The 144,179-nt window shown below is 37.2% G+C and overlaps 6 protein-coding genes across 16 annotated transcripts in view; 3 read left to right on the top strand and 3 right to left on the bottom strand.

The window, feature by feature from the left end:
- LOC126374882 (protein rolling stone-like) overlaps window positions 1–14,228 on the bottom strand; it is a 15,852-nt gene extending 1,624 nt beyond the window's left edge. Inside the window, exons 1-4 of one of the 2 annotated variants that reach the window (XM_050021664.1) lie at window positions 14,037–14,228; window positions 7,767–8,160; window positions 5,354–5,464; window positions 3,565–3,760 (exon numbers count right to left, since the gene is read on the bottom strand). In XM_050021664.1, the coding sequence (XP_049877621.1) occupies window positions 3,565–3,760; window positions 5,354–5,464; window positions 7,767–8,079 (620 nt within the window). In that variant the 5' untranslated portion in view covers window positions 8,080–8,160; window positions 14,037–14,228. Of the gene's footprint in view, window positions 1–3,564; window positions 3,761–5,353; window positions 5,465–6,252; window positions 6,847–7,766; window positions 8,161–14,036 lie in introns of those variants that run through there. The other variant, XM_050021655.1, reaches the window with a different exon arrangement.
- Window positions 14,229–14,932: 704 nt separating this feature from the next.
- LOC126374826 (protein rolling stone-like) lies at window positions 14,933–34,076 on the bottom strand. Of its 3 annotated transcripts, none has more exons than XM_050021564.1 (6): window positions 33,894–34,076; window positions 21,421–21,574; window positions 20,832–21,043; window positions 18,580–18,720; window positions 18,074–18,301; window positions 14,933–17,621 (listed from the first exon to the last, which is right to left on the bottom strand). In XM_050021564.1, the coding sequence occupies exons 1-6, from the start codon at window positions 33,937–33,939 to the stop codon at window positions 17,470–17,472; spliced, it is 933 nt and encodes a 310-aa protein (XP_049877521.1). In that variant the 5' UTR covers window positions 33,940–34,076; the 3' UTR covers window positions 14,933–17,469. The 3 variants fall into 3 exon arrangements, with proteins under 3 accessions (XP_049877521.1, XP_049877512.1, XP_049877530.1); XM_050021555.1 differs by lacking the exon at window positions 33,894–34,076 and adding an exon at window positions 33,582–33,679; XM_050021573.1 differs by lacking the exon at window positions 33,894–34,076 and adding an exon at window positions 33,023–33,202.
- Window positions 34,077–55,504: 21,428 nt separating this feature from the next.
- LOC126376527 (voltage-dependent calcium channel subunit alpha-2/delta-4) lies at window positions 55,505–82,342 on the top strand. 2 transcript variants are annotated; one of them, XM_050023981.1, is made up of 20 exons: window positions 55,505–56,165; window positions 59,895–59,976; window positions 61,819–61,929; window positions 62,189–62,471; window positions 62,569–63,092; window positions 63,752–63,971; window positions 65,589–65,725; window positions 66,859–66,897; window positions 66,985–67,131; window positions 67,756–67,830; window positions 69,724–69,905; window positions 77,700–77,903; window positions 78,311–78,465; window positions 78,826–79,102; window positions 79,289–79,604; window positions 79,789–80,040; window positions 80,262–80,364; window positions 81,035–81,356; window positions 81,642–81,780; window positions 82,171–82,342. In XM_050023981.1, the coding sequence occupies exons 1-20, from the start codon at window positions 56,092–56,094 to the stop codon at window positions 82,276–82,278; spliced, it is 3,750 nt and encodes a 1,249-aa protein (XP_049879938.1). In that variant the 5' UTR covers window positions 55,505–56,091; the 3' UTR covers window positions 82,279–82,342. The 2 variants fall into 2 exon arrangements, with proteins under 2 accessions (XP_049879938.1, XP_049879947.1); XM_050023990.1 differs by having other exon boundaries at window positions 55,506–56,165; window positions 81,065–81,356.
- A 196-nt stretch (window positions 82,343–82,538) lies between these two features.
- On the top strand, window positions 82,539–96,026 carry LOC126376482 (voltage-dependent calcium channel subunit alpha-2/delta-3). 7 transcript variants are annotated; one of them, XM_050023891.1, is made up of 27 exons: window positions 82,539–82,838; window positions 83,168–83,249; window positions 83,418–83,793; window positions 83,998–84,129; window positions 84,226–84,485; window positions 84,572–84,718; window positions 84,925–85,038; window positions 85,745–85,927; window positions 86,007–86,141; window positions 86,220–86,312; window positions 87,488–87,514; window positions 88,302–88,382; window positions 88,609–88,683; window positions 88,772–88,876; window positions 88,962–89,033; window positions 89,192–89,397; window positions 89,599–89,753; window positions 90,050–90,109; window positions 90,426–90,519; window positions 91,775–91,879; window positions 92,194–92,461; window positions 92,805–92,927; window positions 93,123–93,248; window positions 93,343–93,451; window positions 94,126–94,143; window positions 94,745–95,148; window positions 95,438–96,026. In XM_050023891.1, exons 1-27 carry the CDS (start codon window positions 82,729–82,731, stop codon window positions 95,531–95,533), a joined length of 3,756 nt encoding a protein of 1,251 aa, XP_049879848.1. In that variant the 5' UTR covers window positions 82,539–82,728; the 3' UTR covers window positions 95,534–96,026. The 7 variants fall into 7 exon arrangements, with proteins under 7 accessions (XP_049879848.1, XP_049879858.1, XP_049879840.1 ...); XM_050023901.1 differs by having other exon boundaries at window positions 84,925–85,044; window positions 86,229–86,312; XM_050023883.1 differs by having other exon boundaries at window positions 84,925–85,044.
- A 145-nt stretch (window positions 96,027–96,171) lies between these two features.
- Window positions 96,172–98,102, bottom strand: LOC126376507 (peptide chain release factor 1). Its single transcript, XM_050023949.1, has 2 exons — window positions 97,030–98,102; window positions 96,172–96,880 (listed from the first exon to the last, which is right to left on the bottom strand). The coding sequence occupies exons 1-2, from the start codon at window positions 97,993–97,995 to the stop codon at window positions 96,644–96,646; spliced, it is 1,203 nt and encodes a 400-aa protein (XP_049879906.1). The 5' UTR covers window positions 97,996–98,102; the 3' UTR covers window positions 96,172–96,643.
- Window positions 98,103–99,095: 993 nt separating this feature from the next.
- Window positions 99,096–101,083, top strand: LOC126375625 (peptide chain release factor 1-like). The gene is made up of 2 exons (XM_050022618.1): window positions 99,096–100,010; window positions 100,817–101,083. The coding sequence occupies exons 1-2, from the start codon at window positions 99,096–99,098 to the stop codon at window positions 101,081–101,083; spliced, it is 1,182 nt and encodes a 393-aa protein (XP_049878575.1).
- Window positions 101,084–144,179: the final 43,096 nt, after the last annotated feature.

The following is a 144,179-nucleotide window of genomic DNA, read 5'->3' as shown; positions in this document are numbered from 1 at the left end:
GTGTGTGTTAACCGTGTGGTAGTTTAAGAGGAATACTACCCGTTATGTTTTTCATCTAGTTCCTAGTTCTGTGAGCACGATTCGACTATCGGAAGGTACGTATTTACATAGGTGATGGAAACTTATAACTATACAACTTACATAACATAACGTAAACAGCCTATGTACGTCCCACTGCTGGGCACAGACCTCTCCTCAATTAACTGGAGGGGGTGTGGACCATACTCTACCACGCAGGTCTATTGCGGGTTGGTGGACGCGTTTTTAATCACTAGACCACAGAGTCGGTATATTTTAGTTAACAAGTTCACTTACCAAAAATAATGTGTACAAAAATCTAACAACCTATTCACTCAAGAGAGATTACAAACGCGGATAAGTATTGTTATATTAAACAAAATATTAAAAACAAAAATCTAGCTTACAGAAACTTAACACTTGTATGCTTATTCTATAAAGCAAACTATAACATGTCAACTACTAAAATGTATTTACGTTTTAGAGGCACTGTGTGAAGCCTTCATGTTGCGAAACGTCTTCAATCTTTATTGTTTGGTTTGTCACACAAACAAAACCAAGGTTCTGCATTCGACTGAGACTTATAACTAAATACCGGTTCAACACTAGTGACTGCGACCAGAATTGAATGCATTTTTTTAATTACGCATTGCATTTTTTTTTTGATGTCTTTGACTACGATTTACGATTTTAGCACCGTTTCGTCTAATGGTGCCTACCCCTACTGCCTAAGCGGAAGGGTGGGACTAAGAAGAAATGCAGTTTAGATAATTTCGGATAAAAAAGATAATAAAAAGCGTTAGGTTTAGTTTTCCAATAAAATACTTTTGAGTGGTTTTCATATCACGCTCGTGAGAATAAAAGGCCTATTAATAAGTAAGTATGGAGTTCATCATCTTCCTAGCATTATCCTATTTTCATAGGATCCGCTTACCTAACCTGAAGATTTGACAGGTCCGTATTCTGACCTTCCAATCCGCGAAGGGATAACCAGCCCAATACAGGTATGTCACATACCTCCAAAAATGCATTTCTCGGGAATATGGGTTTCATCGCGACGTTTTCCGTCACAGCTGAGCAAGTGATAATCATTTATGATCCAAACATGAATTCGTAAACAAATTCGACAATAATTGGTTTAGGCTTGTGCTGAATTCGAACCTGCGACCTTAAAGTGAGAGGCAAGCGTTCTACCAACGGCTCCAGTAAGTAAGTACGTAGTTGTCATACAATATTTGTCCATTGGTATTTATTTACTAATGCACAATTATTTAAGTACCTCTGTGAATAAGTATGGAAGGCTCAATTGGATGCAGGCAAAGCGTGCAGAGACCATTAAAGGAAATATTGCGAGACAAAACGACAGCCTCAACCTTTAGGGTACAATTATATCTCTAAGCAAGTCGTGCGTACGATTGCATTAGTATTTAAAAATATGTAGTTATCTTTACTACTTACTAGGTAAGTCTAGTTGAATGTTTGGATGTAAAGGGTACTATAGAAGTACTTCTGACACACAAAAACTGTTATTATCATCATAGATAAAAGGAACATGAAAAATCACCGTTATACTGTTATATTTATTATCATATCAACCTACTTAATTTCTTCGCCCCATTTAACATTTCAATCCTTTTTCGTGTCAAGGGTTGATATTTCCCATAATACTTTACTTATTTTACTTGCCTAAGTACAAACATTAAACTAAAAATCACAGGTCTCACAAATGACCTCAATTAACGAAAATGATCGATTGTGCCGCGTTCAATTGCGTTGGTTACAGCTGTTGTAACACAATGTCACACGAAATACTAAACATAATGAGCGGGTCGGCCGACCACACTACATTTTGCGCACCTTCAGGCCTAATGATTGATAATTTGTTACAATGACTTCTTCATTTGTTGCCGCACTCCTGCGCAACGCTACGGTCACCAATACATTTACATTGCCGCTCAATAGTTTATGTTGTAAGCTTGTGTTACAGCAATTTGATTTAATAACCACTTAGTACACTTCCGAAAATGAGCGCTCAAAATCATCAGAACTACTTAAACCCTTTTGGATTAGTTCACATTTACAAAATGAAGTACTGTTTTGTGTTGGGAAATTGTGAACTCACTTGTGTGTGAATTAAGAGAGATCCAGTCCTTAAATAAGTCCGCACAGTGGTATGGCGGCGCTATAATGGGGCAAAAAGGGATGGTTCTCCGCGGCAATTGATCAATCTAATCTAAGCCGATCCTACTGAAAGTCCTCTCAATTTACTTTGTTTTTCCCTTTGTATTTTCCTTGCTACCTCGAATGGTCAGACGACCTCTATATGATTAACTAAATATCGATGAGTGATAAGAGGATAAAGTATAATTCATGGTATCTGACTATTGGTACGTTATGTCCCCGCTAATTGCTACGCTGCTAGATAAAGTCTAAATTTATTAGTTAATACTGGTGTGGAGGGAGGTATTATTGACGTAAGATAGGTATGAATTCGAAGATTTGTTAATTGATTGTATGACTACTTATCAAAAATCAAGACACGTGTATTACGTACAATATTATTATGTGTAGGAAGTCCAGTACGATTTGTGGGTCACATCAATATGTATGAAGTGCAGAACGTAATATATTACCAAAGGAAAATGTTTGTTGGATATGGTCGAGGTTGCGATGATCGCAGCTTTGAACTTGGCGAGGCCAAGACCTTGTCGGTGACGTTGCACGTTGTGTTTGACAGCCAATGTGATTATAGCTTTAGAATTATTAAAAACTATTTTCCGTTAAAGTAAGAATTGTTTCTTTTCTATGTGACATTTGTTGAATTGAAATGTTTTGGACGACATTGCTACCAGCTTTACCGTGCAAATGGGAAGCGCTAAGGGCCTAACCCGGTAGTAGGAATAGTAAAGTATTTCATAATACTTAATAATAGCTTTCCGGCTGAGTTTCTTGCACGTTTTTCGCAGTAGTGTAATCCATTGGTAGGAACTTTTTAAACAGTAAGTAATTAAGTACTTTTGCAGTTTGCAATAACCAGCAGTTTGGTTGTATCCTATTATAATGTATATTATAGGGGGCCTGGGGCCTACACCCCTGATTCGCGTTTACTACATTGTTGAATATTTCATTTTTGATTAATAATAATTTATATAGGTGCTTTCGGGTTATCTACAGTGTGGATGGGGGCCTGAACTCTAGCAATAAGTAGAGTAATTGATTGACGCACTACAGGTTACTGGGTTGGGCTGCACATTATAGCTTTATTATCATTATCTGGTAGATTCTATTGAATAATTTGATCTTCTATGTTATGTTAATGACAATTTATTATCTACAAAAAATAGGCAATCTGCGAGGGTAAGTAAGTCAATGTGTCTTCTGGTGACTTGTGGTTATAATGCTTAAGAATAGGATTGCGGGCACAAGTTCTGTATGGAGGTATATGATTGAACATGTCGTTATCGATAATGTGCGTTATAGGATCGATTTCTGTTCTGCGGGAGCTCATCAGTGACATAATTGTTGACATGACATGTTGATACGTACGGGTCAAGTCCCCCAGCGAAGAAGTAGATTATGGTAAAGAGAACGTAGACGCCGGCGAAATAAAGCGGCTGCATGATGTGCAGCAGTCTGCTGGGGTGCGCTGAGCACAGCAGCTCCACCAGCATGACGGCTGAGTTGACGCCGTGCAGCATGATATCCAGCACCGGGTTGGGCGCGTAGTTCAGCTTTTTTACCGCTGGAATGCGAAAGGAATCCGAATTAGTCCGCGGTAGACCGCTATCGCAACCGAAGCGACATAGATAGTGCTAAATATTTATATTTGAAATGTTTTTTATTAAAGGTATTCGTTTATTTTGTAGGCCTAGCTGCCTGATGATTATTATTATTACTAGGTACCTACCATTGATTACGATTAGTAAGCGAAACACGTGCACACGATCAGTATGCCACATAACGAAGTTTAATATGCGTGTTCTAGACGGAACAAACTTTGGATTCTAGAAATATAGTACTAATCTCAAACTATATTTATAAAAATAAGATAACTCGTCGATTATTTTCTGGCGCATCTTTATTTTCGCTGTTATAAAATGTTTTCCTCGGCAGTAGTAGATTTATAAAAATACATATCTTTGTCCGAAATATCTTATAAATATCTTTGTCCCTCCGGTTGATTGAGGGGAGGCCTGTGCCCAGCAGTGGGACGTATATAGGCTGTTTATGTATGTGTGTTATGTATATCTTTGTCAACTTTACTTTGATTTATAGGTTTTTGATTACTAAAAGAATGGACAGGCTTAAGGGAAGCTAAGAAGATGTAAGCTTTCTGTTAGTGCGAGTGCCTAACCTAATCCTTCATTGCAAGTTTATGCAATCGCTGCTGACAGTACTAGCTGCATCACGAATTACTTAATACCTGCTACGTGGCAAGAGTTGCATTCTGCAGAGCTAAAATAAATCCATGACCTATTGTTTGGATATAATTATTCTACGGCGGACATGATGTACCTACGCTACTAATGGGCACTCGCATTTATTACCCACGTGATGAGATGAAACTAAATTTAACGTTCTTTGTGATTTGCCAAATAGTATTTATAGTGCTAATGTTGACGTAGACTAAGTAGATATTAATACGCAGCAGGAACCTGCTCTAAAGAACTTTGGATAATGTTCCGTGAAGTAATTTGTCACACTATCACACTTTTAAATTCATTGATTTATACTTATCTTCTGTAAAAAATATATGGAATACCTACTCTATTAAATATATTCGTACGTGTGAAAGTATCCGATGTACCTAGATATCACTTTTACGAAAATAAATGAACTGGATTGGAATTGGAGCGGACAGACTGCACAGAGCATTGATATTTACAAAATGCTATGGGAATAGTTATTCCGTGATTACGCTGTTCAGAGAACGCGTGCCTTACATGGTCCCTTCGAATCCCAGCTTGGGCTCTAAACCATTGAATTCGACTTTAAGAGTTTCAATTTATGATTTAATCATAGACAATTGATATCACATGGTTTCTGGGATTTGTAGCTGATTTGTGGCTCATCCCCTTTAGTAATATATTATACATTAATACTTGCCCCTTACTACATGTGACATATATGTATACTGTACACTTCTGCCTACCCTTTCGGGGATGCAGGCGTGATCCTATATTATATTATGTTAAAATTAATGAAGGAGGATTAAGGTCAAATAAAAGCCCAAGTCAAATCCAGTTTTGTGAATCAAGATCAAGCTTTAGATCAGACCCATGTCATGCTCATGTGTTTACATTGATGTAAACTGATAAGATGGCAAATAACTCACAAGATCTCAAGACGCCCCAGTAGAAGATGGTGACGAGGAAGGCGACGGGAATGGTGATGTTGTACAACACCCAATATGTCTTCACGTACCATGGTAATCCAAACGTCGCGTCTGTAAACATAAACATATCCATTCATCATGTGGACCTCCGCGATGTGAAACAATATTCTTCAAAAGACAGCCATTGGCCGAGATGCCAAAACATTGCTGTTGGTCAATTTGACATCGCTTCTAAATGAAATCCAAATATGCGCCAAATTCTAACATTAGCATAACAAACATTTTGTGTCTCCTTTTGAATGGACAAAATGGACCCTATTTGTTTTCTAAAGTTTATTTTTTAAGATTGGGTAAAACACAACCACTAAAGTTTATGTATGTTATATTCTCATAAAACTAACAGCTTTACATAGAGTCTTGCATTACAAATCTAATGCTGTATCTGGTATCAAGCACGTCTGCAGTAATCCTCATAGACAATACAGGTTGTATTGTAATATTAAATGTCTGACTAATGTTCGTCCAACGGGCACAAGGACGTTTAGAGACGTGATCCTATCGCAGCCTCCATCTTCAATCAACTTTACATACTCGTCCCTTAGTGTCTCTTAGACATTTTCATGTATGTTTTCCTGTCCACTGCCCTTAGAGACTTCATTACATTGACCCATCTGCGCCATTGTAATTCTATTAGGCTGTCTGGCATTCATTGGAAAAATGTTCCAAAAGCGCATTTGTGAGACTATTGTTACTTTAATACTCATCTACAAACTGGTAAAGCTTCAAATATCTATTAACCTACAACTGGTAATCTTAATACCTACTTTCCTGATAGAGACTGTCAAGATAATGACAACTGTAATTAAAACAAAAAGTGAATGTATCCAAACACAGCATACCGATAGGTCGATTAAAGTAAACACACGCTGACACAGCCGCCCCGAAGCCTGTGGAGAGGGCGACGAGAATGTATCCCCAATGTGTGACGTAGATGAACCAATAGCCGCAATTGATATCCAATGTCAAGGGCATCCAGACGATAGAGGTTATAAGCACACATATTGAGTACAGGAAGAGGAAGATCCGTAGCGACATCAGCGGGACACACGACCGGCTACTTTGCCAACAGCTCACGTAGAAGTTCGACGGCGAAGGGTGCTCGAGCAAACACTGCCGCCACTGACATTGACTGCCACACTTCACACAAAGCATGTTCATTCAACTCATAGTCAACAGTCGTAACAACGAAACACACTTATTATTTTGTTCTGGTATCATGATTATCACTAGCGTATCACAAACCGCGACGCATCGGTTGTAAATTATTGACTTTTACATTTTATCAATCGCCGTTATCAGAAACGTGACTGTCGGGATTTCGTGTTGGTGTCTGACTGAATGGCGAAAAATGGTTAGAATCGGTGAAGCGTGAGATCGAGTGCAATGAGAGTCGCGGTGAACTTGCCTCGATAGCCAAGGTCTTGCGACACCGAGGCGCTCAGCTAGCGGTCTATCACTATCTGAGGACTATAACTAGTTTAATGGTCTCTGTTATTACCTTATTCTATCTTTACCACTCAATGAAGACCAAGTAAATATTGTTATTATACTTAGAATGTGTAAAACTTCTTTAATATTAATTATATGTTATTTTCTTAAGTATATTATGTTAGTGAATTTATATGTTTATGCATTTGGAATAGCATTTTTTTACAACACTACATTATTCCTTTGTATTCAATGTCAATCGCTATGTTAATCGTATACAACAACATCTTCATGGCTAGGTTATGTTCCAACAATCGTGCTAGTTTTATGAACTCGCAAAAATGACGCAACTAAGAAAAAATGTTAAAATTGCTGTAAACAAGTGTTGCATTTGACGGGCTGAGATGGTATCACGGGGTTCGCCGGTACCCACGGCCCGTGGCATATTCGCGTTCACAATCGGATCGTGAGACAAGATTTGCGAAATCCACACACGTGCGTGACCAACATTGGTGCATATCTGTGTTATTTATTGCTCACCTAGCGCCCGTGACTTCACGCTCGAAATACGTTAACGAGTTATTACATTTATCGCGTTTGTTGACTCTTCAGCGTGTCATTATGACAAAAATAAATAGTCTGCAGTGTACGCTGGCGTACTAATGTTTTATTGATTGTTAATCTTAGTACATGTGTTTAAATCACTTACTAGATAGTAAGGTGTTACAGATTTGCTGCCTAGATTTGAGTCAACGGCCTGTGCGGTCAGTTGCACTGTATCTCATATTACTTGCTCGCCATTCATACAAAGAGTGCAATGTGATAGAAATCTATGCTAATGTTAGTTCGATTGACGCAACCTGTGATTAGTTCTGCATCAGTAGCCGTAATAAACATGTGGGTGTAAAAACAAATTCATTCTTACCAGACGATCCGCTGGGCTTCTTAATGACTACGAGGATGCCGAAGATACTCTCCACGATTATGAACATGAGGCCCCAATGTGTCATGTAGAGTAGGAACTTTTCTGTGGGGCCCCAGAAAGAGGCTACTGACACAGCAGTGACGACTGTTGCCCAAATTAGGATAGGGATTCTCCAGAAGAGTGGTGATACGTTTCCGAACCATGATCTCGTGAATTGATCTGACGTTTCCTCTATTTTTCCCAATGCCGCTGTGATGCAGTACACTGCATTTTGTGCTACGGCCTTTTTCTTCATGTTTGCTATCAAAACCATTTGTCAGTGAAGAGTTCAAGAGCGCGTCTTGTGTAGCCAGCAGGTTTCAATGTTCAATCTCTTGCGGCAATCTTGGAGAGGCTGCAACAAAGCAAATAATTTATTTATCTTGTGCACATTTTGCTCCAAGGCGCGATATAATGAATTTGATATTTTCTACGAGGGGAGGTCAAAAAGTTCGCGGAACGGAGGGGTTGGAGGGGGTTGGTTTGCTCGTACAGGTAGCTGCTAGTTGCACACCTCATTAACAGTATATGTACCAAGTTTGAAGCAAATCGGGTCATTAACGTTTGAACTATCGACCAGCAAACAAGTGAATCGGGAAGAACTCAGCGAATATGGAGAAAATTGAACACCGCGCCGTCATTAAGTTCCTCACCAAGCAAGGAAAATCCGCTCAGACGATTTTTCAAGAGCTGTTAGCAGTTTACGCGGACTCTGCCCCTGGTAAAACCATGGTTTACAAGTGGCATAGTCTTTTCAAGCAAGGAAGAGAGTCGATTGAAGATGACCCCCGCTCCGGACGGCCCATTGAGGCCACCACACCGGAAATCATCGAAAAAGTAGAGAAACTTGTATTAGAAGATACCCGCTTGAAGAAGAAGCAGCTTGCAGCAATGGTCGGTGTATCCGAAACAAGTATTTTAAATATCCTACATCAACATCTTGGGATGACTAAGGTCAGCGCAAGATGGGTTCCAAGAATGCTCACGCCACTTCAAAAAAGCGAGCGTGTCGAGTGTTCTCGCCAGTTTTTAGAGCTCTGTGGAGAGAATAAGGAAGAAGTTATGGCCCGGATTGTTACTGGAGATTGAACCTGGGTTCACCACTATGAACCTGAGTCGAAGCAAGAGTCGATGCAGTGGCATAAAAAAGGCACACCTCCTCCAAAGAAGTTTAAGGTGTCACAATCGGCCGGAAAGATCATGGCCACTATTTTTTGGGATACAGAAGGTATTTTGCTGATTGATTATAAAGATCGTGGTGTGACTATAACGGGACATTACTACGCTTCTTTACTGGATAGATTGAAAGAGGCTATCAAGGAAAAAAGAAGAGGAAAGCTGTCAAGAGGTGTGCTCCTTTTGCACGACAACGCACCCGTCCACACGTGCCATGTTGCGACGGCTGCCATTCACCGATGCGGGTTCGAAAAATTAAACCACCCGCCTTACAGTCCAGACTTGGCCCCCAGCGATTATTATTTGTTCCCAAAAATGAAAAAGGAACTGCGTGGACGAAAATTTGGCGATGATGAAGAAGTCAAGTCTGCAATTTCGGCCTATTTTGACAGCAAAGAGAAATCTTTTTTTTATGATGGAATAAACAAATTATTTGATAGATCCGGAAAATGTGTTAAGGTTAAGGGAGAATATATTGAAAAGGAAAAATAGTTTCGTGTTTAATTTCGACCCCCTTCCCCCTCATTCCGCGAACTTTTTGACCTCCCCTCGTACTTTAGGCCGTGATGAGCACATTAGCATATGAAAGAGTTCGCATACGACTCTCGGCCCGAGTTCAATGCAAAATTCCGCTTAACGGCAGGTGTTAAAATTTTCATGTACCTATTGCAAAACACAGAGTAAAACATTGGAGAACAATTAAATTTTATGCACTATTTGAAAACCTTCTTAATATACGCTAGTCCTTCAAAGATGCTATAGCTCGGTAAGTGATTGAGTGGATTTGATGATCTACGTATTTCATAATCCGCTAATAGACGTATTAGCGAATATTTACTAACAAGATGCAATAGGCTAGTTTCCAACTAGTCAAATCAGTTACTTTTTACTAAACGTCAAAACACGAAATTACTATGGAATTTGTATGAAAACGCACACTGTGACGTCATAGAAAAACGTAATAAAATGTCGAACTTATTATTACGTTTTTCTTGATTAAAATTCATAACTAAGTTAAATAAAATAAAGAAAATGCTTTTCGTTAGTTTCACATTTGTGTTTATTTAGTAATCAGAATTTCATAATTTATCTTGAACCTGGTACACGACCCAATTGTATTTCAATGCAATGGTATCTACAGAAAAAGTGTCTGCGAGTTTATTTATAGGTATTTGTATACTCGTTCGGAATTTCAGAGCGTATGGAAGCTGTGGACCGGAACACACATCATTTTGCCTGCTTGTTTGCACTACGTCATCACATCGTGTAGCCGTGTTACTAGAGTGCTTATGTAAACGTAAAAGTCAAGGTGAAGATTTGTTGTGCCTTGCGGTGCGTAAATAATAGAATTCTTATTTAAATGGTGCAAAAATTTCGGCTAGATACTCTGTATTACGGGTCTTGTGCAAGCTTATACAATGGGAATTACTACGGCTGATTCTGCTTATGTATCGCGGTCGTTCTCATACAGAATCTTTAGATCCAAAATGTCGTCATAGATACCATTCGTTTCGGCGCCCGATTGTTGTAAAAGAGTAATTGAAGTTGTTAGTTTTTTATGACGACATGCTCAATGGATCTAATTCAAGTTCACGATGTTATCAATAAAACAAACGTTGGTAATGACCCACAAAACTTATGATACTTAACATTTGGCATTTCTATAAAAGTGCGCTTGAGGGTTTATTATGGCAGTTTCAAGACCACTCGTCGAATCTACATAACTTTGACACCGCATGGCTATTTGCAAAACCTTGAATAAAAAATATTCCGATGACGGCATTGACGTAACCTTTTCTAAAAAGCCACAAAATATACCTACTAGCTCAAGTATTTATAATTTAGTATTAATTATTAAAAAGTGAATTATGCTTGAGAAGATGATGCATTACAATTAAGTCTGAATAACGTGCATAAACTTGTGACCGATACCAAGTCGTAATGTTAATAATTTTATTATCAACCAATATTTATATTTTGCTTTTACATAATTATTTTATGATAATAAGAAAAATAAACAGTACAGATACCTCGTCCGACCTGCAGCTCCATGGGAAACTGTCTGAGCGAATGTAACAAGCAACTTCCACAAGTTCAACTTTAACCGCATACTTATCCATTCGATTAGCTTCGAGTAAATCAGATCGCGTGCCAGAGTATAACATTAACAGTTAACTAACAAGATGAATGATAATATGCTTAGATTGCATGGTTAATTGCAACGAAATGGTTGAAACTTCAGGGTTGTAGAAAACGAGGAAAATGCGTCCTAGTTGTCCTAGCCTCGAGGATGCGGCAACATTAAGGGCAATACACACCAACGCATACACACACACACCCACACAGACACACACACACACACACACACACACACACACACACACACACATACACACACACACACACACACACACACAAATCACTGCCCACCGACACAACCCGGCGGCCTATAAGAAAAGAATCATGTCGCCAGCATGAGCCCGTCGACATGTCGCTAACATATCGGCGACATGACTACACTGCGCACTCTGTTGCCTGGTGACACTCAACTTCTCGCGAATTCGCGAACTAGCCTGCTGTCAAACAGTCTTTGCCAACAACAGTCGTCGGGTCGGCGGGTTTGATGTACATATATTGCGCTTTAAGGATATGCGGCGCACGCGCGTTTCTAAACATCCGCACATACCGCAGATAGCTATTTATTTTTATATAGAGCACATTGGATTAAATTTTCGTCACAGGATGTTACCCACAGACCGGAGTTGCGGTCCAACTCTTACTTGCGAATACTTGCGATTCAATACCAACAAAAACGCCTTCAATATTAATACATCTGATAAAGCACGCATGTGCGAGCTGGGCTAAGTACCTACTAATAGATAGATAGATAAAATAATGGTAGGCATGTAATTAAATTCATTATAATAATGAACGAATAAAAATGTCGTAAGTATCGGTAATAGGCTAGTTTCCAACTAGTCAAATCAGTAACTTTTTAGTAAGTAAACGTCAAAAATCGAAATTACTATGAAATTTTGAAAATTGCTTTCTTAGATTAATTGCTTCAATGTGGCCTTTTTAACCCCCCTGTACACACAAGCTAACGACTATATTTCCAATTGGAATAACATACATCGCATGGTGAACTAATTACCCGTGTTTCACAAGGCTTTATGTCCCTGTTTTGCGCTTTAGTTGTGTTTCTGTTGTCGTTGAGTGATTGTGTTTAATTAAGTATATAAAATGCAATTCACGCACGGCTAGAACTTTACGAGGATAAATAGAGTTTATTGTTATTTAAACCTGTTCGCGTTCTTTATATCAGAAACTACATTCACATCTGGGAAAAAAAGGAATAACGCATTTAAAGCCAGCACAATATTTAAAGGTGAATGCGAGTGTAGGTTAGTTAAGTAAAGTGCAATATTTGTTCACTTTTATTATACAAATATTTCGTATGCTAAATTGTAGTAAATATAAAAACTAACCACAACACTGACTAGAGATCGCTCTTAGGCCGCCTTTGCCTACCTTAAAATAAGTTTATCCTGTAAATGTCTCGTAAATTTGTGTGCAATAAAGTGTTTTTATTATTATGAACTATAATATAAAATAAATAAAGATAAAGATTTTTAGTGTGTATAAAAGATACAGTTATAAATAAATGTTGCAGTTATAGTTGCAAATTACGTCTCAGGATTTTTTTCTCTTGGTAATGAAATAATATAAGAAGGAGACAGATATACAAAAAGCTATTAAAGAGTACTTACATACTCTTGGATAAGTTGGTTTATAAAATAATTATTAGTTTTCATTCAAAAATTCTTTGATGCCATGAAAACATTTTTGTGCAAGCCATGTCTTAAATAATATAGCATTGTAACAAGTTTGAGTTATAAAGAGACTCCTTCCAGATAACATGTACGATGTATACTCAAATCACTAGTTTCATATAAAAGACATCAACGCGTAGTATATTGAAGGTAGAAGAAATAGGTAGGTACTTACTAAAATAATTACGCACTGGAGTTGTTTGAATTGAATAATTTAAACCTGTTAGTGCAAATAACCACCATTTATGTCGACAGAAAACTGTCTAAAGGTCATTTGAAAACCCAGATATTTAGTTAAAGTGCCATAGCCGTCATCAAAGAAGCCTTATGAGATCGCTTAGGTGGTCTGTTTTGTCTTCTAATCTATAATTTGAAACCGATACATTTTTTTTGATCTTTTACGTTTTATTTGGGTATTATCGTTGGAAACATCCACTGTTTGGGATACTGACTTCATATTCTTATCGGGAGATAATGATGGGAACTTTAATTAAAGATTATTTTGAGTGTAATGTAACGTAATTTTTTTGTCCTTATATATCAGTGATTATATAGAAATATACTAGTCACAACATAAAAAAAACACTTACTCTATGTAGATGTAGATTACAAATGACTATAAAACCCTACACTATGCAAGATCTATCACGAAGGTTTGACATGCTCTTGACTTAACCAATTATTATTACAATTATTATTATTATACACTATATAATTTTAATTGGTTCCGCATAAATATTTTCCGCGTATTCTGCATCTTTATGTTGCAACCTGCATTGTTGTATACATTTCCTTTGTTTTATTTTTTATATAGGTTTACGTATCAGCGATTAGTTGTCCTTAGTTAGACTCATTTTAAATTAATTATAGGTAGGTTAAGTATGTCTACTTATAAAATTATTCGTTTAAGTATTCGCAACAAAATCTAGAACCATTGTTAGTAGGTCGTCCACAATAAATGTTATTTAAATAGACATAATAATGTTAGTATGTATATATACGTACACACAACGTACATCGAATGATATTACGGTACGGAGAAAACTTCACCGTTTCGGATAATCATATAAACTATCAAATAGGTACAATCTGCGTAGAAAAATAAACATAAGATTTGTTTAAATAGATCATCGTCAATAAATGATATTGTAATTAGGTAATTTAATGTTTGCGAATTTACTATTATTAATAATAAAAAAGTTCCCGTATATTATTTACATACCATTTTTTACAGGCATACTCGGTATCAGAACAACACTTTGGCGTATTTAAATTACAAAACTTTTCACTTAAACTTTAACTTAGAATAATATCTATCGCGGATTCCTCTCGACGTGTGGTGTACATGCGAGTATAGGAGTGCGTGAGTGATGCGCGCGCCACACGCGTGTTTCAGCGCGCGACTGAGGGCGCACGCGCACCGCACGGTCGCGGATGCTGTGCGTTACATCCGCTGCGACTCCCGCAATAACATCGCCAGCTGTAAATGTCATGCGCCTAGTGAACAAGTTTTGCAAAGTGTGGTTCGGTTAGAAATAGTTTAAATTGTTTACTTTTGTTATTGGATCATGGAAATTGTCTCTTCATCAAATTGTTTATCTTTTTTGTCAGCCCATCCAGGCAATCCAGGGCAAATCTACATATATAAAGTGTAGAAAAGACACACAGATAACAAAATATTAATATGGAATCATATATTATTGGATGGACGTCGAATGCACCAAGAAACTTGCTGCTATAGGATATTAACCCAATAGCGAATTTACTGCTGTTCATTTCAAAACGTGGTGCCCAGGTTTACCAAATTCTTACATTACAAAAACATCGATGCACCAATACTGGAATTGAAGGGTAAGTATCAAAAATTGCTTCACATTCTAGAAGGACACCGGAAACGCCGTCGATTTTATACTGAGCAATGCTTGAAAATTTATTCGTAGTGTTTTTCATATATTCACATCCGATCAGGCGTCTTGAAATGCAATTGCGAGTTTCATACTTAAAGAATTCATGTCCGCCTTAGAACGATTAGGTAATTTTCTTGATTTTGGGTATGTAGGTATATGTAATAAATAATTTTCGACAAGGATTTAATTCGATATATAATTTTATTGCTTAAATATTTCACAGGTTTTACGGTGTGACATAACAATCACTGCATCACAGTAAATCACCCTAACATAATTAATAATACCTAAGCTAGGAACAATTATTTCATTATTACTACAGATCACAATTGACAGTCGACAATAGATTCACGAGTCACCTACAATACAATTATAGATAGGAATTAATTATACATATACCTACATATTATAAATTATTCGTACAATATTATTATAATTCAAAAAGGTTGCCTTTGGAGAAAATAATTAATAATACTCTGTCGACTGACTGTGAACTAATAAATGCAAAAAATACTGTCTTAGAGAACACTTTGTGCCTCTACCTATCACACAAAGGGGTTTATGTTGAATATAAGCTACGAGAGTCATTGAACAAACATAAAAACCAGGACCTAAAGTCCTAAAGTCACGAATAATTTTAACATAATAAACACAGGCTTTTTGTTTCATCACTATGATGATAAGGATATGTTGTGGAAGAAGTTCAAATAAAAATCTGTGGTTCAATACACAATATTGTTCAGTAGGTAAAGAAAGTAAAGTTATTTTTTGATCTACCTTCATTCTTTGAGCAACACGGGGAGCGGCGTCGTCACCACTGTCCATTTGCACATTATTGTATATTAGCATCTTTTTGTATCCTATCGATTATCATCATCCTATCGACTGATCTTGTCAGTGAGCGATAGTGCTTACCGGATTGTACATAGTTATCGATAAATATATCAAAGAGAAAAGAGTCTACATACACTGAAACAGCCTCACGTTCATGTAGTCATATAAAAAATAGTAATTTTGTTAAATTATAATTATTACAATATATACAGGTGTCAGTGATATCGTAACGAAAACTTTGAGGCATGATTCAGATCATGATTCTGAGTAGAATTTTGCGGCTGAAAATTCCATTTTATATTAACCCAGAATCACGGTCTGAATCATCCCCCTCAGTATTCGGTACAATGTCACTAACACCCTGTATTGATTGCTATAATAATCATCTTTGTTACCATAGTTTAACCTTATTTCCCTAAACGATTCCAATCCAATATATCGATAAATGTTTCTATTGACAACTTGTACAATCACAAGACGTCTTGCAGATTCCGGAGGCCCGTATTGCTATGACTTCATCAGTCAACAAAACGACAATTGTTCAACTAACAAGCAATTATTTTAAGTATTATATTAAATGATTTTGCGCATCACTTGTACAGAAAAGCACATTTATCTACATAGTATTATTGCTTACAAACATTGATAATTTTAACGATTCTATAAACTTTCTAATTTATTAGTGATCTCATACAGCATGAAATTCGATGAAAATATAATTATTATTGAGCCTGTTGAGCTTTCAATTGACAGAATAAGACACACAGTAATATCTTTTGTGTTAACTCGGCAGCGAAAAACCTTAGAAAGTTATTATAAAATATATGATGTCAAGTATCCAACCTTCATCGCTAGAGTCGCCTTTCAAAACATACCTGTACGAAACAGCTTACATATATTTAAATGCTAAGGTAATAAATGATACGTCTTAAAACCACACTAGTCGAGTAAATTGTAAAATCACTGGTAACCAAATATAGTTGTTAATAACAGCCTAAATCCGTATCACTAACGAGATACATACTCTACAATATAAGATCCACGTCTATTATTTTCAATTTAATTGTAAATCTATCTATAGCTACATAAAATACATTCAACGTTGCAATATTTATCCACACATCCCTTAAATTGGGTTCGGGAAACAATACACCACATGGCGTGTAATGTGTGCCGAATGAAACCTAATTCTAGGGACTCCTACAGCCATAATTTATACACGCACAATATCATAGTTATCATTTACACTCAGTGTTTTGAATATTATATTGATTATTCATTTTATTATTCTAATACATGCTATAAGTAAAATGCAACTAAATAATTATTATAGAGTCTCAACTGAAATGACAAGCACCTTTAATAATACCGCGTTCAATCGTTATTCTTTCATAAATATCACAATGATAACATTTTGTATTCGTGTCGTACCTAAGTTATGTTACGTAGAGTTCTCTTGTAAGTCTTGGTGTTACTCACTCTTGCAAGGTATTGTCAGCTCAAATTATGAATAAAGACAAAATTAACATGTTCTTAGGTTACAACCTGTCGTTTGCATCTCATACATAGCTTATACAACCGTAAAATGCATGGCATTTATAACTTTAATTGCTTACAATATTGCATATTATCAAATCTTTGGCTATCGAGGAATGAACTTATAAGGAATAACCTCATTTTAATCCACAATAGACCCGTCCTTAAAACAGAAAGCTGCAGTTATCTTATTGTAAAACAACTAATGTCATGTCGTGGCAGTGTTGACGAGAGATCGGTGAGTAAAGCGAAACGATTACATTTTGTGTGAGGCTTCGAGGACGATGCCCGCCCGTCGCCCGACGCCCGTCTTTGGGTTTAGAGAGAGAGTGTGATTAATTTATCTAATAACATAACCTAGAGACGTTTCCTGTGCCCTCAGTGTGTGGGCAGCGTGAGGCGGTCGGAGTGCGCGCGCGCCGGGTTGAGCCGAGCGGCGAGGCGGCCGCGCGCCGCCGCTAGCAGCGTGGCCACCGCGTGCGCCGACACCAGCACCACCGCGCACAGCGCCACGAACCCGAACGCCGACCCTGCAACCAGGTACAACACCATATCACATGATGCTACAATAGGTAAGGCTTTATAATGATTTATGCTAGCTAACATAGCGGTATATGTGAATGGCTTTAAAATTATTATCATATAGTTCAATATGCAATTTTCTTGCCTTGCCTCTAATTTGATGTTTAATATTTCTGTGTGAACAAACATATGACCAGTCAATACAAAATTACCCTTTTTGTTAGCTTGTTAGTGAAGTCAGCGGCATCCGGCTTGCTCAACTAGTCTATTTTATTCCGGAATTGTCAATTTGTTAGCGACGATGAGAACTACAATGCATAATACGGGAGCCGGTACGTACCGACAGTCAGGCAGCCTGCTTGACAACAAGAAAATAAAGTGAGGAGATCTTGAACGTGCTTATATGGCACTAAGTTTGCCTTTTTTGTAAGTTTCCGAACACGACCTAGGGAGCACTCACCAGGTTTATTCCAGTCTAGCGCAGGATATATAGCAGGCAGGCCGATCCTGTCGGTGCCGCCGACGGCCCAGTAGAAGGCACTGAAGACGCCATACGCCATACCCGCGCTGGCGCCGTACAGCGCATGCGCGGCGCGGAGCGGGTGCGCAGTGACCGCCAACTCTAGTAACATCACTAACGAGTTGCCGCCGTGGACTAGCAGGTTCAGGGCGTTTACTTCGTGGATTTCTGAAAGTGATAATAGCAGTGATTTAGTTGTTATTGTATATTTGACATGTCAGGGGCCTCTAGCGGCTCAATAATAACCCTGACACCTTGACCTCACGATTCACACGAGATATAGATATACTTACACAATAACAAAATCATACAAACTCATGAAACCAATAAGATTTCTTTTAGTTCTAAGAAATCCACGTAATATATAACGCAAATAGTCTAAAATAATTAAAGTTCGTTTTTTAGACACTATTGCTCTAATAACGATATAAAATGCGATGCCATACTTGGGTCGTGTACCAGCGTCCAGTAGACGAGCGTGATAACGAACGCGAGGTCCGTGGCGATGATGTGCGCGAGCCAGTACGCGCGGCATAGGAGCGAGGTGCGCGCGCGCCGCGGCACCGGACACTCCTCGTCTTCTCCCGCTGAAGGGGGAAAATACAGTTGTTAACACACATATTTAACATGACATACATAAACATATTATAGTCACCCCCTACGGGGCACAGGCCTCCTCTCAATCAGGAGCATACCACCACCACACTTCCACGCAGTTCCAGTGACAGTTGGTAGTGGGTGCTTTACGGCCACTAGCTGATACACCATACATACTACTAATGATCTCTATCAAGAAATATACAGCCAAAACTCGACAGAATATAGTGAATACTGATCATTCTGTTACCTACCTATTTGAAATCTTCCTACAACACACCTGCTCCGCTGGGGCTGCTTTGATAAACATAATGTTACTTTTCAAAATTCTTCTAGTCTTTTATATACGTATAGTCTTTTATACCCAGGTCCCAGAGTATGTAACTACCCATAAAATATGATGCCTTTTAAACTCGTTAACTCGCAGTTCGAAGTCTACGTATTGATGCGAACTGTCAATGAAGATTTAACAATTGGTTATAAATGTTAATTTGTACTTGATTAGGTGGTTCATTCCCGTTTATATCATTGCAATATTATATCAGACAGAAAGAAACAACAGTAGAAGAAACTTTATCAAAGCATTCACTCATTGCAATATAGAGTTAACCTATCTGGAAGTAGCAATACGTTAAGAAGCTATTTGAATTGATGGCCAAAACTTAATAGGAACAGATTGGTAGCAACGAATGGAATATTTTATGTCAGAATAGCGGTTAGCTGCGTACTAATGATGATATATTGCACTGTAAAAACTTTCGTACATAAACATGTGTTAGGTCAATTGAGTTATTTGTGATAATTGATCATATGGGTCGGTTGGAAACGTCAAAGGCGGAATGAGGAACCAATAAGGATAATTGAAGTCGCAATGGACAGCGATCTGTCGGGCGGTCTTAATTGATGCGAAATTGTATCAATCAACAGGGCGCGACCTGCGACGTCTCAACATACTCGTATACTTGAATGTCGAATGTGTGGGTGGGGCTTCGTATCATTGTATCAAAATTCGCATGCAAAAGTCCTTACAAATTGGCTGTCGATTGTCAATTTATTTGTACTTATATAATCGTTACTTACTTATCTATAAATTTTCGTGAATTGATTTGACTGAACGACTTGCGACAATGTCGTGTGATCTTCAATTGCTAGACGCTATTGGTATCAACGAAAATTGGCGCACGTTTTTTTCTGTCTTCAAATGGACGAAAATAAAAATTGATAGAACAAAGCACGTGCTCGCATGTCACAGAGGACGTTCTCCGAAGCAAAATTGTCATTTACGACGACACGCGCCCGACTGTCTAGATTAATTGATTCGCGTGAGGCGCATTGGCGGAAACTGTTTGGGGCCCATTAAACTCACACTGAGTTCTTGAAACTGTAGTATCTAAGTAGTTAAAGTTTGTTTCATTCGGAGGAAAAAATCTTTCACACAATATATTCATACATATATTCATGCACTTTAGATCACTTCGTGTGTAACGTGATGAACGGATACAGTTTATCACAAATCTATTTATATGTTTGTGTATAGGAACAAATTTAATACAAAATTTGGCTACAGAAAATGGGGTTTGTCTAATGGCTTTGTGGTTCTATCCAACCACACGGGTTTCCATTTAATATCGTACGTGAATAGCTTAAATTAATGTACATTTACCATTTATTTGACAGTGCCCATTTAATTACAACTAACAAAAAAATTGTCATGTTGTTCAGTTGATTGATTTGTTTATCAACTTTGTCAAAACATTCCTGTGTGGCTTGAACTATGTTTGACAATAACAAGATTCTTGTTAAAAAATGTTAGCAATGTTACAACACTGATTGCACAATGTAGGTATATCTAGAAGAGACGTAGAATTAGGTAAAAGACCGTAGACTCCGAAGTAACGAGATAAAGAGATATTCCACGTTGCTTATACCTCGAGTATGACGTACAAATCGAGTAACGTAACACATACTCACATAACTTTTAAGATAATGGCCTTACTATACTTAGCAATGAATAGGGCAATATTAACCTTAGGAATAATACCTATTTATTTTTGGTCAGGCTAGAAGTAAAAATTCGAACACTTATTGAAAATATTCTTACAGATGTTAAAAGTCTTCTCCGATCGGTAGGTGTGAACAACGGCTAATGCGAGTCCGGACTGCAGGGCGATGAAGATGAACCCCCAGTTGGTGAAGTAGATGAACCATTTGAAGTAGTTGAGCTCAACCGCGGGCCCCTTGTACGCTCGCGGCAGGTGCTGGCACGCGAAACTTGCGATGCCGACTGTAACTACCGAGATAAACAACAGCCATCTGTAAACAGACGAGTAGTTTCACTTTACTGTATAATTTGTCACTAGATGAATTACTTAAAAATATATAAAACGATACAATAATATAATTAGAATTTCATGATACCTAAAGACCTAGCATGTATACTGCATCACTAGAGGTACTATTTCGAAGACAAATATAAAACTCTCTTCTGAATGTCTTCATTATGCAATCAAATGTTTAAAATCTCATACTCATACCGATGTGTAAGAAGTAGTATCCTTGATAAGAATAAAGCCAGTTTGGCCGATACGTTGATAAATGCTATTTGCATATCATAATGACACTGCAGACCATTAATGTATAATATGTTATGAGTATTATTGCTGCAGACAAATGTGATATAGTAAATGTACCTATAGACGAGGTATGCCGTGGCGGGCCTATGTCCGGTCTGCCATTGGCAGCAGGCGAACTGATGCGGTGGCGAGTGCTCGAGGTTAAGGGCCCGCCTGCTGGCCGACCACAGCCGCACCAGCAGCGCGGATTTGCACGTCTTCTTTTGAAGAGCTGTGAACAAACATACGTCGTCAATATCAACTTAATGGGAGAAAGAGGGAGTTGTGTCATGAAATAAAGTAACCATTTGCTCTAAGAATGCCGTAATATGAGTAAGTCTGTTACTTATGTTAGTGTATTGACTTTACCATAGAAATTTACCGCACTCTGTGCAATTTGGGGAAATGTCCTGGCTGGCTGATCCTTTCACCACGAAAATAAGTCAAATTCCAAATATACGTATAAACAATGCGAAGAGCATAGCAAGCGTTTAGCTTTTTATTAATTGCAACTATTGCCGAACAGTTGCGTCATGCATCTATAAAACCTAATTCGATTAAAATGTTCTCTCCACTTTTGTTAGACCGATCTAAATTTAGTTTGTAGGTTGAGTGTTCTAAAAATTACATAGAGATGTTGTGTTATCAGATGTCACAACACACTTACTTTTTATAATCTTGCATGCGGATCGTACATTACGTACTTTAAATATATATGAATTACGGACCAAAGGTTTGTGGTAGTGGTGGTATGGCACTATCACTGGCGACATTGGCATTGATCAGTTTCAGTCACGGCCTACAAGTCTACAACATAACTACATTTACAATGCTCTTTGATGACTACAATGACTTAAATCACTACAATATACTATAACGTTTGCAACCATTATTATTCGACATTTACGAGCGTAGCACTGATGTACGCTATGTATTTTACATAAATGAAATAGCAAAGTAGCTCAATGACAAGCTGTACGACTGGCACAGGATTTGAAGTGACATTTGTCAGTTTGATTGTGAAAAGGACAATAAGACAGTAAGATCTTTTTGCTACTTTTAAACTGGTTTTAAATAAATGTCTTGAGATTGTTTTTGTTGTGAACATAGAGCAATACGGATGAAACATTCAACAATTATTTCCTCCCAGACAGCGAGAGAAATGAAATATTTGTAGATAAACTAACAAAACAGTTGTCAATTCCAATACTTCCAATCTGCCGGAAGGTCTCCGACGACTTCTGACGTGTGTCAGGCAGATACTTACAGAGACTGACAGCTTTATGTGTCTCTCGACAAAAGCTGGCCGGCGGTTCGGTATTATAAAATTAATCAGAACTTTCATTGGCAAATAAAAAGGAAGTCCCTTCATTAACTCTACTATATGGTCCTTTCTAAATACAGTCCTGTTATAATTCGTATGCAACATGTGGCCACGAGATGCTGTCGCTGGCACACGCAAACAATGTGCGCATTCAGCGCAATTAATTGAGAACATCATTACATATCATGATAACATGACAACAACTCTCAGTCAGTCACTACATTAGCTCAACGATATTTTATTTAACATTGGACATGGTTTTGTTTACCAAAAATTGGAGATGGGTAATTTAAATTATTTGTAATCTTTTCTAAAGTTTGCTGTCATCATACGAGTCTTGAGGTGATGAGAGATGTTGGCAGTATTTCACTTCGTCGAGGGTCCGTGTTGTTCTATGATTGCACTTGACTGAAAACCGTTGAACTTATAATTATAAGTCATCATCATCATGTCGTCCAAACCGTATTCGGCGAAAACGACTCCTAAATATCTGTCGCGGATCGTTGTTGTGGTGGGCATTGATGTGGTGAGCGAATTATAATGACTTCCTATAGTAACTAACCTTATATTACACCGTAGAAAACAAAATTCCTAAGTGTTGCAGACAGAACATTTCTCGGCGCATTAAACTCTACTTTTTAATCACGTTCCTAATAAATGTCTCGATTTTTCAGTGTTATAAGTGTACGTCTCTATAATTAAGCTTATTGATTTCTTTTAGTACTTACTTATTTAACGGATCGATGAAATCAAGGTTGAGCATCCGACTGTCCTGTCTGAATGTCAATGACTATTTAGTAGTAAACCTGATAAGACTCTATAGCAATGATTGATTCGTTAGGTAAGGTCCCCGGATTGATTAGACTAGCCCATCAATGAGTCAATGACTTGATTTCAAAAACCAGTAAACTTCATCGAAGTCACATAGGCAAAATGTATAGTATTGCCTAGAATTTATAGCGGAAACACTTTAGTTCTTGCAACTAGCATAGAGTAATCGTGTCAGTGCTATGTAGACACTATTTTTGTTCATAAAATAAATAAACTGTGACGTATCTGACCCAGTTTCCGTTTGGGATATTTAGACTGTTTATATTAGGTGTCTGGGGTTTTGGCTGCGCTTAGAATACTAAAACAACTAACTACTGTACACCTGCGATTTTGCTAGTTTTATATTCTGCCTGTCTTGTATATCTTTACTGTAGGTATTTCTTCGTATATGTTACGAAAGTCAATTTTGTTTATTTTTAGCCTGTTTGCTGATAACCAATGGATAAGTACTAAATGTAATATTATGTAGACGTGTGAAGACTTATGATGATGAATTTATGACATTAGGAAACTTGATATATGTCTAGAAGTTTTGTTATGCATTTAAGTATGTAGCTATTTAAATTTCGGTATTTAGGTGTAGTATAAGTTGTAAGAATGGTCACTTTGAAACAATTCCTCTTAAAAGTAATTTTCAAAATTCATTTCATGGATACGTATCCGAATAAAGAATCCGGTCGTTAACCCGTAATAGGTCTATCTCCACCGATCATTCATTACTTAGTTCGGCGTTTAAAGGTCGTGACCCCTCTACTCTTATGATTGTGTTCCAACGTGCGATATATTACGTAAATGTTTGTTTGTGCAGATTAAATGCAACTACATAATTATCATGACGGCATCGGATAAGCCTAGTTTAAAGGTCGAGGTTTAGATCTGATGTTTTCTAGTTTTTATGTTAATCGAACTGTAAATGTGGTAAAGTTATTTACAGAGAGTACATGTTTTTACTTTGAAATGCGGCATAAAAGTGACGTTACTTTTCTTAAAACCAAAACAAAACATACTACGTTTGAGCTCGATAAGCCTTTCTAGTCTCGTAAGGGTACGTGCGATTGCACTTATCTACCGCATAGCGAAAATAAATTTCAAAGTTTGATAAAAAAGCGTCGATCCAGATTAGCTATACTATACTGTTTGGTATTCCTACGTATGTACGCACATAGCTCAGATACTCGTGTTTACGTAAAGTTACTGTACTCCCCGATATTTATGACGTTGCTGTAATAGTCATTGTTGTTTATAGAACTAGAACTTGCTGAATCTGAAACCCAAGTTGACATTACATTTATTATAGGTAAGGGATTCCCCTCTGCCACCTTAGGAAGTATTTAAATTAAATCAATAAAAGAATCATATTGGTATCTCAAATGAAATTGTGACAATGTTTCTCTTCGGTCGATGTCGAACTTTCGGTCGTATAAAAGTAGTTTGTAAGATTCAACTCAAGTTCGGTATACAAAGAGCTAAGTGCGATGTAGGTACGTACCACATCAAACCGCAGCGCAGTGGAGTTTCCTGGTACACAAGAACATCCCATCTCATTGAGGCGGACAGACCGGTGTGGGCTAGTACCTACTAGTGGTACTCGTAGCAGTGTACCCAGTAGCAGGACGTACAAGGCCTGTTTATGTATAATGATCCGTTCATGATACTCTAACACCGATTACGAAGCAACACTACCTCACACGTGGTGGCATGTGATATGTCTAGTCGGCGGAATTCGGTCAGTCCACGGCCAGCCTTAAAAACGCCGACGTGAGTCACAGCCATTATAAACAAGCAAGTGTAAACCTAATATGGTGCCACACTTGATTGAGCATAGAATTTCACTTATGACGAAATTAACACTTTCGTTACAAGTTCGTACGAGTAACTAGGTAACTTAAAAGGTTTAGGTATAAAACCGTTTAATGAATCAGAATAACGTCCTCTCTAACAGGATAGATTTACTCAACAAGAACGTTTACCTTTCCGAACAGGAATTGCAGACGTGATTTTATTCAAGTACATTAAATAAAAACATGTTATATATTCTACGATTGTCATAGTTTGTACAGTAGAAAGATTTTGTCGCTGGGCTTTGTATATAATTATAATGAAATCTATGAATGAGTGTAGGATGTAGCTATTATGAGCGGTTCCGCGATATAAATCGCAATAACCCTGGCAGGTGTCATTGTTGACTTGGTGATGATAACAAACACGTCATCATTTTACTTCATTTACGTAAAATAATGTAGGTAAAACACAATTATTATAGTAGTTATATTAAAGTTCATGCGGAGAGGCCTCTGTTTGGTTTTTATGAAACTGTTTGACAAATTGTTATTAAAATCAAAATAATTATTCTTTGAGATAAATTGACCAGAATGGACCAAAACTAAAATGGACGTACAAAAATAAAATTTTGTGCGTACCATCGTGTTCAATTGAAACCTTTTAAATGCTGAAGAACAAGATAATTATTTTTATTATTTAGCCACCTACTCAAAATCCTTCCAATGAATTTATTTGTTGTACAAAATCCTTCCCATGAATTTGAGTAGAAAGAAGCAAAGTTTTGAAACAAAATTATACCAGAACTCTTGCATTATTCTTCGTTCTGTATTAAACCAAACTTAATGTAAATTACTTTATGAATGTGTTACTGCAAAAGCCCGAAATCTGGTAAATCTTAGATTTGACTTGCTAATCTTAAGAGTTTCCGGCATAAGTTGGTAAAAGTAGAGATTGATCTAAAACGAGTGTTTGTCATTTAATTGTTGTGCATTTGACACACAACACATTCACAATTTGGTCAACGCAACATGACGTACCTACCTATTTAATTTAATCTACACTTCTATAAAACGTCACTTTTTTGAAGAGCATTATAACAAACATTATGAGGAGCGAAAGATTTAAAATAAATAAATAAATTATGTATATCTTATTTTTTTATTGTATATTTCATTTTTAATATATCGCGTAATTATGGAATAATAATGGAATTTTATTTGACAAACCCTCTGCAGACTTGTTATATATTTTGAATAGTGACAAAGTAAATTATTATTTGAAATATTTTATTAGATTTTTCTTTAAATGAATATTTTTTTAGTTTTAGAGTTTTATAGTTGACGAAATGAATTAAAAAATAACGGTATTTTAGTAGAAAAACGTGTGAGTAGGCAACTCTAAATCGATCATGCATGTCCCTAACCTATCGAGCAGTGAATTGCTGCCCATCTTAGGGTCAATATGAGACGACCGTTCAAATGGAGTTCAATGTCCATCGACTTTTAATTGAACACTGTTGATGCTGCAATAGTTCCTAACAATAGTACACCTGCGTTTATAACCTAGATTACCTACTTCATTTTAAACAGTGTTGGTACCTATGAGGATGTTTATGAAATGTCATGTAAGATGTAATATTAAAACATTATATCACAAGTGATGAAACTGAAGTAATTTCACTGCACCTTATGTGAAATCATCAGATCAGCAGTATTTTATAATTATTAATGTATTTTATGGTATTTTACTTGACTATAAATTTTGCAAAATTCAGATTTAGGTATACGATAGAAATTAAGAAATAGGAATTATACACAGTAAAAGTCATTCAACTCTATTGTCATTGCTAATGTGATTAAATATGAATTTGTGTGGGTAAACGTATTAACATAAAAATATAATTTGTGTTGTATTTGAAATAGGTTATTTAATAAAAAAAAAAAATAATTAAAAGCACATACATTTTGACAGATTTTTCCGAAAAAAATACCGGATTAAAGTAACTGTTATGACATCGAACATAAATTTAAAGCAAAATTTTACACGTAATACTTACACCAAAAGTAGTTAGGTACCTATGGAATACTGACAAGATTGTTCGACCCTCGTAGCCATAGTGCAACACGGACCTCCGACGGACCACAGCTTGTAGCCGATAAGTAGATTTGACCTTATAGTTGCTATTTGTTTTGAAAGCTACAAAAATGTCATGACCCATCAATCATATAAGGGTAAGTTAGGCGCAATAGATTTACAGATAATAGACAGTTTTTTGTCTTTTTTTACTTAAAAATACGCTGCCGAAAATAAGTAAATCGAAGGTTCTTTTTTGACGTGACTTATTGTATATTTGCCGCAGGTGGTTTTAACTACTTGGCCGGGCAAATGGGGAGCGTTGAAGGCTCTCACCCGTAAATAAGTAAATCGAAGGAGAGGTACATTATATAATGGAAAAAGCGGTTTGTTATTTGTTCAGAATCCTCCCTAATTTGGAATGCGCTAGTGTAAAAAATGATTCACAATTTCCAATATACATGAGAATGTGCTTAGCAGTGATATTTAATTATAAGGAAAATTCTATACCATTAGCATCAATAACAAATTTCAATTTCAAGGATGTATCGAGGAAGTAATTTACATTGTGCACAAAATTGGTGCCTTGGAACTATTTTTGGGAGAGTCAATTACATTTGCAATGATCGCATTAAGGTCGCCATTCTAGCCATTTAGGTCATTAGCCTAACATTTGTGCACATTTTAAAATAGTAAACATGTTAATGATATAAGCTGTGTCATGATGTAGAGTATTCTAGAGAGCCAGTTGGAAATGAGCTTATCGTACTCGTTCGCTGCAAGTGGCTTAGAATTATGAGGTTTGCCATCCAAATGCCTTATGCAATATAGGAGGGCACTTTAAAAACTAATTATAACCTTAAAGGGATATGCCAACGCCGTGATAAGTCTGTAGTACATACTAAAATGTATGTTTTGTATTATGGCAACACCGCGTTTTTCTTTTTTTTAACCCTTTTAATATCATGGCGACAGGGTGTTTCTGCTCCTTTTGTTAATTTAAATAATTTTACAATATTACAGTCCATTTCTAAATTCAAGCATGTGTTTTCATTCATAAAACACCGGCGACGTGCAATATTATAAGCAAACTCTTAGGACAGATAGGCATACTTACATAGTGGTCAAGCATATAACCTTCCTTTTTGTTTCACCGCAGTCGGGTAAAATCAAAATTAGCTACACTAACTCGTCTTGGATTAGACCCTAGCTAAAGGATTAGCCGGTATTTGAATATGTATTAGTAAATAAGAACTTTTTTTGGTTTGAAGGGATTTACCAATGGCTAATAACATGAATCAGACGGAAGCAAGGGTCATATACATTTTGTTTAGGTCGATGATTGCAACGACTCGAGCGTTTTGTATGCAACATAGTAGCGGAACTGTCTGGGAGTCGTCTAACTGTCTTCGTAATGTATTCAAGATGTGTAACGTACATATCATTGGAGACGCTTCGTCTAGTCGGTCTAGTGGATCAAGATTATTAATTAGCACTAATAGGCTGTGGGTTGACCTACTATTCATCATGACGATGATTGCTTTTGTAGAAATTACAAGGTTCTTTGTAGGTACGCCGTAGTTTTAAGTCTCGATCTTTTTAGACACAATATATATGTTTTATATATATATGTTTTATATATATATGTTTTATATATATATGTTTTATATATATATATGTTTTAGTTTTGAATGAGGGACTTCCCAGGCTACGTTCCCCAAAAAAACTCTAGATGGCACTGTACAGTTTTGTCTTCGTTTAACCTTCTAATTACATGGATAACAGACATATGCCTCTTTTATCTTTGTTTTTGGATATAAATGATGACCCTTGTTATTACACTCTGATCAAAATAAAGAGAAGAAAGATAGCAACATAATACGTACTTAACCCATATATTAAGCAACAATTATTTTTATATATGCTTCTGCCATTCTATTTTTGAATAATTATGTACCCTGAGCAATGAGAAAATAGGCAATTATCACGTTAAATCTGAACAGCGCCATCTGTGTTGTTTTTGGGGAACGTCGCCTGGAAAGTGCCTGATTACCGCCGATCACACTATGACGCATTGATGTATAATATGTTACTATAGTAACGATGACAAGTTTTCATTTGCCTTTCTCGTCATGAGGGTGAAAATTAAGTAAGGTGAGGGAAAGGTGACACCTACGTTGCGTTTATCTGGCTGTTCGAATCTCTCTCTCTATTTAAGAGCTGCGCTCTTGTCGGTGGAGTAACCGCCATTCCTCTCTTCTTCCCGCCAAAACCTTCACCTCCTTCACCTGGCTGTTCGAATAACCTAATGAAAAAGATAATTGACATAATGTAACGTAGAAAACTTTTTTAAAGGATATTTACTCGTATCAAAAACTTGACATTGAGATAATAGTAGTGCAAATATAATTGGGTAGTTTCCTAGGGCAAAGATAAATCATAAAATTCTGATTACTAAATAAAGACAGATCTAAAAGTGACAAATAACTTTTTTTCTCATTAAACCTATTTATGATTTTCATTGAAGACAAATGTAATAATAAGTGCGACATTTTGCCACGTTTTCCCATGACGTCACATGTTGCTTTTTCATACAAATTCCATAGTAATTTCATGTTTTGACGTTTAGAAAAAAGTAATTGATTTGACTAGTTAAAAACTACCCTATTACCGGGAATTCTGGGCCATAAGAATTACGGTTAGTATAAGTAATGAAATAACATGCAATCACCCTCGTATCGTAACATGCAATCATCGTCGTGAGCATCGGCTCCATATCATAATGATAATAGTGCCATTAACCGGGTACAAATCCTGGAAACCACGTGATATCAAATATCTATATCCAAACATGAATTTTAAAAGTCGAATATAAGTAATCATTGTCATAATTCCTCTTAAAATCAATTCTCTCGACAATACCGTATCTCTTTATTGAGTGATGTTGAGCTGTCAGGTCGCTCGAATTCCGAAACAAGTGCGTGCGTTTACAAACCTCTAATGACCGACCGACAGGGTCGCCACTCACCATTTCACAAGTCAACCTACCCAAGTCAAGTCCTTTAGTGCTCTATTTTGTAGGGTTCGAAGACCTTAGGTCATTAGTCTACTTTTCGACAATACTAGGTGCAATCTAATTGTGATACTACTAAAATCAATAGGCTCTTGACACGAGCCTAAACTTTCGATACGAATTTTGATTATAGAGGTATTACACAGACACGTAAAGTCTACTAATAGCTATTAGGTATAGGAAAGTACTAATACTTATCTATTTCATGAAATTTACTAACTCGGTGTGTTTAACAGCGTCTGTAATTATTAACAACGTCTGAAGTGATAAGAGCATGGGATAGTCCCAATAATAATTGTTCTTCTCTGACCAATATAATTATGACCCAATAAAATTATGACCTATGAAACATTTTAATACGGATGTATGGTAGACCGTGCTGTACACAGGGGAATATTAAATAACTGCTAAGTATTTTTAAACACAAATAATAATCATATTTGTTAGTTTATTATTATTTTATGTCTATAAAAGTATGCAAGGACTGGATATGGCAAGACGAAGACATATAGACAGACAGACGAAGTCATGGTTTAGAACTCTTGACTATTCTAAACCGGCGAGCGTGCATGAAGGCTTTGATGAAAATGGAAGAACCGAAAGTGGTGTGTCAGGATCGAAGTAAGTGGAATTCCGTTGTCTCTGTCTACTCCTGCGGGAAATACCCCGTTTCTTTGTTACAATAAGATCTTGCCTATTTCTCATTCGTGTAGGCAGAAATCATGGGATTCCACGTACTACGATCGAACCTGACACACCACATTCGCTATTAGAGTTCTCATCAAAATCTTAGGTCGCAAAGGTAACATGCTCGCCTTTTTAGAGTATTCTTGACCTTGGTAATGTTTGTCTTAATTTTTGTTGTTTTTTTGATTAATGAAAATGTATTCGAGATTCAAAATTTGATTATAATTGTTGATATAAATTTAGTTGCAATTTTAAAAGAGGTTTCAATGTAAAATATGTGAGATAAGCTATTATAAAATGAATTCATAATGTGTGAAACCCTGAGACGATCGGAAACCTGCTGTTTGACTTATTCTCTTTTGTTCACAATCGAGGTTTGTCTGCACGCTCAATTATTTCATAACGATATTTGATAAGTTGGCTTTGCTTTGGGCTACTACATATTTATAAATTTAATATATCAACCTGTACATTTATACTAAATACGTAACAGCTAGTACGCATATTAGTGTTATCATGGCAAGATGTTTTTGAATTGCTCCACTGCTATTAATCTGCGTATTTATTAAATGCAATAACAGTTGATTCAATTTATGTGGAATATGTTTTCCAAATCATACATATACTTTATTAACTTTGAGTGAGTTAGTGTAAATACTTACTTGAATTTTTTTTGTTAAATATAAAGCAGTTAAAGTATTGTAGGATACGAAGATATGCAATGGTTTATTATAAACTAATAAAGACATGTAGAGTTTTTATATACAAATTTTCTTATCAGCACATACGGCGTGTTCATGACATTCATTACATGGTGCCATAAAATGGTTCTCACGTACCTACATGTTAACTACTGGAAGAAAATCTGCAATTATCAGTTACATTATGCACATATTCACGCCCCTAGTCAGAGCAGAGGTTGGTAGACGGATAGAGCGACAAAATGCATTTTTTAATTTTTATTTTTAAAATTTTGCCTTCACTTGTTGAAATTTGCCTGGGATGGCTTTCACTACTCTGCTAGACAAACAGGGAGAAAAAAGACAAATTGTCAGAAAACTCCTTATTTGATATCACTTTTAGTGTTCGATTATAATTGTGAGAGCCTTCAGCGCTCCCCAATTGTCCGGCTAAGTAGTCAATGTCATCTGCGGCAAGTCTACAATAAGTCACGTAAAAAAAATATATAATTGTGTGTATAATATGATGACTTACCAGCCTATAAATAAGACAATCGAGTTGGCCAGGACTCGATAATAGTAAAAATCGATGTACAGGTGATCAAGGAGTGAAGGTGGGTACTGGTAATTGATTAAGCGAAACGGTGGCGCCGCTAGGGGTAATTAGAACTTAATGTGTGTGATTGCAAATCATTTACTTAGGGGCATTGTGATGAAGTCTGAATCGGTGATAGAAATTGCCACGTGCAAAATATGTATAGTTGTAAGTATATTTAAGTATGTATTCTCTTCTTTTTGATGAAAGAAGAAGAATATAACTTAGCCATGTATGTACCATAAGACGTTTGTATTTTAAAATAAGTACTTATAGGTAATTATTTTCTTTTTTTTCTGTAGACAAACATTAACATGTGTGATGTCGAATGTCGAATATAACATAAAATTACAACATGTAAAGTTCCTATTTCACTCACAACAATCTACCGTCATCTTAATTACCCTAGCTTACACATAACATTCTTATCACATCTTTCCCGGCTTATGCAACTGAATTCACTGAGATTTCAAGCGATAAATTTCGCGGAACATATTACTACCATATCGAATGTACCTACCAAGAAACAGAATGTTTTACAGCGAAGTACAATTTACCATAATATTTGTTATGTAGGGATAACTTACTGAAATAGGTTATAGTTGCTACGGGTACTGAAATGTATGAAAACTCACTCAGTTCTAGTTTGGGTAACTTCATGTCGGCGGTGTGTATCAGGCTCGATGATGATTGGTTGCTATCGTACACGTGGGATATTGATATTGCACTTTACAGCGTCCACTACATACGAGGTTACTAGGCAATGTTTTTATGGGGAAGAGAGTAGCGGCGCGGCGGTGAGTGCGCATGCGCGCGGCTTGGCGACTCGGCACTGCGGCGGGCGGCACTGGCTGGCGGCGGCACGGCCTTACCGCGGCGATTGGAATTAATTCGTTCGCTAAGTGCCAGTTCCGCATCTCCTCTCCCATACAATCACAACTCCATCACCGATCGCTCACACCCTCCACTTTCAACTATTTGACTATCGACGATACGTGTCGATTAATATAGACACATATGACTCTTAACACGGACAAATGTGTTCTTAATTTAAGACAATTGGCCGGACCGCGAATAGGAAAACAAACGATCAACCGACAACAGCTACTTATGATTTAAATTCAAATGATTATTTATAGCCTAATGTGAAGGACGAATTTGTAGAGCTAATTTAGAATTAACCCCGTAACTTACCGCTGAAGGTCAAGTAGGAGGTGAGGACAGCTGCCGAGTAATACAAGAACCCCACGAGCGTCATGACCACCGTCTGCCACCACTGTACACACTGCTTCCGCTGCACGGTGCGCGGCCAGTGCGTATTGCACCAAACACTCAACTAACAATACGCATGACGGAAAAATAACACTTAAACCGTTTTATTGTCCACCGAAATTACAGGAGAATTTTGTTGTCACTTGCCTAATAAAAGTACTTTTCAAATAATTGTGTTGGCTAGTCAATTAAAACACCGCTAGTAAATATATATTTATATATAAAAATACTCACCCGAATCGACGGTCTTCACAGGAATTAAAACCACGTGTTTGCACATTTTAAAGCTGTTAGTTTATTATGCTAGTACGTTTGTTTATTTAGATTGTTTGATATATTAGTGAAGTTATAAAGTTTGTTGTAAAAGGTTTTACTTAAATAAAAATATGTTTATTTAGTGGACGTGCACATGGGTCGGCGGACATAGCGCCGACTGCAGACCGCGGCTCTACCACGCGGGTACGGGTACACCCCACCTGACAACAGCTGACAATCGCACGCGCTATTCAACCAAGCTTTATTACTTTCCCGTGACTACATTCTAGCCGCCCATTCAGTACATCGCTCCTATTGTCCACGATGCCCGCTCATTCACTCCCCGCAGGGGCGATGTATTGTGCACATCAAACAAAACTCGCACTCCGTGACGGTTTTCCGACTCCACATTGATATAATCGCCGACCGGCGTACTATGGGGCACCATTAAAATTACATTTTTTATAATAATTTGGCTAATTATGTTGCACTTTCAATGTTTTTATTTTATCTTTACGCCAAATCATATAACTTTTGATGACGTTGCTAATTTTAGTTCAAAATATACCAAAAAAGAGAATGAATAATTATTAAATCATAAAAACAATAATAAGTTTTATAATGATATCTAATAATTGTGAATAACGGAAATAATTGTAAATAATAAACTTAAAAACAATGCACGAGTTAAATTGATTAGTCTTAGTTCATTATATTATTATGTACAATATGTGTGTATGACATATCCTAACAATACTATAAACCCGAAATTGTATATTATATGTACCTATCTGAGAAACATTTTTTGCTAAACATAATCAGGATTAGATCTAAATATATTTGTTTCTGAGTAAACTACCTAAGTACATTACAAAACTAATTTAATTTTTTACTGGTGAGTCCTGCGTAAATTAAAACTATTATAGGTATATTAACAATTATAGAAAATATTGCAGGTATTTTTGCCAGACTGACACTTGACACTGCTACTTATTGATACGTCCCAGTAAATATAAGCTGCGACGTAAGCTCATGTACATGCATCATACTTGCGAAAAATAGAGTTACGTCACCTTCATCAGTCCTATATGATGACACTTTCATCAGTTTGAGATTCGTTGGTCACATTATCATTTTATAAAGCTGATATATACCTGGTAATTCGAAGCTCAGCCCATTACCGTGAAGTCACGTTGACATTATAATGACGTAACAATAACAATAACAACAGCGTCAGGATCCAGTCTTTAGACACTTCAACACTAAGCACCTATTGCCATAACCTAAAAAAAAGTTGACTGACACTCATGACCTGGAAGTCCTTAGTTCGATTCCTAACGGAAATATGTCTGCAGATCACTAAAGATGAGTCTTTTTGATAATTAGATTTATTTTAAAATATGTAAATAAGTACTTATAATAATTAATTTCCTGATTATGGAAGATTGAAATTTATCTTTTTTGGGGTTATGTTATACGTTTTTACAATAAAATACCAGACAGTATTTTGAATTTGTCAGAAAATAAATTCAAAGCTCACGTGAAGCTAACTATGTAAAAGAGGTTATTATAAGATTAATTATTCAATCAGCCCTGGCTGAGGAGAAGAAATGACAAGAAACTGCAACATCAACACATATTTTCAATCAAAATTATTATTAAAACAATATGTACATTACAAGTTATCTAATGTCTAGAGAAACACATTTAATACCAGGCATTTTTATAATTTAGGTAATAATTAATCTTATAATAACCTCTTTTACACCTTGCGAAATGACATACTTATATAGAAAAATATTAAATGGACCTTGAACAAATTTATCTATGATAATTACGTTGAATAAATGATTCTGATTCTGAATGGATTTTTAACCCTTGCCATCATCGAAAAATTAAATTCTAAAAACTAAAATCCAATTTATCTCAAAATCGCTTTTGGCATGTTCATCCTTATTTGAACCATTGGGAATTGAACTCGCGACCTCTGGTTTGGTGGTAACAATATGTCTAGCAATTACATCATAAGCGCATCAACCAACACAATGAGCAAAGTACTCTTTCAAATCTCGAATTATGAGTTTTGGTATGGCGTGTCATCACCGTGAAGTGCAGGTGTCGATAACTGAAATAGTCACCCATCACGCCACCACGCCATGACGCATTGTAGATAAGCTAGGTTTTCAGTTTAGGTATTCTATATTTCCTGGTTTTCACGTTAAAGTAGGCTAACTGTCGTCTAACCACAGATAAGGTAGATTTCGTTTACGAATTAAAGCACCTACATCGTAGATCTGATACGCATTTTTAAATGTTTTTTTTAAGAATCGGTCTCCGTCTACTTAAAATATTTGTTATTATTTTATTATGTATTGTACTAAATACATCCATGTATGTGTTTTCCGTTTACCCTTAGAGCAGCGATAGTAGCGTAGACGTACACCTACTGATATGTTCCACGAATGGATGCATCATCCATCATGCTATACACCAGCAGAACTACAGAATAAAATCCACATAGTGATATAGGCATACCAACCTATTTATATAATAGGTTACAAATATACATGTTTAGAGGACGGACGTAAACGTCTATCTTAAAAGATAGGATATTAATAAAATGGATGGTGGTAGGCCTTCTTTAGGCCAGTTATTACTACTTATAGGCACAGGTGTTAGCGAGATCTGAGGACCTCTGTAAAACGGGATAACAATAGCGAGATGATTACTACACAGCTGTTCTAAGTACATATAACTACCCCAATAAAAGGAATTTTAGAGGTACCTAATTAGGAGGTACGGAGCCGTTTGTGTTTTGAGTAGAATGATAAAAGATCCCTTTTCCTGTTAACGCTTGATGAGGCCAGAAAAGGAGGGATCTACGGGCCTCTATGTGATTGATTTCACAATAACAAGATTACCAACCTTTTTGGCACGCCTGGCGCCTTGTCGAAATCAGATTCAATTGAAAATTGAAATTTATTATTGACCCAGTCGTCTACTCGATCTTCTTTCCCTTCGCTCGTACGGATTGTGAGGTCATTGATTGACCTAATTAACCCTGGCGTCAGGGTTACTATTGAGCCGCCAAAGGCCCCTGGCTCACCCGCCCCATGACTTACCCGATTGGAAGTGGGTAAACAACATTGTACATCACTTAATAAATAATAATTATAACTTCATGTTATATTTCAATCCATAATATTTCATTTTAATCGCTTAAGGAAACTGGGTGCTGTATGAGGGGATTCCTTATTTCATGCGTACTAGAACTGGAATAGGAAAATGTTTTACATCGTTGCACTATATTCCATCTAGCTATATGCAAAAAAAAACTTTTTCATAATTAGTTAAGTACTTCTAATATCTTCCTCAGACGAAGAAAGAAAATATTAGAATGTTTCAGTATCTACCTGTCCTGTCAGTAGCAACAGTGCGATTAAATAGACTGATTATTTATTAACCGCATCTATTTTTTGTAGGACATATTTCCACTTTGAGTTGTGCTTATCGATCCCTCTGACTGGAATTTAATTTACAAACAAGAACTAGTAAGCTACCTGAATTGAACTATACGGCTATATAAAACGCTACAGAAGATAAGTGTTTTTTAAAACCCATGTTTATCTATATCCTATGAAGATGCCCTGGAAGATGATTGTGGGTTGGGCTGTACAGTCATGAGCAACATCGTGTACCCACTTTAGAACCCTGTCGCACTATCATATTTTACATTTAATGAGACGTACGGTTTAATGTGTGAAAAAAATCAATGTGACATGGTTTCAAAGTGTATACGTATTAGTACTCGTGACCGTACTACTCTTTACAAACCTCGAGGCGGCTGGGTCACAAATTTCTCTTTAAGTAACGAAAAAAAAAAAACATCCACAAGCAATAGTTGTTCAGATGTTAGTTACCGCAAATCAACTATTCTATTAACTGAATCCATACCGACTAACCTGAAATCGATTGAGAGGAAGTGAGGGTAATCGATTCTATCATTCAAGAATTAAGTGAGGTGGAAAGATAGAAGCGTCTAGCGGAGCCGTTGAATGATGTCTGCACGCATTATCTACAACATATTTTTCTTATACATTATGCAATTCTCTTACCGAATTCCATGGTGCTGCAGTTATGTGCTTCGCCAAAAGTGGGCTTGATGTTTACTTATTTTTATTTTTAAACAAGTTCACTAGGTTGTAAGTGAATAAGAATACGTTTCCACTTTTTAATGGAAAAATTTGAACAGTGGGATAAATTACTATTAAATAAAAATCGAATCTAAATGAATGAGGCTTACAACGGGCGGCCCGAGAGTTTGAATTCAAGTAATCCATTAAGTACCAGTCGTGCTTAGTTTTCCATCAATCAGATTTATTAATGGAGTTAGCATAATTAACGTGTAATTTAAGAGTGGAACAATGGGTATACTTTCGGCTTATGGCTAAAGTTAAGGTTAAGTTGAAAAGAGACATATAATACTTCCACACGCTGGCTTCACGCCCCACACCGTTTGCTTACTTTCGGTTTTTAAATTTAATTTCCCAAAAATAATTATTACTAGACTGAATTTTTTGATGATTTCATTCACAGTTCGACGGTAAAGTTTTTTAATTTTTATACTTTCGCTTTTACGCTAAGGCTTTGCTTGCATGGTGATAAATTGATCTCTATCTTCTACACGCGATCGATCAGCGAAAATCAATCAGGAAAGCAAAAAATGACAATCGTTTATCACAATTCTCCTAGGAATCGAATGCGATCAACGAAAACAAAAAAAAAACATCTAAACTCTGCCATATATCTCCCAATTGACATAAACTCTTATAATACAAAAGTAGAACGTATTCACGTTAAATATTCATTCAAGTAGAGCTACCAATAAGCCTTGAGCTTGAAATAATTATCGACTTTCTATTAGTTGATAGAGATACGATACGTATATTACCTATAGGGTAGCGATGGGGTAAGGGTTACTGTAGGGTTCACTTTCTATTCGACTTCACGTATAAATGCTATAAAAGAACACGTCCGCAACGACAACGAACCGTTTGCAAAAAGAATTCGCGTAGAAATCTCCCTATGTAGTTGGAAATAAACAAATGGCTAAAAAACTTGCTTGAAAATTTTAAGAAGTAGTAGTATGTTGAAATGTGTAAGTTTTTGTAGTTTGTTGAAAGTTTTTTTTTGACGTGACTTCTTGTAGATTTGTCGCAGATGGTGTTAACTACTTAGCCGGACAAACGGGGAGCGCTCTCATCCGGTACAAAAATTAAGACAACAAGCCTGAAGGTGCCCAGTTAGGCGCGAACCTCGGCTCAGGGCGTCGTCTGAGAGGAAGAATATTTGAAAGAGGGACATTGAAATCATCAAAAAATTCAGTCTATTAATATTTTTTTTTGGTAATTAAAAGCTTTTTAGAATTTAAAAACTGAAAGCAAGCAAACGGTGCGGGGCGTGAAGCCAGCGTGTGGAAGTATTTTATGCCCCTTTTCAACTTAACCTTAACTACGGCCATAAGCCGAAAGTATACCCAGTGGGTCGATAGCGATAAGCGCTGAATGAGGGAAATCGTCGACCGCGCCGGCGGGGTCGGTATCGGGTTCCTGAAGTGTTTGGTGTCGAAGCTGATTGGCCGCCTCTATGGCTAGAGTACTTTGGGCGTCGATACTTTTCAGTACCGTCCCAGAGCGGGATATATTCGGAGTTTGTTGAAAGTGACTGTTGATATAGTAGTAGAATACACACATTACAGAGAGATTCTATCTCATAGGAACTCGTAGAATCTTGACTCTATTATCTACATATTCTTTTACTGCTAAACAGCACGTGTAGGACTCCTCGCTTTATAGGGTGGTGTCTTCAAATACGTACATAGATACACATAGACTATAATGGTATTTGTCTTAATACGAAATGCTGAAATTGGCTGTTTAGTAAAAGTTTCTCTTCTGAGGATTTTCGACTCTATCCAAATACAGAGTCTCTATTGCGCATAGTCGTTCATGTCTGAGGAATTAAGGGATACCTTCTGAGTGTTGGGGTTGCATCAAGTAGAACTACGTATAATCCTAAAGGCAACGGCCAAATTGTGGAGCGGTGTTCAGCTAAGCCTTCGATTTCGCAATTCAGAAATCGACGACTGGGAGAAAGTCCTCAGGGTGCACTCAATCCGCTCTACTTTGCACATCCACAAATGAAACGGCTATTTAAACATTCACGCCACACGCTGCGTAATTTATATAAGTAAGTACGGCTCACTAACTATCACACTGGCCTACAATGCTCGGTGAAACGTAGGTATTTATTTAGTTCATCATGCGATTGTTATACTTGTGACTACCCCAATTTAGAATATAACCGTGAGCTAAGCTTATTCTTACGCGCCCGGTCTGCGATTGTTGAAGTTAAGCAACTTTCGCAAAGGCCGGTCATAGGATGGGTGACCACAAAAAAAAGTTTTCATCCCGAGCTCCTCCGTGCTTCGGTAGGCACGTTAAGCCGTTGGTCCCGGCTGCCTTAGCAGTCGTTAATAACCATCAATCCGCACTGGGCCCGCGTGATGGTTTAAGGCCCGATCTTCCTATCCATCCATAGGGAAGGCCCGTGCCCCAGCAGTGGGGACGTTAATGGGCTGATGATGATGAAGCTTATTCTTATGTTTATATTACCTACGAATTAATCGAATTCATTCTTGTACAAAAAGAATGATGTTGAAATCACACCCGTTATTTTCACACCAGCACTGAAAGGAATATAATAGAAAATCGATTGTAGGTAGTATAAGGTAGCGTATATAGTAAACGTGATAACAATTTTAGTCCGATCGATAATGCTGCCATATGTGGTGTGTACCACTGTCAGCGAGAAGCGATCATTACTCAGTAAACAGGTGGTAACGTATATTGCTTTTCTGAATTCCGAACCTCGTTGGTATGCAGCACCTCTAGCGGTAACGTACCGAATTAAAATGTATATGCAGTCCCTGTTGTGTACAGGGGGGTTAAAAAGGCCTAATCGAAGCAATTCATCTAAAAAAAGCAATATTGCAATTTGACATTCGCGCATGTAAAAGTAAGTGCGCAATGCAAACAAATGTCAAATAGCAATATTGCTTTCTTAGATGAATTGCTTCGATGTGGTAAAATGGCCACAACCCCCCAGTTTGCGATGGTTTTCATACAAATTCGTATAAAATTTTCTCGGTCTTTTGAAAAAGAGACATTTATATAGATACCGCATATTATACCTTACCTATAGGTAAGTGCACAAACAAAAACAGCCACTATCGATTTTACTATAGCATGCCGTTACGTTGGCGCGTATGATTTTAATGTTACCACTATAGTTTACGTACTGTGTAAACTCACGATCGCAATTTTATTCTTATTCTATTTTTATTCAATATTGGAATATCGAGGAAAGACAAGGGATGAGTCCTGTCTGTGGCTTTGTCATTGGATGGTAAGCTATTAAATTTCAAAAGCAATAAAAGTCTCCGGCGGCATCTCATTGTAATAAAACCTGGTATTTAACCCAACTACTCCAAAAAAAAGATATTGTTCCGTTTGAGCGTAATCGTATGTCAATCGCTTCACAATAACGTTCACTTTATGTACCCGCATAAATCAATTTGTGGGATGTACATAGGCTATTTATGTGATTACAAACAGGTTCTTTTATCCATGTTTCAGTCAGTAATAATAATATTAGGTCAGTGATATTTCATTTTCTGTTATACTGTATTTTTCTTATTGAATAGAGCTCATTAGCTAAGTGCTATCTTAGATATATATTTTCTCTAAAACGCTAGAGCGATTTAGTAATGTAATTGGTATGCTTCATAGATCACGTGGTTTCCACGATTTGTGCTCGTTAATGGGCCTAGCGGGTAATAGACCAGGTATATGAGACTTAAACATAGCTGGCGAGAAGTGGGTGTATATACTATCTCTACACACCTCTGCCTACCCCTTTGGGGGCACAGGCATAATGCTATGTTATGTTATGTAGGTAAACGTGTTCTAGGACTTCTTGCTTAGATCGCAAGTATTCGTAAGTTGCCTTCAGATTTAATGTGGCTTTTTCTACCCCATTAGGGACTCCCCCCACTAGCGGCGGCCTTGAGGTTATGTAGGTATGTATACTTGTTTGTAAGTTAAAAAAATATATATAAACGCCAGATGCTATATCGCTCTAAGTGGCGCAGTGACCGGAGCTGGATTTAGTTACAAGCTCTATTACTCGTTAACTTGGCGCTTAGCGTTCAGTTACAGGCTTAATGGACGTAAAGGAATTGAAATATTATGTTAGATATTATGTTAGGAGATTATCAAACAATGCCTTTACGAAAAAAAATACGCGAAAGTAACGTGTTTTGGAGTTTTATAAGTACTTATCAAGAACATTTATTACAAAATACACATTCTGTAGGATGTTCCATAGCACAAATAAGTGAATAATCATAAATTAGGGAGAAAACTTACCTATCCTATTAAATAAGGCTACGTTGTAAAGTTTTATCTAAATGGGCGATAATAATACCAAATCGGCTTTGTGTACGGCTATTCTATTTAACCCTCGGCTTAAAAATATTCATACTAGAACGTTGTGTATGCAATGTGATGAATAAGATTATACTCTGTAAGTATACATATATATCGCTCATATTCAGTATACCTCACATACCTACGTATATGTCGCGCTCCTTGTGGTAAGCTGACATGGTTTTGTTGTAAATTAGTTAAATTCTAAGTTTGATCACGAAGCGGTGCACAGCTGTAAAACCCAGTCATTAAACAAAATAAAATAACTGTCACAAAAAGAGTTTAGAAATTATGCGATGAAATAAATCCGGCTAGATTTCCAGAAAAAAAGTTGCGGTTGCCTTATAAAAATATTAAGAAAAAAAACTTAATATCTTTGTTATTGCAGTAAATGGCGATTTACTATTCTTTTGACGATATCAGGCCAGTTTTATTTTCAAAAATATTACAATCTTTTCTAAATAAATAGTTTAACTTAAAAAGAGATTGTAATATTTTTTTAAAATAATAAAAATGTCGGGAGAAATATTTTTAAATAAATATTCATACTCTTTGGTGGAGAATTGATACCTATTAGCAAAGAGATTTTGCTCCCTGTTTATTACGCTATAGTGTCATAGTTGTTTTTTTCTGCTGCTTATGAACTTCTCTTTGGTATGTTATAAGTAGATACAATTTGATAATATAACATAGGTACGCTAGGTAGATGATGATTCCACTACTGAGTAAAACTCACGATTTGGTATTTAGTTTACGTTAGATTATACGTTCATCGAGGTGTATCTAGTTATTTTCAGTTTTTGACTTTTTATTCCGATTACAATTCCGATTTTGTTTCCGATTACAGTTTTGTAAGCACAGTGGGTACTAAAAATAAACTGTTATTTTAAACATTTTATTAAGGCACCGGGTATACATTAGCTCTGTTGTACTGCCCACAGCGTACTTACTTCAACCGCTTTAAGTACCTAATGGACTTTTCTAGTTCGATATGCGATAGAAAAACATCCTTAAATCCTAACTTTTTGTTCTCAACTTATATATAAAGTGGGTATAAACAAAATACCTAATTTACACTTTGAGTCTTTAAAGTTAAAAAAAGACTATTAGTAGATCTGTGGGCTCATAAACTCGCAACATTTGTTTCAGGTACGGTACCATTAATTCAGTTATGGGGTATTTTTCAAGATCATTTCCTCTCAATAGAGGACTTAGGGAAGGAGGATATCCCCGGGATTCGGTTACAAGCGCCAAGGACGCTTTTATTAAGCAATTTTCCTTTCCACGATGCGGTTATGCTCGGAGGAATGATATTTCAAAAACTCGGCGTTTGCTAACGTTGCCGTCGTTTGGACAGGTAAATGGAAAATTCAACGGGAATTAACGTCAATCTAGACAGGTACTTTGGGAATCAAAAATCAAAAGTATTTTTTTTTTCTTACATGTTTTTCTTAAACTAATTACTGGAGCCTCCTTTTAAGCAAAATATGCCTGTACCAGGAGACCCCGCTCTTCTATAACAGTAGTAAATAGGTAAGAAAGTTTTGTTACCTTTACGTCGAATTAAAATGTAAATCAATATTTTTTTGTATTTGTTAGATGATTTCAACGTTCATTTGAAATAGGTTCTTTGAGACATCATCGTTGTGAGTATATATAAAATAAAATTTTTAACAAAAAAAAACCGACTTCAAACGCAAAACTAAAAAGCAATAAATAAATTTACTTCGCACAAAGTAATTAGTACGTATTTTCAATTAGTTAATTAATTTATAATTCTGAAGCCGGTGCCAAGGAAATGCTACAACGAAGTACCGATTCATATATTTTTCAATACTGATTGTTTTGTAATTTTTTGTTTGACATTGTTTTGTAATTGCTTTGATATAGGTATTAAACAATATTGTGTGTACATAGTAATTTGATATTGTAGTAGGGTTGTTGTAGCATTTACTTGGCACCGACTTCAGAATTATAAATTAATTAACTAATTGAAAATACGTACTAATTACTTTGTGCGAAGTAAATTTATTTATTGCTTTTTAGTTTTGCGTTTGAAGTCGGTTTTTTTTTGTTAAAAATTTTATTTTATTTTACGATTTTAAGTGATGGTTAGACCGAGCAAGGATGCAGACAGACAGATTTTCTGATTTATATTCATATATAATAATATAATATATTATTAGTAGTGATCACAATTATTATTGATGAACATGTTTACACACACACACTCACACACGCGCTAACGCACACGAGCACACGCGCACGTACACACGCACACACACAGACACACGCACACACACACACACACACACACACGCGCGCGCGCGCACACACACGCACACACACACACACACATGTGTATGTGTACATACACACATGTGGTTGTCAGTGGAAGCTGCTATCATACACACTCACGCATACATATAGATACAGTAGATTTCGCGTGGTTCGCTCGCTGCTAAAGCAGCTCGCGTGTCCTGTTTATTCGAAACTGTCCCTCTTCGTATGGCGGCCATCTTGTTTTTCCGCCATTTTGTTTTATTTCACCGGCGACAGAATTTGACCAAGATTTAAATGGGTGTCGTGGAAACAAACAAAATCCAGGTGCAATAGGTTTGCCAGACCGTAGGATGTCTCCCTGATTGGGAGCAGTTTTCAAAGATGACGTTCCGATCACACCCCTATACATCATTTTTACCCCCAAGACATTTTCTGGAAAAACAAAATTTTGTATGGCGGCCATCTTGTTTTTTCGCCATTTTGTATTTTTTTCACCGGCCATTAAATTCGACGAAGATTTAAATAGGTTTCGTGAAAGAAAAATTGGTTCAGGTGTGATAGTTTCGCCAGGCCGTAGGGTGTCACCCTGATGCGGAGCAGTTTTCGAAAATCGGGAAGTATTTCCATACTTAACATGACGATCCGATCACAACCCCGATATATATTTTATATCCCGAGACCTTTTCTGAAAAAACAAAATTGTGTATGGCGGCCATCTTGTTTTTCCGCCATTTTGTTTTTTTTTTACGCGCTATGGAATTTGACCAAGATTTAAATAAGTGCTCTGAAAGAAATATTGGTTCACGTGCGATAGTTTTGCCAGGCCGTAGAGTATCTCTCTGATGCGGAGCAGTTTTTGGTGACCAGAAAGTATTTCCGTACTCTACATGACGTTTTGAGTAAGCGCCCCATACATTATTTTTACCCAAACGGGCTTCTTCCAAAATCGACAAAATTTTGTATGGCGGCCATCTTTTTTTTCCGCCATTTTGTTTTTTTGCACCGGCGATTGAATTTGATCAAGATTTAAATACGTTTCGTGAAAGAAAAATTGCTCCAGGTTGTATAGTTTTGCCAGGCCATAGGGTATCTCCCTGATGCTGACCAGTTTTCGAAGGTCGGGAAGTTTTCCCGAAGCCTAAAGATCGATCCGATCAATATGACTTTACAAACGCACTAGTCGCTCCTACGATTTTTGAAAATTCCCCTCGATTTCTCTGGTCTTCCATCATCAGATCCTGACTTCCTTGACATGGGACCCCCTTGGGTATATCTCCTTTCAAACAAAAAAAGAATTATCAAAATCGGTTCATATACGACGAAGATATGCCCGAACAAACATAAAAAAAAAAAAAAAAAAAAAAAAAAAAAAAAAAAAAAAAAAAAAAAAAATATACGGTCGAATTGAGAACCTCCTCCTTTTTTGAAGTCGGTAAAAATAAATATCCGTTATTTAATCATGAGACAGGTAAAACTGTAAGAAGTAAATATTTATTTTAGAAATAGGTATGCAGTGACTATTAAACTTTATTACAGTACTTATGGCACAAAAATGGTAAATTATAAAAGTTATTTTTCGTCTAAAGATTATTTTAATAACACTATAGAAACTGAAACAGCTGTATTTAAGTAGGCACTGAACGGAATAATTCTAGACAACTCAGCATTTGTCTTTTTTAATCTTTGTAAAAGATATTCAAGATTATCTACAAGATTCTGATTTTATTCAATAGACGGAGTCTGAGACGTCTAAATAATATAAAATGGAAAATAGAAAGTTTTAAAAGCTTAAAATTCTAGCTCTTTAAACAGGTCTTTTGTGTAAATTTGTGTAAAAAAGAAGGCAAGTTAAACGGATAGCTCGTTTACTTGTACGCTGTCAAAATTTGAACTACATAATTCTAAGCTAAAAACCTCTCCTGCTAAACGATATCAATATTCTTTCAGGTGAAACAACAACATATCTATTTTAACTAGCAACATAATCCCTTATCGGCCCCTAATCCAGTTACCTCTCCAGTTACCTTGAGCTGTAAGTATAAAATATAATTATGGCCCCAATTCCTGCAGACACATCCTAATTTTCTGTTAAGTCCTATCATTTTCTTATCCGCCGAAAAGGAAAGGGACGGATGACTGACAACTGTTAATTTTAAAATAAATATTTGACCCGTTTAACGTGTGTTGCCAATTTAATTCTGTCGGGTTATTGGCGAATAATAATATATCTTAGAAGGGCTTTTTAAATTTCTGTCTAAAATTGACGTGTGTTCCATAAATTTTATGCCTATCAATTGGGTAGTCGATAGTAGAGTCCCTTTTTCAGCGAATAAGAAAATGACAGGTATAACTCAAAATAAATTTAGATGGTGTGTACTGGAATCAGTACCAATGTTGTTTAAAAATAAAATAAAATAAATTATAATAATACAATGTCACTAAAGCTTAAAAACTAGATATTAATTATAAGTACTTAAAATTAGTCAAATAGCCCGCCTCGGAGCATACCCCGCTCAAATGTACCCATCACGCTGGCCGCGTTGCCGCGTTGGATGGCCAGCGAGATGTGCTGAACCGGGTATGATCCGGAGCGGGGGTCGCGACCACGATCTCGCAGACGTCGCCGTAGTTCTTTAACGGACTTTTTCGCTTCCTCGCACCATGGTCCACCCGTCTCCACCGCAAAAAAATAAATAATATAAGCTCACGACTATACAGAGGTACATCCATCATAATATGGACTAAGTACTCAAACCTTGCCGAGCATTCTGTTAATAAAATAACCTAAAAATTATAAATGAACTGTAATGGGTTTGGAATATTTCACAGTTTATAGGTATAGGACATTAAAATCGTTTATGTTGTACTTGATCGTAAAATTTTATTATCCCATAAACTGGATGGGGAAACGCAAATTAAATTATATAACTAAGCGGGAGTGATTACTTGCGAACGGCCCCCGAGCCTGACAGACAGTTATTATTGAACGTAATTACTTAAAAGGAGTCAGATAAAACAAAAATAACCTATCCGTGATCAGTAAGGAAGAGGAAAACTTTGTTACGTACCTTTCACTTGGGTACAGAAATAAAGAAATGTATTTATAACATTTCGTTACAAGTCAAGTACAAAAAAATAAAAATAAACCATACCAACAGGCAAAATACCATTCATCATCACAAATTTAAGAGCCAAGCTCTTGTCGGTGTAGCATTCTCCATGCTACTTTTTAGGGAAAAATAGGGCAGTGGTATCCCTCTTGCCTTCCGCCCCAAAAACAAAATACAAGAGAAATATTTTGTATAACTCACACCATTAATCTATTAATATTTATTTTCGATAAACTTTATAATTCTATTTACTTATTTTAAGTTGTCAATTACGATTTGTCTTGTCATAACTTCATAAGTAAGTAAGTCTTTTACTTGGGTGCTATTCCATATGCTAAGTAACTACTCTAAGCAAGGCGCTGTAAAAATTGGTACTAAATATGAATGAATGTAAAGTAAATAAGTTATTTAAGGCTTTCAACAATATTTTAAGGCTGTTTATCATAATTTTAAAACAAAAACTGTGTATTTTTTGCGTAGGTCCTCCAATAGGCATATTGGTGAACGTTTAAGTATGAGTACATTTAAGTATAAGCTAATAAAGTAAGACTTAATAGTATATAACTTTAAAAAAACTTGAATTCATATTTGCATCATCAGCCGTACGACGCCCACTGCTGGGCATAGGCCTCCCCCAAGATCTCCACGACGATCGGTCCTGCGTTGCCCGCATCCAGCGGCTTCCCGCGACCTTCACCAGATCGTCGGATCATAGATAATAATTGGTATTATTACATGGTTTCCAGGATTTGTGCTCGGTTAACTTACACACAGCCGGCCAGAAGTGGCTGTATACCTACTATACACCTCTGCCTACCCTTTCGGGGATACAGACGTGAACTATGTCGTTTAAAAAGTAAATGATGTTTATTGCGCCAGTGACCTTTGAAATTCAATAAGATGCTAATAGCGAATGGAGTTGGGTACCTATATTATGAATATTTTTTCAGTGAAGCCTGCCCTAGTGTGTCGGAGGAGGGCGGCGCGCCGCCGCGGCGCCGGCCGCCCGCCCTGGCGACGCCGGCTTCTTGGCCTTTGCAGCTCCGGGGATTTAAGTCGCCTTCATAACATGCGACACGTCTAAAACAAAAACGTCTATAAGTTATTAACATAACACAAAAATGTCTATTAGTAACTAACATAACATGCGACACGTCTACGATAAAAACGTCTATAAGATACTAACATAACATGCGACACGTCTAAGATAAAAACGGCTATAGGTTACTAACATAACATGCGACACGTTTAAGAAAAAATGTCTATTAGTTACTAACATAACATGCAACACGTCTTAAACAAAAAAAAAAACTCTCAGTTACTAACATAACTTAGTTACCAACGTAGTATTACGCCTGTGTGTCTCCTCACTCCTCGCCAGCTATGTTTAAGTTCCATGTAATAGGGGTGAGCCTATTACCATTAACCGAACACCTATCCTGGAAACCACGTGATATCGATTATCTATGATAAAAACATGAATTCGAACTCATAAACTCGAATTCAGTCACTGTTGATTGTGATATTTTTTTTATCACTGTCACTGTTGATGGTCATAATCATTTGCAACTTGGCTAACTCTTCAGTCCTTCGTCCATACAATGGTGCATCAAAATCCTTTTTTCGGTTTTTGTAACATTACCGGGAAGATAAGTGACGGGATCTATGTTTTTATACCCTTCGAATTCAGCAAAGAAAACAATTACAATGTAAATAAACTCGGTAAGAGCTCGGAAATACGTGTTTTAATTATGATAATAACCGCAAAAACCTTAAGAACAATGTAAGTAAATTGTTCTTGACTTATATTGGAATCGCACTGCGTGAAAGCCCATAAATGCCTTTCATTACAGTAGGTAACTATTATATTATGATAGTAGATACTTAGAGCCGCACGATATTACTTTTCGAGGCTGAGCATTAACTTTACGGCTGTTGAAATTGACGGAGAGCTTTATATTCTCATTAAGTCGATCTAATTACGTAATTAAGCAGCCGAACAGCTTTATTGTGATATTTTAGTAAGACAAGTTCAATATTTATTAAGTAGTATGTGTACACATAGTAAAATAATATAGAATTGGCTAGAAAGTACTTAAATTATTTTTTCTTAGTTAGATTATGAAGACACAGAAGAATATTTTTTCTTTACTTTTCCTCTATTACCTCATAGGGGATGTATTATAATATTATGTAGGTATGACAATCAGATCACCACCACCCAGGCATGCACCAACCACCTATCACGTTGTTCCAATAGAAAGCTCGGTGAGGTGTGGGTACTTATTTCATCTTGCAACGGATGTACCTCTGACTACCCCAATTGGGAAGACGACGGCTTACGCTTATGTATGACAATCAGATGTGGTATTCAGCACCATTATTTTTATCAGTGTGACCACAATAATGTTGTCACGCTGTGAACGATGTGCTTAGCTCACAGAACCGATCGATCTCTCCAGCGGAGCCTTCATTCTGCGAGCCAAGGAAAAAGCCTCCAAATTGATTTCGTGCCGAGGCGACACGTGATAGCGTACAGATGTGTAAGGTTATCCGTTTATTATCATTATACGTGAAGTACACGGATACACTGACTAAGTTACGTTACTAGTGAGAAATTATTCGGGATTCGGTTGCCAGCAACTTGTTGCGCAAATGCTATATTGTGCAGCAATAGCCAACAAAACAAACAATATGAACAGCCCATATACGTCCCACTGCTGGGCACAGGTCTCCCCTCAATCAACTGGAGGGGGTATAGAGCATACTCCACCACGCTGCTCCACTGCGGGTTGGTGGAGGTGAATAATCAATAAGTCACGTTAAAAAAATACCTCCATTAACTATTTGGCTGAATAAATGGGGACCGCTGAGGGTTCTCACCCACTTACACTTTGACAACTGCATACATATTGTAGTAGCGCAACAGTGATGGCGCCACCATGGTGAAAAGTGGCCCTTATTTTTACTCGCCCACGGTGAATCTAAACCAATATGACTTCTTATATTTGTTGTTTGCAGGACGAATAAGGATAGTGCTTGGTTTTAGGTTTATCTAAACAGATAATATAGGGTTGGCAACATAGTGAGCTACTTTTTTTTGACGTGACTTATTGTACATTTGCCGCAGATGGTATTAACTACTTGGCCGGACAAATGGGGAGCGCTGAAGGCTCTCACCCGGTACAACGTTTAAAACATCAGGCCTGAGGGTGCCCAGTTGGGCGCGAACCTCGGCTCAGGGCGTCGTCTGAGTGGAGAAATATTTGAAATAATTAATCGACCCTAGTGGGTCGATAGCAATAAGCGCTGATTGAGGGAACTGAGCTGCCGTATATCTACCTACTAAGGCAAATAAATAAATCGTGGTCTTTCTTAGCTCTGTATCTTAGTTTCTGAAACTTAAACTATCACTATCTAAACTCTAATCCAACAGGGATCTAAAGGAAAATTATAAGAGGTAGGTATATACTAATTGAGATATATTCTGGGTCTCCACTAATATAATTTCATAGTTAGATAGGCTTCGGGACATGACGAAGGACGCAGAGGTCTCTCCTCTTTCACCGTTCATTAACTGGGTGGGCTTTATGTACGTAACTCATAAGCGTACATTATTTGCGGTATTTGAAATCTTCCTCACTTCCTATAGAAATACCTCTGGAATGTACATATTGTTTTTCATTTGCTGAAATGTAGGTAAGTGGTAATATTAGTACTTGAATTATACAAATAAAATAACCCGACCGCGTTACGAATCACCACGACGCGAAGACGACGTCCGCGACCGTACCTACGTAATTCTTGATTTTTTTATCGAATCTATACATCAAACACGTACATTGACCAAATTAGAGATGTCCTTAGTAAAGTTTACGATCTAATCTGAATCGGCGTGCGTGTATGAAACGATTGATAAATGTGGAGGAAGCGAGAGAAGTGAGTCAGGATAGTCTCTGCTTACCCCGGTGGGAAATAGGCGTGAGTTTATATTATGTATATTGAGGGGCACGGCAGTGCCCCCGCCAAGTCGATGTATGTTTATTGAATCTATATACTGCTGCGTATTCGAATGTATAGCTAAGTTTAGTGTAAATGTTCGTCGTATTTTTGTATGACGCGTTTTATAGCAATACGCGTTCAGTAGCACAAAATTTATATTCCGGGCATTAGTATTAATGAAACAAAGTGACACAGAGGTGACGCTAAGATTTACGATAAATGTCTGGCGAATAAATTGCTCCGCTTAAAATGCTCCACAGAAAAGCCTACAACGTGTACTGAACTCAACCACTTAAGAAATACTCGTTAGTATAAACAGTGCAGAACTTTTAACTCCTTCAAGAATACTTAATTAGTTAATTTAGAACAAAACAAAATAACTCATTAAAAATTCTTACACGAATAGCAGTCCACGAAATCATTTTAGATGAACACAATGTTATAATTATAAATTTTACTAAAATAAAGGCAAAATTAAATAGCTGAACAGTAAACTTGTTAAAGTTGCAAAGTAGGATTAATTCTTCAAGAGACAGCTTAAAGTTTATGCTTAATCTTTGTGTGTAACAGGCGCTGCGAATTACTAATTTGTTTTACTACTAAGATATTAATTAATTAATTTAAGGATATTGTTACTTACAAACAAAAACTTCGTAATATTGAAGTAAAATTAATAATTTATTATTGAACATGTTATGCTCTCATCATCTCGGCTTACTCCTACGCTGATGATGATGATGGTTGATGAGGTTGGTATTCCACCTCACAACCCACACGAAAAGAACACTCCTACGCTGCCATTGTGGACAGGTGAATGGTTTTCAGAGCAGTCATACGGATAATTCTGACTTTTGGAGTCAATTTAAACACTAAACTTTAGAATACTACACTTGTTCTATTTCTCTTTTGTTTTGTATTTTGTTTTTTCCTGTTTGTGCAATAAAGTATTTGTTATGTTATGTTATGTTAATACTTAATTTACTTATAATTATATATAAACTTAATTTATATAGCTGGCGAGAAGTGAGTGTATGTATTATACACCTCTGCCTACTCCTTTGGGGATGCAAGCGTGATGCTGTGCTATGATATGTTATAATTATAAGTAACAGTGTATAACGGTAACCGCGAGCTTTGCGCTTGAACCGGAGGTTCCTCAAGGTCAAAGCTTTCAGCAAGAGCTCAAAAGGCAGCCCTAGCTCGCGGGATAACGATAACTACTTACGAACAAATATAGATAGCCTAGAGATAGGCTGAGACAGAATTTGTCAGAGCCACTTATACAAACCTAATCACCAACAGATTTATATGAAGTAGGCAAAGACAGTTCTAATACAAAAAGTCCGCTCCGCTCTTAGCAATTGCAATGAGTTATTGATTAGCTGACATCAGACCTATTAATAGGGTCACAAAATCATGAATCTTTAACAGCAAGCCGTGTAAGATTAGCTGTCGTTAAGATACGCAACGTTCAGCAATATCGAACGTCATATGCCAAAGTAGTCGGAAGCAAGATTCATTTTCATGATTAATTTTGTTACATAACAGACTGCTCGTACAAAACACGCTGCCTTGCGAGTAATAGGTGTTGAAGGTGTCTTTTATTGCCGAGATGTTAAGGGTTTCTTTTGTCCAAAAATTTTTTTCGAGGACAGTGCGTAACTTTAATTTATTGTGGTACTTACTCAACGGAAACCGAGGATTTATTGTACTCATTTTCTGCGCAAGCATATTTCGCGGTTAACTCGCCGGGTACAAGGGCGTAGTAGGTAATTAATTTCATTTAGGTTCGCGTCCCCAGATTCAAGCTTCATTCAGCAGAAATCCAATAACAGGCATTTTAGCCCGACTGTCAAAGGAGGAGAGTAATGGATTTCGAGAATATGTGTGTTTGTTTCTTTGTGGCTTCCTGTAGTCTAAACGGCTTGATGGATTCGTCTTGGTCATGGGAGTGTCATAAGATACATTTAATCCCGAAAGTCCAACGGGATATTCGTTGTATGTGTAATTATCGATAAATAATTCGGTAACGCCATCTGTTGACATAAAGCGAAAGATAGCTGTCAGTTGTTGATTCCGCTACACGACACCAGAGGGCAGGAGCAGTTAAAAATAGTTATTAGAAAAGGCTGGTACTTACATAATAAACTACATGTTTTTGTTCAATAAAAACAACTAAAAAGTTATCTATTTATATCTTCTTAACAAAAGCCCGACTGTACACTAAAAAGAGGAAATCAAGCGCCACAAGTATTGTTTAATCAAATGCTAAAACCAATCTATGCAATAACGTTTAAACAATATAAAATGCACTACGAAATGCGTTCGTAATCCATAGTTAAATAAATAAAAACTTCCTGAATACTAACTAAACATTATTTATAAATGTTGATGGAAAGTATAGCAGGCAAAAGCTAGTAATATGTGCATATTTGAAATGTGCAAATTAAGCCCTTTCATTTGATACCCGACACACTAGGTGCCATTCGAAAAAAATTTTTTTTCGTCCTCCAGATGTGGTGGCCCACATTCAATTTAGCGTGACCTAACATAGCCTGTAACCACCGGACAATCATTACGCTTCTAACGACACCTTATTTGTTAAAATCTGACATGTGGTTTAGAAGGAACAGACGTGCATAGACACATACTTATATACATATATGTATATGTATATACATACGTACAGACATAGCGGTCTAACATATAACCCTCATTTTTATCGAAGCCGAATAAAAAGTAAATACGAACAGAAAGCTTACCAAAGCAGCGCGAAATTTGTAACAATATGTCAACCGAAAGTTGGAAGTTTTGGATGAAGGGTCGTTTCAGAGGCTTTAATGTGAAACATTATACTTTCTTGCTTTAGAACTCTCCACGAGTTTCAGGAACTTCAAGATTGGAGCTGAATAATAGATGAAGTCATCATTGTTGCTATTTACCTCATTATAAGGAACCTCCGGTACGGTCACGAGCATTAATATGTATACACTTTGGTACCATGTCACATTAACGTTTTTTAACAAATTAAACTGTAAGTCTCACTAAATGTCAAATATGTTAGTGCGACAGAGTCCTAAAGTGAGTATATTATATTGCTCATGACTGTACCTATAAAGCTTATAATGTACAAAAAGGATTGAAAGGATCTACAGCTCACCTTTGGAGCGCATGAATTTGAAATTTTAATTAGCATTATCGTTTCAAACAAAACTTCTTCATGAATAAAACGATCGGCGAGCTACGTTCGTGTCTATGACTTTAATTATCGTTCAGAGAGTATATTTTACAAAACTAAGAACTATGATTGTGAGCTGGATCATTGCAGACAAAAGTAAAACTTTCTACGGAAAAGTTGCACAATGGATACCTACAGAGTTAACCTATTTAAAGAACTTTTTTCATTTCTGTCAATAAATTTTATACGTAAAACGTTTTTACCGTTAAAAACTACAAAGAAAATTCATTGTTAAAGTTTATACAACAACGTGTTTACGGTCATAATGGCATACGGGTGAAATATTCAAGGTCGGTGTGACTGGTGTGCATATTTTACGGCGAAAAGTATGGCCGAATGAGAAGTCTGGCGGCCGACCTAGTTCGTGTCCGCTCGATGCCGCCCGAGCGTCGAGCGCGGCTCTCCGCCCGCCCAGAATAGACGCAGCACGTGCGTCGGTGGCGGCACTCGTCGCCCGCGCCGCCACCCCGACACACGCCGCCACACGCCACCACACGCGACGTACTACTACCGGCGCGGGCACAACACCTAACCGCACCAAAACTTAACCGCGCGTTGTGAAACATTGTGAAATGACGTGAATAATTGATTACCTCAGTGTCGCATAACATGTAAATGTGTAACCAACGAATTGTAGCCCAAACTAGTAAACTATTAATAACTTGTAACTGAAAAGTATTGCTGCTGTTTGTCAAAAGCATTGAGTGTTTATCTGCTGCAGTATAAAGCTTCGTTACATTGGTCTTTGTTTGAACAGCACAGCACACCGATAAAAAGCTTGTTACATTTTCGAGAGTTTACTTTCTATTTCTGTCGCGAAGTTTTGGAGTTTATTTTTATATGTTTAGGTTAGGGAGATAGACGTGTGATATGTTAGTGATGTGATTAGCCTTGGAGGACTTTTAAAATACGTTAATTATGTGCCTTATCGTGTTATAATAGTGTGTTAACGAGTATAGCCGGTGTTGTATGTATGCGTCAGAGTCGCCGGAGCGATGCAATGCCTGAAATTCGCGATCCTTTTGGCGCTGCTGTTGCCAGAGCCGGTTCCAGCGTGGAAAAGTGACATGTAACTATTATTATGTACCTAATAAGTATTCCGAAATTATAATTATCTATTCTAGTTAATTTTATGTCATTTCTTAATAATAATTCTTCTTCTAATTCTCGTTTTAATGTGATCCAATGGTTATTAAGTATTATTGTTTCTCCCATGGTCCACCACTGGTTTTGGTTATTACAGGAAGAGGTATAGACCGAGTTTACATAATAATTGTAGATGTTTGATTTCTTCTTAGTTTCTAAGGCAGCACAATTATCCATAGTGTTTATGATGTTATACAGTGCGTTATTGAGTTCCGTTTCAGTATGCTCTGTGGGCATATACCTATTGGAATGTAGAGTATCCAGTAATTGGCGCTCCATTGTTTCTACAAGCAATATGACGTTGGGCGAATTACTGATGAGCATCTGACGAAACACATACATAAACTATATCCTAATTGTAGTAGTCAGAGGTACATCCATCACATGACGAAGTAAGTACCACATCTCACCGAGCTTTCTGTTAGACTAACGTGATAGGTGGTGAGCCGTATCGTGTTAATGAAAACTGCACTTAAGATAAATGAATATTGATCCAAGTCCGGTATCGGGGTTCGAACCGACGCTCCTCTTTTGAGAAGCAAGCCGGTGTACACCACAGACACATTAAAACACACACACGCAGATGAATAAAAGCGTGGAAAAAGTTGCTAAAAGCTATTAGAAGAGATAGAACGTAGATACTTATTTTAGGCATAGATTTTAATAGACAGAGATTACAGATTTCAAGGTCGAAGCTACGTCGTGTTCTCGGAGGCGCTGCGGGGCGTTAAGTTAAAAAAGTGATTGCTACTTTTCATTTTTTACATCTCAAGAGAGCTTTTGTCAATTTGTGATAAAATTGAAAGAGAGTTACGCGTTTTTCCAAACTGGGCTACCATAGTTCTCGATTAGTGGCTGTTAATGAGTGGATATTTCACAATCGGGGGTCAACAAAGGCTGTTGATTATCACTCCGGTCTTATGCGGGTGATACGCTGCATGGCTCTATGGGTGCGCTGATATATGAACACTGATAGTATTGATCGAATTATCTTATCTGAATGTACAATAAAATAGTTGATTCACTTTTTGGTTGCTGGTTATTTGTCTGATTGCAGCCAAAAGGTGATATAGGTAGGTGATCGCTTTGGGTTATATACCTAAAGTCTTCTTTGACATCTTAAACAAGAGATCATCACTTAAGATGATCCGTGCTTCGGAAGGCACGTTAAGCCGTTGGTCCCGGTTACTACTTACTGATGTAAGTAAGTATTCGTTACATAAGTCATGTCAGGGGACTTTGGCGGCTCAATAGTAACCCTGACACCAGGGTTGGTGAGGTTGGTAATCCACCACACAACCCACTAGAGAGAAGAAGACATCTTAAACCTTAAACACAAAGAAAAGTCTGGATTACAATCTCAAATTGAAAAAATATCTATAAATCTTGTCTATTTAAGGTTCAATAAATTTAATCTTTATTGTAATATCTACAACAACACCTAATACACTATATCCCTAAGTAATAAAATCGTATTTCGTAGACTCTGTCGAAGGTGAAATTTGATATTTTCGCTCGGTTTAGTAACTAAGTAACATTTTAATGGTGACCCATAGTTCATTTTTGAAATTAAATTACCTAACATCAATTACTGCTGTGAACCTATTACAATGCCAAATTAGTTTTTCGTTTTGTACTCCGACTAAGTGGGTTCTGCCACTTAACCCGCTATAGGTACACAAGCTATATATAACATGCAGATAGCAGTAAGTAGGAAAAACAGATAGCAGTACGCAAATATTAAAAAAAATGTCGAGTCGCCACTATCGTCCTATGAGTACATAGTCTCATGCCTCTAATTCTTACGGAGTCAGAAGAAAACATGCACTAACCTTTGGTGTTGATGTGTGAGGTTTTTTTTTTTAATAAAATTATCTACATCTTCTTACATTCTAAATGTCGGCAAACTGTTGTTTTAGAGAAATGGCGCCGTAAAATATGAAGATAAATATCTGCACGCGTATGTTAAATATAATATTAAATTCTATCATGTATTAAATTAAAGTTCAGTGACCCGTTTTAATTGAAGTATAAATAAACGGGCTAAATTAAGCCTCTGTTCTGCAAGTTGTCTTTGATTACTTGTGGCTCTGCCCACCCCATTTGGGATTACGGGCGTGAGTTTATGTATGTATGTATGTAATTAAGCCTCTGTTCGGTGAGTGGTTATGAAAGGTTTTACCGTATATTGCTTGGTGTGAGTACGTAATCGTTTAACACACCACAACTTTTACCTTTGATGTTTTTGTAAGGGTCTTTGCTCAATACCGTATCTGCATTTAACAAGCGATTATTGAAATAAAAATGTTCTTAAAAAGAATTTATTTTCATAATATAATTAACATATTCACTGTGTTAGTAAAATAAAAAATATATATCAATCCCTCACGTGGAATGTTATTTCTCGATAAACACATTGAAATTGATGCACATAGGGCAAGAAAATATGTGCCCCACATATGGGACATGCAGGTATGAGTTTCTCTCATATTATGTTGTTCATATACAGTGAACGTGTTAAAATATCTACTAAAAATCTATGTAAGTATTTAGATTAACACGCTGCTTATCACTTTAAACAAGTGGTAGGTCCATAAACTAGGTGTATGAATATCGTATAACGTAAGTACGTACACTAAATTACGTTAAGTACCTAAGTAAGTACTTCAAAATCCAAGTATTTTATACTCAATGTAATACTTTCATGTGCCTCTTGTGCGGCTCTGTCTACCTCGACATTGATTATAAGCGTGGATTTATACAATGATCCTGTAAATGTAGTATGTTTTTGATCATTATCTCACTTTATGGTGAGGGTATTGCCTTAAGTGGGTAGAACACGCATACCATCAAATAAAAAGGCAGGGGATGATTTTACAAAGATAAATTATTTTGTTTCTTATTCAAATATTATATTATATTAAAAGTATGTTTTTTTACTCCACCTGGGTTGCTTTGTCTCCTTTCTACCGCCCAGAGACAATCAGGGAAAGGTAGATCGGAATCCCTCTCTATCTTCTTCTATCGTGTGGGTTGTGAGGTGGATATCAATCTCATCAACCCCCAAACAAAATACCCCCCCTGTCCCTTCTCTATTATTATTATTTATAATATTGTTTTGTTATGTTTATTTCTCAAATTCATTTCTCTGGCAGATATTTTATTTGAATATAAACACTTTACAATACAATATTAAACATGAAACAAATTTAACAAACAGCAAAATACACAAACCTCGTAGGGAAATCAACAAACACTTTAACCTTGAAACATCACCTAGGGGAAACGGCAGTGACCGTAGTGGGCGAGGCAATACATTAAATTAACCATACTCGAACCTCTTTACCATAATGGATTTACGTATCGTATGATTTAATGTTTTTATGGAAAAAAAATATTATGTGGAAATATGAAGGGGGGTTTTCTGAATCTCCTACCATAACATAAACGGCCTATGTACGTCCCACTGCTGGGCACAGGGCTCTACCGGAGGGGGTATGCTGCACCATAGAGAAAAATAGACATACCTACTACAAACGGGTCATATAGAATTTTCATTTCAGGAAGCATTCCTTTTTCAAATTACTCTTTTGATGGAATAATTATTTTATTTTTAAATACATTTTTATTAAGTATTTTATTTTGGTTTCAGAGTCAAAACATGGGCGAGAAACCTCGGAGACGAACTATGGCGGCTCAGCGAAGCTCTCACCAAATCGGACCAGATACGAATAGTAAGTAGGGCATTTTGAGGTCATGGCCTCTGTGGTCTAGCGGGACAGCTTTCAGCTTACGATCCGGAAATCCTGGGTTCGAGTCTTGTTCCCTACTTTGGTTCCTAAATGTTTCGTAAATTGTCCACTTATTACAGTTATTTTTTAATCGCAGAGGTCGTTTCGTTAAAGGGTAACGTAACTGGTCTTTATACCTGTTTCAAAAGGCGGGATAGATTATACAGGTTGTTAGTTACATCGTAATGAAAAGTTTGAGCCATGATTCAGACCATAATACGGAGTTAATGTCAAGTGGAATTTTCCGTCGCAAAAGTATGGAACTGTAAATAATTAAAACTAAAGCTTTCATGAATTTTCCGACAGGAAATTCCACTTGATATTAACTCAAGAGTCATGGGCTGAATCATCCCCCTCAGTATTTGATACGATGTCGCTAACACCCTGTATAATCTATCCCGCAATCTGAAACAGGTATAAAGACCAGCGAGGCAGTAAAAACCTCATAAAATTACGTAAAGGACCCTTAAAGAATATTTAGTAGGCAATCTTTTTACCGTTTCAATCTCATTCTTCTTCTGTGGATTATCCGTAGTAAGTAAGTAATTAAGTATATAAAATGTAAACGGACAAAAGTTTAGTATAAAAACCACTTTTGGTACGTCCTAAGATGGATATTATAATGAATTGTATGGTGCCAGGTGATCAGTCCATCGGTCATATAGCTCCATCATGTTGGATGAAAAGACACGATCTCTCTGTCGGTTTTTACGACATGCCCGGGCAGCAGCTGAGCATGTTCTATGTTTTTATTAGCTCCCAGTTCAGCATGCGAGTTGATGTTGTTATTTATCTAAAGTCTATGCAAAAATACATGCTAGTTTAAAATACATGTTAGTCTGACTCCTCGTGACTCGTTTACAGATGTCGATAAACGTATCAAGTAAAACTTGTTTTAGTTTAACATGTTGACGTGGAATATCATCATCTACCTAGCATTATCCCTTTTTCATAGGGTCAACTTACCTAAACTGAAGATTTGACAGGTCCGGTTTTTTACAGAAGCGACCTTCCTACCCGCGAAGGGAAAACCAGCCCAATACAGGTTAGGTTACATACTTGCGAAAATGCATTTCTCGGGAATGTGGGTTTCCTCACGATGTTTTCCTTCACCGCTGAGCACGTGATTATCATTTACGATTCAAACGTGAATTCGAAAACAAATTCGTCGATTGTTGGTTTAGGACTGTGGTGGATTCGAACCTGCGACCTCAAAGTGAGAGGCAAGCGTTCTACCAACTGTGCTACCACGGTTCTCGGTTTGTCGTGGAATATAAAGATTTTAATCACACAGTTCGTGAACTAAGTCGCTAGTCGTTGCGTTTGTCGATAGGAATCTTTTAATAAAGTTAAGAACTGTACAGTGCATAGTTTATAATGTCTGACAGTATTATTTCCAGCTAAGAAGTACGTGATAAATTAAAGGGGATTAGGGACTGAGATTGGAGCACAACTTGATTTACTTTCGCTTTAAATTTATTGTTTTTTTTTTTTTTTTTATAAATTAACAAATATTTTCAAAACAATGCCATTTAATTTTAAAATACGAGTATGTAAGTAAGTATATGCTTCTAAAATATAAAAATGTAATTGTACACCAACATTTTCACCGTTTTTATTTATTTTTTGTCATCTAGCTAATAGGACTCACTCAGCATTAGGCTTTGTTCAAATTATAGGTACATCCAAATGTTGATGTCGTTGTTTTATCATTTGGGCCAAATAGCAACATTATTACATCAATGGTTTGGACGGTACCGCCTCATATATATTGTTTTTTTCCAGAAATACAAACAAATGAATGCGAGTGTAAAGCAGAAGAATGGAAAGGTTATATTGGATTCGTCGCTGACATCCGTGAGCGCCATGCTCACAAGAAAAATCAATGCTGTCAAGGTAAACATTTATTTGGCTGCAAACAAAAGCCTCTGTTAAATCAGAAACATCGTAAAATTTAATTATTTTAATTTCTCAAAAAGTATAATAAGGATTAATAACTGAGTTCTACGAGTATCACGAAGAGAGTTTTACCCTTCAACCCTTTTAAGCTGCTGGAAAATATGATAACAACTTTTAATTAAACGGTGGCTTAAAAGGGCTCCAAAGGGCTGTCTGTTCAAGACGCTCGTTGTTTAAATTACGGTACAAATTGCAGTGCATCCATGCGACTGCTGAGAAGCTGGCGCAAGAGTTCAACTACTCTATGATAGAAGATCCTGAATACAAAGCCAACTTCCAGTACTGCTCTGCCAAGTATTCCAACTTTGAATATGAGCAGGAACAGATGAAACCGCCGGAGATCTTCTCGCCGCCCAGATTCGCAATAGACAATCCTCACTTTTCAAATGTGACCCTCGAAAAGGATTCTCATTTTTATGACATCAACGTCAACACGAATATTAGTTGTGTGCATGTACCGACCAATATCTACTATGAAGGTAATTCGCTGGAGTTTTTGACGTTCGATAAATAGTAATTTGTTTTTATTATTTATAATTTCATTTACCTAATAACATTTTTTTCCTGTGTTCGCAGAAAAGGATGCGCTAAATGCAATTCTGTGGTCAAGAGAACTAAACGACATTTTTACTAAGAACTATAAATCCGATCCATCTTTGTCGTGGCAATACTTCGGAAGCTCGCATGGTATATTGCGGTTCTTCCCTGGAATGCCATGGAACAAAATAGTTGTTGACACCTACGATTGTCGAGTGAGGTCTTGGTACATCGAAGCGGCAACATGCTCTAAAGACGTGATTATCCTATTCGACGTATCTGGCTCAATGACTGGATTCAAAAATTACGTTGCAAGGAGGACATTACGATCCCTTTTGTCAACACTGTCGAACAACGATTATGTAAACGTATATACTTTTAAGAACGTCACTGAGCAAGTAGTGACTTGTTTTGTGGATCTGGTTCAAGCCACACCAGAGAATATAAAAACTATAGTGGATGCGTTAGAACCGACAGACGGGGGGAAGAATCACAAAGTGCCGCTTGATGGAAACGCCAACTTGACAGAAGCTTATATAAAAGCTTTTACTACGCTCAAAGAGGTAAGTTGATTGAAAAGATTTATTTGATTTGCCGTCTCTAGAGGAAAATAAATTGCTTATAAATGGACTCAAAGTTATTACATTTATAAATCCATTTCTGAATGAAGTAAATTGTTGGTTATTAAAATATAGCTCTTTATGTAATTAAATGGTTTATAAAGGTACAAAATTTGACCTCGTGGTAATAATTGCTTAGTGTAAATTAATTGATAATTAATTAGTAATTGTTTGTTGTCTTGGCTTATATATAATATAATGTACCTATACCACTATCGGCGGTAAACTAGCACAGTGTTGCTTTGAGTTATTCATTTACGTCAAGTGGCTGCAGATTCGAGCGAGATGTTCAACTTAGAACGCTGTTAGTGATCAAGAACTTGCGTTCAGTCAACATTAATTAAAAGGACATTTATTATGCTTCGTTTATAAAAGTTCGCTGCTTACTACGCGTTAGAAGTTTTGGAGTGTTAATAAAAATTGTATTTCCACATCTGTGCCTCCGGCATGTTACGAAATTGGCAAAGATTATATAATTAAACTATTAAGGTTCGTTCACATTTACCAGTAGTCTATTAAGTCTCTTTAAATAACTCTTTATAGTATGTTAGAAGAGGTATTTACTTATTAAGGGGGACTTACTTAAGTAAAATTCTGAACAGAGAAGGCAGATTTGCAACGTGACGTCGACTCAAGGCTGCAACCAATTGGTGATGGTGATCACGGACTACGTGCCTGGGAACCTGACGGAGGTGTTCGAGGAGTACAATAGAGAGGTGGTCGACAACAACACGTACATTCCTGTCAGGGTATTCACCTTCCTTATCGGGAAGGAAGTCACCAACGTCGCGGAGATACGGTGGATGGCCTGCTTGAACAGAGGTGAGATGTTTACTTTTAATATAAGAAAATCTCACTTGGTGGTCACTACTTGAGTTTTTCTATTAATATTTTTTAAGATGAACTCATAATATAAAGACCTTGGTCTCTTCAGAGTGGCGAGCTTTTTGTTACAGCAATAACTAAGAAATTTGTAACGTAACATTCTAACTTCCGCTCCGTAACAAAGGTTCTGCTGCCAATTCTCGGGCCATAACAAGAATTCGTATTATATCCGAGAATCGGCAGCAGCTTTCGAGTGCCAGACCCGAATTTTACCAATTTTAATCATGATTTGTATTTTCGTATTTAATTTTAAGGTTATTAATTTTATGCTTTTTAATCTTTGGGTATGCGTATTATTTATTTATTCAAGATGAGGGTATTTTTTTAAACATTTTGACATTATAGATTTTAATGATTAAGTAGATACCTAATAACTAGATTGGTAATTTTGGTTTTTTCAATTAAGTACTAATTCTAATTTACAGACCCGCAAAAGAGGCATTCAAATTATTCTAAGCAATATTATATATATTGAAGATTTTGCAGAAAAAATACCGAGGCGCGTATCAATGACAGGGATTTGTCGTATGATACGTAAAATATTGTAAATAGAATAGTAACGAACGAAAGTTGTTCTAATTGCAATAATCGTTCGAACGTGGTTAATGTTGATAGTTTAATTGTGCTAATTTAGACGAGTATGACCTTTATTTGCTGTGTAAAACGTTGCATGACTGTTTTGTATGTTTAAGCTTTAACTCTGGATACAATCGTATACCCTGGGGATACTGTTTCTACCAAACATTCCGCCCTGTTTTGAACGTATGTCAATCATAATGGTTTCGGTTTTAAAGTAACGTTGCCCTAGTACGATCATAATTTTGAAAGTTAGTTACAACATCGGCCGTCAGCCGTTACCAAACTTGCCAGTTGATAAATCACGGGAGTTTTCAACTTTACCTGAAAGCGGGAGCGTGAACTTATTTTTGTCAGCAATTTCCTTTTGGGAGTTTCACCTGCTTTGCATATTTGATGAAGCTATTGAATATAGTAATCTTAGAATGTGTAACAATTGTTCTCAAATTGTTAGAGGTGATACTTGGAAAAGCGATTGGAGAAACAGAAAGAGGCCTTTCCCTCGTTAGTAACAATGGGACAGAACAAGATTCATATAACATAACTTGGATACCGAAGATAGCATTTGTTTCCACGAGGCCTAAGTGCTATTTTATTTGAGTTTGGATTTACTACGTAGACATTCTTCAAGTTTACCTAAGTAATGTAAATTTCACGTATTTTCAGCTAAACAAAGAGCAAGCTTCAGCATCCTTCTTAAAGTTCTATGCAAATGATCTCTTTGTTATTGCTTCTTCTTAGGTTACTCACTAAATGTTTATCTAGTTACGGAAATTAATTCAACGAATTTCTTATTTATAGCAACGATTCAGTCGAAGATCTATTCATCGGTTTTACACAGTTAATATTATATTTTACTGCCACAATAGAAAGTAATTCGAAATCTATTTTTGTATCTTCTAAGAAAAAGCACTCAGATTAATAGAATGACTCAGTGGAATAGATACAATATTAATTTTACTAACATTATTTGTACAGGTTACTTCGTGCACATCCATTCAGTAGAGGAGGTGCAGCAGCAGGTGTTGAAGTACATCAATGTGATAGCTCGTCCCATGATCCTCTCCAAAGAGAATCCCCCGCCGACCTGGACTCACGCGAACATAGATGACACCGTAAGTCAACAAAAACGCCATAAGTATTGAAGCAATAGGGTATTGTTTGGATCGAAGATAAATTATAAAATATTTTCTATATTATATAATCTTTCTAATCTAGAAATAGAAGTCAGTCTTAGATGACCAAAAATAATATATCAAATATCGGTCAATTTAGACCTAGTCAATTTTAGACGGACAATTTTTTTCATAATTGACATTAGTTGGGAAACAGTAAAAAGTATTATGAAAACTTTATTGTTCGAATTGATAATTTTGGTTAGGTATATTTGATCAAATACACAATGAATATCAAGTACAAGGAAAAAAGCTTAATTTTCATAATTCTGGGTATTTTTAAGTTTCCGTGAAGCAAGGTATTAAATAAAAAATGTCTCTACTCTTATTTGTATCGCTATTAATTATCACAAATTAAGCACTAATTGTCCGTTCATTCCAATCCAATTAATTCCAGCGTAATAACGGCATCGGGAAGCGCTGTTATTATATTAAACAAATTGTGCTGATTGGGTAAAAGGTAACAAAGAGCGGTATCTATCAATTCAAAGGTATTTTATTATTATTCTGGGAAAAAATATCTGTATCCCTGCTCTTTGGGTTTTATGAAAATCAATATTAAGCTGAATTGTTTGCCCGGTTTGATTCCGAAATTGATTTTTATCGGTCTTTAGATTTGTCAGCTTTTATAATTTGTTTTTTAAAATTCGTCCCATCCACGTATGGGACCACCACGTATGTACTTAGTGGAAAAAGAGGAACGACATGGTTATCTACAACAACACTCAATCAATTTTACTTCAATTGCAATATTGCGAATTTATTATTATCTAAATATCATAATTCAATGGTTACACAAACAGATATGTTTTTAAGGAATAATTCAGAAAAATAGCGGAAATTGTTACATTGTAAGCACTTACTGGTCTAAGGGCGGGAAACCCCTGGGAATCGGCAGAGAATTATTGAATGAATCGGAACCATTCCCGGAATGGAAGCATTTCTATAAGCCTCGACAGCTCGGAATTCCATTACGAGAAAACTTTCATCCAATTCGCGTCATCGTTTATTTCCAACTGGGATATTATATATCTCTATGTTATTATTTGCTACAAATTCATATTATTTTACAGAGAACACAGAACTGGAATTTGAGCAGTGATATGGGCAAGGTACGTTCTCGTCTTAAATTAGGTTAATAACTTGTTGATTATTATTTTGAAAAGTTGGATTTAAAATCACTTCGCTTCCGTGTGTAGCCTGATGAAGACAAATTGGTGACGTCCGTCGCTATTCCGGCGTTTGATTACAAGTACAATAGCGAGCATAACGACGCCATTCTGCTGGGTGTGGCGGGCACTGATGTGCCTATTGACAGCATCGCCAAGCTGGCTCAACCTCATCAGGTCGGTATTTTTGTCCAAGACGCAATAAGTACCATCATTATCCGCTTTTATCCGCCCACTGTACCTCCTCCCTTTTATGACTCTATTCTCGGTTAGTTACCTCTGCTGGAATTTGTGTAAAGATAAGTTAGATTTTGTTCACGGTACAGTGAAGCATATGCAAAGATTTTTTTTTAAAGAAATAAATAAATTTGCTCTACTGTGTAAGCATTAATACTACTACTAATATACTATTAATACTACTTGACAATTGACGATGTTACTTAAAGTTTCTATTTAGCAATTTCCTTCTTAACTCGTAGCGGAATGACTGAATATTTCAAAGACACAAGAATAATTTATTTCCTGCACACTGTTACATACAACTGAGAAACGAAGCAATTATTTTGTGTCTGTTCCTTGCAGCGACGACGAGGAACAGTAAAACATTTTGTTTTATTGTTTTTGTTTCGGTAATTGTCTTTGCTTTTTCTATAGAGCCGAATAAAAGTTCCGTGCTCTATATTCTCCGTGTTCTTTGAGAGATTCGTGTGTCAACAGATGGTGTATTTGAACTGGAATTTTCTGCGTTCCTACTCCATCTAATGAGTTGTGAAGCGCACTGACCTGGACAGATTGTTTCAGCTGGGTGTCAATGGGTATCCGCTGATTGTGAGCAATAACGGCTACCTGCTACTTCATCCACTGCTTATAGCTACTGTGAGTATATTTACTATCTACAGGTATAACAGCTATATTAGTATGATGCTTATATTTTCAATTACAAAGGCAGCTCTAAACCCTAAGACGGTATTGAGGCCAGACGCGACCCTATTGAGAATTAATCAAAGACGAGGTGTCATTTTAATCCCGCACCTTTTTGGAACTTCGAACGAATTTATGAAATGGCACTACATACTGTACCTATATAAAATTATAAAGAATCGGCCGCTTGAAAAAACGGTACGCAAATCCGTATCAGGGGTTCGGATGAATACCGTGAAAACGTTGAAAAATGCTTTGATCTCGAGGATGGCGGTTGTAGATGGCAGCGTCAGTGCTGATGCAGAACTGTGTACGTACTACGTACGTTGGATTTGATCATTATCGGATTTGCCTTTTTTGTTTTTTAGATCAGGCGAAGAGATCAAAGTTACTAAAAAGAGAATAAAGTAAAAAAAATATATAGAAACATGATATAAGATAACATGGATTTCAATAATCTAACAATATACGTCAATTTCTAGAGATGTTTGGAGTATAGTAAGATACTACATCCATACCTCCACACTGTCCAATGGCGGGTCGGTACGTCGGTAGGGTAAAGGAAGCATATTTATGAAATCTCCGATTCCTGAGTACGTAGTCTTACTTATTTCTCGTGGTAAAATTGACAACTAATTTCAAATTTCTTTAGAAAGAATGTAATTTATAATAAGAAATATTTGTCTTAAAATTCGACAGCAAATTACTTTGAACTCGAGAATTCAATTATGAAATCTGAGGACCGCGTTAAATACCTCATTTACTTGCAAACAAAAACGTTGAGTTGGGGCTTGGGGCAAATTAGGTTGCAAAGTTTGTTCTCTTGCGTGAAATGGACAGCAAAAGTTTAAATTAGTGCTGCGTCTATGCGACTTGCTACTTTTTTTGTAGTTTTGCTTCATTTGAGCCGAGTGAGAAGTTTTCGTTTGTGAATTTTTGCTAAGAGTTGGTGCATTGCGCTCGTCAATACTATAGAACAGTTTCATTTATAAAAGATTTGAATTGAACTCGAATGTTTCAACGTACATTATATTCCGTTCGCATTGGTAGTCACTTGAAAAGGAATATTCCTGATGAATGACATAATTCACGAAGTCCTTATACAGAAATGGGGAAAATGTCAAAATCAAATCATTCGGAGACGTTTATTTAATAAATGCTTATTTACTAGGTATGGACATAAACTCCGATCCACATCTCCCTAGCATTAGCTCGTTTTTCACATGGTCCGCGTTAATGAGTTGAAATAAGCTAAAACTTCGTACATTCTTGGTAGTATTAGGTGCTCGTTCATGCTCTGAGCACTAAAGCTACACAAGTTTCTTTGCAATCGCATTTGCTATGCATGCGCTCCTTCTGAGTCGGGTACGAGCTAAATCCACATACAATCCATCTGGAAATATACACATCAATCTTGCCAATTCTTTAGAGATTTGTACATTTTCTATACAATATTCGTTCAAATTTTATCTTAAACTTGATGAACATAGAGGCAATAAGTTTGCAGCGCGGGATTTTGTTAATCGCAATTTCGCAACGGGATTTTGCAAGCTTTAATTTTACTTGTAAATAAATGAATCAGAGCTTAATTATAAAATAAGCTGTTATTATTTAAGCGATATACATAAAAATAGTTCTTTTACCGGACTTTATGCACTCCAGTCAAAGAATTAAGAATAAATAAGTGGGAGTCAATTTGTAACTATTCTAAAAGCAATCCCATATTAATTCATTGTTTTACAATGCAAACGTATAAACGCTTAGCGTAAAAGTTGTTGCAACTTCGCAAGGCCCTCTGGCCGACTGCAATGCGCAATTTTAAGTAACGCATGTTATTCCTGTCAACAGATCAACGGCGTGTTGCAAGAGAACTACAACAGCGTGGATTTCGTGGAGGTGGAACAGGTGGACGACGGGAAGGGTCCTCGCGAGTTGGGTGACAAGATCAAGCAGCTGCGGCAAGCGTTGGTTGACGGCGTCGACGGCAACATGACTGAAGTGGAAGTTCTCTTCCATTATGACAACATGAGGTCAGTCATTTTCTTGTTTGCTCATTCCCACATTAGGTGAGATCGACTCACCCATATTGACAGCGCCATGTTAGTCCTGAGTAGTCGGGTAGATGTTTGTTAACTATTAGCTAGTTCACCACTGCCTGGTGGCAGGAGGGCGTCCTCTAACTCATTTGCGTTCGGACAGTCACCAGGCCGTCCTAACAATATGATCCTCGACCGCGATAATATGAGGTCAGTGTACAAAAGATAATCTGATTGGACAGTAGTGAAATTCAGTAGTCAAAATAATAAATTGAAGCGTCCGTCAGGTATTCTTCTGACCTGTGATTTTATTTTTTAAGTCATCTACTTACTTAAAACTTATTGTTCATGGTAATAAAGCGTGTAGGAGTAAGTATATAATTACTGGTACGCACTGACAACAAAAAGTACTTCATTTTTTATGGAAACTTTTATTATACTAGGCTTTATATTGCGTTCGTGATATTTTCATGCACGTTTTTTGTTCTTGTTTGGCAAAATACTTAGACACGTTTATTCGCATAAACGTCTTATGATATTTGAATCGTGCAACATGTGTCTCGAACTGTAATCAGTTCTCGAATTTAAATAATCAAATTCATAATAATATTAAAATACATCATATCGATTTTATTTTTACTCGAGTGAGTAATCGATTTGTAGGTTATTTATGTCATAACAATACTGGCCAGAAAAAAGTTGATGCTTTTGGCGGGCTGTCATTACGAAAAAACTAAATAATTTTCAGAGAACAAATGAAAGTGCATTAGAACAGAGAACAGAAATCAGTGAACATTCAGATTATTCAGAAACAGATCAGAGCAGAAGTAACAGTGTGTTTTCGGATATAACAGTCAACAACGGTTTTACCAGGCTTCCTGTCGATGCGCAGGAAGAGTGTTCGGTTTGGTCTTATGATACTTATATATTTTCCTACTTACTTAGATATCGGTTATGTTACAGGTATTTGTATTGTTTGGTATAGGTCGACAAAGGAACAAATGAAATTGCATTAAGAGGAGAGAACAGAGGTCAGTGAATATTCAGATTATTCAGAAACAGATTAGAGAAGAAACAGTGTGTTTTCAGGTATAACAGGAAGAATATTCAGTTAAGTCTTATAATACTTATATATTTGTCCTAATTACTTAGATATCAGTTATGCTATATTTGTATTATCCGATACAAATCGATAAAGAGAACAACAGACAGTAAACAGTAAAACGGATAGTAAAACAAACAGTAAAACATTGCAGTAGGTAATATCGTTGTGGTGATTTATCAGGTAATCAGATGAATTTATCAAGGCAATCTGAGTGGACAGGGATGGCTGTAAGGGGCGGTTGGAGGCCATTCGCGGGGTTTCACCCCATATTCAAACATCGTTGGTTTTTTACCCTATATTCAGACGGCTATGGGCACGTTGTCCATTTGTGGGTATTTTGCCCCATAGGTATTCACATAACTATGAAACATTCTAATCACATATTCAAACATCGTTGGTTTTTTACCCTATATTCAGACGGCTATGGGCACGTTGTCCATTTGTGGGTATTTTGCCCCATAGGTATTCACATAACTATGAAACATTCTAATCACATATTCTAACATCGTTGGTTTTTTACCCTATATTTAGACAGCTATGGGCACGTTGCCCATTTGTGGGTATTTTGCCCCATAGGTATTTCATATAACTATGACACATTTCAGTTTTGGAATGTGATTCAGAATTCAGATAATTCGTGACCTTACATGATTATGTATGGTCCACGACATGGTGGAGATGCTGGGATATCTTGAACATGTAATTTAGTGTTATGATACCCAGTACAAAATCAGTAGATACAGAACAGTTGAAATTAAAACATATGGACCTAATTAGATGGACCAATTCAGTTGTTAAATCAGATGGACCTAATTAGATGGACCAATTCAGTTGTTAAATCAGTTAGCTCAAATCAGGTAGGCCAATAACAGTTGTTAAATCAGTTAGCTCAAATCAGATGGACCAATAACAGTTGTTAAAACAGGTGACTCAAATCAGATGGGCCAATAATAGTTGACTTAAATCAGATGGGCCAATAACAGTTGTTAAATCAGTTGACTCAAATCAGATGGGCCAATAATAGTAGTTAAATGAGATGGACCAAATCAGTTGTCAAAGAAGATTGACCAGATTATTTGCGAATCAGATCAACCAAATCAGTTGATAAATCTGAAGGACGAAGCCAGTTGTTAATGTTATCGACATCAAATCGGATAGACCATGTAACTGTTGACCATAACAGTTATCAACATCAAATCGGATTGACCATGTTAGTTATCAACATTAAATCAGATAGACTATACCAGTTATCAACATTAAATCAGATTGACTATACCAGTTATCAACATAAAATCAGATTGACTATACCAGATATCAACAAATCATAAATCAGATCATGAAATCAGATCAGTTGAATTGAGTTGTTAAGTTTGTTGACAGTCAGTTCATTTACGAGTTTCGAAAAGTACTAATTCATTGATTTTATGTTTTTGGGGTAGAAAATTTATTATGTTTTACTTCAATTTATATTGCAAAAATTCAGAGTAAACATGTTCGAAATAGTCAGTAAGTATTGTCATTAGAAGGAATACCAACCAGTTGCTAAGAGTTAAGACCAAGTTTTCAATTAAATATCATATATTAACCAATTCATATACAACAGTTATAGAACATGAATCAACAATCGTGCTATCAGTGGCGCAGAAGCAATCCGGGAGTCATTATCCACAGCTAGTGGATGCCTTCCATGTTATTATTCAGTACAATTAAGAGTTCTTTGTTGTTGACGAGCTTCGGGAGTTGGAGAAGATTAAGCAGCAGTTCAATGAGGTAAACCATACGCTGACGCATACCAGGGAGCTGTCAATGATATCAGCAGCCTCGATCTCTTCAGTCGCAGATCAGGATATTCAGGTGAGAGCCTAATTGCCCTCTATTAAGCCGTACCTTCAGTAGCAACAAATTGGAATGCCTCCGATTTTTAGACCTTTTTCAGTTGTTAGTTGTCAGCACAAAGCAAACATACCAACATCATCTGGAGAAAGTTGTGATATTAGATATATTAAGTTGTGATGTTACTGTTACTTTCCAGTTACCCAGAATAGACGTATCTGCTTATTTTTATCAAAAACATCAGCCAAATTTTCAGTCAGTGCGCTGTCTCATAATCAACAACAGCTTCAGCTAAATTAACAGTACAGAGAAATGAACCAGAGTTTCTAATTCAGCAAACTGCCGTTGCTCAAGTTGTTCCGAACATAAAGCAGCAACTTGCACAGTCTACTCAAAACCTACAGCAGAGTTTAGAATGCTAAAATTAATCAAAACACAGGTGTATTTCATAATTCTCGCGTCGGGGCAGTGTCTCGAACTGTAATCAGTTCTCGAATTTAAATAATCAAATTCATAATAAAAATAAAATCGATATGATGTATTTTAATATTATTATGAATTTGATTATTTAAATTCGAGAACTGATTACAGTTCGAGACACTGCCCCGACGCGAGAATTATGAAATACACCTGTGTTTTGATTAATTTTAGCATTCTAAACTCTGCTGTAGGTTTTGAGTAGACTGTGCAAGTTGCTGCTTTATGTTCGGAACAACTTGAGCAACGGCAGTTTGCTGAATTAGAAACTCTGGTTCATTTCTCTGTACTGTTAATTTAGCTGAAGCTGTTGTTGATTATGAGACAGCGCACTGACTGAAAATTTGGCTGATGTTTTTGATAAAAATAAGCAGATACGTCTATTCTGGGTAACTGGAAAGTAACAGTAACATCACAACTTAATATATCTAATATCACAACTTTCTCCAGATGATGTTGGTATGTTTGCTTTGTGCTGACAACTAACAACTGAAAAAGGTCTAAAAATCGGAGGCATTCCAATTTGTTGCTACTGAAGGTACGGCTTAATAGAGGGCAATTAGGCTCTCACCTGAATATCCTGATCTGCGACTGAAGAGATCGAGGCTGCTGATATCATTGACAGCTCCCTGGTATGCGTCAGCGTATGGTTTACCTCATTGAACTGCTGCTTAATCTTCTCCAACTCCCGAAGCTCGTCAACAACAAAGAACTCTTAATTGTACTGAATAATAACATGGAAGGCATCCACTAGCTGTGGATAATGACTCCCGGATTGCTTCTGCGCCACTGATAGCACGATTGTTGATTCATGTTCTATAACTGTTGTATATGAATTGGTTAATATATGATATTTAATTGAAAACTTGGTCTTAACTCTTAGCAACTGGTTGGTATTCCTTCTAATGACAATACTTACTGACTATTTCGAACATGTTTACTCTGAATTTTTGCAATATAAATTGAAGTAAAACATAATAAATTTTCTACCCCAAAAACATAAAATCAATGAATTAGTACTTTTCGAAACTCGTAAATGAACTGACTGTCAACAAACTTAACAACTCAATTCAACTGATCTGATTTCATGATCTGATTTATGATTTGTTGATATCTGGTATAGTCAATCTGATTTTATGTTGATAACTGGTATAGTCAATCTGATTTAATGTTGATAACTGGTATAGTCTATCTGATTTAATGTTGATAACTAACATGGTCAATCCGATTTGATGTTGATAACTGTTATGGTCAACAGTTACATGGTCTATCCGATTTGATGTCGATAACATTAACAACTGGCTTCGTCCTTCAGATTTATCAACTGATTTGGTTGATCTGATTCGCAAATAATCTGGTCAATCTTCTTTGACAACTGATTTGGTCCATCTCATTTAACTACTATTATTGGCCCATCTGATTTGAGTCAACTGATTTAACAACTGTTATTGGCCCATCTGATTTAAGTCAACTATTATTGGCCCATCTGATTTGAGTCACCTGTTTTAACAACTGTTATTGGTCCATCTGATTTGAGCTAACTGATTTAACAACTGTTATTGGCCTACCTGATTTGAGCTAACTGATTTAACAACTGAATTGGTCCATCTAATTAGGTCCATCTGATTTAACAACTGAATTGGTCCATCTAATTAGGTCCATATGTTTTAATTTCAACTGTTCTGTATCTACTGATTTTGTACTGGGTATCATAACACTAAATTACATGTTCAAGATATCCCAGCATCTCCACCATGTCGTGGACCATACATAATCATGTAAGGTCACGAATTATCTGAATTCTGAATCACATTCCAAAACTGAAATGTGTCATAGTTATATGAAATACCTATGGGGCAAAATACCCACAAATGGGCAACGTGCCCATAGCTGTCTAAATATAGGGTAAAAAACCAACGATGTTAGAATATGTGATTAGAATGTTTCATAGTTATGTGAATACCTATGGGGCAAAATACCCACAAATGGACAACGTGCCCATAGCCGTCTGAATATAGGGTAAAAAACCAACGATGTTTGAATATGTGATTAGAATGTTTCATAGTTATGTGAATACCTATGGGGCAAAATACCCACAAATGGACAACGTGCCCATAGCCGTCTGAATATAGGGTAAAAAACCAACGATGTTTGAATATGGGGTGAAACCCCGCGAATGGCCTCCAACCGCCCCTTACAGCCATCCCTGTCCACTCAGATTGCCTTGATAAATTCATCTGATTACCTGATAAATCACCACAACGATATTACCTACTGCAATGTTTTACTGTTTGTTTTACTATCCGTTTTACTGTTTACTGTCTGTTGTTCTCTTTATCGATTTGTATCGGATAATACAAATATAGCATAACTGATATCTAAGTAATTAGGACAAATATATAAGTATTATAAGACTTAACTGAATATTCTTCCTGTTATACCTGAAAACACACTGTTTCTTCTCTAATCTGTTTCTGAATAATCTGAATATTCACTGACCTCTGTTCTCTCCTCTTAATGCAATTTCATTTGTTCCTTTGTCGACCTATACCAAACAATACAAATACCTGTAACATAACCGATATCTAAGTAAGTAGGAAAATATATAAGTATCATAAGACCAAACCGAACACTCTTCCTGCGCATCGACAGGAAGCCTGGTAAAACCGTTGTTGACTGTTATATCCGAAAACACACTGTTACTTCTGCTCTGATCTGTTTCTGAATAATCTGAATGTTCACTGATTTCTGTTCTCTGTTCTAATGCACTTTCATTTGTTCTCTGAAAATTATTTAGTTTTTTCGTAATGACAGCCCGCCAAAAGCATCAACTTTTTTCTGGCCAGTATTGTTATGACATAAATAACCTACAAATCGATTACTCACTCGAGTAAAAATAAAATCGATATGATGTATTTTAATATTATTATGAATTTGATTATTTAAATTCGAGAACTGATTACAGTTCGAGACAACATGCGACTCATACATAACGTTCGTCAGTATCTATCTGCGCACGTAACTTACCTAACACCTTTTAAATATGCAAATATTCCAGCCCTTAGCCTATTAGTCCGCTCCGGGGTGGTTCTGTTAGTGAGGGTTGACTGCTCTTGCCCGTTCGTGCTCCATTTCAGCTAAAATAACACCATGTAATTTATGGAAACATGACACAAAGTGTAGCACGCACCAGGTTCACGTCTTATGACACGCGGCGTAATCTTTAACGGAATTTTGTCTGAAGTTTTTATACACAAAATAATACCATACGATAGAAGAATACAAAAAAAAACCTTGTTAAAACCGATTCTAGACTCAAAAGAAACTGGGCCTTTAGTTTAATTGCAAACGTTAAATTAACACCCGTAATGAGTTGCGTATAAGTATTACTTCATTGATTATTGTCTTGAATTGTAATTCTCTCTCTTTTGTTTCTTAAATTCGAAAGGGATCTATACCATTAAAACCAACTGCTGCATCTTGCACACATAATGATGCCACGATAGACATTTTACATAAGTGGAACAGGAAATTGAAGACCTCTAAGTTGTGAAACTCTAAAAATAGGAACTCTGAAAATACCTGAGATCCTTTGTTAATTGACTGAAGTTGTTGAAGAATGATGACTTATATACGACGTGTGATGTGACAGTAAGGGAGTTAGCAAGTTTGATACGATTTGCGCCTTTGTCCCGTCAACTTCGAGTTCTATTCCCAAATCCCTAAACAATTTTACAACAAGGCAGACTATTGTGCTTATTTTATATGTCTGCACATATCCTGAGTTTATGTTTTTGTTCAATTAATAATTACAGATTGATTGAATTTTCAAACAATACCTGTCTACGTACGATATTTCCTATTTTGGAGTAAGAATTCCGGTACAGAGTAGTTATAAGTGACATTTGTTCTTTCTTATGGTACAAAATAGTCAGTTTTTGGTAGTTGCTTGGAAATATTCAACGCGCATTAAAAATGCTCAATACCACACTTAGATACGTTAATCACGGAAAGTCCCTTGTGCCAAGTAGCGACTACAAAGACTGTGTTTCGAGAATTGAGGTCCTTGCATGGATTAAGAGTAAAGAAAGTAGTTAAAATGTTCCAAACTGCTAATTATTTCGGGAATATCGTAGGAATTAACTAGAGAATCACATTGTTTAACGTATATGTATAATACCTGTGTAAGCCCACACATACCTAACCTATTCTACAACATCATAATTATCGGTTACTATAGTTGCTTTTGACACCATATGGATATGCATATCTCAATGTTTCGAGTAAGTTTATGTGCGTAGGTCTTTATAGGATGTATTTGAATACAACAATGAATACTTCAACAATGTCTCACCCTCGTTACGTCCTTTCAGGAGAATAGCTCGAGTGAAGCACGATTATTTCTACAACAAGTTAGAAGGGACGCCCTTTTCTATGGGAATTTCCCTGCCAAAAGGATATGGAGACACGGAGCTGATGTTAAAAGACAATCCTTTGGAGGCCAAGCAAGGGAAGGAGCTGACAGGGATTAACGTCACCGACTACTTTAGATTTAGCTTCAGGGTACATCCAGATTGGTAAGTAAGTAGAAGGAATCTTAAAGACATCTTCACTCAAACCTAGGTAGTGATATAAAGACAATGACAAAAATACAAATAGTTATCTAACAGATGCTTGGAGTGCTTTTTTGCTGGAAACACAGAATATAAAAGGTCGATCTGCAAACCCATGAAATCTTTAACCTACGTACTGTCTTCGACAATCATTGATACCCACTTCCTATTCTACTTTTATTTAAGTACGCAATTCGAAGTGGTTTGAAGTTAAGGAAAATTGACACCAGTAATTTTGTCCTTGTCCCTTGAGCTTTCCTCTTAACTTTTTAATTATGTGATATAACTTTTGTTTCTGATTTTACCTTAAAAGTTTTCAATTCTTTCAGTAAGTAAGTAGGAAATATAAAAAAAAAAATCAATTGTTCCAGGGTATACTGCAAGTACCATTACTTAGAAGGCCACGAGGCAGAGACTTCTGAAATTGAAATTTGGAGATTCCTATCACTCCTCTCCAAAAATGAAATTGATATCACCAAGCAACAGTATACGGCACAAAATGATAACTCCAATTTCACTATTGAAAGTGAGTATACAATATCTAACCATTGATATTAGACTATCAAAATAGTTAATTACTGTATTCGATGACTCTGATGCTATAGGTGATTATCTCAATTTACAATAGCGTCTATTAAACGAGGTCCTATGCTTTTGATGTTGTGATTTAAATGTTTCTACATCTTTGTTATAAATAGGTCTGTTAGTATAGTAACTTCGAGTATATTGATGCCGATGTCCTTCTAGACGTATCCGTCAACGGCGACACCCTTAGCTAGTGTTAGCCTGGGCCCTTGCATGGACACGAGCGTGACTAGCAACAGAATTTAGTATGCGAGCCGCAGTACAAAAATTCTTATTTACTTACGTTTTTGTTTCAAAACAGCGCATTGCGGCGACGCGACGACCCAACTAGACTTAGACGACTACTACTGTACAGAAGACTTGGTGAAGCAACTGGTATTCGACGCGAAGCTGACAACCCCTTACTTCAAGGAATGGCACGCCACCACGTCAGAATGGGATCTAGCCAGGAAGTATAACGTCAGCGTGCGGTTCATAGCCACGTCCAGCGGCCTCACGAGGTGGCATTACATATTCGATACAGATAAGAATGAATATGTAAACGATGATGGGACCGTTGAGAAGAATTGTAGTGGAAAGTAAGTGTATTAATTAATTATAACAGGCATGATATAGACAAGGAGAGGTCCCAACTTAAAACAAAAATATAGTGCGTGAAGCCGAATGATTTGAAACAATTGAGTAATTAACCAATGTTGTGTGGGAAAATTTGCAATTTTGTAGGGCGTAAAAAAGTGGATAGTAATTTATTTTAATTGTTTCAGAGTTTTTGGAGATGATTACCACAACGCGATTGAAGAGACATGGTACAAAGCAGCGGTGCTGCAGCATATGATCAATAAAGAATCGCTAGTGATCGCTACGAGGCTGCCTATTTTAGACGACACTATAAAGAACAGGCCCCCAGTGGAGAACGAGGACGGAGACATTACCATGACAGCCACTTACGCAATGTTCTACAGAGACGGTGATTCCGAAACTCCAGCGTCTGTCGTAGGCTTCCAATACTCATATCTTAAATTCCACGAAAGGTTTGGAAACATCACAAACTTAACCCGGGGGAGCGGGGATAAGGATAAGGTAATATAAAACACCCGACTATCTTACTTGGTAAATGGCTTTAGACGTAAATAACATAATATGAATGTAAATTGGTCGTTATTCCACCGCTGTGGGTCCTTGAATATTTCATAGAATTGTAAACAGATGGGGCGAAACGAAACGCAAGAAATATATTTTATAAAAGGTACCGTATTTGTTTCAGAAAGAATTTGTTTGCGGGAATGGGAAGTACGATTGCTTCTTGGTTGATAGTTCGGGGTACGTGGTATTGTCGTATCCGTTGAACACAAGCCAAGTGGGCCAGTTCTTCGGAGTGATCAACCACGACACGCAGCTGGTGTTGCAATACCTCATCGACATGACGGTGTACCAACACGTGGAGCTGTTCAACTACCAGGCCTTATGCCCAATATCGATACTACAACATCAAAATAGTGGTTGGTCGCTAACTTCGGTGCGTACAATATTTTATACTAAAAGATAATTGTAATTTAGACCAAGTACGGGTATATAGTAGATACTCATTCAAGATTTTATAATACTTATGTAATAATAAATAACACCTAAAATAATGTAGCATAACGGTAACTGTAGAAGGTCAAGTCTTTAAATTGACACATGAATGAACATAATATTACTTGTTTATTGTAATCTTTAATTACCTGCATTTTACAGCCTTTCAGTATAGCAGGGAATTTCGTCCGATGGTTGCTTTCTGAAATAGCATTACTAATAATGAACTGGAACCAATATACCTATGCTTCTACAATCGACGATGGTGAGTTAATAGTAGGAACATAGTTTATGGCGCTAATGTAAATTTCGATGTTATGATACTTAAACAATATGTATTATTACTTATTATACGATAGAAGATGCATAGTAGTAGATTGGTGGAAATGGTAGTTTGAATATTAAGGTAGTTAATACATGTTGTGCCACGTCATTTGCCTCATTTAAATTCATAGGCTTTAACTTGCGCGATAAAATAAATATAAACAATATAAACTAGAAAACATAATAACGGGATCTTACCGCGTTTAAAGTAGGAATATGAGACTCCCGATATTTCGACACTATTGCAAGTGCCATGATCACGGGATGACGAAATAAGGGGTGTCGGGGTGTCGAAATATCGGGAGTCTCATATCCCTACTTTAAACGAGGTAAGAACCCGTTAGTATGTGTGTTAATTATGATAATAACCGCGTAAACTTAAAACAATGTAATATAAACTAGAACTTTACTAGTTTACTCAACGCTACAAGTAACTTTACCGAGTGTAGAATGAAATAAGAAAATTAGAGTAACGCCTGGTGTAGCTTTAGATGTCGTATCGTAGATGTAAATGTTGTATCACAAGTACAAGCAAGCACGACACTATGGCTTTCCTACAAAGCTACTTAATATTTCCGCTTCTCCTAACTGCATGATTGTTTCGCTCACAGACTATATCGATCTGAATTTTGAAAACGCAGAGGACACTACGACGGCCATGCCACCAGAAGCCAACGAGACGATTCAAGCGGAGGATGACAAGAAATCAGATGAAACTTTCTCTTGTGATCACAAGATAATGTTGTACATTTTGAATCAGAAGTTCTTTTTGGAGAATAATGGTCTGCCGCGGACTGTCCACTCAGACAAGGAGGGGGACTGTCACCCCCCGTTCTGGGCGTCGTACGTGGCGAAGACGAATATGTTGCTGGTGGTCGTGGAGCGGGGAGACCGGGACTACCTCGGTGACTGCAAGTCAGACGATGACAACCGGTACGAATAGCTTTTTTTATGACGTCATAATGTAGCATACAATTTCAGTATAAATAATATAAGACGGATGGATGCTTCTATGTTAGATTGCGGGCGAATAAAAATGCGTTTAGCTGTTTATCAACCCTGCCATGTTGTGAAAATCGACAGAGGGATGTGTTCTTTCTATCAAGATGAACCATTATATTTGTGTATGTGTGTGTTAGCGGTAGTAAGTATATAATGTTGTGTGTGTTAGTGTCAGTAAGTTTACGTACTTATATAATATTTCATACTGGTATGCAGTCCCTGCTGCAAGGTGCCCCCGGACACGAAACCCCGGGCCACGGAGGCGTCGACCACCAGCCGAGAGCCTTGCCACAAGCTGGATCTAGGGCGGCTACCGAGACGACGACTCGAGGGGTGCTTCACCTATCATGAAGGGGTAACTAACATTCTATTGTTATCCCTTGCGACCGAAATTTAATTCGAAATTAGAACAATAGAACTAAATAAAATAATAAAAAAAAATAAGTCGATAAAACACAAGAAGTAAAACATTTTTTTCAATGCCAAATAATAAGTTTGCAGATAAACAAAAGTCCAACGAGTTCTTTAACCTTAACAATGCTAAAATAACTATTTGCAAAAAGTAGATACTTACTTATACTTTATAATGTGTCTTGACTTGAAAGTTTACGTATGTAAATTGTTTATTTTATTATCATTGTAATGTCATCAATAATTATATCAGTGTAAACAACGCGTTAAACATGACGAAACCTGGAGGTATAGTTTTGTCTAGGTCCTAAAAGTAATATTTGTTTATTGACAGGAGAGAAATATAACGACGTGCAGTAGCAGTACCACCACTCGCCGCAATTTGCTGCTTCTCCTCACCACGACACTGTTGGGGGCGCGGGCGCACACGCTGCTCTCTTGATAACAACGCAATAACACATTTGTACCTTTGTTACTTTCGCAATAAAACTTGTTGCACTCTTTAACTTTTACCTTTTTATTCTTACCTACCTGAAAAAAAATTGCAAACGCCTGCAACAATAAGCGCATTGTGCCGCCGACACCCTGACCTAGAATGATATGAGAATAATCAATGCGGTCTGGTTCCCGTAGCCTATAATGCACAAATATGTTAATATACACAAGCGGGGCATAGTAGGTCACTCAGTTGAGCCTCGCGAGGGGAGCACTGCGCATGTCCCGAGCACGCGGCTGCGCCTTACAGCCGCCACTGCCTTATCAATGTCGGGAGGACCCAAACCTGAACAACTGTAGATAATCGCCATTCAGCTATTTCAAGAATATGAGTAAAATTATGAAAACATCCTTCTGATGAGTGAATGTTAGGGGTTAAATTAGATTAGTGTCTCTGATGTGCAAACGTGTTGGTGTCTTCGTGTTCTTGTTACTTCTGTCGCTGGAGTCCCGAGATTGCACATCCAGCCAACAGAATGATGCCGTCGTCAAGATATCACTCAACACGTAAGTATCATTACAAATATTAGCCTATAAGTACAATAATGCTTTGGAACGAACGACCTAAAAGAAAGTAGGGTCTACTACTACTAGATAAGCTTATTATTGACTTACGGTAATAGGACTATAAGATCAGTTGCGTAAAGAAATAATCTAAAATAGCTACCAAATAGTTTGTTTTGCTTACGTTACGATAACGATTAAAATTCGCTTATAAATTGTTATTTGAATTACTAGAACTAAACCGAAGAAATACACATATCTAATGTTATAAAATTGACGAACATTACAATAACAAGAAATAAATTACAAAATCTTTACTTTTGTGACTTCAGAGTACAAGCGTGGGCAGTTAAGCTCGGAACAGAGTTATACCATTTCGGAGAATTTATTACCAGGAAGAAAGAAGTACAAGATGTAAGTATCGGGTCAGACACTCATCAAATTAAATCAATTCAAATACACTTTATTGCACAGGACTTAATTTTATATTTAAGTAGACATAACATAATACCTACAGTACAACTTGGGCGGCTCAATTTAAAATACATTGAAATACGTTAAATTAATTAACCATTATTTTAGAGCTTTAAATCGGCACAAATCGAATCGAGAGATGGAGAAAAGCTAGTTCAGAGTATGTCAGATGACATTCGCGCTATGATGGAACTTAAGGTTAGCGCTGTAAAGAGAATAGTGGAAGCAGCAGAGAACATGGCGTTTGATAAGCAAAACGAACCGGTACCGGAGGATTTTCAGTTTTATAACAGTAAAGAAATGGATGAACCTTATGACGACATATCTATTACTACAACTGCTGAACCAGATTTTAGTTTGGAAAATTGGATTCCGAGGCCACCGACCAGAAGCGCTCATATCGCGCAAAACGCCCACTTTTGGAACATACCGGTGAATACGAATTTCAGCAGTGTTCATGTGCCAAGCAACGTGTATGCATGGGGTAAGTACCTACAAGATTATAGACACACGTGTCACATGGCATAGTGATCCTTTTATATTCACGATGCTCGTCAGATACAACGACGACAATATGACTATTTGATCTGTCAGGTTAGGTCGTGTTTAAGTTACAATGTTTTTTATTTGACATGTCGATTTAAGTTTTAATTTAGACACTGTCGTTTTTAAATATTTATTTTTGCAGCTACGGAAGTTATCAAGGGCATTCACTGGTCGGAAGGATTAGATACACATTTTATTAATAACTACCAAAGTGATCCGACACTTTCGTGGCAATATTTTGGTAGCTCCACAGGATTCATGAGACATTACCCTGGTGAGCACATTATATATATTTCATTATACCTCTAGATAAAGTATAAAAATGATTGCTGCTAGTATTATAGAAAATATTCCACGTGGTGTGTTTCAGCAATGAAATGGAGAGCAGACCCAGTAGACATATTTGACTGTCGAACAAGAGCGTGGTATATGGAGGCGGCTGCAAGTCCCAAGGACGTTGTCATCTTGGTCGATAGAAGTGGGTCGATGACTGGGCAAAGGCGGGACATCGCCAAACATGTGGTCACAAACATCCTAGATACACTGGGCAATAACGACTTCGTCAACGTCATGACTTTTGCTGACACTGTCGAAGAACTTGTACCTTGCTTTGAGGAGTCTTTAGTTCAGGTAATAAATATAGTCTTATGCAAGAATATCGAATAATGTTGAGAGTTAATTTTGGTTAATATTTAACCTTTATTTTGGTTTCCCAGGCTACTCTAGGAAATCTTCGGGAATTGAAACTAGCACTGGACAACTTTGAGACGATGGAAATAGCCAATTTCTCGGCAGCACTCACGAGAGCTTTTGAATTATTGGAGATTTATAGAAATAATAGCGGTGGAGCTAACTGTAACCAGGTACGATAAGGTTATTTATACAACTAAAATAAGAGTAGAATAATTAAACGAATTAGAATTTAGATGGGCAGTTGACTTAGGTTTGAATTAAACTAAATACCGGAAATATTATACAAGTACGTATCGAAACTGGCAGGAATTTTATCGTTTACTCCATTAAGGATGCGAGTTCATGTATGAATCTCTTTCCAAGTATTTTGTTCCAGGCAATAATGTTGGTTACGGACGGCGTCCCGTACAATTACAAGGAGATATTCGAAAAGTACAACTGGAAGTATGAGACCCCGGTGCGGGTGTTTACGTACCTGATAGGTCGCGAGGTAAAGGTAGTACCACTTCAGGTATTACTGTGTGTCGTAGTCATTGTGCGGCCTGCATAATGCCTTCCCTTCGTACCTTCTACCAGTACACCTAGAACGTGGTACCCTCTTCTGTCTATTTATCTATTTGTCCGTATTATATCTGTATGTATAGTGTTAATATCGTGCATGCGTCTTGTATTATATTATATTCTGTATTTTATTTATTATGTTGAAGGTGTTCCATGTAGATCAGGGCCAGGGCTTTCGGAGTTTAATAAGTTTAACATGCAACAAACCGGACGGAAATTGTTTATGTAATGTTAAATCTAATGTGCCCATATGATCCTGACCCTGATTCATCGTGTGGATACATCTTTTAATCTTCCTCTTTCCATCTATGTGTGGCTTTTGCTTGTAGGTCTTGTAGTGTTTTTAGCTTAGGTGATTGTGAGTTTTTGCGTAGACAGAACCTAGTAATTAGATTGTATTAGATTATTAAAAGTTTTCTAGTAAAATAGAGAAATTCTTATTTTACTCTTACTTGAATAGATTGGCTGCCAATATAAATAGCGCTGTGGTAGTTATTATTTACGGTTTAAATTTGAAATAGCCTTTTATATTCACGAAACTGCGGAGGATCCTCATCACACCACTTTAGACAGACACGGAGCACATACGCGTACTTTGGCTTGTCTAAAAATGTTATCAGTGAGGATGTGTGTAGGTGGCAGACGTGAGGGAGGTGAAGTGGATGGCTTGTGCGAATCGAGGCTTCTACGTGCATCTAAGTACACTAGCTGAAGTACGGGAACGGGTGTTGGAACACGTCAACGTCTTGGCGCGACCACTCGTACTTCAGCGAGAAAAACACCCAGTTGTATGGACACCCGTTTACGCTAATGTCACCGTAAGTATATCAACAACTGTTATATATTTTGGTGTTTTCAATATTGGCTTTGTGTACTTAAATAGTTCGTGAATTTCAGGACCCAAAAGTAGCCGATTATTTATGGGAACAACGCGAAAGAGCAGAACAAAAGGAGCGCTTCATGAGCCAGAGGAGAGACAAGGCATTATTTAACTCCGAGAAAGAACAGGACCGCAGATGGAGAATAACACAGGTGCGGTAATACCAGTGGGTTAATAACATATGTAGGAAATGAATCGATATATTTGATGTTGATATGCTGACATTCCAGATGAAACAGGGTCAGTACAGCGAGATTGGCAATTCGCAATATCAGCTCATGACGTCGGTTTCCATGCCCGTGTACGACCTACGGCACAACGAGGTGGGTTCACGTTGCTGCTACTCCTCAATGTGCTATTTGTTCGTTCAATGTTTACTCGTTAATCTGTCCCAAAGTCACTAACTATACAAAGATTCGGGCCTTTGAAAAAGAGAATTTCATCCTGTGTTTTTAAGACAAATGGTCAGTAACAACTAAAGTCTCTTTTTGATTGACTCGAACATTGCCTCCAAACTGAAATATGTTGAACACTGTGTTTTCAAAATTCTAAATTTTCTCCTATGCATGACCTGATACGTTCGTATCGTCTCTATACAAGATAATTGTGTTTCCAGATTGGTTTTGTTTTAAATATTGGAAGTAAGCTCTGCCTTTTTCTACTCTGACTGTGCTATAAATGTGTATCTATCTCTTTAATATGTGTGTAATATCATAAGCAAATACCTTTTTAATAATGCTCCGTTTTGTTTGATGGTTTCCCCTCAGAACATCACAGAGAATGTACTGATAAATGAAGCTTACTGGGTATCAGTTACGAAAGAGGTACTACACTTAGAAAGTTTTGATGATTTAATGTAAAGTTTTGCAAGAAAGAGAGTTTTTATGATTTAGTTTTTTGAATTTCAGTAACGGTAAAGTGTTATTTGGCCCCGTTAGCGATGCATCTGTCCTCGATAGATGTTCGCGAGGCGCGCGCGCGCCGCAGCCGCGGCCGCCGCACGACGCCATGCCACTTGTGTTGTTCGACCCTTTTGGCTTACTGTAGTTTAGTAGTTTTCTACTAGATCGTAGGCGTAGACCACTAGGGTGTTATGACCAACTTTTCTATCAATTTACAGATTCATTTCTTTGCAAGAGTTATGATCTATATTACACACACTATCTAATGAAACGAAATGTTTGCCTGAACTTTAGTAATGTCTTCGTAGAGACATTTGGAGGTTGACTTGTACCACAACAAGTAAATGTAAATATTTTCGATTCGAGAATCGTGCAGCCCGAGATGTGGCGGGAATGGGGCTTTTGTTACTTGAGTACCTATTTCAGTTTCAATCATTATTTTCTTAAGAATGGCAAATTTTTGATATATTAACAATTTTAGTGCAAGTTTTCTTATATAAAAGAGAAAACATTTATTCCTAGTGGAAGTTGTAATAATGCATTTATCTATATGTTATTATATTTTATTGCATTCGTACGTCCACAACCAATCGCAGTCCGTAGAGGAGAACGGCCAGAAAGAGGTAGGCACAGGTCACATACTCTACATTACGATACGAGCGGGAAGCGTGCGAGGAGACGGATGCGATCATGTGGCTCATAGCCACAGCCAGCAGGGAACAGTTTGATCTTCCATTTGTTTGCTGTGAAGATGTACGTCCTATCTACCGTTCTTTCACAATGTCTTAGCAAGTGCGCTCAACTTTAGAGGCCCTTCCTTTTAACTCTGTTTGATGTTGTATTTTTGAAATATTCATTTAAAAATGTCAACAGATTCATGCAAGGATCACTTTGAAAGGTCACTTGCCCCACGACAGAAACGGTAGACGATGCATTTAATATAAAATGTAGATTTTAATTTGATGCAATAAACAATAAGTAACATTATTTGAGTAGATTTGCTAGAGTCTGTAATTTTCATTATACTTAACTAGTTTTATAAATATGGTAGTTCTATATTAATATAGAACTTCGCATAACGGGGCGTAGATGCTAAATACTAACTAACTACTGCTAGATTTGTAAGAAAGTTCTTACGAATAACATTCAGTAGAACAATGGCTAATACTACGCCAAATACGACTAAGTAGTTAGATAAATTGAATTTAATATGTTTTAATATTGTCATAGATTTCTTTGATATAGCTATTCTTTTAGATTTTTTGATATTAAGTAGATAATAGCAGATTATGATGTTTTTGTTTTGGCAAATAATAAACTTGCATATATTGAAATTATGATGTTCGAATACAGTACATGATAAAGACGCGCCATCCAATTCAGAGGTACTAATCGATCAACAATTTTCAGATGCGTATTGCTAGATTACTGGGAGTGGCAGGAACAGACGTTCCTCTAACCGAGATACAAGCATTGATGACTCCTTATAAGGTAAGCTTAAAACCATCATTATCTTTTTCTGTTTCATCTTCTTTTTAAGCTGAGACGTCTTGTCTTTTAACAGTTCTATAGATATGGTTGAAGTATTCGACACTAAAAACGATCTACAACCCTACATTTAGTCACTTTTGCCGTCCCTACTTACACCAGTTTTACAAGTAGAACTCTAATTGCATCGCATTTATGGTACTTACATCAAAAAATACTCCTGTTGCAGATTGGTGTAAATGGATACGCTTTCATCGTGACTAACAACGGATACATCTTGATACATCCTGATCTGAGGCCCGTAGTAAGTGTCAATGTCAATTTATTCCAAAAAATATTATTTACCTAAGTATATAAAGATGCAACATATAACTAACTAATTTTAACAACAGTTCCAGCAAATTCTCAAACCAAGCTACAACAGTGTCGATATGATAGAAGTTGAACTCTTTGATGACGATAGAGGGCCTAGAAACTTTAGCAAAGAACTCACTGCGGTAAGAGATAAACATCAGAAATAAGTTTATTTTGTTTAGATTAGGTAGATAACAGTATTTTCATAACCAGTGTTCTTCGTTTCAGCTCCGAAAAGAAATAATCGATCAAAAGACGGGAAATAAGATTATGAATGTCAAATATCATATGGATGATATGGTAAGCATTATTTAGATAGCAAACTATACTTACTGAAATAATAACAGACGCTTGTCTGTCAAATGCATCCTCATTTGCCCATAGAATGCCGTGATTCTCGAGATAAAAATATGATTTGAAACCTGCGATAAGACTAGTTTTATTCTTTACATTTCCAGAAAAGGGTGTCACGTGGCAAGAAGCATTACTTCTGGACTGGCATCAGTGACTCGCCATTCACCTTAGTGGTGACCATTCCAGAGAACTATGGTCGCCATCGCATCACCCCTCCTCCGACCGACGACATCCACCGCCTTTCGCTAACCTCGAAGAATATTACAGCTAAGCAGTACTTGTCTGACAAATGGAGTGTGCACCCTGATTGGTAATTGAAACATTTTAAATGAAGAATTAGCATGCAAACTGGGATAATTCATCTATGAATAGTTGTTGTTGGTTTTATGGCGGTATTAGGATTCTAATAAAGAAACATTGTTTCTTTAATAAGGAACAGCAATCGATTACAAGCGTTTGAAGTGATGATTCTTTTGACCCAAAATTCTAATAAATGATCTCGCGATTGCAGGTTGTACTGCCGCCATTACGAGCGCACATTCGCAACTGCGGAGGAGGAATTGTCATATTTCCTGGAGCGCGTTGCCAAGCCAGGCTGGCGGTGGCCAGCCAAGCCGCGCCCGCCTGAGCATCACAAGAGCAAGGGACATGAGCGACATAACAACGGTAAGTATGTATACGCAGTCGAGTTCGAAATCTAAGTTCGTTGTATTCGGTTTTCTATTTGTTATTTGTTTTATAAGCCAGGCAATATAATGTAATACGACACAGAAAGCATGACTGCCTTCTGCCCAAAGATAGTATTAAAATAGAATCATGACTTTCAATCAGTGCTGTGTTTATGAATTTTAAGTTGATTTTAAATTGATTTTCTTATAAGTGAATTCAGGCATCACCTGTGACGGCAAGTACATAGGACTGTAGATGAATCTGTTCAATAAACCATAATCTTTATTTTACAGGCACACCTGAGACAAAGGAACGGAAAATATCAAACAACCAGCCGAAAAATGAATATTATTGTAAGTACCTATTATAAATTATTGAAAGGTTTAAGTCATGTTACTATAGTGACACTTGATTGGTTTAATGTGTACGTATATGTACTTTAATTTTTGGACAATCTAACCCATGACACTTAGATACATCGCTTTTCTTGATATGCACACGACTATCAGGCGGGGTTTCAGCTAAGCGTAATTCTGTTTTTAATTTAAATAAAATCATCCAAATTATTATTATTTGTATAGCAACAGAACGAATATTACGGTTACGGAAGTAAGAAATATTTCTCATGAAAACTCAACTTCATTTAAACACGAAAAAATGAAATTGCAGGTGATCATGGACTTATGCAAGCATTGGTCTATGACGCCAGGAATACAGTCTGGTTCAACAAGAGCATATCGGAGTCAGCCTCGGATGATAAGGCGTAAGTACAACAATTCCAACATATTACAGATACATTCCTACTCACATTGTGAATACTGTGTAGCATAGCTTATATGTTGGTCACTTGTATTTGTCGATATACTTAACGAGACCTGCGTTTCACTTCACTAAAGGTCATCGAAAATTAAAGAGGTGTCGAGATTATCAAAGAAGATTGTGACACTATTTTGGGATAAATCTAAAATATTAGATGGTGACACTTTGTAAGATGTTGCTACAATTATGATATCTAAATTAAATATTTTTGAAGATTCACTAATATTAGATATCTAGAATAGTACACTATTGAACAAATTTCAAGACCTGTTTCTAATTATGTTATTTATAACTTAGACCTACTTACTACTTGCAATTTACAACTTTTGTCTGATATGTCAGTACACACTTTATACTCATGTTGCACATCCTTTTGTTGTAATTGTCGCCCGGATAGCCCCTTGACTAAAGTGATTGGACTCTTGCCGAGGTAAAGTACAATTTCGACTCGGATGTCTTTTGCATGCTTTTCAAAACCCTCAAGAAAAAATACTTTCAAGACAATTGTTGATAAGAAAGGTCCTTGGGTACAAGGATAATAACTGAACGAAAACAAACCGAAAAGAGTGAAAAAGAATAAGTAATTTGGTGATCAGTTAACCAATTAGCAATACTGTAACTTTCTTACGATATAAGATAAGCTGTGGAACGAAAGAAGTAAAATAAGGAAATTGAGTAAACCAGTAAAAGTGTTAGTCGATTGCTATTTGACGTTACTTTTTATGCACCCGAGGAGAGTAAGTATCGTTATATTGTGTTTTCATTTAAATGTTTTAGCAGCCAAAGGAGGATTGTAAGATTAGAAAGTGTAGTTTGTCCAAGACACAATACACTTACCTACACTAACTGAAAGAACGAATAAGTAGTTCCTACTGGCGGATAGATATAATTATGTACATATCTTTGAATAATGTTAGTAAAATCATGAGCAAATGGTAGTTTTGTCATCTTAATAACATCTTATTTCATTGTTTATTGTTAGGCTCAAAGATCTAGATAATTATTATTCCGATCTGCATAAGACAATTAATAGAACTTGGTTTAGAATTTAAATCATGAGAAAGCTATTAAAAATATAATTCTATTAATAGAAAGTAATCAATAACTACTCCACAAATAAAACTCCGTTGTCACACAACAATCAGACATCGCAATAGTTTTTCATACAGAGAATTTGAATTGTATTTCATTGGTGACAGGGCCGAGTTCATTCAGAGATTCGGGTACATCGTGGCTTTTATGGCCACCCACAGTGGACTCACACGCTGGCAGACACATCCGCCAAGGGAACATGACAACGACAAGTAAGATATATTCTATATTTATTGTACATACATCATTCACAGGAGTGAATTATAAGTATACTAAATGATAAGTAAACTAGGAAGTTTACTTATCCATTGGTATATGACCATTATACTCGCACTTTATGTTGTTTGTAGTTTGGTGCAGTTGAAAAAATCGGTATTAACACATTTCCCAATTTTATTGTCTTTAAAAATATCTAATTCCAAATATCAATAATTAATTATCCCTACTAACGCCATGCACAATGAAGTGATTTTAGAGTGAACGCAAAAACCACACACCCAAATGAGAACAAAATGACTATTTACAGGCCTGAATTCGGGAAGCAATACCCTCGAGCAATAGACGAAGTCTGGTATCGTCGTGCCGTCGAGCAGCATTATGTGGACCCACTGAGTTACGTCTACAGCGCAGATCTCAACACTGATAAGTTTCCATTGAACGTTAGTGCAGCCATGGTAACAGCCTCTCATGCCGTGTTCCATGGAGACGGACACAGGAAGGCGCCAGCAGCAGTAGTCGGGTTTCAATTCAAACATGAACGCCTAAGGGAATGGTTCGAGAATATCACTTCGTCGGTAAGTTGATCGTTATTTTTTGGTACACTGACCTCAGACAGAATAGTGCCCGTAGCAAGTTCACGGCTGTATTCCCCATTGGGTTTGTAAGATAAGATAAGATTCTTTATTTGCCATAAATGCAGTGTGACAGAGCTATAACCATCGCAAGATGAACTGAGTAACCAGGCTTTACCGAGATTTCTGTTAGACTAACGTTGTAGGTGATGAGCCGTATCGTCAACTGTGTTAATGGAAATATTAACTGTTGCCATTATTTACATTGCTTTTGGAATGTTGATTCTTTTATGTCTATGAGAATATTTTTTTCTTTCTTAACCAAATTCTCCCTCATATATTTCAGTGTGAACACAACAAGGAATGCGTCACGTGTGAATCAGATAACTGGGACTGCTACCTAGTGGACAATAATGGATGGATCGTGGTTAGCCAAGACAGCAACCAGACGGGACAGTTCTTTGGGAAGGTAAGTATAGAGCTAGTGAACATAATTAACATTGTCGAGGTAATCTTAGACGTCAAACCTTGATATAAATACATTTTGGGAGAATCGTACCCCAGTAGCAATGAAATCAGGGACAATCACGTTAACAATTTGATCAAACTTTTTTGACATTCTTTTAATTGGAATTTATCATACTCATAGCGACTAATGCTTCAGGTCCGACCGGATATCATGACGAAGTTAGTGGAAGACGAAGTGTTCAGACCGGTACACATCATAGACTATCAAGCGGTTTGCTTTCGGGAAAAGAAGACGACCAATTTCGCGTCAATGTTGATTACGGTGAGAATTTAATTTAAAATCCCGTTTCGTGAAAATAAGTCTTGTGAAATGACGTGTAGGTACTATAACTGTTTTAACAATTATATCGTTTCAGCCGTTAGAAAATCTGCGTCTGATCATGGCATGGTTCTTGGCAACGTCGATGTGGCTCTACAACTCTATAGCTGTAGGTTTGGCTCAAGCCAGTTATTCCTTCGACGACGGTAAGAAACAATCAGGACTGTACTGAATGCTACTTCATTTCACCACCACAGGATCGAAGTGTACTCATTATTCATTGCAAACAATATATTAGACACAAATTTCAATGTGAATTTAATCCTTGAGACTGTTCTTCCTAGTTCAATGTGGCTCTTGCGCGTTGTCAGCATGATCTGTGCAATTCTGCATGACAACGAGCACTATAGCGACAACAAATGTTGTATTTTCGCAGACAATATGTACGCCAGAAACAGCATTGTGCTTCTCTATGTTTTTGTGCATGTCAAATGTACAAAGACTAACGACTCAAAATGATTTTCTTTTAAAAAAAAACAGATCTTCTGAAGCTCGCTAGTTAAACGCGATAAGTATATATCTTTAACGATATCTGTGTTTTGGATATAAAGTCAAGTCATATTTAGGAATAGAAAAGTCACATGATAGAAAAAATAGCGTATTACCTGTGTGTTTTAAGTTTACTACATAGTCACGTAATAGTAATTATGACTGCAGAACACGAAGTGCATGTAGGTGCTTCGCAATTGTCGCACCCAAACGAATTTAGCAAATAAATTATCCAAACGTTGGTAGAGAAGTCAAAATTTTACCATGGAGTCAATAATTGGACGTAGCTAAGTATTTTACGAAAGTAGTAATGACTCCATCTTGTTTTCAGAATATGTTACACCCACCGGTGAGTTATAGCGCGAGCACTGTAGCCGTATCGTCCTATGACACTAAACAACGTTTAGTGCAGTCTTTGATTACGTTTTGATCTCGTAGAAATCGCCCCGGAATGTGCATGTTTCTAGTTTGTCGAAAGTAGTCATACAACACTACATTGTCATTCTATTTAAGAGTGTGAAGGGTTTTCAACTTGGAATCTTCTTACATGAAATCTGACGCAGATTGTAAATACGTAAGCGATTTGTAGTACCGCAGTGTGCCTCTGCATGCAGATCTGTGTATCTATGTATCATCTACTACCTACTTTTATTGATATTTAGATTTATATTATTATTTATTTTATCATGCCTTATAATAAATTGGCTAATTGTTCGGCTTTCCAGTGTGGAATAATATTTAAGTATCTATATTTGTTGTTGTTATGTATGTAGGTACAGTTGTTATTACTCTATTTATTATATTTACACAATCTAAAGATTAAATCAATCGATTCTACAGGTATTGTTAATACTTTCAGCATGTATCTATAAACAAATCTTGGCTATTTTGAAGTTTGCATGTGACGATGGTAGGTATTACTTCATACTGACATGCGTTCTCATCAACAGCGTATCAGAATTACGAGAACGACGAAGAGACGGACGACCCGTATATGTCGAACAAGCCTCCGTCACGGGCGGTGGAGAGAGACTTCGAGAAGCTGGTGCTTATCAACCGGACACGGCCAACGCCCTGCGACAGGGAGATGTACCTCTACCAACTGGAGTACAACAACTTGGAAGACAAGTTGAGCAAGCCGCTGAACGACTGCAAGCGTCCCTTCTACGCGCAGCTGGTGAACTACACCAACATGCTGCTGGTGGTGGTGGACGCGCTGTGTGCCCGCGAGGACGTCACGCTGACGGCCATCGACGCAAACGAGGTGCAGTACAACGAGTCGCTGCCTTGCCTCAAGCACATGCACCCGCTGTACAGGAAGCAGCCCGCCTCTTGCATCAGGAATCACACGGAGGTACCTTGCTTTTTGGTTTACAATCATCAGCGAAATGTTGAGCAAGATAAGGGATAACTATTCAGATCTAGTGCAATTTACCACTAACTACAGCGAACTACGAAATGCTTAATAAATATGAAGGGCTCATCCAGGTACACTAAGATCGAAGCAAATAGATCCAGTATCGTCGAGCTTCACTATCACGCTTGCTAAGTCGTTTACGGGAGATAGGCATTAGTTTATTTAGTATAGATACTAAATTTCATGATGAATCGCGGGTGTATTACAATATTATAAATTTTTGCAGGAGAGCAACATCGACATGTGCGGCCGCGGCAGCCTACCTCATAAAAACATACTCTGGATTCCATTGACAATACTTTCATTATTGAAATATTTCTAAAAATCTGCGTATCAAAATTTTATCTTATTATGAGACGGAATTAACTACTACAATTTTGTTATTGCGTGTAATAGTTTATTGAAGAACCTACCTAGATTATTAATGTAATAGAAACGTCTAGTCAACATTATATTATATGATAATTATTTTGTTATGAGCATTATAAAGTCTATTAATTTTTAGTTGTTGTACAAGCTAGGAAAATATAAAGTACATGTCATTCCCACATATCACACAAGTAATTTCATATTTTGTATTTGTAAGATTATTATTATTAGATGTACCTATGCTCCCAAGGTGCCATGATATCTATGAGGCATTGTGTGTTGTCATATCAAAAATAGGAAGTAATTTTTAACTCCTTTATTAAAATATTAGGCTAATGAAGAATGAAGTACTATTGTGTGAGGATTCAATAAGAATATATTGAATTAATTAGATAGCTTTTGTAAACAAATTGGCTTTTTGCATTCTAATAAATCCTATTCTTTACAATGTTGTACATTGATTTTCAGTATTATATGAAATGATGGTTGATGTTTACTCCGTCCTGGAAGTTTTTAATAATTTTAGTCTGGGATGGAAGCGTTATGTAAAAGCTTTCCAGAGTCTAAGTATATTATAATTAAAACAAATCAGTGGTTGCTTTTATTTAATAAATTAATAACTATCACATTTTGAATTACCTTAACATATTTGTAGTGTTTAGTAATTTGAATCTCTGTCATTTATGTAGTAGATGTGATCTATTATGTTAATTTCCTGTAATATTGTGATTATTCATTTGGTACAAAATAAAATATTTATTGTACATCAGACTTTTTTTTTTACACAAACTATAAAACTATTTAACAATGTCTAATACAAATTAAGCAATGGAAACATTTCTATTGACTGCTAGTTTACAAATAAACAAAAATCCTGTGCAATCCAGATGTCTGAAGAAAACACATTCACTTGGATCTCAAAATTAGGTACCTACATAAACATAAAACTGGTCAGTGCACAAACTTTATTTTTATTGTATACTAATATACTTGAGATGTCTACTACCATATATTGTAGTGTATATCATAACATATTAGTTAAATAAATATGTGTAGGAATCACTTACACTTTACTGGTAGTATCAACTTGGTGTTTTTTTATATACTCTTGTATGTCTTCCATGAGGGCCTGGAAGCGTTGGTGGCGTAGGAGGTTTTCCTGCAGACTTTCCAGCTGTTCCTCTCCTTTCATGAAGGTCTTGAGGCTGTGCTGTGTGCCGCCACCCTCGCGGTGCTCTGTCACACGGTCCTGAGGGTAGTTGTAAGTTCGAATCTTCTCATTCCTATTGCTGGAGCCAATCTGAAACAAAATATTTTACATTTTAAATAATTAATAGATTTTTGTATTGGTTTCCGGTCATTGTTAAAATATTAGTAAATTAATTATTTTCATTCTATTTCAATTATAATATTGGGCTTTCTTTTTAAAGTATTTTTCCTTATAGGTACCTGTGATTTCCTTTCAGAATTAATTCTAGCGACTTGTTCTTCATGTTGTTTTTGGTACAAGAGGGTTCTCAACTTTTCCATAGCAATTTGTTTATTTTTAATTTGTGATCTACCTTCTTGGCATTCAACCACTGTGCCAGTGGGATTGTGTATGATGCGGACTGCACTGTCTGTTGTGTTGACATGTTGACCACCTGCACCACTAGCCCGTTTAGTTTCTATAGTTATATCCCTCTCTGGAATATCTAGTTCTATATCTGATGGCTGTGGTAGTACTGCCACAGATACTGTACTAGTATGAATCCTCCCTCCCTTCTCAGTGGTCGGGATTCTCTGCACACGGTGCACTCCTGCTTCCATTCTCATTAACTCAGGCACACCCATACCTCGAATTAATAATGAAGCTTTTCTGTAGCCACCAAGGTCAGACTCCTCAATTGATGCTATATCCACTTCCCAGTCTTTATAATTCGCGTAAGATTCGTATAACTCGAAAAGCTCTCTGGCAAACAGCATAGCTTCCTGCCCGCCGGCGCCAGCGGTGACTTCAAGTAAAATACCACCTTCAGACAAGTATGGTTCTAGTAAAATGGATTGCAGTTCACTATCAACTTCATTCACGCGTTTCAGATAAATGCCTGCTTCTTCTTTTATCATTTTCTTAATTTCATCATCACCTTCCTTTTTGTTTAGTTCTTTTAACGACTCGATGCTATCGTACAAGTAAATTCTCTGCTCTAGCGCGTGCACAATAGGCTTTATCTCCTGAAGACGTCTTACTTCTTCCGGATCCCGACGTGATTTAACAGAGAGATTTTCGTGTTCAATCATCAGATAACTGAGATATCTCTGGACTGAAGGGTCAGATAAATTGATCGAATTTTGAGAATTACATCTTTTAAAAATTAATGAGCACTTTTCCGTATTACATAATTTACGAAAAAGTAACACACGCGAAAGAGACATGTTTGAATTGTAGAATTTAACTCTGCGATATTAATTTATATTTTTTAATTCAATATAAAATAGGTTATATTAATACGAAAACAAATGATATTTTTTTTTTTTGTTTTGGTTTTCCCCGAAGGGTAAGGCAAAGGGAACTATGCCCATACAGCCATGTCTTACGTATTTTTTTTTCTTGATGATTAATGAAATGATGAAAGGTGATGAATGATGATGATGAAACCTAAGCCCCCACCCTCGGAGTAGACTCCTACTCCGAACCCCAAACGAATTAACTCAAAAGTCCGCATAAACTTTTGAGTTATGAAGCGGCTTCCCGGCACGAAGCGAAAATAGGCAGATACACTTTGTTCATTGAATACTCCAATATAATAACACTCGCGAATGTCTTCTGACTAACTTAATGCGATCATTAACCACAAAACACCACTTCGTATTAATTATTTAGATTACTCAATGAAGAAAGCAACTGTCCCGTTCCCTTTTCCCGCCGAAAAGCCAAACAAATGATATTTTGTCAATGTCAAATAAACGTCACGGTAGTCGTTCGAATTCATTCATTCGGATTTCGGATACACGCACTACATTTATTACAATACTACGCTATCTAGTGTGCAATAGTGATATTTCAAACTGCTAATGCCATCTCGTGTGGAATAGTTGCACTATTTTATTTGCTTCATAGATGGCGACACTAGAGGCACAAAGTAGATGTATTTACTACGGTACCAAGTTAAATCAGATACCATACTAAGTTAGATGTCCGTAACTCCTAACGGGCTGGGCAGTGCCAATCATGAGATGCTCCCAAGACTATAATAGAATTAATAAAGTTTCTTATCGATGGGCTAATTTAATAAAGTCTTTTTAAACAAGTTGTCAACGTCATTATTCTTTTCCTTCACACCAATACTCTTATCTATGCTTCACACGTTCACAACCAAAGAATAAATTTACTACGTTTTATTCACAACACCTTCACTGTTTACGATTTATTCACTGCGTAACGTAAAATTCAATAGTTTACGAAAAAATAATAAGTTACAAATAATACTATACAATACAATATTATGTTGCTCACACGTTTATTTTGTCTACCAATGTTGACTAAAACACAGTCATGTTCAATTTTCTGTCGAAGGTTTTATAATCAAAAATCTGTGGATTTATCTGATCCATCCATTAGGAAGTATTTGAATTATTTAATAGTGGAAAACGAAACTCTCGTCGCGAAAGAAGACAAGAGTTCAGCTGAAGTCAAGAGACTTCGTGAAATAAAACCAGTTGTGGATATCGTAGCGCAGAGTAATAGTTTTAAATCGCTGAGGGCAAATAAGGAAGATAAAGGAGATGAAAAAGTTAAGGAAATGATAAAACAAGAAACTCGTATACACCAGACGCGTGACCAAGAACTCCACCGTCGACTGCAGTGCACGCTACTGGAGCCATGTCTAATAGACAGTGGTGTACTCTTGCAACTAACAGCTAGGAAAGGAGAACAAGCCACGCAGTTTGCTGAAATATTATACCAGCTCTATACAACTTATGCAGGCTACAAAAATTGGGACGTGGACCGTGTTTCTCTAGACAAGTCCAGTGTTTTAGGCATTAACAAAGCGTCGATGTTGATAAGTGGACTTGGCGCCCTTCAACTTATGAGTTTCGAGGCTGGAATACATGAGAAAATACCCAATGCAAGTGAGACCGATGATGCCCAGTCTAGTCATGTTCACGTAGCTGTTTTCTCTCAACCTAATGATGTAGAGTGGAATATCGCACCGAGTGAAATGGTAATAGATACAGGAATCCCTAGCAGTCCTGATCATTTTACTGCTTACACTAAGTACACCGGCGTCCGCATCACGCATATACCTACTGGAATTGTAGTACGTTGTAGTGAAGAAGATACATGTGTGAGAAATGAAGAGATTGCCAAGCAAACATTGAGAACGATTTTATTTCATAAAATGTTAGTGGAAGAATCACTAAATTCTAACACGGAAGGAAAATCCCTTGTAAGTACTTACCTATTATATTATACCCTTAAATCTAAAATGTCTTTGGCGACATTGAGAGAGCTAGGGATCCATCTTCAATTAGAACGGGTTGTGGTATTAGGTATATGTCCCAACCTGTGCGCCACATATGGTTTGAACGCTCGAGGGTCGCTCCGAATCCACTCGAGGACCGCGGTTGAGTCAGTCCAAAAGATGGTTTAATTTAGTTTAGATATATATATTATATCTATTATATATATTATGAGGAGCTCGGTGGCGCAGCGGTAAACGCGCTCGGTCTGCGATTGTTGAAGTTAAGCAACTTTCGCAAAGGTCGGTCATAGGATGGGTGACCACAAAAAAAAGTTTTCATCTCGAGCTCCCCCGTGCTTCGGAAGGCACGTTAAGCTGTTGGTCCCGGCTGCATTAGCAGTCGTTAATAACCACCAATCCGCAGTGGACCCGCGTGGTGGTTTAAGGCCCGATCTCCCTATCCATCCATAGGGAAAGCCCGTGCCCCAGCAGTGGGGACGTTAATGGGCTGGTGATGTGTGATGTGATATATATTATATATATATAGACGAAGAAGCAATTATTTTGTTAAAAATGATATTTCAAATAAGTTCCATTTGTTCCATACATACTATACCTACTTATCGGAAGAAGACGGATATTTTGTTATTACAATTGCCAATTTAATTTAAAAAATTAAAAGTAGGTATAGTACCTAAACCAAATAAGGCAATGAAAGCTGTATACTCTGTAGTTGTCGAAAACCAGTACAGTTTGCTCTTACCCAATTCATAATTACCAACTAATTCCAGGATTGCTCCAAGAAGCTTGAGAAGATCCGCACGTATGATTTCTGCGAGCAGGTTGTGATGGAGCACCGCGGCGACGCCAGCGCACGTTACAACCTCGAGGGATTCATGCAGGGCAAGGACTATCTCGAGAGCCTGCAGGACAACTTGCTGAGAGAGCAGCGCTACCAAGCGCTCATGGCCGACATTGATGCTGTCCTCAAGAAAGATAAAACAGACAATATTGGCAAAAATCAAGACAAAGTGCAAGAAATCTTCGCATTTTTCTGAGATTACATACTTTTCGAACATTTGGAGTCAGTCTCCAAATGAACTTGTTGTATTGTTTTGTTGGTAATTATTTCGGTTTTCTTGAACCAATATTTATAGTAGGTATTTTTTTTGGTGACGTGTTTTCATTTTTCTGATTAAATTGGTTTTATTGCATTGCCTTGTATTTGTCCTTTCTCAATCTTTGGACGTACGCGCTTCTTTAATAAAAGGATAAGAAACTAGAGATCAAAGTAAAAACAAAGTTGACAGTTTACTTCGACAATGTTGCAAATAGTTTCAGTGTATCGCAGGCGCAGGCATTCCAAACATTTCCTACGGCTTGGTTCGGCCGCAACCGCAGGCGGCGCGCGCCTATTGATAGAATTATTAGGGCTCGAGGCTTCCTCTGCAAACCGCAAGGACGTCGGGCATTCTCTCGCTATGGAGTTATTAATGCTAATGACGATGACGGGTAGACAGGCGGATGGACGGACGGCTATTGTCGCGCCGACCACACCGCTTCCTTTCTTCCTCCGGGGTTGGTGAAAGCGAAGAGAGGCGCGGGTTACCAGCGTGTTGGGAAACTTTAGAAGCGAAAATTATCGAGAAGAGAGGTAAGTATGAAGATGCATCTTCACGATTGTGAATAAATAGGGGATTTTCTTTAAGCAATAAGTAGTAGATATGCCGTTAAATAGCTAGCTACGGTACATATTTATAATCTTGTACTTTACTGTATTTATGTTACGTTTTTCAACTTTTCTATTTTAACAACTTCACGCTGTCGCTCAAGTTTTTCCCCACAGTACATGATGGAATTAGGAAGCACTTGTGGCACTAACCGCGATCCTATTCAGTCTATTTCGTCGATAATTATCATTCGCCACCTTTTGTGCGAATGCGAGTGCCAACCACGAAACCCACTACCACAATTCTTGATAATTTTCCGTTTTGGAACTAATGAGTAGATTGCTGCACCCATTGTAATAAAATTATACAACCATTTTTGTTACGAGTCCGAATAAAACGCCAGTAACAGGAAACCTAACGTTTTATGTTTCTTTACAAAGAATTATGAACCAACTTTATTATATAATTTATTATGGAATTAATGTTGGGTAAAGTTCAGTTAAGCTTTACCAAACACATATTTTTCTTTCGTAATTGAGTCTTGATCAGTTGTGAGGAGACGTAGGGAAGAGACGACCCCACCTCCCTTTGGTGGTGGTGGTTTATACCACTGGTGCAGCCATTCGATGGGCGATACAAGTCCCTGCCGGTGTTAGAAGGCGAACAATATCAAAAGGCAAATCAGCGGTGGGGCCAGGCACCGAAAATAGGTCTCAAAGTACAAACAGAATCCTTTCAGTGGCATGCGGCCTATCATCTGCGGCCTCTGCCTTCTGCCGGTCGTACTGGACATCCGGTCCCTGCATTGGGTGGATTTACACCTGTGCAACTTTTTTTAAATATATTGGCCATGTATGTTGTCTCAACTATGCCTGACGGTAAACATAGAGAAGCCCTAGAAGCCCTAACTGCAGTAGCAACAGAAAAGCAACACAATGGGTCAGTTGCACCTTTACTGCTTCTTAACTAAAATACATTTACGGGCTGATGGCTCCTACATGTATGTCTGGACTACGAATTCTGAGGAAAACTATTGTGAGATGTTGTGACAAGTAGTTGACGCTTCATGAAATTAATGGAAAACAGCCATAGCAAGGGTCTATCACAGCACAAATTGAGTTTCCGTTTCCTTTTGCCCGTATTCATAATATACCTAATAAGTTCTTTAAAAAAACCGTTACATCAATAAATTGAATTTATTCTTATTGTGTTTTATTCTTATTCATTGTACTTATTTTATATTTATCGCAGATGACATTTCCTTCTAGCCTACACAAACGGGAAGCCAAGAGGGCTCACTCGCTCAATACCATTGCACTACCTGTCAGACGATACTCATATCGCTACGTTACCTTAGGTACATCAAATGCTCCGTAGCTAAATAAGATATGAGTTCAATACGGCATCGATTGTCCTCAACAATTACACCATATAAGTTGCAAATGAGTGTGAGTACAATGTCTGGTCGCGGTTCGCGGTCGTATGCTCAAACGGCATTGAAAGGAATTGATTACGCGTTGTTGCGATAATCGACCCTAATGCAACGTAATTACATACTCGTCTATCAGGGGAGTACCATGCATTGAGTGGCTTCAGGATAGAGGCTAGACTGAGGCCTATTTATAACATTATTGTCTTAGACTTCCTATGTTAGCTTTGTTTGTTATCAGGATGAGATCATCATTATCTCCTTGTACCAAACAATACAAATTAAGTATATACTTTATTGTATACAAAATAAACATCACAATCATGAAAAAAAAACATAAATCAAAATAGGCTCCTTAAGCGGAGAAGTTACTGGTTTGAAATAACATCTGTATTTGTTATTATTTAAGTATAATTATTTATTAAGTACACTAGCAGCATAAGCTGATGCGTGTACGTCACTGCACTTGGGTTTACTAATAATGTAACCTAATATTTTTTTTATAAAAGTTAGCAAATGGATTTGTGACCGTAGGTTTCTGTTCTAAGGGCGTGTAACGACTATCAGTTACTTTGGTTTATTGACGGACAATCAAGTTAAAGACCTTCATGCGGCATAAAACTTATAATTGGGTTATACCTAAAGCGAGTTAGTTACATAGCATACAATCCACATTCGACCGCGGGATGTGTAGGGTAATATGTACGAGTAGGTCGTATCTAGGATAATAAACAAGACATTAGACCATTGTAATGCTGAAATCAGACCAAAATTCTTGAACATCGTACGCGCCGTCAAATGTTTCAATTTCATTAGGAATGATAATCACTATCACAGAACAGAGAAGGTCGATTATTATTTATATATTTCAAAAATTCGTAGAATGGCAGCTCTAAAGCTTCCCAAAGCTGCAGTAAAATAAGTGTGAAGGATGATACGACATCAGTAAGTATAATTTACCGGCTATATGCGCAAATGTCAAATTGCAGTATTGCTTTTTTAGATGAATTGTTTGTTTGTTTGATTGTCTTGGTTGCCCTTGGTCTTGGTTCCATACAAGACCATTAACCCGGCCCCAGGGGGGACAGAGTCATCTTCTCTGCCCTCCACTGGGGTAATTCCTGTTCGGCGCGTCCTTGCCGCGGGGGTGGGCGCCTCTTACTTCAGTAGGCCGGAGTAAGATGGTGGCTGAGTTCGAATAGGGACCCAGACCTACGGGGTATAACGTAGAACCCTTGCCCAGGGATACGGGTGAAGACCTCAACGGCTGCAGAGGCGGAGATGGGAGCCATCGGTACGGCAATGCAGGACGGAAGGGGCATGTCACAGGGACTGTAACCTGGAACCTGACAGAGGGCAGCAGTAACTGTCAGTACTATTCAGAGGCAGAGGACAGGAGTCCTAGTATGGCTTTGTAATAGACTACTCTGGGCGCCATCCCATTCGCGTCAGACAGAGTACTGCGGGGCGGAAGGCAAGAGGGAAACCACTGCCCTATTTTTCCCTAAAAAAGTAGCATGGAGAGTATTTTACAGAAATGCTGCACCGACAAGAGCGTGGCTCTTAAATTGATGATGATGATGATGATGTTTGGATGTGGCTTTTAACTCCTCAGTTTAGGCGTTTAATAACATACTTAACATAAGAAATACATTTATTACATAAACCAAACCATAAGTAGTCTACCTCCCTGGCGGTAACTACTAATATCAATTCCAAGTAATACATAAAGAATAAGCCAGATGACAGAAGATACAAAAGACGTAGTGTATAGAACACCCGTAGTAACAGTCATTCATTAAATTAATGAATAAACTTGTCAGTGGCGGGTAAATGCGCATACAAAGTAAGTCATCGTAGTTTAATGTGGCTGCTATACTGGCACATGTGTGGAATTATTCATCATACATTATTTCTGTTTCCATGTGTGGAGTTCGAGGTATGCTAACTGGGTTGGCTATAGACAGCTGAATGCGTGTGAATACCTGATTTATCGCTCTGTTGTTGACTTGCCATTGCTTTCTCGTTTGACTGTACCTAAGTAGATACTGAGTCTAAGGATTAGTACTAGTCCACTTGATAGAGATTGTGGGTAAGGTTTTAGGATGTACTCATGTATTTTCGGTATCATTTTCTATTAAATAATACAAGGTCTTGATTTTCAATGTAATTAGTCCGATTTATTAAAAATATAGCACACATTCCCGAGAAATGCGTTTCGGAGGCAGGTATGTGACCTAACCTGTATTGAACTTGCCAAATCCTCAGGTTAAGTAAGCGGACCCTGTGAAAACAAGATAATGCTATGGAGATGATAATTAAATATAATAACAAAATTGTAACATTTCAAAAATTTCCACCCTATTCAGACTCTCGAAAACTCTAAATTGTGCCACAAAGCCAAAGCCAAGTGCCAAACACTTCCCAAATGCTACAAACATGTCGTGGATATACATCACATTAAGTATACCTACTTAGCGAACCTTGATACTTCAGAGCCGTGGGTTTCGCGCCATTTTCCGGGTTCTTTAGAGACCCCGTCGCAAATATTAGCTCACTAAAATTCACTACAGCCTCATATAACCTAAGTGGAGGTTGCCGTAGAAAAACCCAGCTCCCGTAAGTAATTCATAAGCCCCAGTTTACAACTAAAAGCTATGTTTTTTTTAATGGAGTAGGACCTAAGTAGATCGTAAGTCAAGCTTAGTACACAGGTACAAACAATTACAGCCATATATGTTTGTCCCATATTAAGTATTCATGCAGAACGTTATCCTATTAGGGTACTTACGTAGTCTTCGAGGATCATCCAAGGGAACTCATAGAGGTATCCTACTTGCAGATGACCGCATAGGTAGTTAACCTACGTCGATCGCCAGTATTCTACAGTCTTCCTAGATTTTATATCTACACGGAAGAAGTTACATGCTCACCTAATAATACGCAATGAGTAACAAATGTTAGCAATTCTGTTTGGCTACACTTTGTGGTTACATATTACCGTGAACAATGTCGTCGCCTTAACTCGCTACTTCTGGATTTATGTGTAGCGGGAATGCGGGCGGGATATCGAACACATTAGTTTTGGGCCATTTCCCTGAGAGCAGTTTGCCCACGCTCTGCCCACTTAGTGGCTCTTAAATAAATACCCCACGTTTGTGCAATATAACGCTAACAACACTTCACACTTACCACTCACACCGACCGGAATTTATAGCGCTCGTATAAAATCAGAGCAAATCTCCACATTTTCTTTGTAAAGCTTCTGATTCAATAGTTTATTCATAAGCTCTGCAAAGGAAATGTGGAGATTTGCTATGATTTCACTGTGTATTTCACGGAATGATAGGTATTAATTGAGTCAACTCACTTTTTACAAAATAAAATCTTGCCACCCTTAAACTTAGCTGATACATACCATACACCTCCACACCTTTAGGCATAATATACCTACTGCTCAGTTATCGATTGCTTTTAACTAATTGCTAAAATTTTAATACAACTAAAAGTTTATCAAAGGCCAACCTGTAGCTGTCATAAATGGTTTTCTAAGTCGAACGGTAGGTAGTCACGGAGGTGATAAGCATAGAATAAATAACATAGAAGAATGAGTGACACTATAAGTAGGTATTAGCTAGGCTAGTTAGATGAAACTAAAATGAACCAAAAATGCAATTTATTTCAGTGGAAAATTTTTTGTATGTAGCGTGATTAAAATTGTGTTTTGAACTGTACATGAAAAATGACAAACGCAATGTCAAGCCACTTGCCGTAAACAGACTGGTAGTAGCGGGAATCGCCGTTCGGGTAGTCGATGTCAACGCTACAATTCCTAGCTGAAACTAGCACAGACTTGTATAATAAATCAGTCTAAACAAACATAGGAACAAAAACTATGGAACATGTCTGAAGCTTATCTAAACAGGCTCGCGTGATACAGAGCTTCGTTCGCACGAGGCTAATAGGCGATTAACTGGCGCAAGTAAACAGGCGATTGTTTTCTGTCGTGACAAGTAACTCGCAGCTACTCGCTACCAACACTGACAACCGTACATTACTGCCACTTGTAGATTTGTATCTGGATCGCTGACTGGCAGCTGTTGGTTAAGCGAGAATACTTGTCCTGTGATTGAGGATTAGGTTTTGAGTCATGTTTGTATTTTGCAAGCGGTTCGCGTGCAGCGACGGTACAAACGATTCGGTTTCCAATATGGTGGGCTTTATTTTCCAAGTAGAAATTTTCAGACAAAGTAAAGTGTTATGCTGCCGCATATAGGTACCACTTGTTACCTATATTTTTTTCGTATATAAACGTATTCAATAGTATGTGATTCGGTGGATTTTGAAAGGATATTTCTATTTCTTTTCTCTGGTGTTAGGGTAATATTGAACCGTTAAAGGCTCCTGCCTTGGCTCATGTAGCGACTTAATGCTTACCGAAACGACTGCCTTATGTACCATCTTAAGCCCGGATCATAAGATAAATGTACTTACGTTATTGAGCACAAATAATACAAAGATCATCTTACTTTTGATACCTAAGTACCTATAATCTTTTGTGAACTCTATCAACCTACTAACGTTTTCTAACGACTGTAAATAACACACACAAAAAACACATCTTGTGATGGATGTACGTATCTACCTCTGACTACCCCAATTGGGATATAGTTGTGAGCTTATGTTATGTGTAAATACCAAATAACGTTCCACAATCTCCAACTTTCTCCGTATATTTATCAAAAGTAATAACAAAATGTTTTACAACGTCATAACAATGCGCGTCACAGAATTTGTCTGCGCACAGCGGGACGCGGCCACATTTATTTATGGCTTACCAAAACATTTACCCTATTATTGTTATGTTGTTATGGCTGTATTAAAATGCTATAAAATTTATGATGCTTGCGAAAATCCTGGCACGTAATATTGGCCCTTTCTTGCTCTATTCGAAGGTGTATTTTTGGGTGTGGGGTATTTTTGTAGGGTAGGATGACAAAAGTGAATTAGGCTCGTCCCCTCTAATTTAATGTGGTGTCGCAGAGGCGAGAAGTCGCTGTAGTCGAGTCAGCATATTGCTATTGTACCATTAGTGAGGGATACAATCGTAAAGGGGTAACGAACAGTAGCTACGTAGCAAATTGATTGTTGTAAATGGAATTCAATTAATTTAATTGTAAAACGTTTGGAATAAGTCACTGCTATTTTTTGGTTTGATCAAAATGTATTTAAATTAAATACCCTTTATGGATAAGAAAAGTTGTAATTAGAATATTCTGATTCGATAATAATCACATCACTTACCTAGTGGAAAATAAATAATTTATAAAAAAGGTCCTCAAAATTGTTTATAAGTTACTAGTATATTTTTTATTTATGTTATAATAAGAGTGGTCCATATTCCCCGAGTCAGAAAAGAACTTCAGCCTCTCTCTACTAGATGGCGTTGGCTTTCTGTTTCAAACACATGGGTCGCTGTCCGCTCCATTAACATCCTTAACACATCTCAAAGTTACAACTGCTTATAATAAACGCAATAAAAAAGGTTCTAAAAAGGCTATTAGTGTCCTAATACAAATGGGCCGGGCCGCAACTAATCAAACAGATTTTCAAATCTCATCCATCACGTCGGAAGCGTTAATCTTGCAAGAAGCTCATTAGAGGCTGCATGCGAGAATACCCGCTTAAGAGAAAATGGACCATTGGTACATGTTAGACCAGGTACTTTATATTTAATAATGAAAGTGTTCAAGACACAAACTGAAGTTGATTAAATGTGACAAGTGATTTTGAACAAGACATGCGCATTATTGACATATAATTGTTTTAATAAGACAAAATGATGGTGTTCAATTTGTGCAAAAACCCTAAATATGACCTGCGTAGAATCGAACTTATTGGGGCGCATAAAGGAACTTCTTCGAGTCAACATCATCATCAACAGACTACGCTCGTCCACTGCTGGACATAGGCTTCTTCTATGGCACGCCACTGGATTCGGTCTTCGGATTTTCTCCTCCAACCTTACTTCTTCGAGTAACAGAATGTAACTAGCATTACCTTGGGTATTACGCAAAAACATTCCACTTACCTACTTGATTGCTGAATCCTTTCTTGTGGTAAATCAGATAACAAAAGATATAACATGTCAAAGGACACAACGAATAAAATAAGTTCAATAATAATAAGGTTCTTCGGTGGCTATGACGCAGCGGCGAGTATGTATAGCTTTCTGATTTGGAGCTTAAAAGCTTTGAGTTATGGATGCTAATACGCAGAAGCTATTTATCCAAATGCAATAGGTATATCAGCACAGTAGCATTAGATATAATATATTTTCAAAACCATAATATTCTATTGTAACTACATAGTATTTAAGAGAAATAATCCAAACGATTTAAAGAAAAAAAAAAGCAATAGTTATCATCCTTAAAATGCAGCAATCAGCGGCAACCATATTAATACAGTTTTTATTAGGCGGTTGGATGGCCGGCTATTAAAACAATAATCAACGTTTTATCAAAAAAAGTGAAGCTGACCAAATTTGAATACTTTCTCTCACTCTTTCATGTAAGCTTGTCTCTATTTGGCTGCGCCGGTGCGTCTACGGCTGCGTTTGCGCACAGAATCACTCGAGAACGAAGCTACAAGCTCCGAACTAATTAGGTATACTCGAGTTAAACCACTTCACGAGAAAATTATCGATCCTTTACATACCGAAAACTTAAGTGTTTTTTCTTTAAAAATCGTTAACATAAAGGCGTTTTGGCAGACATCATTTATGGCTTTTAACTTAATCAGGGCGTTTTACAATGTTGTTCTTATAAAAGCTTCAGTTGAATCTTCATGAAGTTTAGATACATTTACATGATAATTGCGTCTCAACCTTGTTCAAATTATTTTGTAAGTTTCGATAAAATATTAGCAAACAAATCTCTTTTTATGAGCCTTAACTTTGGCGCAGTAGGAATGGTCGAGGAGTAAATTAGAATCGCAATAACAGAAAAATCTTTGGTGAATTTTGTAATTTAGAAGGCTTTTCCTTTTGGGTATGGCTCTTTAGTTAAGTGGATGCGATGTGTATGAAGCACCGCCGCGGTGCTCCCCTACCCGCTCGGTGCCGCAGCCGCCGTCGCTTGCAGCCAATGTTTACGACGCCGTTTAAGTGAAATAAATAAATCACTAGCCCACTAGCGCTCGCGAACCAACACCACACTGTGTAATTTCTGAAAGATTCCCCTTCAAACCAATTGATATAGTGCCCGCCTTGAGCGGGACTTAAGTACGGTTTCATGATGCTCTCTCGACGAAATGATGATCGCGAGAGTGGTTTACAAGCTACGTAATGCATCACCGGTTAACTCTTTCACTGAATCCAATTTATAGATAGCATGATAAGCAATCGGAAAATAAGCGGGTAGCGTTACCGTGTCCAAATCAAAATCTGTGAAATAGGTGCTAGGTCAAATTAGATGTGGACCACAAAATCCACTTCGTTAGAACGTAGGTGGGTTACCTATGTGTTTGTGTAATGATGGTTATTACGAACACAAAGCGGCCGTCACGGAATGATTCTCGAATCTTAAACAAAACCCACGGAACGAGTCGGCTAGGCCGTAAGTAGATTATTGATAATTTAACGCGGCGAAGTGTGATTTTTCACGTTTTCTCCTGAGATGTTAACGTGACCCGGAGCGGGCTCCATTTATGATCGGTGCACCGAAATGGCCGACAAATGGCGGCCAAATGAGAGGCTTGCTGGCCGCTGTTCCATTCAACTGGCCGCCTTTTTAAAACCGATGTTTGGATTCATTGGTTAGTTGGCTATTCATTGATGGTTTTCTGCTTCATGTGTTCCTTATGGTGTGTTGAAAACGAGTAATGGAGCGGGCGTCGTGGAGCTTCAGCCGCGCGCGTCGGTGGTAGAGGCGGCCCGAGGCACATTTGATTATACGTTGAGAGCGAGCTAATCGCGCTCGACGGGCGAACACCTCGAGATCAAACACAAGGCACACCGCCAGATATTTTTGTTTCTATTAAACAACACCCGACGTAATAATGTTTAACAATCGTGCAGCGATAATTCGAACAGCCGCATATGTAGAGACTTCTGGGTTTTCTGAAATATGAATTTTATTTCTGAGATTAAATTCGATGAATCTTATTAAAATGTACTTAACTTAGATGTAGAGAAGGTTGAAATAAAACCTAAGTACGTATTTTATTGTTTTGAAATTTCAATAAGTAACGTGAAATATTTGATAAGTATATTTTAAAAACAAATTCCGCTAGAGGACTGTGTAAAATACCTACTTTTTTCTTGATAAGATGTAAAACGTGTGCCGATCGTGACTACTTGGTAGGAAATCAATTGTAAATATGTGTACGTGGGTTATCCGCGTACACATTTTTTTAATATTTCGTTATCATGTCGCTACTCGTACGAGATAATAAAACTTATCAACGCGCGTCTCTTCCCCACTCTCTGTCCCGCTGTTCAGATAAGTGGTCGTCTCAGTGGATCTGGGATTGTTATTAAATATTTGTGTTGTGGTGCGATTAGCGCGGCAGCTCAGAGGCTAATTTATCGAATCAAACGACTACAGACTACAAGCGTCTATGGCGCGTCATTTGCATCTCAAAAACTGATTACTCGTAATACGCCACAGCATAAGTAACAATTATCAGCTCAATGTATGTATGAAGCCGGTTTAGCAGTTTTTGAGCCGGTTGCTCCTCGACAACTCTTGCTCATACGAATTGTTCGATCAGTATGCTAGTTACATGAAGGTTGTTTACTTTTGTATTCGCCAACAAGCCGCTTGCATTTGTGACTTTGTTGGTGCAATTTGTACATAAAATATACTTGTAATTGACTTGAGGGTAGTAACCTATAATGACAGTAATTTTAAAGAATCACTTACTCGTTGATACATATTTAAATAGGTACATCATTAAAAAAGAAGTTTCTAATAAAGAGGAAAAAGCTTTCAGACATTAAAAATGCCAAAAGCTAATGATTGGGAACCGCTAAAGAATGTTGCCATTAATAATAATTGGCGGTTAAACAAAAACCAATTCATTATAATTTTATTTATGGGAGCGTGGCTCAGGAGCTCTGTCATTATATCTAATGACACCTAATCGCGCAATAAATAAAACGCCGTCTAAACAGCGCGTAATGAGGCGTACTGCGCAAAAACTACTCGCACTTTTTGCACACGCATTAAATGGTTTGTTTCGTAGCAAATGATTTAAAGGGAGATTTACAGTCTATTTCTTACGCACAAGAAAATTTGCTGCGGTAATAACCGTGTAACTTAAACAGGCTATATCCGTCCCACTACTCAATGAATACTTAGGCGCTGGTCAACCGGAGCATAGTCGATCACGCCGTACCACTGTGTGTTGGTGTAGGAAAGTTGTGTGAGCTTTTTTTATGCGAATCCAAGTGCTCATTTAGTAATTGGTCTAAGTACCAATACGAGCTGCAGAAAACTTTACTAGCGCGAAGATGTACTTACAAAAATACTAAACACATAAATAACCAATCTAATTAATTTCGTATTAACCTAACCTAACCTAAATCTAACCTAATAAAACCTAACCTAACCTAACTAAAGGGCAAGCCTAGAATGTAAGAATAGATAGAGTCGTAAGATGTATGTACGTAGACATGCCAATGTCCCTGCCTTTCTTGTGCGGGAGGGGTACTAGCATTGATTATGAAAAAAACGATATGAAAAACATCCCTTTACCATCATATAATCACACTTACTTTCCTCTAAAAATATTTCCTCAAAAGTACCAAACTCCTTAGAACGGCACTGTTTATTTCATTGCGCATGATTTAGCCGGCGATCCATATATCTCCCAGCATTGTGTTACATAAATAAAAGCGCTAAACACCGCTCATTGTCTATTAAGAATTACTTTTCTCGCGCGCACAATAGGCCGGCGTCTGCGCACAAAGAGATGGTTATCGGCCGGTACATTAATACGCAGTAGGCACGCCTCCGCCACGAAATACTAGATCCGTTTGTGTTATGATACCTATTTGTGGCTGTTCTTGCGCTCTTTATTTTCACGGTACATTAGCCTTCTCTTTAGTAATGTTGAGTTTTATTGAGCTTATTAAAGATATCGCTATCGTGTGGGAGTTTTGAAGGATCGTATAATTATAATGTGATTAGCGAAAGCGTTGTGGATCGTATCCTGAATGTATTCACAACAGTGATTAGGATTTGTCGTACAATTGTGTTAAGGTATGATTAGTACAGATAAATTCTTATAAGTTAATGATTACTACGCCAGCCTAACGGCCTCTGTGGTCCAGTGGTTGAGCGTTGGACTCACGATCCGGACGACCCGGGTTCTCCCAAAAATGACTGTGTGATCCCTAGTTTGGTGAGGACATTACAGGCTGATCACCTGATTGTCCGAAAGTAAGATGATCCGTACTTCGGAAGGCACGGTAAGGCGTTGGTCCCGGTTACTATTTACTGATGTAAGTGAGTAATCGTTACATGAGCCATGTCAGGGGCATTTGGCGGCTCAATCATAACCCTTACACCAGGGTTGATGAGGCTGGTATTCCAACTCACAACCCACACAATAAGAAGAAGATTACGCCAGAATTCATACGCTTGATTGAACCTACCGTCCTCAGCATTTTCCAGTTGTCCAGTCAAGTAGTGATCATACTGTTCAAATCAAAAAACGATTGTAAGTATTCCATCCTCGTAAATATTGGTGATTATGAGAAATAACTTATCAAATATCCCGCAGTAAAATGTTCACACTTACTTCCATCATCTTTAGCAAATTAATGGTCATAAATCGTTAAATTGTAATGCTTAATACTTCTACCATATTATTATTTAAATAGAGTACATTATTGAGTTCTGCGATGTTCTATTTTATTTTTATAGTTAGTATTTATATTTTTTTTAGGTACTTATCGGACGGAAAACGGTGTTAGAAAGTAATACAAAGTTAAAAATGGTTCGTTGAAAATACTGTCGCATTATAAAATTGACACATTTATGTACACGATATACATAATATAAAAACGATATATGATATAAAGAGAAGCAAATTGCACCTAATAGCAAACATTGGATGGGTAACGATTATAGAGATTTTAAGACAAGGCTTCGCAACGTGTATATCCTCCTTTACGCCTTTAGTCGCATTTATTTTGATCTCCCCTGCTTCAAATGGCAAGTTTGTCATCCATTGTTTACATTTTTGTACAACCAGAGGAGTTAAAAAGGCCACATCGAAGCAAATCATCTCAAAAAGACTCAAAAATCCGCACCATGGATAATAATAATACAGTACAGTTATAGTTAGTACAGTACAATGTTGTGAGCGGCCTGTGCCAATGGGACATATTTATGCTATACCATGGATCAAGACACAAGTTTGATTTAATCGTAGAATAAAGACAATTCATAATTTAGTGCCAATCTAAACCAATCAAACGGCGTGGGACTGTCCATCTGTGTGGCGGAGAGAGTCGGGTGGCTTACAAGGCGCCCCACTGTGCCCCGCAGCGCGCCGGAGCGGCGGCTTTGTGCCCCGGGCCGCCGCATTTGTCATGTTAACACCGAGAGTGTGAACCGGCCCTTATTAATGACGGCAAGATTACGATTGTAGCCATTGTACTCCGCCGCAATCGCATTGACAAAACTGATCCTTTGTGAATAGAATTCTTCAATCGGTTCACTTTTTTGTTGACTTTAACCTTTTTTTCCTGAGTCCACTTATGTAAATAAGATTATAGTCGTCGCTTCCTTTGGTTGTACTAATTTTGGTGAAACTACTGTTTAACTTATTTTTTTATTCGAATCTATAACTCAAGTACTTACTACCTATAAAAAGTTGGAGTAAGTAGGTATATTTTTGATAGTATTATTTATTATGTAACCTATAGTGCTTCTAATTTCTTAATGTTCCTCGGCAATCATTGCATTCAATGTCTGGTAGATAGGTATACGATAAAATTAATAGGTAATTGTCGAACGTGTACCATTTCTTTATACTTAGAAATACGAACGATTGTCGAAGACTGTAAGAAAATAGAAGCACTGTACCTACGCATTGTACTTATCTATGTACCTACGTAGAGAACTATAAGTACTACTAAAGTAATTTATAATTATGTTATGTTGATACAAGTTCATTTACAATCAGCCTACGTAAAATTAACTTGTATCAACTGATGTTAACCATCATCTCTCCAGATGACACTTGCCGACGGAAACTCAAATTCACTCTAAAATTACAACTATATAAATCACCTAATTGTTTTTTTTTTTAATCTTTATTTAAAGAGCTTAGTCACTACGGACTATGTCGCTCTGTACACCTAATTGGTTGTTCCGCGGTAAAAACAAAACCCGATTTAGATATTTGTATGTAATTATTGGGACGTACTATAAAGGAGTTTACGAGGCTTTCATGAAGCAATTACCGGCAGGGGTCCGTCCTAAACCCAGAGGTGTAATGCTATAAACCCATAAACTGCTCACAGACACACCTGGGCTCCCAGTTTTATTGCCCACTAGTTCTATCCCACACAATCTTAAAAACCACCTCCACTGCTTGTTTTGTAAGAACCATAAACCTTTGTCGCTCCATACGTCTGTGATGAACATCGAAGCGATCAAAAACCCAATCCGAATTAGTACTCTAATTTTCCTTAACACAGAAGTTTTGTGGTATCGTTTACAAATTTATTGCTCCAAATTCTAAGAAATTAGTGTCGTGCTTGCTCATTGTGGTTTGTTATTTTATTAAAATACACCAATTATATTGTAAAACCTTTTTTTTTCTTGAATTAACTGTTTTTTGTTTCTGTTGCCACGCGTTTCTATATCGAAGGGCCTATGCGATAGATTTTCACATTTAATTTTTTTCACATCTCATCAGAACACTTTCGTGAAAAGAGCCAGAACAGTTGTCATGACAGAGCTTTCTACTACTGAGCTAATCGACTTCCTGTGCCTATTGACACATCAGGCGAAAACGACTTAGGGAAAGATAGTACTTAGATGACTTAAACTAATCCCTTTAATGAATAAACGTCACTTTCGATTGCAATAATTTAATAGTTGCGTTTGCCTCACCCTAATGGCATATAAACTAGAGATTTTACACTTGTTACAGAATATCGAGCATCTTGTATGTCAAACTGCATAATCAGTTTATGTTTTTTTTTACAGAATATTGAACAGCTTGTATCTATGTCAAACTGCATAATCAGATTATGTTTTTACCTACGTGTATGCTATCGAACGTTAGATTATAATATTATAGTCTATTAACACCACTAGTATATTTCTATTCTAAATTCGAAAATAAAAATAAAAGCATTGAGGTTGTAATGTCACTAACAAATGCAAGGTAACAATTTAATTATCATCATAGAGCGACGAGCAATTCAATCGACAGACGAGCTCACATGCACACATACATAACATACACACACTCATGCAACAACTAGTATACAAACAACTCTACAATGTCGTATAGGCCTCGTGTCCTGAGGCCAGTAATTACTGCAAGTAGAAAATTAAATTAACACACACGCATGTCATGTAACTTGGGGGAGGGTGCTTGACCAGCTTACAGTGACCTTTCAAGGCGACTGGATTGGACTGACCTATGCGGGATATAGAGGTCTGATAACGCCGGTCTGGAAAAACAGGCAGCCATTTTGCTTCGTACACTAATTGCAGGTCCCTGTAGTCATTTCATCGCTCGCTACGAGGAACGTCTGCTCATTACGGTGCGGTTTGTATTTTTCGAATTAGCACTTCCATCGGTTCCGTTGTGTATGTGGCCTATTGTGACCGATGATTATTGGTGTAATTATACACCACGGCTATTTACGTAACTCAGTAGTACCCCGGTCTAAGTTGAGTTCGGTTGTAATTACCCGCGTACCTAATAACCCAGTTAGCGGTGAGTTGCAAGATCATAACGCGAAAACTACCAGGTACATTGTTTATTAGCCATCAATGAAGCCATAAGTACAATTTAATTTAATTAGACTATATTTAAGTAAGACTTAATACTTGCCAGAGCCTTGTAGCAGTCGTTATTATTAAGGTCGTATAGAAAAGTTGAAAATGATACAATATAACGTAATTAAATTCAGTAGATAACTGACGCGTGCAGGACGAGCAGGATGCACTCGGTCAGACCATGCGGTTGGACCGTAAATTGAAAACCGTTTCGAACTAAAAATGTCTAAAATGGACGTAGCAACCAATATAATTTTTGATTCACCTTCGGAACACCGACACATTTTTAATCGAGACCGTAGTTGATTGGAACCAATCAAATGATGTAATTTATGGACCTGCTGATACCCGGACCGACGACTGTTTTTGACCTTGACCTTATATGGGATGAGACGGGGTCTATAGGATTTGGTTGGATTAATCCTTTGTAACGAATCGCAGGTTAGCCACGGTGCGTACTGATTGGAGGCCTTATGAAAAGCATGGAATGCACTCAATAGGTTAGTAGGTATCGGCACTGGAAAATTGATTACGACTTGGGACTTTAAACTCCTACCTTGGACTGTTTCAAATCGATTCCCTTTATGGAAGTCTTTTTGTTTTTCTGATATTCTTACGTTAAAATAAAGTGAATACATAAAATCTTTTTCAATCATACGTGAACATTTCCCGCGGTACAAGTAAACAGTAAATAACTATAAAAAGTTAACGTTGTTGATTAACCCGATAATATCTGTTGATTGCGGGCGGCGAGATTGTTTCATACTTAATCAGCTGTTGCGGTGTCAGGGAAGCCATAACCCGGCGAATTGCCCGGGATGCCGGCGAAATGTGATAGAATTAATTCTCAAATTGCCGGTTCGCCGCTCTCAAAGCCGAGCCAGTTTTTTATTATTATTTGAGCGCGCCGTACACTGTTATTTGAACGTCAATTTGAGGTGTATTGCACCTGCTAACCTGTTTAAATATTTATTATTGTGCCGAAACTCCGTCCACGACTTTGTGTGGATAATTTGAAAACTACTTTCCTCATTGTTGGGCAACTTACTTGTAAGCTTGAATTTTTAACGTAACATACTTAAACCTGGTAACAAAACAGTTGGCTGGACTGTACGTAAATAATTGTACTTGTCGACGAGTTATGAAGTGTTCCTCCTGACAGGAAGAATATGATATCGTTGGCATAATAATATCATTAGCGGAGCTTACATCGTCCCGCCCATGCGTTTTGTACCATTTCGACTGCCCCCTCATCCGGTTGCGTTTTGTACAACTTAAGGGGGAACTCCGACGGAACCACACACATGTATTACATGATTACTATGGTTTTTGTGGTAAATAATTCAATTTTTCCATTACAGTTGGGCGTATAATTTAACAAAATGATAATGGTTTTATGTAGCACTTTATAATTATTGGTATGTTAGCTACGTTTGAATATCCCACAAACGAGTTATGTATGTAAGTAGCACTATGGCAATCCATAATTCGTTGAAGAAAGCCCAAACTTTCGAACGGCACATACTTTAATATGTACCGGAGAACAATAAATATAAAACGCGTGGAATTTCAATAAAACACTCGAAGCAATCTACATCGCATTGCGTCTATCGAATCGCTGATTGCAGAGGACGGCACGCGAGCGACACCGGTCGGCAAATTACCCGCACGAACCGACAAACGGACGGACCGACGGCGACCGGAATACTACACCCGACCAATAAAGCACGCGTCTCCAACAAATCGATTCGAAAGGCCCATGATAACTCCGACGATACACTCTAGATACACAATTACACGTGCCGTGAACATTCCACTATTAAATAGAACGTTTTTGTTTAAATCCGAGACGAATCGGAAATTTGAATACTGTTGTTATTCCGGCTCATCTTATTTACGGTTTTTATTGAGCTTTATCATGCGACGACGATGCGCGATGTGTTTATTGATTCACGGCGCGCGGCCGATCCGATTTCACACTCGTTCTCTGTAAAATTGAACTGAAATTCATAGCAATTATAGATTTTAGTTTAACACCCTATCGATTTACTTCAGTGTGTCCGGATTTTTAAACTATTCCTCGTAATAACTTCGTTTTACGAGAGTTGTTTAACCATGAAGAGAGTGGGAATATTAATAACAGAACGTTAGGTTCACATCGCGTTAACCCCTGCTCCGCTGTCGCTAAACGTTGTGAATCTTTGTTACGGTACAACTATATGTTCCAAAACGCGAGCGTTACTTCACGGCGAGTTACAAAATCATAAAATAAAATGAAATAATGTTTGTTGTGACAGCGCTTCCCGCATGACAAAATACGTCCATTTATTTCAGACAACAATGTAGTAAATATCAGTTTAATGACCGTGTCATACAGTTGGAATTACCCTTTAAAAATATATGTAGTTTGTGACTTCGTCAACTCCTGTTGTTATTTTGGTTTTCATTTCTTTGCCATTGTTGTGTCTAATTGATTTAAATGGCCTATGGTAAGACGAAACTAATTTGTTTCATATAAGTCGATTGCCTCTGAGTTGTTACACACTTGCACTGGAAACAAATCATTTACAATGCAACAAAATATTCTCCTTGTAGTACTTTCCAGGAAATATACTTTCTTTCTTTCTTTCTTTCAAATAGTGTCTACACGTTATTGATTCAACTCGGGAACATTTCTCTAAAGAATACTCTAGTATTCCTGCATCATGGTTTTATTACATCGAGACCAGTCGAAACCAAACAACAAAGGCGAGAAAGACGTAACCCGCATGCATGGACTTGTTCCCGGGAATTTGTCACGGCGTGAAATACGGGGCGGAATAAACAGGGAATTGAATTTATTTTGCCCCGATGCGGTGTAACGATCTAATAAATCGAGAGGATGCGGCCGTAAGTCAGGGTTCACCGCAGGCAGTAACTCTCATGCGCAATGTCCCGCGAAATCAATAGAGCTGACACTGCGACACTGCGCACTACGCCGGTGGGATACCTACATGACTTCGATAAAAATAACAAAACACCAGATACAATGTTGACGCAGATATTGTTGGCCGACATTATATTTGTCGCTTTGGTTTAGTTTCCTAGCCAATCCTGTACATATAGATAAGCAATAAACTAAAATGAAGATTCCGTTACTTTAGTAGACAAAGTAATCGTTGATGATTAGCTCTATAACTGTCACACATCAAGTTTAATTTATCTTTGTAGTTAATATCTTTCAAAAATTCTTCAATCAGACCTTTTGGTGAGAATTTGTCCATAATTTACATACGGTAGCGGCAGCAGTCGTAACTTTTAACACGTTGCAATTAACACCAATCATAGTTATACAGAGAGGTTGAGAGTTAATATTTTGGCACGAAGCATAAATCACGGGCGGATTACAAGCTGTCAATACCGCTGTGCGCCGTCCGAGCGAATCGAATACACTTAATGGACACTCGCCGCAATCAAAAGGTAAGAACAAGCATAAATTTATTAACGATGCTGAAATATCACCACATAAATCGCTATCTCGGCTGTCAGTTTATCGACAATTATTCTTAATTGGATTATGAAAGCGGGGCGCGTTGTCGTTGTAAATGTTTCTTTGCGACGCGACGCGAGTGACACGCGGCTAGCGGAGGGTTAGAGATAAGTATAACAATGTTTCAAAAGTGCAGTGCAGATGACGGGAAAATTGCGTTTACCACTGATGTGTTGCCATCTTTAACTTGTACCCATGTTTATTGCCAATATTTTTGAATATTTACGATCGTTATTATATTGTAAAACGTACCTATAGGTACTTAATTAATGATTATTATGTAACAATTATTTTCACTATTTTTACCAAGAATATAACATCTACAACAGACTTTAAAAGCCAAAACCTGATAGAAAAGTAAATATTATTCAGCTTGTGTAACAATTATACGTACATTACATGTGACTAGAACATAGCTGGTAAGCTGGGTATATTATAATTATTATACACCTGCCTACCCTTTCGGGACTACACGCGTGATCCTATGTTATGTTAACAAATATAATGTTGCGTAAAAAGAGTGCTCAACAAGAAATCAGCAAAAACGAGATTTATTTAAAAAGTTTAGTAAAATTTAAAATCTATGATACGTAATTGATTGGTGCCTATTTTGGCGGACATTTTAACCTAATTTTAGTGTGACAGCTCTTAAATTAGTGCTGTCTTTCACTTAAAATAGGCACAAGATAAGAGTCGGATCTGGTTTTAGTCCTGTCAAATTAAGTTAAAAATTAGTTGTTGGCTGTCCGAACTTCCGACCCAGTAGTTAATGCCACCTACAATAAAAGAAAAGTTGGCGGAATCGGAACCATTACCAATACACCCTCGCTAGTCTCTCATGGCTTGTGTCTCTGAATGAAATCGGATCTTGTCTGTTGTAGGAGACAACCTGGTGGCGCCTGATTGGTGGAGTAGAAAGGGGCGGCTCGTAGACCGATACGCCTCGTGCTACACCGCGAGATACTGCGGTATTTGCTTGCTGTGGAACATGGGCTGAAGTGCGATATTTAAGCTGACGACTATATCCAGGTAGTCAGGGGTACCATCCATCACAAGATGAACTAAGAACCCACACCTCACCGAGCATGAAGTGTTGACATACTATACTTACATACCTACTTAGATATATAAATAAACCCATATCAATAATAGGTATAGGTAGCTAGAGCTATAAATGTGAGAAGACAAACCTGCTGTCAGTTTTACTATTTGGATCTTAATAATAATTCAATGTACTTATAGGGAATATAGTGAGTGATTTCTATGGCCCGTCTCACGTCGCCTTTTCTCTCATCCCGATCTGATTGTGCATAATACCAGGGGGTTAAAAAGGCCACATCGAAGCAATTCATCTAAAAAGCAATATTGCTATTTGACATTTGCACATATAAAAGTAAGTGCGAAATGCAAACAAATGTAAAATAGCAATATTGCGTTTTAGGTGAATTGCTTCGCCCCCTTCTATTTTGGACTGCTGAACCAACTTCCGTAACAATATGCTTCGTTACCTCTTAAACCCAGCTGATTACTACAACGTGACGTAGATGATCCGTGCTTCGGAAGGCCCGTTACGCCGTTGGTCCCAGTTACTACTTACTGATCTAAGTAAGTAGTCGTTACATGAGCCATGTCAGGGGCCTTTGGCGGCTCAATAGTAACCCTGGCACAAGGGTTGACGAGGCTGGTATTCCACCTCACAACCCACACGATAGAAGAGATGACTACAGCGTAATAATATTTGGATAATATGTAACGTGTAACGTGATTAATATTTAATACATAACGTGGTCGAAGGCGGCGCCATGGGTCATTGATGGTTCATAATAGATAGTATGACACCTTAGAATCGGAACGTCATTAGACGTTCTGTCCTTGAAAGTGTTAAATAAATATAAATAACTACTTACTAAGTACGAGTAGTTATTCTTTCTGCACACGCTCTTTCACAACAAACACTGTTGTCAAATAAGAGTACCCAACAATTTTGTTTTTAAAAACCAGAATGGGTGAACTCATTAATATACAGGGTGTTAATAACATCGTAATTATATTCATTTTTTTTTGAGATGGAAAGTTCCACTTGATATTATCTCAGAATAATGAACTGAATCATCCCCCTCACTATTTGTTACGATGTTATTTACAACCTGTACTAGTACACCTGTACCTGTACTAGTACATACAAGTAGCCACCCAAGTAGATAGGGTGTTAGCGACATCGTAACAAATACTGAGGGGGATGATTCAGACTAGGATTCTGAGTTGATATCAAGTGGATTTTCCTGTCGCAAATTCATGAAATTTTTGATGTTGTTTTAAATTATTTTCAGTTCCATACTTTTGCGGCGGAAAATTATACTTGATATCAACTCAGAATCATAGTCTGAACCTTCGGTCAAAGTTTTTGTTACGATGTCACTAAAACCCTTTACATACCTAAAGTAATTCCTAGTAGAATCGTTCACAATTAATAGCTAGGCAATAAACCAGGCTCAAAGGCTGCCGGCAGGGACATAACATTAGCAGACTAATGGCTTATGATTATGATATTTACTGCTGAATGCGACTGAGACGGATAAATGGTTGACCCTCTGCTGGCGACTAGCGTGTAGACACCATAAAACTATTTTGTGCCCTGTTTATTTAATCATCACTAATTTAAGCTAAGCTCTTGTCGATGTAGCATTCTCCATTCTTATCTATCAAAGATCAATTCTTTCGCTTCCTCATAAGTTACGACGTTCGGCTTTTCTATAATCTGTTCCATATTATAAGCGTATCTTGGTCTTCCCCTTCCTCTCTTTCCTTGTAGCTTCCCTTCTATGATGTTTTTAATAAATTCGTCGTGTCTTATTAAGTGTCCAATCATCTTGCGTCTTCTGTCCTCAATATCTCTCAAAATATTTGACTCTTTATTTAAAACTACGGAGGTCGTTTTTTTATGAAAGTATGAGACTGGAACCTACGTACATAGGAACGGAAACAATTGAGTTTATAGGTAATGAAAATCTCTATGGTAGACATCTCAAGTAAAGGGCTCACGGTTGGTCGCATGAAGTCTAGCTTGTCCGATATAAAAGAAAATGCTATATTTTCTTCACAAAAGAATTGTAATATACTTATAGAAAAAACTTCAACTGTCGGAGACATAATAGCTAATTCTCGAGACATGAAAAACCATAAATTTATAGTAAACTTACCTAAATGATAATTAAGTAGTGTGTGTGTTTTTGTATTTTTCGTTTTATTCATATTTTATACTTTGGACTCAATAATAATCTCTATGCCGTAGTAACCCAGTTGGTAGAACGCTTGCCTCTCACTTTAAGGTCGCAGGTTCGATTCCAGCACAGGCCTAAACCATTGATTATCGAATTTGTTTTCACATTCATGTTTGGATCATAAATGATTATCACGTGCTCAGTTGAAAACATGGTGAGGAAACCCACATTCCCGAGAAATGCATTTTCGGAGGTATGTGACCCAACTTGTATTGGAATGGTTTTCCCTTCGCGGGTTGGAAGGTCAGACAGGCAGTCGCTTTTGTAAAAAACTTGTCCTGTCAAATCTTCAGATTAAGTAAGCGGACCCTGTGAAAAACGAGATAATGCTAGGAGGATGGTAATACTCTTTATAAGTACTTAGAAGTAAGTAAGTAATTATAAGTACTATATATAATAGAAGTTCAGTTCAATACATCGCTTGTCGCCCTATCGCCTGCAAACAGTCAGACACTTAACCCGCGGTCCGCTACTACGTTTACGACCAAACTACAAATAGAAAACTACACACATCACATAGATTTTACGACGCTGCTATGAAAGTTTTTGAGTGCAAGTGTGTTCATACACGTAAGTATAATTTATTTGCCTGTTTTATAAAAGCAATAAACGCAGCCTAAAGACGGTGAATTTCATCAAATTAGTTTTCTGTGAAATAAGTTGCCCTGTAATGACTACTAGAGAACTTTGATTAATATTTTTATTAGCATTTTAATTTCGTATTTGTATGTGGAAGGAAATTTACTTAGTAAAGTTACAGTAGAAATGTTCTAAACTTTTTTTCTTAAATAAAAACGGCTGGTTTACAGTGAAACAGTGACGTTTAGACAAGCAAAAAGGCTTTATCGTAATTAATATATACTTTATTTTATTGCCTTTCATTATTTTAGGAATATATATATATATCAACAAGTTTTCAGTTACAAAAATGCAATTAAGTATTATTATTTCCTTAAAACCTTCGTAGAAATTATAATAAAAATATTCCACAAAAGAAAAGTGAAGAGATTTAATAGAATGTCCATAGAAGGTGTATGGGAGCTTTAGGGTGACCGCACCTTATGCAAATGAGGCGGCTCGGGCAAAGCGTTGCCTAAATATTAGTTTAATATTTGGGAGATCGTATCACGTATGCAGTAGACTAGCATTGTAACTCTGTTAAAGGGTCTGTTTCAAAACTCCGAGCTTTTATTATTTTGCAGTCCCTAATGTGGACCTATAATGTGGGTTTATAAAGCTTAGTGTATTATCGAAATTCTTAAAAGTCCGTTTGAAACTTTAGCTGCAGCACACATAACACATTTTTTCGATCACTTATTTAATACCCGCAACGGAATTTAGACCTCCACGCTCTTTGTCTAATGCAGTCTAAACTAACCTACTTACTTACATATTAGGTACTTAATTCGAATCAGGGTATTCATTATTTGCTATTTCGTCATCACACGCATTTACATTTTTAATAATGATCCAAAATGTATATTATTATTATGTTTGACTTTGAAATATGGCAATTAAGTAGTGCAGTTTTCGCTAACCCAGATTCATCCGTTGCAGACGGCGTTACGGCTCATTACTTACCACGTTTGTCTAACAGAAAGCTCGGCGACTCTACCTACCTCATAGGGATATAGTAGCGAGTTTATGTCATGTACCTATGTTGTTATGTTATTAAGTAACCATTGCAAGAGTATGCGACTCACAAACCACAGGTACCTACCCAAACCAGGAGGTTCCGAGCTGCAACGTTAGTCGCACGCGGTGAATAAATTATGTAAATAGAACGAGCGGGCTCTCGCTTGCTTGTAAATGATTTGGCGTTTTGCGTCTAATGGCCGACAGTGCTACCAATTATTTAATTGCTATTTATAGTGCCCTGCGTGTGTGGGAGCACGCGATCCTTGCCGCGTGCACTCTTACGTCAGAATGTACTTAGAAATTGGGTAGTTACCTTATCGTGGTAGCGCTAGCGACTCCATATTTGTTTCACAAATCTTCTTCTCTCGTGTGAGTTGTGAGGTGGATTACCAATCTCATCAAACCTCGTGTCAGGGTTAATATTGAGCCGCCAAAGGCCCCTGATATGACTTATGTAACGACTACTTACTTACATCAGTAAGTAGTTACCGGGACCAATGGCTGAACGTGCCTGTTTCACAAATAAATACTCCTTAGGGAAAACCTACAAAAATGGCGAAAAGGAGGAAGAGTAAAAAAAAAAAATTCGTAACTTTAGACTTTTGGAAGAAATAGTAGTCACACAAGTGGTTACAAGTAGAAGTAGTCATATAAAAGACATCAACGAGATCATTGTCTGAGTTTCATAATAATGTTGGTTAGATAGACAATACTTTACTTAGAAAAAATGTTGCAATACGATTTGTACTTCCTGAGAAATATGTGGACAAACATATAAACTTACATTTGTGAAATTTGTCACAAGTGATTAGAAGCATATAACGCACTAAAATATTGTACAATTACAGCAATATTAGATAAATATATAAAATTTATAACCTCCTTTTTTGGAGTCGGTGAATAAGGATAAAACCAATCTGGCATACTTACACTAAACTTGTAAAAGTTTCGAGTGATAATAACTTCTTTAGTTTAAAAAATGATTTTGGATACTGTCAAAAACCAAAAACCCGGGGTAACATTTCAAAAGAACAATTATGACAAGTCACAGTATAATAGGTAACTATTTAACTGTTACTTTCACTATTTGTCTCAAACAAGTGACAGTTAAAAATGTTTAAGCTTATGCGGACGTTCACAATGGTCATATTTGGTCATGCTTGAAGGGTTAAACATTGGGGTAAGCTTCGAAATGCTTCACTACAAAATACAGTTACGTCGGGAAAATGAACGCATGCTGGTTATACTGTCAGAGGCATACATTAATCCATTTTTTTGTTACTTTCGTCAACCACGCCACACGTAATCTCCCCTTAATTTTGATGACGGAGTGATTGGCTATGGTTTCAGAACCGAAACCATTAACTTTGCATTCCGTTGTGGAGAAAAAGAGGAGTCTTGGCCCGAGGTGGCAGCGGGGCGGGCCGTACTTTACCCCGCCACCTCGTTTCGAAATAGTGACAAATGGTGGCGGCACCTTTCATCTTCTCGCCACCTCACACAACCACCATACTCACCTTTATTTCTACCGACTAAAGCTTCTTTCTCCGCAGTGTACAGAAGTGATTAACAAAATGATAGCGCAATAATGAAATTCGGAAATAATCGCAAATAGCCCTTGAATGTCCGCGGGCGGTCAACACCTACCTGAATTGAAAAGGGTATTGAATGCTGCAAATAAATTAATATTTGACATACTCATCACAATTGCGTCGGCTCAAGTTGTAATTGATGTAACCTGCTTTAGGTATACGGCGAATGTTATCAACAATTGGTAAATCCATATTTTTTCCCATCCGTAATTCATTTTCCAATCGATTGAAGTAAGTATTTCAAATAATATCATATAATAAAGAAATCAAAGCCTCTACTTATTTTGATTAAACAATTTCAAGATTAGAGATAAGAAAATTCTGAAACCACCGTCTTTTTTATATTCTATTCTATATAATTTCAAATTCATTTAGTTAGCATAAATGAAAAGCCATATAACAAAATGAGTGTCTAATAAAATTACACTGTAACAAATTTCTTTGATGTAAGTACCTACCTTCTAATCAAAATACATTTACAATACATGTAGTTCATAATATTACAGAGTGGTGCGTGTATCCACATAGTCATTTGTACATATATAATACACTTGTAATAGCACACGTTTCGACCTAACACGATATCAAGTGTTCATTGGAGAAATGACAGAAGGTTTATAATAAATTCATAATACAGCGAGGCATTTAGTTACGCAGGGTATACTTAGTTCATACATGATGTATGGCGATACGCGAAATTCCCATCAAGCGGTAATGCGCGCAATCCGGTGGCATTGTCTAAGGTCCATTATTGCAATGGCGACGCATTAAATTGATAGTACATTGTAGCGATAATAGACGATAATACGGGATAATTACAAGGCTGGACAGGTACGGACTGAGGTGTTGAGAGGCGGTTATACCTCATTGCGGTGGCCGTTATATATTAATTTGACGCTTAACATACCAACTAAAATGACCAACACATACATACATGGTTTACATAGATGATTTGGATTTTCTTTTGACTAATTACCTACTTAATAAAATTTCTAATAGACCTTCTACGCTAGCGTCTTTCGAGCGTCGTCGTTGTGCCAGCGTCTGCACAACGTCTACGCGACGTCGACGCCGCGGCGACGCGACGCCAGCGCTGGCCGGCTGCCGAATGCCGAGCCGAACGCGATTTTTCCTCTCAGACGCCCCGAGCCGAGGTTCGCCCAACTGGGCATCCTCAGGCCTGTTATCTTAAACGTTGTACCGGGTGAGAGCCTTCAGCGCTCCTCATTTGTCCGGCCAATGCCATTTGCGGCAAATCTACAATAAGTGACGTTATTTAACTTTGACATGGGCCCCAAACAACATACTTAGCTTGTTACCAATATGCTTCGCACAAGGGTAAAGTACATCGTGTTGCAACAATAGCTTTTTTCCGATCCGTCTCTGTGTGGAATAGCCTTAATTCGAACAGTACTGGATGAAGACATGATTCCTCATTGGTTTAATAGCATGATGATGCGCGCGTTTGTCGTATCGTCACACTTAGCATTAATTCTAGACTCATTTTGTGCTCTCTTCACTTTCAAATATACCTCTATGTTAAACTACTACTTAGGTCAATGTACAAAAAGTAAAATGTAAAACAGCATTCTATTTAAAAACTATATATAGTGTATTCTTTAATGATTTTAAAACGGAGTACCTTTTATTACTTTATTCAATTTGAAAATTACGCTTTGATCACAATTACGTGTGATAAAATAATCGGAGCTAGGAAATAATATTAATAAACTAATTCCAATAGATAACAAAAAGTATACTTACAGTAATCTTAAAGAAAATATGCGCCTGCAATCAAAGTGGATATACTTACGAATGCGTAACAATCATGACGTTTTATGCCAAAATTTATTACAATTTTCTATACATGTAATTAGGTACAACTTCACAACAAGCCATGCCACGGCAGTCGTAAAGTTTTATTAAGAAAATAAAAGCAATTGTCTCAATTAAACTGTAGTTCTTTGTTAAAACACGCGAGAATTTAATTAGATGCGTTCTATAACCTACCTGTGATTTCATATTTTAGGTGTTACTTTAGGGTTCTGCTTCTCGGAAAGTTGTTTGTTGAACATGGGGCTAAAAGGCCACATTGAAGCAATTCATCTAAAAAAGCAATATTGCTATTTGACTTTTGTTGACATTGCGTCGATATACCTTTTTAACATCCATAGGAGCAGCACTCGTCAGTTACCACCGGCGTGGTCAATGTTTTAAACTTCTTGCAGCGCTTAACGCTATCAGCCTACAACTGCTGTACGGTCACGAGCATTAATATGTATACACTTTGGTACCATTTCACATTAACTTTTTGACAAATTGAACTGTAAGTCTCACTAAATGTCAAATATGTTAGTGCGACAGAGTCCTAAAGTGGGTACATTATATTGCTCATGACTGTACAAGTGTGGCAAGTTATCTTCTGATCGCTATCTATTTTAGTTGAAATATAAAGTTAGAAATATAATAATTCTATGCGGAATCCTCATCCAAAGGTGCGCGATGCAAATTCATCCGTATTTTAAAATGCGTAATGTAGGCCTGCTCGGATTAATCACACTATGAAATCAAGACTATAAAATAAAGTAAGCTGCTTAATAGCCAGTTAATATTCCTCGTTTTTTTTTCATACTAAGATAACGTTACTTTGCGGAATTTTCTTTTAGGTGCAAAAATATTGTTTTAACTTTTCTTCTTGGAGCTCGTCTGTGGTAAGAAACCCCACCGAATGGTAAGTAACGACGGAACCTTACAATGTCTACTCACTACTCATGGATAGTTTCTAAATTCCTCTAACATTTCATTGTGAAAAGGCAATGGAGGCAGATACCATTATCCTGAACCAATGTTGATGATATAAGACCGTCCTGAATATATATATTCACTAATTGAACTAATGGAATTTGACTTTTTAAGTATATACTTAAGTAGGTTTAATTCCGGAACTAATACACTAACTGATTCCAGAGAAATCTTCTTCTATCCTGTGGATTATGAGATGGATTAGCAACGTCTACAACCCTGGTGTCAGGGTATTATTGAGCCGCCAAAGGCCCCTGAGATGACTCAAGTAACGACATCGTTTTAACGTGCCTTCCGAAGCACAGATTATCTTACTTTTGGACGATAGGGTGATTACCCCGCAATATCCTAACCAAACCAAGTGTTTCTTGTGATATGTCTTCACTGGGATTCGATCCCAGAACCTCCGAATGCCCAACGGTCAACCACTGGATCACAGACGTTCAGAAGCGGTGGTCGAAAGAAATAAGAAACAAGTATTTCGCCACAACTATTAGCAAAGATACTCTCAACGCTCAGCTTCCACTAGCTGCAGCTAGTTAAAGATTACAGTAATTATGGCAACTCGTTAGAGGCAGTTTGTTTTAAGCCCAGGCTAGTACAGGTCATTATATCTTGCTTGAACAGGTGATTGAAACCTGGGACGGAGTCAGGATCCGCGTTATGATGAGACAGAAGATAGGATAATGTAAGGGATACGTGCGACTGACATCATGTCTAACATTTGTTCAGTAGCAGACCTCAGCTCCTGATCACTAGTGATTTATACATTGTTTTAAGTTTACGCGGTTATTATCATAATTAAAACACATAATAACGGGTTCTTAGCGCGTTTAAATGGGGATATGAGACTCCCGATATTTCGACACTGTTGCAAGTGACGACATCACGGGATGACATTGACAGTCATCCCGTGATCATGGCAATACATATCCCCATTTAAAAGCGGTAAGAACCCGTTATTATGTGTTTTAATTCACTAGTGATTTGTTTCAAAATTGAAAATATGTCCTAAAACGGCTAAAAGTTTGAAATTAGAACTAAATAAACGGGTTCATTATCTACATGAAACACCGTACCGTACCTCTATATACGAGCAAAACAAAACATCTCGTCTGTCTCCCCTATGGGGTAGGCAGAGGTGTGTAGTATACAAGTACATACACCCACTCCTCGCCAGCTATGTTTAAGTCCCATGATTATAGGGGGCGAGCCTATTGCCATTAACCGGGCATATGTCCTGGAAACCACGTAATATCAATTACCTATGATCCAAATATGATTTTAGACTCTAAAGTCGAACCTCTGATACTTCCGACACATTTTAGATAATTTACGAAACCATCAATGAGCAGAAGTTAAGAGTCTTCAATACGATAGCAAGTCTAAAAAGTCCGACTTGCCATAGAGGCGGCCAATCAGCTCACGACAACAAACACTTTCAGATACCGATTCCGCTGGCGTGATGGACGATTCCCTCATTTAGCGCTTATTGCTATCGGCCCGCTAGGGTCGATTAATTCTTTCAAATATAATCCTCTCAGACAACGCCCTGAGCCGAGGGTCGCGCCGAACTGGGCACTCCTAGGCCTGTTGTCTTAATTTTTTTAACCAGGTCCTCAGCGCTCCCCGTTTCTGCGACGAAGTAGTTAATGCTATTCGCGGCAAATCTACAATAATTCACGCCAAAAAAGACCTCTAACTACCTCCCTGATGTAAACCAGCAGCGGTTCCATTTATCGCTACTTGAGACTGCAGTTTCACTTGCATAATGTGGGCTTAGGTAAACGATTGACACGTTTATTACGTATGGACATAGGTCGCTAATTTGATTAACGATCTACAGGTAAATTAAAAATTGTTGTGCTTATTGAAAGTATGACCTAAAATGACAAAAGATTTAAATCCAAAAATTAAACTAATATATTTTTCATATTATTTTTAAACTAAAACAGGTTAGGATCAGTGTACTCCGGCCAAGTACTTAATGCTATCCGAAGTAAACCTACAATAAGTTACCTACGTCATAAAAAAGAATAAGCGTCTTGGGTCCATAGACAGTAAAGTTGTGTGCATGCTAGAGGCATACATAAAAAACAACGAACATGAATCTGAAAATATTTTCAGCATGTTAGGAATATACCTGGGGGGTTAAAAATGCCACATCGAAGTAATTCATCTAAAAAAGCAATGTTGCTATTTGAATTTTCTAGACATTGCGCACTTATTTTTATATGCTTAAATTGCTTCTATGTGGCCTTTTTAACCCCCCTGGTTTGACTTTTCAGATCACCATTCCAAAAATGAACTCTACTTTTTACATTTTTTTTTTCAGATATATTTAGTAGTAGCCTAAATTTTAAAGCATAGTCTGAAAAAATACCAACTTCGAAGATAAACTAAATCAATCCTCGTACATAAAACTTTGCACTAAACTGCTTTTGTTTTAAAAACCGTTATGAATTCTCTTCGCCGATTCTTTCGTCACTTACGTATGGGTTACTTTCCTCGCTATGTGTATGGGCCTTTGCATCGTACGAGGCGTCAAGCGCGTTGTTATTAGTTATTAAGCGGCCCTTTGCGCTGTATCGCGCAATCTCGCCAGTAATTGCCGCTTACGACGACGTCGAAATTTTAATTAGTTAGCGAAAATAAGCATCCACGGCCATCCATCACCGATCTCCGTGTCGCACGGATATTACCGGATGGATCCAGTTGTAACCAGATAAGTGTTGTATGTGCTAGTAAAATCCTTGGTATAACTTACATACACAACATACATAAACAGCTTATATACGTCCCACTGCTGGGCACAGGCCTCCCCTTAGTCAACCGGAGGGGGTATGGAGAATACTCCACCACGCTGCTCCAATGCGGGTTGGTGGAGGTGTTTTTACGTCTAATAGCCGTACCAACGGCTTAACGTGCCCTCCGAAGCACGGAATCATCTTACTTTTTCGGACAGTCAAGTGACTCAAGCCTGAAAAGTCCTATAACTAACTAACTAGCTCGACTTTTATTTTATTACTCCTTCATATATTACATATTTACATTTATGTTATAAATATATTATTATGTCATACAATTATATTCATACATCACATCCATAATCGCTATTAGGGTAAAGCCACAATTCAAAAGTTCATTTACACAGTCACTCTAGGTACTATACTGTAGTGCTAAAATGAACATTATGACGTATATAGGACTGTTGATTTATTTGTAGGAATATAGGCATATTTTTTATGCCATTTTGTTGTAAATCTCAAAGTCGCTGCTTTATAACGTCTAAGTACACGTTTTTATATTATACGTACTACAGCTTATTAAATACTTAACATTTGACTTGCGGCAGTATGATTGCAACAATGAAAAGTCGAATTGTAGCGTTGACAGCGACTTTCCGAACGGCGACCCGCGCTACGGCGACTCTCTTTACGGCGAGTGGCCTTATTTTCCCTTTACGTCGAGCGAGTTTTGACGTTATTGTACAGTTATGGTAAAAACTGTTTTGCTGTTTTCTTATACTTTTCAGTTCGTTGTTTTTATATAAATAGTAGTATTAGACCTATTCTTTTTATTTATGATTTGGTTTAAATAGACAAATACTTACAATTAATTTTCCTCTTATTATTTTCCTAGCTACTTACCTTTTAAGAAACATAATAATTATAGGTACTTATGTGGAGAAAATGGCTGCAACTAATGAAACTCCATTTTGATATAATAATATATTTTTATAAACATTGTTTTAAAAAGACCTATACCTTCTTTATATTGTGAAATAATACAATAGTTCTACGGTAGAACTGATCAGTTAGAACTACAGGGAATAAAGGACATAACATAGCATCACGTCTGTATCCTCGAAGGGGTAGAATATTGAAAAAAAAAAATTAAGTACATTTATCATGTAAATACAGGCTGGCGCAAACATAGGCCTCGTTAAGTTAAATTCTGCTTTAAAAATCTTGTAATGGATATTTCGAAGGATGAAACTTCCTGCGTAGCCTCTGTGTGGGGATGATCCCACCCTACCTCTAGGACGCCGTCGGCAGGGCATTGAGAAAGGGTTGGTCCCAGGGCATAGGTGTTAGTTGCCGAACTCAGAGAATAAAAGGGATCTTAATAGAGTGCAAAAAATAGAGAGTAGGATTGGGCGCCTTGAACATGATACTCTCCTATTGCAAGCAAAGCAAAGGGGATGGAATTAAAAATTTCACTTTTAAAAAATGTATATTAACATTACTTCTTCTTATACAGCAAAGAGTTTAGCATGTCTAGGTTATTTCATGATAACACAAATTTAGGAATAATCCTGTTATTACAATCAAGCAAAGCTTAGTCAAACCACTTAAACGCTAAAGTTTCACCCAAAAAAGTGATATATTAAGTGCCTGGACGGCAGGTCTTAGGCAAAATCATGAAGCAAACCGCTGGATAGCAGGTCCTATACGAAAAGCATGATATAGATGTAGAAGACAATTACTCCGAGTGTAAGCACAACATTATCTTAATGGGGAACTCCCCAGGTAGCCCTTGAAGATAGACATCCAAGTTGGACTTTGAACCCTGCAACAAAACGACATATTACAGGTCTGCCTACCCCGTTAAGACGCGGAAACATAGGTAAACCACATTACGTGTGACGGTATAACAGCATAATCGATAGTCAATGTACTAAGCCAATGATTTTTAGGTGGTTTTACAGTTATTATTATTCTGAGGGTTTTACACTGAAAGAAAGATAGTGAGATTAAGCCATTGTCATGGACATGTGGAACTTATTTTAGCCAAAGTTCAGAGATAATAATCACAAAAAAACTCACGAAAAGATTTTAACATCATTTCAACATCATTGACGTGGCACACCGTTGTTGTTGTTGTTTAAATTCGCCTTATATAAGGCAACTTTAAAAATAAGGCATGCAAAGGGAGCTTAACCCATACAGCCTAGTCTTTGGTCATCTTAATCTTTTTTAAGTTGCCATCGTCATTCGATAAATGTTAATTTGACACAACTTTTTCCAAGCGCGGAGGCACACACTCGCATGCGATTACCGGGTGAGAGCCTTCAGCGCTCCCCATTTGTCCGGCCAAGTAGTTAATGCCATCTGCGACAAATCTACAATAAGTCACGTCAAAAAAAAAAAAACTCGTATGCGATTCAGCCTTGTCGGAAGTCTAAAAACAGGTGTTACAAGAATACCAAACATAACTATTATGTTTAAGTAGGTACCATGATTATAATCATTAAACCCGTTGCCTGAATAATATAAAATGAATTTTGATTTAGATAAGTAATACCTAATAAGTACCTAAAATATTTGTCCCTGGCTCCAAACGCGTGGAGAGTGTTTTCTATAGGTAGTACTATTTTATTAGTTATTGCTGTGTTGTAACGTAACACACAATCAAACTCACATTCGAATTTATTCTGTTCTATTTATTAGTTAGGATCAAATAAAATTGAACAATTTTAATAAATTATCATAGCATGTAATCTTCTTTCAATCTAATTTACAGTTTTTGGTATGTATGTTTTGACTGTTTAGTATATTATAAGTAATAAAATTACAAATAATAAATAATGTTCCTGTCATGTCAAGCATTTGTCATGTCTATTGTTATTTTTATAGAATAAATTTCAATTTCATTGTAAAAATTCAATAAAAGTATCAAAAAATTGTGAAAGAAGGATGAAACAAAGTACTCCTATTGTGTGGTTATCAGTGTTTGGAATTATTCGTTGATAAATTTTGCCAAATAATCAAGAAAAAGAATGGTCGATACTGGACTGGTCGAGTTACCTATATGCTAAGGTTGGACGAAATTCATTGAACGTTACTCTCTGATGTGAAAGTCACCAGTTTTTCAAAAAGTTGGAAGACAACGAATGCATCCGTTTACCAATTTCAGAGTTGAAGGAAAGGTTTGTCAATAAGGTAATTCGGCTATACTTACCTTTGCTATTAAAATATATGTAAATACCTAGGTATCCACTTTATTTATTTGTACATAAAAATACTCGAATAATCGAAATAATCGAAATAATCGAATCATTACTGAGTGCGAACTTACTTGTATGCTGAGGTGGTGAGGTGAAAAGTCTTAGTCCGGGATAAGAATTTAGGCAATGCCTGAGAGTAACCACGTGGGCGCAGGATGATGTTGAAGCGATAGCAGGCCGGAGTGGACCTATAGCAGCAAGCGCCTAACAAGTACGGTAAAGCTACGGCTGCTTGAAAGTACATCAGGTGGGATTCATCTATTTTTACGTTTATAAGTAATTGACGAGGTGATGCTCTCCCAGCGAACCCGCTGCAGAGTTCATAGGTTCTTCGAGTACTAGAGAGATAATGAGAATACGCCACACAGTGTACGAGAAGAACACGAAAGGACGTCGAAGCTTATGTGTGTGCGCCTGTTCTAGAATTATTAAAAATATAAACGTTATATATATAAATAAGAGTCTATTGATGACAATGTGTTTTATTAATTTACACCTCTCCACATCGGTTCTTAAAAGTTATCACATCATCATCCATCATTGCTGCTACTAAAACTATCATTTATATATTAATTGATAAACTTAATTATATCCTATACCTAACAGCATAAAGTTCTAGCTACGCAATAAGGCCGCTTTTGTAACAACTATTACTCTGAGATTGTTTAAATAATGTGTTTCTTCAGTATCCAATAAGCACTTTGTATTGTATTGATGACAGACTTAAATGAGGTTGGGCCGGACATGCTTGTCGCATGCACGCTGAGCGGTACGCACGGATCGTCACGCGTTGTGTCTTATGATGGCGCAACGACATGGACGCTTGCCGGAGGGACTGGCTGGAATGCGCTCAGGATCGCGATGATGGGAAGAGGAAGAGGAGGCCTTTGCTCAGCAGTCGGATCTTGTAGGCTAGATTAGACAAGATTGTATTGATAATTGAGAGTAGGTGCCAGTAACCAGCCATCCGAAAAGATATAAGTATATATTAAAAAAAATATCGAGATAAGATGTAAGTATATATACCTAATAGCTTTGTATCACATATTTAATCCCATAAGATTACTGCATTTATAAAACAGGCTGGAAGGTTTTCAATATTATGAAACAAAAATGAACCAAAAATGCAATTATTTCAGTGGAAAAAAAATATTGTATGTAGCGTGATTAAAATTGTGTTTTGAACTGTACATGTAAATGACAGATGTGATGTCAAGCAGTCGCCGTTCCGGGAATCGCTGTCCACGCTACAATTCGAAAAGTCATCTAGTTTGCTATAATTGTTGAAGTGCAACAAATCGTGACGACTCGAATCAGAATTTGCAGTGACTGTCCAATTGCGCAGACAACTGCAACATTCTAACTAATCATTCCATCTAATTGTGTGGTAATGTGAAGGGTTGAACATTCAATTACGGCAGAAATGTTGTTTCAAGCATTGGAGTTAGTTTACTATGACGTTATTTAAGCATTGACTAGTTTAGTGCGTATATTAAATCATATATATTAAATATTAAATCAGGAGGAGCTCGATGGCGCAGCGGTAACGCGGTAACGGTCTGCGATTGTCGAAGTTAAGCAACTTTCGCAAAGGCCGGTCATAGGATGGGTGACCACAAAAAAAAGTTTTCATCTCGATCTCCTCCGTGCTTCGGTAAGCACGGTAAGCCGTCGGTCCCGGCTGCATTAGCAGTCGTTTATAACCATCAATCCACACTGGGCCCGCGTGATGGTTTAAGGCCCGTTCTCCCTATTCATCCATAGGGAAGGCCCGTGCCCCAGCAGTGGGGACGTTAATGGGCTGATGATGATGATGATTAAATCATATTAATTGGTTCTAAACATACATTGCTTAGATGCATCTTGGTATCTGGAGACAAATTATCGTGTCATTGATGTCGTATCGATAAAGGTTTGGTATATTGGCTAATACCTAGAGTGGATGCAAATTGTCTTGTGGTTATGCACACCCTAGGACCCCAGGTTGCACCAACAAAATGTATTCAGTTGTATGAAAGCTCTATAGCGGTGTGTGTTTCGGCGTTTTCGCTACAGATGCGTTTTATTCTGCTTCGGTTAGTATAAGACTTAGCCCAGGACCGCACGAGTAGTATCGTTCATGATCGACAACACAACAATGGAACATGTACATAAAAATAATTTCCACAAGTAAGTAAAGTTTCAAATTGACTGTACAGTCATGAGCAATATCATGTACCCACTTTAGAACCTTGTCGCACTATCATATTTGATATTAAATGAGACTTACGGTTTCATTTGCAAAAAAGTTAATGTGACATGGTTTCAAAGTGTATACATATTATTACTCGTGACTGTACTTAGTACGACTGTATATCAGGTTTGTAAATACAAAATACACAAAATAACTCAAATGCACTTAAATCATATTAAAAATACATTAGGTTTTATAATTAGATAGGTACCTAGTACAACATGCAGCCTTATTGCTAAGGTAGCAATCTCTTCAGGCAACCTTTAATAATAATGAAAAATAATAAAAATAAGTTTATTTCTCACTCACAATTACAGTAAAACTTAACATAGTACTACTCATAGTGAACATGTTTCCATTGTGAGAGAGACTGGTGTCCATACTAGACGGAATGCCCGTGTTACTGATCACCAGGCTCTCTTCCTCCCTATTTTCATAGTACATGGCAAGGCATTTTGACATAGGAAATGAATTTAATAAAAAATAATTCGTAAATATTCTTTGATATTATTTAATTTGTTTTTAGCCGAGCCAATACAGAAGTGAAATGGGCCTACTTATTTCTTATTTGAACGAAAGTAACAAAATTCGAATTTGCTACGCGCGTTTTGTATTATGCCAATAAAATGGTATTCATGATACAATTCAAGGCTGTTTAGTAGATAATCTGTATATATACAAATTTGGTGTAAAATTGGGAACAGCTCGCGGGACTCGCGTGTCTCGGCGTGCTCATCCATGCTCGTTTATCGAACCACGAACAAAAGCGGTTATGCCTCGTCTTAATTAATATGATTAATGACCCGAACCAGCGGCGCGTTTTTGAACTCCACTTACTTACTTACTGTTGTAATCGAGAAATAAATTAATTTTATTAGTCCTTTCTAATAGAATAGGCCGCGCGTTCGTCGCTCCCAAACGACGGATCACTTTCCCGCTTCGTTACGTTTCTCTAATTTAAAAATTGGGCGTTAAAACTCACCGATTATAATTTAAATTTATGACATTATGCATAGATAATGGCGTTTATACGGGAACATTGGCCGTTTGTAGGTGTTTCACTAACAAGGTAGATCTAATCCTACCGTAATGACAGCAGGTCTACATTGATATTATTAGATTACTTCTCCTCCTAACCACCAACTCCCATATACGATTCCATTGAATACACTAAATACTTACATTTTAAAACATAAGTATTGCCGTTCAACAATAAAATATGATAATGTCTGCATCTGCATTATGATAATTACACACTAGCGACTAGACAGGCGATTCATAACCGGCAAAAAGTTAAATGTTTCAAGAATTCACGGCAAAACAAATAGAATTCGCATAACGTGTTACCCCTTCAAATATTTTCTCATGTTTCTAAGTAAATCTAAGTTTAGTGGAGGCCGTTTATTTTGGACTTTACGTAGGCAGTTATAGGGTGTAGTATGGGCGTTAGAGGAGGCTGCCTGAGGCCAGATCGTGGCGCAGATAATTAGAGGCCGCGGCTCGGTGGGAGCTATAAAAACAGCAAATTGACCGGCGGGATAACCAGAAAGGCACAATGTGTTAGATAATAATTTCCAAATTACAGGTTATGTTCGTTCGCGAGCGGCCGAAGCCGACTTTTTTCTCCCCGACTGAGGTGCTAAGGGCAGGCTAATTATTATTTGGGTATCAGAGCGAGGTTTTAGTGCAGCTGCTACCTGTATAAATATTTATTATTAAAAGTTCAAACGCCAATTTGATGGAATCCAATTGGGAGGTAATTAAAGTTGTTATGAATATCATAGGCGCGTCCTTTGCTTGCCTAATTTTAATGGTTTTACAGTGCCGTTAACGTTTTATAGTTGAAAATTCACACGAAGTTACTTAATATGTTAATTAGTTGTTAGAAGTCGGTAAGTGTTTTAGATGCATGCACCTTTTTCAGATTTTAACGAATTTCAGTAACATGCCTTTACACTTAGTGTAAATTGTTTCTGGATTATCAGAAATAAACATACCTATCTTAATTTAAAAACTTACCGTCTACCAAAAGAAAAACAGTAAGTACCTAAAACTAAAAGAAACCCCCGTTTCATTCTGATCCGGTCACGTGACACAATAACAAAGTGTGTGTAAAACAATTGTGCACACAAAAAATATGAAACTTTTATACCTACTCTAGTGCCTTCTATAGGTACTTTGAAATAACAGAACAGTTAGTAGTGAAAAAATACCTGTTTCATTTAACATAAAAGTGTCTATGCGTGTTAGATGAAAAGAAAGAGTCATTAAAAAGTTACTCTAATAAACCTTTAGTTAGCCGGCTTCTGCACACATTTATCTCCCACCGAACATCCTATACTACATCCTAATAAATTACCACCCTCCCCTCCTTCACCCCCCGCTGGTCCAGTGACACAATGACAAAGAGTGCGTAAAACAATCGCTTGTGCTCGCGGGCGCATCTCGCCCTGGCGTCATTGGTCGGATGCAGGGGGGCGGGGCCAAGACCGCGTGGCTAGATACTACGGTTAGGGATGCCGACTGACAGAAATATATCGATTTCAGAAAGGCTTATAAAATCGATTTGCAACTGTTCAATGCACCCCATTCGGTTCGCCTAAAATCGTATGTCTTGTCATAAACAAAAGCTTCGGACTATACATGCATATATATACAAATTACGTCCTGATTTGACTTATCTATGCTACTTATTGGAAATTTTCCTCAAACTGCACTCACTGTAAGTAACCTAATTCTAGTAGCGATACATTTTAATAGCTGATGGGGTATTCTCACTGTTCCATAGATTATCTTTAAGTCATTTAATTTAATGTTGCATAATCGCCTAAACATAATTTTCTTTAGAAGTAATATATTGACCAGAGGTCACATTGTAGGTGTAATATTTCAGAAAACACATCAAGATTATACTAATATAAGTAATCTGTGCCGATATTCAATCCCAAATCTTTATAAAGGTTCGATGTAAATCATCGATTTTAAGTTTCGCCAACTAGAGACCGCCTCATCCCTAAAGATATGTTCCTGTGGGATGAGCTAAGCTAAGACAAGGGTAATATCCCCAGTATCTATGTTATGTATCCATTGCACAATTTACCAGTTACCACATAAATACTTGCGGTTGCTTGTAGTACATAATTAATATAAGAATTATGTGGTACAGAGAAACTGGTCGGCTTATAGTATTCAGGGTTTAAATTATATGAACCATATTTTAAGGCAAGTGAATTGTTACGACTCGACTTGTTGTGGATGGTATATCGGCTATTACTTAAGTACTTAATTGATAGTTTAAGTTAAAGAGAATGTCGTTGTAGAGCTTAAATTATGTAGAAAATAAAAGAAACCTAATAACCGCTAAACGGCGTCTACTATTTTAATTATGCTAGTTAACCTTTGATAATGTATAAGTACTTACGGTTTATATATGTCTAATGGAAGGTAATTTTATTTTGATCTAGCTTTAGGTGCATCGAACGATTAACTTTGGTAAGTAATTTTTTTTAAAAAAGAACTATGATGACCTGACAATAAAATTACACTGCTTTTGCAACCCTGAAAAGGCTGTCCAAGAACGGAATTTGTGCTAGGTTGGTTAAATGCTAATCTTCTGTTCCATATTTGAACAACCGACATCTGAAAGCTTAGGAGCTTATTTTCGTAAACCCAAAGCAATCTCGGCGGCCCGATGTTATTAAAATCTGAATCAAATTTTGCGGTTTGCGACCGATTTAGGTAACGGCAGGTAGAATGAACTCCACTAAACTCTGTATCCAGTTTGTTTGTCCACCGATTTCTTGAGCCGTGTCCCAATACAATTGTTTGTCAATGATAAATGGTCGCGAGCGGCGCTTTTCATCTCCTACGGTCAAAAGGCGCCGCCGAGCGCGCGGAACTTTCAACTTTACGCTGTATAATTCGACACTAAGGTTGACTTTAGAATGTGTTTTTATAATTACAATATAGGACTAAATGATATGGTACTAATCAAAGTCGGGAATAAACGCAGATAATGCGGTTTAATTTCGTTTGAAAGGACCCTTTCGGCGGGTAGTCGCATTCAGTCGTAATGAGTTTATTCAGGGTTTTAATCGAATGAATCGTGGTAAGTAAATAGTGCTTGAGTTGGAGTTATAGCGTTGTAGCACACGACGGGGGCGCTGGCGGCGGCGGGGCTATCACACGTGATGAGCCTCGCAACAATGCCGTACAGGTAATTAAACAAAGATTATTTATTTGTTCGACCGAAATACAATCTAACTTTGTGATTGGTAGTTTTCAAAGCCAGCCAAGGTTGCTTTGTTATGTTTCCGTACCGTAGCATTTAATTTCGACGACTATTTTGTGTAATAATGGAATTCAAATAAGTAGATAGAAGTAGACGGAGAAAGTCAATCAACCAAAAAATACCAAAAACGTCTTTATTTTAGTCAAAATAAGTAATTATCAAAAATTTTTACTAACAAATAACATTAGGTACTTAATATAAGTTTAGTAATGATCACCTTTATATATTATAATACATAAAAGGTCAACGTGGGGAAGACCGGCATACTGTTCTAAAATTTGAGTTTGACTGAGTTTATTGAAGAAGATATTATTTGTAGACCAAGTCATATGATCGGGTATGGTAGATAATTTACTTGGCTATGTTTATAAGTCTAAATATAAGAGAAAGCGCCGTAATCTTTGATATACAATCGCTTTTTTAAAACATGTCAAGTAGACGGTCTTCCAATGCAGTGTGAGGCAAGTCCGTTCACAAAAGAAAAAACGCATTAATAGTAAGAAATCGTAGGCCTAGACGTATGAAAATACTTTCAGGCGTTGAACCAACAATGCCAATTTGATACGTACTTTACCGATATATGAATAAGGCTTTCATTACAGAGATAATGGTTATTTTTATAAAACAAGGCAACACCGGCATGTCTTTGGTGACAGTGGTTGTAAACATTTCGTCATATTGTTTACCCGACTGCGGTGAAGCAAAAGGAGGGTTATGCGCTATGTATGTATGTATGTGTGTATACACGTTTGTTCCCTCCTAACCCCTAAAGCACCCCTAAAGCACTTATCAGAGTTAAACAAATGAGGTGTCACTAAAAAGCGTCTTGATTGTCTGGTGGTAGACTATGTTACGTACATATTACTTAATATATTAGGTATAAGTCAGTATATTTATAATGTGAACACACACAAACACAAAATATTAACAGAATGGAACACAAAATACTATCTCACTAGTCTTGCATAAAATACGCTCTGCTGTAATAGTTGACAATATCTGGATTGAGGCAAGATCAGCATATGACGGACTTCCCTCTCTTAATGTAGACGGTCTTCCCAACTATTATATTTTCTAAGAAAATTTCACACGGGTATAAATTCTAAATAAAAGCTATATTCTTGCATTATGTTTAACGAATACATTAATGGATCAATAAATAACCTAAGTGATCAGAAAAACTTCTGAAAATCCTCCGATTTGCCACTTTTTTTGATCAAAAATCCGCCATTGGCCACTGCATTATGAACCGCGAAATGGTGAAAAAAATTGCAGGACCGATATTGTCCAAACTAATCATACTAGCGCCATCCACGGTTTCTAGTTCGGACTGGCTCTTTAGGGAGTGTTTTATCGACAGAGACGTAAGGCGCTAGTTATTCAAATTTAGAAGTTATTGGCAATAGACGGTCTTTTAGCCCAGACGGTCTTCACCACATTGACCTAACCTATTAATATTTATATATATACACCACACAAGACGTATATAGTACAGAAACATAAGAAACACTAAAGTTGGACACAACAAGCGGCCTTATTGCTTGTGCAGAAATTTCTTCCAGGCCACCTTTGGATAGAGGAAAAAGATAAACAATAATAATATAGTAAGATCTAAATTGGATACTCCACACGAACGTTTTTCACAT

The sequence above is a fragment of the Pectinophora gossypiella genome, chromosome 2, assembly GCF_024362695.1.
Source record: "Pectinophora gossypiella chromosome 2, ilPecGoss1.1, whole genome shotgun sequence".
In the NCBI taxonomy this organism is placed as follows: Eukaryota; Metazoa; Arthropoda; class Insecta; order Lepidoptera; family Gelechiidae; genus Pectinophora; species Pectinophora gossypiella.
This window is presented reverse-complemented; position numbering and strand designations above follow the sequence as displayed.

Excerpts from the sequence above, each read along its gene's own strand:
- LOC126374826 (XM_050021555.1), bottom strand. The coding sequence starts at position 33,645 with ATGACGCTCGTGGGGTTCTTGTATTACTCGGCAGCTGTCCTCACCTCC. Across the intron at positions 21,575-33,581 it reads CTCCTACTTGACCTTCAGCG|CTCTTCAAAAGAAGACGTGC; the intron begins GTAAGTTACGGG and ends GTTTGTTCACAG. Across the intron at positions 18,721-20,831 it reads GGAGAAGACTTTTAACATCT|CGGGAGAAGACGAGGAGTGT; the intron begins GTAAGAATATTT and ends TTCCCCCTTCAG.
- LOC126376527 (XM_050023981.1), top strand. The coding sequence starts at position 56,092 with ATGCAATGCCTGAAATTCGCGATCCTTTTGGCGCTGCTGTTGCCAGAG. Across the intron at positions 59,977-61,818 it reads AATCGGACCAGATACGAATA|AAATACAAACAAATGAATGC; the intron begins GTAAGTAGGGCA and ends GTTTTTTTCCAG. Across the intron at positions 78,466-78,825 it reads CTCCAATTTCACTATTGAAA|CGCATTGCGGCGACGCGACG; the intron begins GTGAGTATACAA and ends GTTTCAAAACAG.
- LOC126376482 (XM_050023883.1), top strand. The coding sequence starts at position 82,729 with ATGTGCAAACGTGTTGGTGTCTTCGTGTTCTTGTTACTTCTGTCGCTG. Across the intron at positions 85,045-85,744 it reads TGATAGGTCGCGAGGTAAAG|GTGGCAGACGTGAGGGAGGT; the intron begins GTAGTACCACTT and ends GGATGTGTGTAG. Across the intron at positions 93,249-93,342 it reads TCGCGTCAATGTTGATTACG|CCGTTAGAAAATCTGCGTCT; the intron begins GTGAGAATTTAA and ends ATATCGTTTCAG.
- LOC126376507 (XM_050023949.1), bottom strand. The coding sequence starts at position 97,995 with ATGTCTCTTTCGCGTGTGTTACTTTTTCGTAAATTATGTAATACGGAA. Across the intron at positions 96,881-97,029 it reads ATTCTGAAAGGAAATCACAG|ATTGGCTCCAGCAATAGGAA; the intron begins GTACCTATAAGG and ends ATTTTGTTTCAG.
- LOC126375625 (XM_050022618.1), top strand. The coding sequence starts at position 99,096 with ATGTTGACTAAAACACAGTCATGTTCAATTTTCTGTCGAAGGTTTTAT. Across the intron at positions 100,011-100,816 it reads ACACGGAAGGAAAATCCCTT|GATTGCTCCAAGAAGCTTGA; the intron begins GTAAGTACTTAC and ends AACTAATTCCAG.